The sequence below is a fragment of the Opisthocomus hoazin genome, chromosome 2, assembly GCF_030867145.1.
Source record: "Opisthocomus hoazin isolate bOpiHoa1 chromosome 2, bOpiHoa1.hap1, whole genome shotgun sequence".
Taxonomy (NCBI): Eukaryota; Metazoa; Chordata; class Aves; order Opisthocomiformes; family Opisthocomidae; genus Opisthocomus; species Opisthocomus hoazin.
In genome coordinates, this window is record NC_134415.1 from 26,066,371 (window position 1) to 26,174,957 (window position 108,587).

Sequence of the window (108,587 nt, forward strand, 5' to 3'; positions counted from 1 at the left end):
TGTTCACGTCATGACAATTATAGATTGCATATCTGTCTGGCATCTTAATTAGTAGATTACCTAATCTAGTACTTCAGCCTTTCTGGTTACTGATAGCCTGTGCTTTCTAACCCTTCAGTTAGTCTTTTCATTCACATATGCTATGGTTTTCATATATTCTAGTCTTCCTTAAGCATAGGCTCTTTAGTCATATCCCTAAGGTAGAAGAGAATTCAAACAGGTTTGGGGTGGATCATGCCTTAAAAGTCCAAAGAATTCGTTTATAAAAAGGATCGGATAATGTAAAATTATGAGTCAATCTTCTGTAAAATATTTGCTGCTTTTGAGAAAAATCAGTGCAAAGTTCTGCTCAGAAAAAGCAAATATTTTTGTATAACCAACACACACAAAAAATGTATAGATACAATGCCACTCAGATGTGTTAAACAGACTTGGTCTTAAACAGAAATGTGTCTCCATATATAAAAAGCCTATACTCTGTCTCATACATATATAATATTCTATTACTGTACTTGCTTTCCCAGTAACAGAGAGGTTCATGGTCTTTAATGTATTTATCCTCCTACGGCCCTCACATCAAAGTTTCCAGCAGCTTTCGATCTTATTTGCCAAAGTCATTTCACGTCAGTGCAGTGGGATAAGTTTCTCCTGTGTAGGTAGTTTGTTGAAAGCTTTAGCATTTACGGGATAAAATTGATCCTATCTGTGTCAGTTGTATTACTGTGGCAAATTTGCTGTCAGCAAATTTGTTGTCACAAAAGGTGACAGTGAATCGTTTCTACACGAATGATTTATCACCATTACTTAAGGTCTCGTGTTGAGCTGTCATGTTTGTGTACAGCTGTCCTTTTCTGCAAATGGCAGACTCGTAGCATCGCATGTAAATGTTTTCAGCAGAATGAATTGCCCATCGGATTTAGTAGAAAGCCTCTGACACATCCAAACTGATCAGCTGTGCTCCTTCTATGCAGGGAATGGATGAAGCTATAGCTTACACTGCCGCAATTATACCACGGGAACAAAACCAAAATAGCTGAATATTGGAAGTTTGTTCAAGACTTATCCCTTCTGATCACGTGGAAGAATGAGACTCCTATAGTGGTGGGCAGGAGTGACTGATGTCAGAAGTATCTGTGTTTGAATAAAGCTTAGAAATTTGGAACGTGTGCTTGTGAAAGTAAAGCACATAGAACCAATTTGATTCAGCACAGCTCTGAAGAGTCACGTTTTGGTTCCTCACACTTACTTTTCATACCATCTCTGTGTTAATGTGATCTTTGTTACTCCTATCCTGGAACTGTTTTTCCGAACTGAGTAAATCACTACATTGGTAGAAATTTCATTTTTCTTTTGTGTTTTGAAAACCAAAAGCTTGGACCACGAGTTTGAATCATAATGTTACTAATTTAGAAACATATACTCATTCTTCACCCTCAAAAAAAGTTTGTCCAATTGTACAAACTTCTGCATCCTACTACGTTCATTGCATACACGAATCACAGAAATGTGGTAACACACGAGGCCCTCCAAAAATTTTAGATGACTTTTTAAACATCTCACAGACTGAATCCCAGATTCTGTACAGGTGCCCAGGGGAGTTTTGCTGTCATCAGCAACTGGTAGTTCCTTCATACGGGGATGCTGCCAAAAGCAGGGGGAGAAATAAAAGAAGAGTAACAACTCTAGCTATGCGCTTGATCCCCCAGGAGTCTTCGATCCTGTGCTCAATACAGTAACATCGTCAGAAAGATGCCTATCAAGAGAAATCGTACACAAAACTTCAGGGCGGGAACACTTTCTAGGAATGAACAGAAAATCATCGGGCTATCTGAGGTAAATGTCAGTGCTGGTACAGAGAAATGTATTTGCCATTAAGCTCTGCTGACCTTTTCTCTTTTAAGGTCCTTTTTACAGTTGCTGCTTGTCTGGACAAATATGTCTGTCATTTGGGACTTGTGTTTTCCAAGAGGGCCATTTTGCTCAAGCTGACTTTGCTTTTAAACTCCTCACTTTTAAGTTGCTTTTTCTAACTGAGGTGAAGAATTAAATTGACAAAACACACTGATTTTTCCATATGACAAAACATTTCTGGAGGCTGCTAGGCTGAAGGAGATTAATGCTTCCAGGATTTGAACAGTGACTTAACGTTTGGCAGAAAGAATATATTGGTACCAAAGATATTAATCCTGATGATCTTGTGAAAATTTTCCTGTGTTTGGCCAGGTCATACATGTCCGGAAAACCTGTTTGCCATGTACTAACATATTCTGTTTCCTTACAGCTCCAAATACTAGCAGGACTTTCCTACACAGCAACAGAGTTTTATGTACATCCCATTGTCTTTCACAACATAAAATCCGTAACACAGCCGATCCGCTTGGCTGTTTTCTCCGTTAGTCGCAGGAGCCATGCATGGCCTGGCTCAGACGTCCTTCTGGCCGCGAGCATCTTTGTGGTAAACGCCACGGGGCCTTGAGAGACCCTGTCCTCTTCGCTTACCGTGCTGCTCCTTTTGCATGGAGCTTCTCAGAGGTGAGGAGGAGAGCACAGAAGAAGGATGTCCTTGAGGGAACAACAGCAGCAGAGCCTCAGGGGAAGAGAGGCTGGTCTAAGTGCGAGGGAGCTGGGGAAAAGGCATGGATGGGAGAGGAAGGACCTGTGGCAGGTGGGACAGAGGAAAGGGTAGCAACAGAGGCAGGACCTTGAAGGTTGGAAAGGAGGAGTGAACAAAGGGTGTAGCCACAGGGAAGTGCCTCCCATTGCCAAGTTTCAAGGAGAGAACACTGGCCCCCCCCAGCGAAAAAATAACCCTGTGTAAGTACTGCAGATCCATTAATCCCTTCTCATTTCCTTGAATCCCTTTTAGCATTGAGTTCACCTCAAGCCTTTGTTGAAGGTTGCTCCTGTGAATTCGAAGGTGTCAAGCCCTTCTGAAGACTCACAGCGTGCTTGTGAACGTGGCTCCACGTGAGAGAGTGTTATTTCAGTACTACACCCCCAAAACTATGGGAAATCGGACGCTACGGTTACAGAACGTTACGGTTAAAAATGGAAGCCGCCAGACCCGAGATTTACCATCTCTTTATTCACCACAGAATCCTGATTCACCCTCCGATGCCATCTGTCTCATGCGCCCAGTCAGTCAGAGGTTCGAGGGGAGCGAAAAAAAGAAAGTCTGTGATCGTGCAGCGACGCTGTGTCGTGATGGGTTCCCCGCGCTGTGGAGCAGGCCAAGACTGCACGGGCAATCTTAATTCCGACATTTTGCTTCTTTCAGCTGCTCTGCGTAGCAAAAGCGAGACTTATTTCAGCATTCTTACGGCGCTGTGCAGGCACTCCGTGCGGCCGCACCCGTGTGGACAGCGGGAAGCTCCCCAGGCCTGACCGCAGGTGCTGGGTGCGCGAAGTTCTGGAGATGTTGGTGGAACCGCAGCCTGGCCGGAACTGGCGGTTTCACAGCTTTGTTTTCTGCTTCAGCCAACAGCTTTGGGTAGAAAACCCCACGGGGCGAAGACGCGGGGCGCGAAGAGACATCCCCCCGACCAACGCCAGCCTTCTCCCCCTCCCCGCCCCGGGGGGCGCCGAGGACCTCCCGCACCCCCGCCCGCTGAGGGGAGGGGCGGGGTCTCCAGATGACTGGGGGCGGGGTCTCCAGCTGGCTGGGGGCGGAGTCTCCAGGTGGCTGGGGGCGGGCGCGCGCGCGCGCCAGGCGGCGAGCCCCGCCGCTTCGACGGCGGCCGCTCGAGCGCGCAGGGCGGTGGCGGCGGGTGGGAGGAGTCACGCGCCCCGGCACGCTCCGCTGGCCCGCCCCTCCGCCCCCTCCCGGCGCTCCCGTCTGGCAGCCGCCGCGCCTGCCAGCGCCTCTCCTGCCCGCGCTCCACTTGGTACGGCCCACCCCGGGGATCATGGCGATTGATGGTAAGTAGGCCAATAACGGGCTCCTCTCGCCCCGAATCGCTCCCCTCCTCTCCCTCTCCCCCCCCCGGGCTCCGGGGCGGGCGGGGGGGAAGGAGGGGGAGCGCTCGCACGGCGGCCTGAGGTGGGGGCGCGCCGAAGCCGAGCGGCACCCCCCCGCCCGGCGGTGCCCGGAGCCGGGCTGAGGAGGGCGGCAGCGGGGCGCCTCCTGCCCGACCCTCTCTCTCCCCCCCCCCATCCCGGCGGCGGGGCTCTTCCGTGCGTGGGGGAGAGGTGAGTGTCGCTGCTCCCTCCTCCCGCGCCGGAGAGCGGGGAGGGGGTAAATAATCCCTGGCACGGCGGCCGGCAGCCTTCCGCTCCCTCCTCCGCCGCTGCCCCGGGGGTGCCGGGCGTGCGCCTGTGGGCGCCGTGGAGGGGCCCTGAGGCGGCCGGAGCCGCCGTGAGCCGGCCTTGCTCGGGTGGGGAGGCGGGGGCGGGCGGCTCCCCCGGAGTCGGTTGTGGGGCCAGGGCTGCGCCGCTTCTGCCCGCCGCCGGCTGCCGGAGCGCTGGGGCCGGCGGGGGGCTCCGAACAGCCCGCACCCTGGCTGCAAGTGTCCGCTGCCGAACGTACGCAGCCTCACCCGCCCTCCGCTTCTGGAGGACTTCACCAACTGCTTTAAAACTGGTCGTTCCTCCTGGCCCTGAAGTCTCTGAAAACGGATTCGTTCCCCAGGCGAGGCGGGTTCCCCGCTCTGTGGCGGTTGCCCAGGCTGCCGAGAGCCAACAGGCTGTACAGAAGCTTGTGTCCGCGCATCTTTCTCGTCATCGCTTTAAAACAACGACAGCAAAGGAGTGGGATGTGCTAGACACTTGTTGGGTTTTTTTGGAGATGGTCATCTGGAAAGGCAGGGCTTCTGAGCTTTGTTTCAAAATCTTCCCTCTCGATTCTGAGAGTAATTTTACATCACGTTAACAATCCTTGAAATAAATAAATCCCAGAACTTTATTGTTCCCAGCAAAAGAAGGTCTTCAGGTGTGCTGCTTCCGTGACTGCGGTGTTTCTTTCTGAAAGCATCTGTTGTTCTAGCTTAAAGAATGTAGGAAAATGGGGTGGGGGACGACGCACATACAGTTGTTTGGTTTGCCCGTGGGATGCTTCTGTGCTGTCAGTCTCCTTGAATTAATGATTCAGGCCCCTGTAAGGAGAAGTTACACTGCGCAGGCAAAGCTGCGTGTTCACCCTGACTTGGACGCTGTGCACACCAGAAGTCTAAGTTGGCCAGCTTTAAGTTGGCTGGGTTTTTTCTGCTGAAGAGCCCTCTTAACATTATAAAGAAGATAGCAAAAATTGCTGCTGGGTCTGGGCTTTTTACATAAGTCAAGCTCAGAAAAAAACAATGATCAGTCCTTCAGAATCTGTCTGTGTTTTCATTTTAGGCTGCATTATGCCAGAAATTTGTTAGATCTGAAAATATTCACAAAATGAGGAAATGTTTAATATTTTCAGATTATTTAAAAGGTTATTGCTTCTTAAAAGTTAAAGCAAATACTCATGAATGAATGAAGCCATCTGGCCTTTGAAAAGAATGCAACACTTCTCGTCAGGGCCAGACTTTAGAATTAGCCCAGCTGTCTTGTAGATACTTACATAAAACTGCCAAAATGGGACTTAAGCTCTTGAGAAAATTGGGTGCATGGTTTACAGTTAGATGTGAGGTGAGATAAAAAAAAATCCAGTCATGAAAGTGATCTGCTAGGCTTTGATTTAGTACTCGTCCTGAAGACAGAAAATGCAATGTATTTTTCTGCTGTAGCCTGTAGCAGGCATGCAGCATTCTCTATGCTTTCAACCAAATAGCCAATTACTGTAGATTTGTTAGTATGTGTTACAATTTTTATTCCTGATCTTAGTGTTCTCTCCCTCCTATTTGTGCAACAGTGCCTTGCCTGTTCAGCGGTACTATTTCCGGGCCTGCAGTGTTTAAAAATACAAGTTTGATTTGGGTGAATACTAACTCTTGAGGTCAGGATCAGACCGCAGGATTTCTAGTCTGAAGTGTCAAAATACAGAATTTACATTGTCTCCGAGTGAATTTGTAAATGTATTTGATTAAGTAAACAGAGGAAATACTTTGCTTAGTTTTAAAGACACTGCAGTTGTCCATATTTTTTTGGTAAAGGCATGGGAAATAAACAAGATTGAAAACTTCTGATTCAAGAATAAATATAAAATAGTTCAAAACTCCTTCAAAGCAGGACATACACAGTTATATGTGAAGAGTACACCAAATTAAGAGAGCTCGAATTAAAACAGGTTTTGTTAGCTGCAATAAATTAGCTGCTTTTGGCTGTTCTTAAAAGTCCGTAAGTACCGTTCCCAGTGTCGTTTCATCAGCATACCAGTTTACATTGTTTCTAATACTGAAACCTAAAGTTTTTGTACAAGTGAGGCTTTTTGTATCAAGTGTTACAGAGAACCAGGGAGCCATTGGCCATGGCCAATGACTGTCGTAATTTTGATCAGTGACAATGCTTTATTACTTTTTTGTGTTATGATCACCGACAGACTTTTAAAAGACAAATAATCTTCATGTGACCAAGTTCAAAGCCCTACTTTAGTGATTGTGGGAACAATTACATCTTTTTCTTTAGAAAGTTAATGTTCTGTTAAAACATGTTTATTTCTTTATAAAGACATCAGGTATATAGTTTGCATAGGCCAGGCAGTCTCTAACAAAACTAGTGTTAGTATTAAGTAGGAGCTCTATTTTAAGATGCAAGGTTATTTATTGCTTAGTATTTCCACTTTTTCATAGGGAAAGGTTAAATTAGTCTAATATGGAGAGTATCAGAACGAGAAGGATGGTAGATACAGTAGAGAGTAAGGCCAAACTGAAAGCTGTAGTAAGCCCAGACTGGTAGACAGTCTGTGATTAAGATTCTCTACCTACAGCTGCCCAGGCCTGGGGTCTTGTGGCAGTTTGCTGGGACTGAGAAGAGAGAGAGTTGAGGAGTCCTTCAGCATTGCCATGGTAGTATTCCTCATGGCAGCATTAATTTGATTTCCTTATGCTGGTTTTCCTCTTTTGAGCAATAGCAAAACTTTGGCGCTTGCCGTAAGAGTTCTGTTTAATTGAGGTCTGGGTGAGGAGCTAGCAATGGAAATCACATTGCAGTTGCACGGAGGAGGGAAAAGAAATGTAAAGGTTGCAGTGGGGTGCTTTGTAACATAAGGCAGAATTGCATATCTTGCATATCCTCATCCTACTTTTAGGAGGTTTTCGGGCTGCACTTGAACATGCTGTCATGTGGTACAGGCTATACAAAAATGTATGATATTCAAGGAGGGGAATACATTTAGAGATTAACCTTTTCAGACTGAATTAATTCGTTTTGAAATTAAACTCTTTGCTGTGGTTTTCATCTTGAGGAGTTTAGTGTTAAGAACTGAGTAGTAGTATTAAAGAGAATGATGAGCCGTATAGGTAAAAGGAATCTAGAAGAGAATAAAGAATTGCAGGGTGGTGCTGTCATCTAATAAGGTATTGCCAGAGTAATGAAGCTAATGAACATGCCTCCCCATATTTCCCCCCTGTGATCCTAGCAGTGTAACACTTGCCCTTCCTGATGTAGTATGCCAAGATCCTGTTGTGTATCTAGGCTTTTGAATAGCTTTCATTTTGTCCATCCGTGTCTCTGAAGTGTCCTGAGCTCTCCGATGTTTCTGAAAAGATTGTCCTTCCTCTCTTTCCTCATCTGCCAGCTGTTTGGTTGGGAGCAGGCAGCTGGAGCTGTGTGTGCTATGTATGGATTTATTGGCTGGTTGGCTGTCCCTGTGTTTGTTGGGGTCTGTGTGTTGTATTTGACAGCTGATTTTTTATGAAACATAGAATCCTAGAAGTATTAAGTTCTTAGAACTTTCTGTCAATTTTGGCCTAAATTAGCCCGTGAATTTGTAAGCAATAGAAGGAAGGTGGCAGGCAACAGACTGTTTAATTATATAACCCTCACTTCTTTGGGAAACAAATATTACTGAATGAACCTACATTTTGTTTATGGATATAGGGAGAGAGAGGATTTAGAACACTGCTTCATATGGGTTACATGAAAACTATGCCTAGTTGCAACTTTCCAGAATCCGGAAAGGGGAAAAAAAAAGAGCAATGAGCTGTGTACAGTCCTTAGGTAGGAGTACCATATGTGTGGCTCGTAGGTTGAATCTGGCATAGGGAACAGTTTTATCTTGACTTCCAAGTTACCTGGGATATTCAGGTGTCACTGCAGCATGTACTAGAAGGGTATAAGATGACACAGGGATCCTCAAGTTAGCGCTGACCTGAATTGTCAGTAGTGCTTCTGAATCCAAGTTAGTGCAGCCAGGGTAGGGTTGAGAAGCAGCAGTATTAAATAAAGCCTAAACATGAGAAGCCATATTTCGTACTTAATCCCATTTTTTAAAATATTTGTTAAATGTGGGGTGGATCAAATGTCAGGTTATCAAATTTGATCAGCCACACATAATCTGTTTAATGCTGTCTTATGCTCGTGCAATGTCGTTAGTGGAAACTATTCAGTGAGTATTACGTGGTATTAATTTTGTTACTGTAATTGTAAGGATGATTCCCTGCATTATTTGCTGATGATAGTAAAGCTTTGTGCCATATGGAAAATTGCCATTTTCCTGGTTGGATTTGTGTTGTATCATCATCGCTGTAGTATTATGGATCTGTTGAAATAAAGCCATTAGGTCTCTATCGCCTTTTAGATAATAGAGTGGGCTACCTTTTTTAAAAACAAAATCTAACCTCTAATACTCTACACACTTCTTTTTGAGAAGCTGCTCGTGGGCTGAGATGAAACTATCATACTTGATATAGGAACAGTTGATGTGTTAGGAAGTGAAGTTCTCGAGTTCTGTTCATTTTTAATGCTTAGCACTGTTGCAGATTGGAACTTTTGGCATTCAAGGTGAGCATGCAGGAAAGCAAACACACAGTTACTATCTGATTAAAAATGTTGGCTTATGTTGCAGCCTGTCAAAATACAGGGGATCTATAAAAGAGGAGGGAGTCTTGCTGTCTTCCGGAGAACTTTCAGCTGCTTTAACCATTAGGTCATATTTCTTCTTCACCTTATTCTCAGCCGGAGTCAATTACACTTCTTCCAGCTTTTGTAATGAATGATGCGAGGGAACCACAGCTGATACTCTCAGGCTTTTAAGCTAAGAAATTAATAGATAGCAATGACTTTAAATGGTGCTAGCAGAGGAGATAGTGTTTACAGTAGGAATTTGTATTATAAAACCAGAGTGTTGATGTCTAACTTTTACCATTGAAAACTTCTGGTCTTGAACAAGTCTGCTGCTAATTTAATCTGATACTTATTTCTCTTATTAATAGGCTCGACAGTAAATAATTGTTCTTTGTTCACTTGCTTACATCCACCATCTGTTGTCTCTCTTTTTCCAGGTCCAAGAGTCTTAGTCTATTAAATCACTCCTCATATGGAAACGATTTGTGTTTTATCTGGTTTTATTGACTTCTTTTGCCTTTCTCGGTGACCTCTATGATTCTATATTTATTGTTTGAGGTGGTGGGACAGAGGGGTGACCGAAACTGCACAAAATACACAAAATGTGGGTGCATAATAAGTATACAAAATACCAAATTAGATTTTTTAACTTGTCTCTTTTCTAATAAATTAAAACATTGGCTTTTTAATTTGCTTTTTGACCACTTCCAAGCTTTCAACTTTAAACATTTCATTTTTTATAAATGCAATATTATTTGTAGACTAAAATTGTGAAAAGGGTACTAAAGGAATGCAGAGGTGATTTTACACCGTGGGTGAGGATGGGCTAATGGGTGTCTATAACTTTTTAAGGAAAAATACCATAACGATGCCAGCTGTGAAAGCCTTTTCAGCTTTGTGTACTTTCCTTTACAGCTAGCTGTCTGTTGATCTAAAACCAGATTCTTCCTTAAAAGCAGTTCATGTTATGAGGCAGTTTTTCTAGGGGTTGTTTTGTTGGTATACATAAGCCAGAACACTTTCACTATAGTTGCCTTCTAAAATAAATGTGTAGTATGTTCTATGAAACAGCACAAGGAGTTTCCTAAGTATCTTGTATTCGTAGCAAAAGCATTAGTATTTCCACGTGCTTGAGACACGTTAACATCAACAGTGTGGTAGGTTTATTCACTTGTATCCCGTTTTATTTTTCTGCACCATAACACCTCTGTTTTATGCATTTGCTGCACAGCACTGTTGCCTTCTCGCTTGAGAATCCTGCACGCTTGAGGCAGGTGGCCAGCCTTACCTGTGGTTTGTAGATTGACTATGCCTGTGCCTGACATGGGATCACAGAGCAGGAGTGAAGGAGCTCTGCTGAAGTGCACATCCCTTGCCATCACTGTGCGTGAGCAACAGCTGCTCCTCTGTGATTTGACAGGGTGGGCTCTCAAGGGCTGTAATGAACGCTGTGCCCCTCACCCTGCTCGTGCTGCTCAGTCTGTGCAGTATTGTCATTATGCACAGGAATTTCATGGATTTGTCAAGGGAAAAATTGTTGTCTAATGTTGAATAAAATGTTAAGTGAATGTTTGTTGAATGTAGTCCAAACTTCTGAAAATGCTGATTTAAATACAATCCTCAGCAGGAAAGTAATTTATCATATTATAAGTATGTCCCAATGACAAAGACATTTGTGATATGGTCTAATGTTCTGCTACAGCTACTAAAGTGGATTTGTTACTGAAGAGTGATGTATTTATATGCAGTACCCTAAGTTGCACCACAGTATTGATGCTGGAACTGAGACTGTGTGACACATTTGTCGAAGGGATGGAATGCAGCCTCGCTGAGTTTGTGGGTGATGCCTGATAGGGGAGCAGTTAATATGCTGGAGGGCAGGGCTGCTACCTGGCAAGTGCTCAGCAAGCTGAAAGAATGGGCTGAAGGGAACTGCATGAACAAGGACAAATGAAAAGTCCAAGCCCGTGTAGCACTACCAGCTGCGGACAGACTGTCCAGGAGCATCTCTGCACAAAGGAAGGAACATGAGGGTCCTGGTGAACAGCAACTTGAACATGGACCAGCCGTGTGCCTCTGCAGCAATGTGGACTGACCCTGTGCCCAGCTGTGTTAACCCAGTATGAGAGACACTGGCAAACTGGAGAGACTCCAACAGAGTGCTGCGAAGCTGCTGGGGAGCTGGAGTAAGTGGCACATGAAGAGAAGCTTTGGAAATACGTTTTTGAAGTCTGGGGAAACCTGAAGGGGACTCTTCCTGCAACCTTTCACTATATAAGGAGAGGGGGGTGTCTTAAGAAATGGAGATGGGTTCTTCAGGTACACAGTGAAAGCACATGAGACAATGCATGTGAGCTACATAAAGGAGAAATCCTGACTGGCTATGTCACAGTTTAAAGCAGGGCATCAATAAACTGAGTGACAGATGCTCTCTATTAACCCCCAACCTCCCACGGACTATAAGGAAGAAATGCCCACAATGAGGGAGTGACACCTTCCCCGACTTCCCCTTGGAACTGGTAGTGCCTGGAGAGGTCATGGAATCTCGGTCCTTGGAGAACTTGGTTGGTTGAGGCCCAGAGGAATGTCCTGTAAAGGTGGTCCTGCTCTGAAGTCTCTCAGAATGCCAGAGGTCATTCCTACCCTAAATCACTCTATGATAATGCCTGTGTTAAATTTTCTAGCCCGTTATTTTCAGCACCTAGTAGTGGAGTTTCAGCTAAAGTCCAAACATAGTTGAACTTTGAATTGTACTAGTTTTAGAAAGACATAAAATTTTGCAGTTTAATCAATACAAAATTCAGATGGTGCTTTATATTCTTTGATGTACAACTTTTAATCTTTTTGGTATGATAGTAATTTTGGCAAATAAAGACTTGGTATACAAAATCTCTTGTCTTAAATTGAGAAAATTAACCTTCGTCAGATGTTTCAGCTGCCTCGAAAATATCTGGCCATTTTGTTTGTGCTGAATGTTTGAATGATGTAGAATTTAGGGCCATGAGGTGGTCCTTCTTGCTCAAGAAAATCCAAATGTTTTGGTGAATATGCGTTTCTAAAATTACTTAATCTTTTGTTGTTTCTCATTTTGCTTCCATTGTGTGAAATTATGAGAAGCTTTATGTCCCCAGGTGGGCTTTTTGTAGTCTCAGATTACATTTTGGATGAAGTATTGTGTAGTTATATATGCAAATTCACTTAAAACTTTAAACTGTTAAATAGGAGATCATGTTCATAGTCAAGATGAAACAGAATTAACAATAATTTGTATCTAAATCAAATTTTATTTAACTATAAAAGTATGATGGCCTACCACTATATTAAAATCAGTTACTTCAAAGTAACATTTCAAGACTGTAAAATTTAAGAGGGTCATACCACTGAACGTTTGGGATTTGTGGGCTAGCCAACACAAAACTAGTCATTTCGAACCGAAATGCTAAATTAACAGTTGACATCTTGCTATCATGCAAAATGTTTTCATATTTTCAATTTCGTTTCTTTGAATGACTAGGTTATTCAAAGTTAAGAGACTTCTTGGGAGTTGGAAAGGTGGAAAAACTTATGTTCGTTTGTTAATCTGTGAGTGAAAGCAAGGTGTCAATAGTGTATTAGTTCCAGTTTTGAAGAGCACTAGGGAAAAGAAGAATCTGTCTCGGTCACTTGAGGATAATGTTTCATGTGTTTTATGAATTAGTTAATATAAAATATATAAGAAGCTTTCTTCAGCTTTATTTTTAAAACATGTAGGTCATTTGATGTATTTTTATTTAGGTTGATTTTCATCCAAGAACAGTTTCGAAAAAGAGTAGTAGATTAATCACCTATTAAATAAGAAATACCATTCAGCATTTTCTAACAAAATAAAAAGGAAAAATTAAAATCCTGAATGAATGCTTCTTAAATTGTATAAACTTATTATGTAGCCTTGTGGTCAATAAAAAGTAACGTGGCGATTAATGTTAAAGCTTTATTTAGAGGAACACCATCATACTTTAGCATCTAAATGATTGAAATAAGAGTCTTTTTCTTTAGAAAACAATAGCTAGCAATGCAAAATCCAAACCTAAAATCAGTAATTTATGATGAGATTTCAAGCTGGTTGATTTCACTCAGGACAGTATATAATTAAAATCTAATGCTGCTCACTGTTCTTCTCTCAGTCATTTCTAGGTGAATCTTTATTTTTAACTAACTGTCTAGCATTTGTGTAATGAATTTTTTTTTTCCCAGTAATTTTTATTCTTTCTTCACTGCTGAATTTAAGTCTATCGGGGGAAGAAAATCTAGGGAGAAGAGTTTCAGTCACTCCTTTAGTTTCTCTTTTGCAGCCTGGAGATGATTGCAATGACTTTAAAGAGTGTAGCCTTCTCCCAAAGTTTGTTTGGTATTTTTTTTTAGAGCATTGTTGTGATAAAACTAGATTTATTTTTTTTAAAACTTGTGTTATGTTTTCCTTCAAGAATATTTTCTGAATGGAAACGATATTGGCCAGCTTCTAGAATGCCCTGAAAAGAGGGAGTTATGGTATTGGTATTATAACTGGGTTTTGTAATGTTGTTGACTATAGAAAACTCATGGGATCATTAGACTCGTTGATACTTAATTTCCCATTCAAAAGTATCATTGAGGCTTGTATTTCCTTTGTGAATTCCTTCATTGTCCTCACTAGGTATATTATGTGTTGGTGTTTTGTTTACTACTATAATTCCAACGTTAACATGTTTTTTACTAAAATGTAAACTAAAGCTTAATATTTCTAGCAACAATTTTGTTATTCTTTTTATATATAATCATTGTATAATAATATAATTATTGTATAATAATAATGTTATTCTTTTATAATATATAATTATTGTATAATATATAATTATTGTATTAATGTTTCAAATTCTGTACAGCTTTTTTTAATTAAAAAAAAAAAACTCTTAAGGAGAAATTCCAGGTAAAATTAGTAACAGGCTTTCTCTTTTTTTTTCCCACCATGGAAGACAATCATAACATTACTTTGGCATTCCACTACATTACAAATATTTTTGATATTTTGAGAATTATTCTGTAGATGGTAGTTCCCTCAGAACAGGAAATTATGTTTTATACTTGGGAAATATTAGTGTGGCTTCAGTTAATTTGCTTGTGTTTGTAAGTTTATCTGTATAAATTCTATGTAAAACTCTGCAGACTGCACCGTCGTTAGCAATAAGCCAAAGGTACATTTGTTGCTTTCTCCAAGGATATAATGTATAAATTGAAAACTTGTTAAATCAATCTTTGGCATTTTTATTAAATGACATGGTTTTACAGCTTTTTCTCTTATGCTGTGTATAATCCTTATTAAGAAGGCAACTACATTTTATTTGTTAATATTTTCTAATGATTTATTTCCACATAGGTGGAGAACGAACTTGCGGTGTACATGAGCTAATCTGCATTAGAAAAGGTAAGCAATGATTTGTGAAAGTGAACTTCTTAGCTTGTGAGTAGTACTGATGTGAAATCTGCTACCTAATATTCCAATGTTACATTTTCTGGATCTTAGTGTTGCATCTTTGTGTTACAAAATCTTTTGATGCTGACACTGCAATGAAAAAAAGAAAAAAATAATGAAATAAAATGTGAAATTCCCAATTAAAATTTGGTTTTTCTCAAGAAGGAAAAATGTACTCTTCAATATTGACTGAGTTACGTGGAAGTTGTTAATGTTATTTGGCCGTGATAGGGAACCACAAAAACTTTGAGCTTTGCCTTGTCCAGATATTTGTAGGATGATTTGATTTTCAGTAGTAACAGAAAGTTGTGAGGATGTCTTAAACAACTGATGTGATGGACTGGCAATCTCTGCCTGTGTTTTCAGTTGAGACCCTGATGACTCAAACTTACTTGAAAACAACTGTATCAGTAATGAAACCAGTCAGTAGTTGATAAAGCATACAACAGAGCTGTGCTCAAGAAAGGACTTTTGTAGGTTTGAAGCTGAGTTACAGTGACTGAAGTTGGAGTTTGAAGGTTCAGCTCAGCTGGTACAATGAATAGCTACAGTTCTGTTTTCTGTCCCCTTTGCCAGCCCCATGCTCCTTTCTGCAGCATTGCTGTTGGATCTGTGTTCTGATCTGAAAGCTAATCTTAACCAAAAAAAAAAAAAGTTTCTTCAGGAATTAGTTCTGTGCATTGACTCACTGTTAGGTCAGAAGAGTCTCAGTGCTTTCAAAAGGAAAGGAGTAAGAAAGTGTGGCAGGAGAGGAGGAGGGCTGCAAGACTCTCTTAACAAGTAAATGTTAGACCGGTTTGATACTATTGTCAAACCACATCATACTTGGTAGGGAGAAATTTTGTTTGGCCTCCGAATACAGCTTAGTTTCCATTGCATTCACTTAAATGTTTTAGTAAAATCAGGGTTTTTTGAAACATTTACTTAATATCTGTTGAAAGAATAATGGAGTGTTTTGTGTGGTTTGACAGTATTGTAGTTAAAAACAGTTTTCTGCTTTTCAAAACTGTGAGTCATTTCATTCTTGCTATTTTTAGTCTTTCTCATTTTGAGGGGGGAGGTTACTTTTTCCTTTTTATGTTTTGTTTGGTGTTTTTTTTTAAATTGTTATTTTGTTTTTAAAACTTCTTTATTGCTGTCTTTGTTTTTCCAATGATGGAGAAGTCGGTACATGCAGTGCTCTACATTCCAACTGTAACAGGCTCTGGTTTTGTTTCAGAATTATAAAACTCATTGGAAGTTCAGGAAGCCTACCGATAAAGTTTCAAAATCTATTAATGTTGCAAATCCCTATTTATTTCAGGGTACTGTAGTGATTTTAAGACTGTGTTCTTGGAGGCAGTGCCGTATGGTTTTTAATGTTATTGCTGGGAAGCTAAACTGAAAAGACGTGCTTTTTTTTTTTTTTAAGGTTCTATGTTATGTTTGAATGTTAGATTCTAAGCTCCATTTGTCATTGATATGATGTAATAAACATTTTTCTTAATAACAGTTTCATGGAACCTGTGTTTTAGTGTTGGTGGGTATAAATTAGCCTAGGGAGAAGTGTGATGAAATGCAAAGTGTCTTCTCAGTGCCATTTATACCTGCAATAACTTGGGTTCTTTTTTTCTTCGTATGAGTTTCCATGTGTATTCTAACCTTGCGTGGCCCTGTGCCCAGCCACGTTACTGACAAATTTCTCCTTGTATTGTGTGGAGCAGGTGCATTCTTGGCTGTCCTCTCCCTACTTGAGGTGTACGTATAAAGCAGAAGGTGCTTGCTGTCATACTACAAATCTCGCAGTTGTGCAGTGTTTTGGTTGCTATATCTAAGACTTTACATCATCTGATAGGCATTCAAGATGTTTTTATTGTCTGATTAATGGCCAGACTCTTAAGGATTACTTTATTTGCCAGTTGTCCAGGGCTGCTTGTTTGCCAGGATCAGAGTGCATGCTCAAGATCTATGTTGACCTCCTCAGAATTGGAAGACCTTTCCAAGCTGAGAATTCCTGGCTGCCAGCAGCCTGGAGCTGGTCAGATCAGAACTTCTAGCTCTGTCCTTAATGCCACTGGATACATATTTCAAGCTTATACAGGATTGATTTGAAAAGTCTTGTGGCATAGAGGTCTTCCCCTTCATCATCTCTGGGCTGTGTTGTGAAAGCCAAGCCTTTTTTGGTTTGTGAGCTCACCGTGGAAGTTTGATGGACAAATGAAGTATTCAGATTGACGCATGGATAGTTCTCTGTAGTCTTGTCTGGTGCTAGGTAAGTTTGTACTGTCCCCCTCTCCTTTTTCACTGGTGTCTGTGTGACTGTGGCACTAGGAGAGTACACCCTGACACTCCTAGCATTCATTCACTCATTTTCGTCGAATGCTATCTTTGAGGCTTTGAGAGCTGGTGCAGTGTTTGACAAAATGGTTCTGCGTTTGCTATTTGCCTGAAAGCCTCCCATGCTTTCTCCCAGGTGATTGTAGGTACCTGTGACAGCCAGGTGACTGTAGTTAGAGTGCCCATGCAGAACCTCTGCAAGAAAGGTCAGTAGCAAATAGCCAGTGTAAGTAACTAGAGCTCTTAGAGACATCCAGTGTACGTTTGTGCTTTGCTTGTCTGTCCATCTTTCTCATAGTCCTTCCAAGTATGTTGTTACTGAGAAGCAACCAATATGATAAACAGCAGTGTTTCATCTTATTTGTCCTGTACTGAATACGGAAAAGGGAAAAGCAAGGAAGCAAACGTGTCTTTTATGACTAATACACAGGAAAACTTTCTGGTTTCAAGTGATGGAGTGTAATTAGAATTTATATGGGGATTACACGACTTGAAGAACACCTGTTGCTGGTGATTAATTTTTCTTTATGGTTAGCGAAGTAACACATTCTTAAATTGCCGTTTTCTTGCCTGCCCATTCAGTTTTGCTAGGAAAATAGGAACCTTGGGGTATCAGATGATGAAAAGTGGACAGGGACCAGAAAGGTCTGCAAGGCTATGTGTGACCACACCGGTTGGCTCAAATTACTTATGTAAACTTCTTATCTATATATGAAGGCATAACTGTCAAAACAAAACCCAAACCTTAGAAAGGAATTGTCTGCTCTAAGAATATTCAGCCATTAAAATGCAAATCATTTGGAACGTTACTTTTCATTTTTTTTTAGGTTTTGCATTTCTCAAATCAGCCAAAACCATGGAGGGTTTTTTTTTTACTTCCATTAGCTTCAATTTTTTAGCTATTCAAGGCCGCAGTATTGGTACTGCAGTCAGTTGCATTTTCATTGGAAAGCATCATTAAGGCGTCTTTGATGTTAACAATGCTGAAGTAAATAAAACTAACTTGGTTTGTAGATTTCCTTTTAGCTTTTGAAGGCTCAAAGATTTGCAAGTTCCCGTTATAACGCTTATTGAATATCTGAGATTATCTGAATTCTAGTGTAAATATGATACCAGTATAATATCAATACAGAACTCAGATTTGCTAACCAAAGATGTAGCAGTTGTCCAGCACAGGGCCTGCTCCTATATCACATAATGTTATGACTTCATAGTTGCCCAGGATAGACTGTGGTGGGCCCAGTTGTAGTCTGCACAAGAAGGATGACAGTACTCTTGTAGTGTTTCACTTGTTCAGTTTCCTTTTAGCAGATTCATACATTTTTGAGAAGAATCTGCAAAGAGCTGGTCAAGAGTAAGACGGCTGACAGGCTTTTCTGGAAAGCCTTAAAAAACTAATTTGTATGTATTTTTAAATAGAGACTTCTTCTAAATGTGTAAGTATGGGAGGTGTGTGTGTGTCCTGAAAATGTGCATATTTTGTGGCAGTTACGTAAAATATAATAGATGCAAAATGCAGAACAAGTCACTTGCCAGCTATAGAAAAGAACTTTAAAGGAGTATGATCAGGTATTACAGAAGTTTGGTAATATAGCACTGAAATTTGAGACTCCTGTGTTTAATGTAGTTTAGTGGTTGAATGTTTATGTGTTTTTGTATTTACACATTGTCGAATTCTGGAAATTGGAAAAACATACTTTTGCTTTTATTATAAATGAACTTCTTGTTTACTGCTGTTATTTAATGCAAGTTTATTTTATGTACACACACATGTTCAAATTCTTACTTCTTGTCTGACAATACAAATTGAAGACTTGGCTAAAGAATAAAGCATCCTGCTTAGTTTAGTTAGTAGTGACTGTCATTTCATTCAGTCACTTAAGGTTCTTGACGGCAGAAGGAGGTGACAGGGTTTTTCTGAAATCACTTGTTGAAAGTTTGTCTTGTTGCTGGCTATTTGCCTAACACAGATGTTTCTGAGAGTCATGAGAGTTACGTTAAGTGGTTCCTTTGGTTATTTACTATGGGCGTGAAAAAATTCAGGGAACTTAACATAGACTTCAGAAAAATATATCTTTTTTGTCTGTGTAGCTAGGCTGCTAGTCTAACTGGAACTGGCTGTTGTTAGATGTACTAATATTTTACTTAAGACTGTTTTCAGGGTCTGTACAGATGAGACAGACTTGTGATGAATGTTTATGATATTGAGCTGTAACTGAAGAAAAACCCTCTTTAATGAATTCTGATATGTATAATACTTGCTGTACAACATGGAAGTGACATTAAAGCAGAAAATAAATGGCCATATTATATTTAGGTCTCTTGCACCTTTCATTGTTCATCTGCATTTTTTTGAAGTAATGAAAAGTGATACTTATAACTCAGCAAAGTAATTTGTATTTAATTGATGGAAATGTAGATTAAGTATCTGAGTAAGGTCTGAGTTGCGCAGATTTTTAAAAATTATTTTGTAAGCCCTTTTTCTTTTGCAAGATGTTCTTTCTATTGTGGCAGTCTCGCAAACAAAGGAAATTATTCAGCAAACTGCCTTTGTGACTAATAATGGAACAGAAGTACTCTTTAATATGCAAAAGAAAGAAGTTGGAAAAAGGCAATGTCTTTGGCTGACAATGAAAAATGTCACTTTTAATAATAATTTCGAAAAGATAAGAAGGTACGAATTTTTGTTTTGTCAGAAGTGTATTTTAAGGAGAACTATGTCCTCTAATGTTCTGGTCAACTATCCTTATCCTTTTGCGTGTATCTGAATGTTAAGTTGCCAACGGCATTTAATTCAAATGGAAAAAAACCATTATTAATGAATTTTGTTTTACAAGTACAATCATTATTTTATTGAAAGTCAACTGCGTCTGATATTCAAGTTATATTACAGTTTTTACCATGGTCTACACTAAGTAAGTGCCTCAGAAGAAGCAGCAAAATAATTTTTGCCCTTTCTCTCTGCTGTCATCCAGTTGGTAGAACTTATTGTTCTTCATCAACAGAAAGGTACCACCACAGTTGGTAGCAAATTTCTTGAATTAGGTAACCTCACATTAATGTAAAACATTATAAATGTATGTTGTTTCTACTCATTTAAAAGTTTGGATGTGGACTGTACACAGTAAAATGCATTTTCTCTTCTTACAGAGGTGTGAATAAAAACTTCATTAAAAAAGATACATAGTTAAAGCTACTTCTATAGTATACACAGAAAGTAGTAATGAATCTGTTCATAATTGTGGACAAGTTAATTTTAAATAGATGAATACATCTTTTTTTCCAGGCTAGAAGAAATGTTATGTCTTTTATCTCATGAATGCTGAACTTAATAGATCTGGGAGATATTATAAAAGTATGGCTACATATTAAAAAAATGAAAGTAATAATGTTAGAATTAACAAGACTGGAATATGTACTAAAGTTTACACTCTGTTGGAAAGCTTATCTGTATTTATACATTTTGGACTAGAGAAAATTTAATATGAAGTAAACATTTTTCTTTTAGATTATTGATGCCCATATAGGAGGCAAAGTTATGTTCCTGTGTGTTCTCCTGTGTTAGGAGTCTTCTGAAAAGCGGCGTGTACTGGGGTCACTTAACTCCAAGTATCGCACTACTTTTTTCCTGTAGCAAGTTTTGCATGTAAGAACTTTGCTATAGCCAAACCGTGGTATCGCTTCACTGAAAACGTTCATATAATGGTTTTTACTGCACAGTACTTTACTAAATATCCTAGTTAATCACTGTGCTGTTGAGAAATGTGAATCCTGGATTGTCTCTCACTTTGTTGTTAATTGTAGTGGCTGATAGGAAAAATGTGGTTTTAAAATATTTTTATTACACAGATTCCCTCCTCCCCCCCCCCCGGTAGTGGAGAGCTACTTTGTAGTAGCTATGAGGTTTTAAACCACAAGCCTCTAGACCCCTGCAGGTCTTTAATACTTTTGCACTGGAAGTATTATTTGAGTGCCATTAAAAATCTATAATCGCTGCTTTCTCTTACCCACTGCATCACTGCATGGACAATACAGTTGTGTAATATGCTGTGTAATTGCAATAGATTATTGGGATTTGGAGGTAGTCAAGACGATTCCATGATCTATGTCTTTTCCAAGTAGCAATGCGATGTTTCCTTCACTATTTCTTTTCAGGGATTTCTGTTGTGAGATACTGCTTAGTAGGGGATGAATTCATATCAGAGAGAAATGACACTGAGGGACTGATAAATCGGCAGGGGTGGCAGGCTGACAGCTCCCTCAGCCCATAAGGATTTAAGAATTAAAAGCTTTCTGTCAAAAGTTTAAATCTCCACCTAAGAGTATGGCTTCTGTTATTCCTAAATTCTTTCTTAGATCAGTGACATTTTGGAGCCCAGGGTCCTCTTTTTCCTGTTATAAGACACTTTTAGTATGGTATTTTGAAAGAAAGGGAAAGGAATCCTGTAAATTACGAACTGCAGAGGCAGTGCTAGAGTTGACACAAGTATTCTTGTGCAGTTATATGGTTAGTTAACTAGCTGAACCAAGACCTTTTTAACATAAACTATAATATATGAAGTATATTGAACTTTATTTGATCTAAATATTTAGTCAAGTAATTTAATTGCTCATAATGAAATTAAATAAATTGATTTTTTTATTAAAATACACTATAGACTTTCTTCGTGTGTGAAGGAAGTCTTGGAACGTAGAAGATATAACGTATCTTTTCTTATTAGTCCTTGTAATTAGGCATTAAGAAAATAAGGGTGAGGGGGAAAGTCCTGATATACCTCTGTAGCAGTGCAAATTATCCGTCAGCCAGTGTGAAGTGACGTACACCAAATGATGAAAAAAGTTGCTCTTATTCCTGATAACTTTCCACTAGAATAAAACTGACACTGGAGTTAGACCAGCGTAGCTGTTGTGATACAGTAATTTCAGTAAATTTTTTCATGTAAACAGGCACATTTATTTTTCACTTAGGTGTATGACATTTTTTATAAATTAACCTTTAAATCGCATCATGTATCACTTCAGATAACGTAAGTTTTCTGTTTCCCCCACTATCAATTTGAAAGGTTTATAAATAGAATTTTTAGAGGTCATTGCTATTCCAAATAGAAAGTTAAATGAGCACTTTCATCCTGATGTGACTCTTAGTCTTTCAAACCTTCTGGAATGTTCATGTTACTAAAAATTTTTAGTAGTTTTCTTATTTTGGAAATGCTCTTTTCAGTTCTGCGTTGAAACTCAATTGTCATTTCATGTTTATTTAAAATTGCATGTCACTTAGGGTAGCATACTGGATATAGATATTTAAAGTGTTGAAATATAGGTAGCTCATGTTGTACATGCTTGTAATTTGTACAGGAGAGTGTGTAAACTTGCTGTGTAACAGAGTGCAAAATGGAGGAGAAACAAACACATAGGAAGGAACATCATAAGACTGCCGGTATAACATGTATTTAACATAATGAGCTGACAAATGTAGCCATTAGTAGTGGGCTGAGTTAAGAAGTCTGTGCTGCAGGAGAAAGGCAGAGTGTAAGTTTGAATTGAAGGGGTCAGCATCTTTATACAGAAAAGTTTCGGTTTTAATGTTACCTAAATGCAGTTAAAAAAATAAAAACATTAATAGATGATATTTAATTGCACGTTTTAGGTTGAGCTAAAATACTTTTCCTGATGCTTGTTTTGGCAAAACATAAATAGGTAAATTTATAGGAAGGAATTACTCTAATGTTTTATATGAAGAATATGAATAATGTTTTATATAAGGAGTTATTCTAATGTTTTATATTAGAGAAATGAAAAAGATGGATATAAAATGAAACAGGAAGCACGAGAAATACGTTTGGTATTTTGTCTTTTGACATGTTTAATAAAATATTTATAGGTAATTCTGAGTTCATTGACTGTCATTGATTTTTAGCAGAAACATCAGCTAGTCAATTTTTGTGATAGAGGTGCTTCTGGTTTTTATACGGGAAAGTATTCTAATAGTGATGTCAGCTGCCACACAGAGTTTATCTTGTTTTTAAAACAGTGCAGGTAATCAAGAATTTAAATTTTTAAGCTTCTAACACGACACTGGATAAAATATTGCCCCCTGTAGGTGTAGCATTTTGTCTGGGTAAACTGGATTCTATTCACTTGTGATTGCTTCTTCCACTACTCCAGCAAACAGGAAAACAGTAATTCTGCTAAATTATTATGAAACTTTGTGTGTTGAGTTTACCTTGTCAAAGAAAAGCTGTTTAGAAGAGCACAAAATCTTAGGTAGCCTTTAAGTTCAGTTAGTTAAGACCATACTATGTAATTAGTCATAAAAGAAAAAAAATACTTCCATGTAGATTGATATAAACAAAAGTAAAGTTCTTATTCCTGTTGAGTAATCAGTTAGACCAAAGTATTTTACTTCTGAGCTGACTCTGAGATATAGAGGGTTTTGTTTGTTTGTTTTTTGCCATTATGATTTGAGTTGTCTATGAGAAATATGTGCTCTTTGGAGATAAATAATTGTAGCATGGAGAAAAGGCAGTCGAGGCATGAATCTTATTTTGTGGTTCAGTAACCTGTTCATCTTTCTGAAAAATGTTAATTTCTTGTGCAAGTTGGAAAGTTGGTAGTGACAAGCAGCAGTGAACAGCATTTGGATGAAAATATTTTTGAACTGGACAGTACAGGTTAATGTCATGTAATGTCAAGACGTAATGGTGTTAAAACTAAGAGCAATAAATAATTTTTCAGGACTAAATACAAAACAACGGTCCTGTTTATTTAAAAGAAATTGAAAGGCTAAAATATCTTAGATTGAGTTGTAAAAAAAATAAAACAGGTTATAAATTAAAAACAAGCTTACATTTTTCATTTCAAATGTTTCATAAAGGTAATTGAGGTTCTTTGGTTCATACCACTAGTTACTTAATTTGTGCACAGAAGAGATAGTATTGCATTTGTAAATGAATAATTAAAACATCACTAAGATAACTATGTGCCTTTGTACGTTACTACCTAAGTGAGCAGTATGATGTGGACTGTGAGACCTCTAAAATAATTCACTGGATATTAAACAGAATTGAGGGGGTAGACACATACTGAAAAAATTTAACTGCTTTTTAATTTAATGTTAAAAACATTAAATGCTTTTTAATGGCTGAGGATTTTTGTTGCTTTTGTGATATTTATTTAAAGATGACATTATTTTCAGAAGAGTTTGAGACATCTTTTGGGAAAGAAAAATTGTTTAGTAACAGGGAAGTTGTGTGAGAAAGATACTAATTTTATATTGAAGATGAAGAGATGGTAAGTTTCTGTGTTCTAATGATTCTACTTCAAGTGAGGATAATAATAAAAGTTAATTAAGATTATGTTATTGTAATACTTCTGTAATGAGTACAACTTTCTGTGCCATTTCCATAGCCACCAATTCAATTAGTCTGAATAACATTGTAATAAAACATTTGTTCTGTTAGTACTTCTGAAACTGTTACATTATTATGAATTTCAAATATTTATTGCTATTTTTCTAAAGAACTGAGAATAATTATGAAATTTGTAAAAGTAGGACATTTGAATTTTAGATATGACTGTTGAGAAAGTATTACCTTTCTGGTTTGTGATTGTAAAAGAAACCACTGGGAACCTGTAAAAGTTTATTAAAATACTTTTCATGGTGCAATTAATGCCCAAACCAATCATGATTTGTGACAGTGTGTTTTGAATCAAAATAATTCTGGTGCTGAATGTGACACAGATGTATTTTGTATGCAAAAAAGTCTTTTTTTTTTTTGTCTACAAAGTTATAACTACTCGACACTTCAAATATGAGAATCTAATTAAGGATTAATATGATGTTAAAACCTTTATTCATAGATGGAAATCTGTACAGATTTACATCTGGAAATTTGAAGTACATTTTTATTTGTTTTTTTTTCCCCTGGCTTTATAATGGTAATACGTTAAAGGATTTGAACTTGATAATATACTTAATGTGTGAACAAGCATTCTAAGATTCTTTACATGGATGCAAAGTGATATGGAAATACAATTTTCAAGTCCTGTGTTCACACTGAATTACATAAATAATTAATTAGTCTTGCTTCAGCTGAAGTTTCATTCCTTTTGTAGGGTACCAGCCAATGTTTTTTTTCACTCCAGAAAGATGTCATCAGATACTGTGTTTCCATAGAGAACTATGCAGTTTGCATATAGTGCCTTTTTTAACTAATTAGTATCCAGGAAGTACTTGAGAAAAAAACAAAAGCATTGTGTTTTCAAGTTACTTTTAGGTTGTGGTTAACTTCCTTAAGCACATATTTTGATGGATCAAAGCAGCTTTGCTTCGTGAACAATGTAAGCATAAGTAAAAAAAAAATTAAAAAATGTAAACCTGCAGTTTTAAAAGATCAAATGTGAAATACTCAAAAGTATACTTGTCTCTAAAGATGCCGTACAGTTAGTCTATTGAAAGGAAACATTCACTGTCCTTTGTTGTGAATCATAGAATCATTGGAATTCAGCTCAGTCTCCCGCTCAAAGCAGTGTTGACACTGAATTCAGGCAAAGTTGCATAGGACAGCCTGCTCCAATATTAAAGCAATTATCTCCATAGATTGATTTCTGTGGTTCTGTTTTCTTTATCTGTCTGATCTTCCTAATCTGTCTTATTTTTCTGCTTTCTCTTCACTTTCCAACTTGTTCTGTGTAATCCGTCCTGATGTTGCACCTTGTTCATAACTCATACTTCCCATTTCCTCACTGGACATCATTAACCTGTGCCTAATTGCCAGCTTCCAGTTCACTCTCACTTCTGTTGGTCCCTGTGTGCTGGTGACTTGCAGTTGCTTCTTGCTGACTGTTCTCCCACTGCCTCTGTGTGTGATAGGTGTTATAACTGAAAGTTAGTGAGAATGAAGATTTCCTGCTCTTGGGCCACTCTCTAGTCTTGTTTGGGTCAGGATCAGTAATTCAGAGAAAATCAGATGTTGTTCCAATAGCCCCAAATATTCTCAGTTTTCCATATGCAGTCTTGGGGGGGGGGGGGAGCGTGCCTACTGCCAGCAGAACCTTGGGATATTTCATCTGTTAACCTTTGAGGTCAAAAATGACTACACAGAAACTGAGGCTTTTATCAAATCTCGGAGCTTTCCCATATTTAGGAAGATTCTGTGAAAATGGTAAATGGACACCTGACAAATGATAAATGAACACCTGACACATGACATATTTTCCTTTTTCTAAATCAGGGAACACTGGAACTTTAAAAGAAAAAATAAATTAGTCATCACTATAGTGGTAATTTTTTTTCTTCAGCTCATTCTTGGTCATGGCTAAACTTTTTTTTTTTTAATTCAAAAACATACAAAACTCCTTCAGTGTGAGGCAGAGTTGCAGTAAACTTCATCTGTAACAAGTGATTTTAATTAATTTATAAGAAACTCTAAACAGACTTCTGAAGGGAATGTCAGCTAAGCTTAGTGGGATGGGCAGCCAAGGTCTTCCGTGAACAAAGGGATTTCTTCTTTTATTTGTTTGTGATAATGAAAATATTAAAAAAAAAAATTTAGCCTCCTTTCCTCTCTGGTTTGGAATAGTATTCCACTTTTCTCAGCTTCTTGCTCAGCTTGATGCAGCAGGGCTTCTCATCCTGAAGGACTGATGAGGAACTCAGTAACTGTATACATTGTTGTATTTCTGTTGTACTGTCTGAAACTGAAAATAACACATATGTGCTCTTCCCTGTGACACTGGGGTTTTTTTCATTCTGGCCCTATTAATCAGTTATACTGTGTTCTTGTATTTCTTGTTCTTGTCTTGGACTTTAGTGGGTTGAAAGATGAAGGTCAGATTTTGAAGGTTGCCAATTATTTCTAGTTTGCCTTCACTTCTTCAAAAGACAGTGTTCCCAGCTTAACTCAGTTGAGAGTTACTCATGTTTTTTGTAACTTTTCTGATATGATCTAATAAACCAAGTATAATTTTCACTCAAGCTTGATACTGACTAAATAGAGGTACCGCTCTAATTTGGTTTCTGTTTCATTCTTTGGGACTTCTTTACTTGCCGTTCCAGTATTTCTTTAGTAATTTTTTTCAGGGTGGGTGGTTCAAAGCTATTGACAGGTTCCTTTCGCTGTGAAAATTTTCAGGGTTCTAGGCACAATGTTACATGATCTGTTTGGTCAGAGGTAAAAAGTAGAACAAAAATAATATTCACAATTTCAGATAGATCTGGATATCTGGTTCAAAATAGAAGTGCAAATCTGACCAATTTCTTTTAGGTGGTGGAAGGTGCATTTCTTTTGATCTTTCTTTTTTGGTTTTTAAAAACAACTGGGTAATTATTTAAGAACAGCACCACAAACACGAATGTTCTCTATCATCCCAGAAATAATGCCCCCGAAACAAGCTAAGAGGGTTGTGGAACTGTGTTTTTCTCATTCAGCATTTTTACATAAATGTATAAGCCTGGATTTACAAAGGGCATATGCAGACTCAGAGAATAATTTATTTTGAAGCCTCCTGGGGAAGTAATTTGCAGTTCAGCCCCTTGCTCACTAACATTAAAGTTGAATTCCCCAACTGATCTAGGCAATCTGTTCTAGTGCTTAACTCTTCTTATTCTGGAATTTTCCCCCTCATCTCCAACTGAAATTTTCCTTGTTTCTACTTCTGACTGTTGCCTCTTGTCCTTTTCGATTGCATCTCTGAGAATGTGGAGTCTGTTGTCAACTTTTATTTAATCCCACTCCTTTCTACACAGTGAAAGACGTTGCCACACAGCATTATACGCCTAAAGTGAAATACCAAGATCTTGGCAAAAGGAATTAATAAATCTGATAAATCTCGATAAGTCTTCATAGATCTTCTATAATTAGAAAAAAATCAACCCCCAAGAACAGGATTTATGATACTGGGTAGAGGGACACTTAGAATCTAGAGAAAACAGAAGGAAGAAAGGGGTTTGTGAAATTCTAGCATTTGTGCAGATGAATGTGGCCATATTTAATCTGGAAAGACTTGCATCTCTGTGTTGAGGCCACAGAAAACACTCTTGAGTGTTAAAGTGTCTGTTTCCTCAAGGTCTTACCATCCCTCTTTAGAATGCAGGTTTGAGACGTCACGGATATGACAGGCTATAATCATAGAATATGGTCTCTCTGGATGGCACACTACTGATCAACCAATTAACAGATTAATTAACTAATAAACGTATGACTATGAATCACAGTTCTACAACTTTTTATGCTATTGGTAATTGCACACAATTATTGAGTTAGTTCTGTCATTTTGTTCTTATAAATTGCATTCAAATATTATTGAATTACAGTTCTGTAAACCTTCCCTTTAACCTCTCGCATCACTTAGTAACAAATTTGTAACTCTGTCACTCTTTAACTTCTCACATCAAGTCTTTCAGGTGTTGACCCAGTGGAGACTCCAGGGGATTGCCCAAAGAGCTGCTTCTGATATCCTGGCAGCCCTGATTAATGAAGCAGGTCTCTTTGTTATAGTCCCTGGGTACCTGTGCTCCGTCTGTTAAAAAAGGTCTGCCCTCTCTTGTTCTTGAATTGCTTTTACAACTTGTTGATTGTTTATTATGTTTCTAGACCCTTCTATATCCTTTTCTCTGCATAGTCGCCTTACAAATAAATGAGCTGCCGCTTAATTGCTCTTTCCCCAATGGTCCAATTTGCTACATCTATTCCCAGATTTTGCGTTTCTAAAACCATTTTCTAGATAATCTTGATCTTAGATGATATTAGTGATGTTGTCATTTAGGTACTGATGGATTTGCAAGATTCTACCCCTGCAAAAGATGTCGAAGACTCCCTTTCTGCTGTCTGCTTAATATCAATTACCTATTCTTTATTTTATACACTTTCTAAGACATGTCAGTCTACTTCAGCCTTTTTTCTTCTATGTAGTTTTGATTAAGTATGTTTTATCTCTATTCCACTTAGCTCTTTCTTGGTTTGTATGCAAGTGGCACAGATACTAGGGCAAGGAACATACCTTTATGCGCTTTTTCTCATTCTGTTTTTTGCTCACATGGTATACTTCTTGCGTGGAGCAGCGAGGGCCAGCTGGTCCCTAAGGGAAGAGGAGCCGGGAGCTGAGCATAACAAGGCTGGCAGAGGCAGTAACCTCACCAGCAAGGGCTTAGTCCCTCCCAAGCAGCACTCTAAGAGTTAGCCTTGAGTCCAGGTTGGCAAACCTCCAGTCCTTTCCAGGAAGGGGGGATGCTCTTAGCTCCCTTCCAGTACTCTCTCTCTCAGATGTTCCATCAAAAATCATCAGCCTTGGCATCTGGTGATCATCTCCTCATTTTCTGCAGAGCCCCTGTCTTGTTATGAGGTCGAGTACTCTGGCAGAACTTCTTGCTGACAGTATCAGTCCACCTTTAGACTAGGACCTAGACTAGGACCAGATACTTTTCTGTTCTTTGAAAAGATGGTTGGAAGAGAAGAAACTGGTGATATTTAACAGCGTGAAACATTAACTCAAATTTAAATGGTGGGTTTCAGTTATATCTTGCATATATATTTGGAACTTTAGTAGTATTAATGATCAATTCTGATAAATATTACTTTTACGAGTTAAACTTCTACAAGACTTTTAAAAATGTTTTTCTTGCTGTTTCTTTTAGTGTCTCCTGAAGCAATTGGATTCCTGTCTGCTGTCGGAGTGTTCGTTATTCTCATGTTGCTACTTTTCCTATATATTAATAAGAAGATGTGCTTTGAAAATGTTAGTGGTTTCCCAGATCTCGATTCAGGATACACTACAAGAAAGAATTCACAAGATAAGCTTTGTAAGTATCTGAAATACAGTGTACTAAGCTTAGTTATAAGAATGTACATTTTTAGAAGGATGTGTAGAAATCCACAAACAGTCACTTGACTCAAGTGATGAAAACGCAGCATTGCCTTTTCCCATGACTATGCAGTATGTGGAAAGGAGGAAACCTTTGTATTCACAAGCCACAGAAATTCAGCAGCTGTATAACCAAAGAGTTGACATTGACTTATGGGAAGATACTTCCCTTGCACTTTGAGAATACTCTTGAACATATTTTAAACATTCCATACTTCTGTTTAATTAATTCTTTTCAAATAAATTTGTGAATGTGATCATTTGGCTTCCACTCAGCCTATTAAAATCCTTCACTGACCTTTTGGACAACGTCTTGCATTTACTTACCTGGAAAATAAAGCAGTAAAACATTAGAAACTAAAGACATTTGATCTCTGAATAACAAATTATTTCTATATGTTTTTACAAGGTCTTTAAGGATCATAGAATGCTTTGGGTTGAAAGGGACCTTTAAAGGTCATCTAGCCCAAACCCGCTGCAGGGAGCAGAGACATCTTCAACTAGATCAGGTTGCTCAGAGCCCCGTCCATCCTGGCCTTGAATGTTTCCAGGGAGGGGGCAGTTACCATCTCTCTGGGCAACCTGTGCCAGTGTTTCACCACCCACACTGTAAAAAAATTTCTTCCTTATATCCAGCCTAAATCCACCCTCTTTTAGGTGAAAACCATTACCCCATGTTGTGTCACAACAGGCCTTGCTAAAATGTCTGTCCTCATCTTTCTTATGAGCCTCCTTGAAGTACTGAAAGGCTGCAGTAAGGTCTCCCTAGAGCCTTCTCTTCTCCAGGCTGAACAACCCCAACTCTCTCAGCCTTTCCTCATAGCAGAGATGCTCCAGCCCTTTTATCATTTTTGTGGCCGCCTCTGGCCCCGCTTCAACAGGTCCATGACTTTCCTGTGCTGAGGGCTCCAGAGCTGGATGCAGGACTCCAGGGGGGGTCTTACCAGAGTGGAGCAGAGGGGCAGAATCACCTCCCTCGCCCTGCTGGCCACACTGCTTTTGATGCTGCCCGGGATACAGTGGACCTTCTGGGCTGTGAGAACACACTGTTGGCTCAAGTCCAGCTTTTCATTCCCCAGTACCCCGAAGTCCTTCTTGACAGGGCTGCTCTCAATTGCTTCATCCGCCTTGCTGTATTGATACTGCGGGTTGCCCCAGCCTGGGCGCAGGACCTTGTACTTGGCGTTTTTGAACCTCTTGAGGTTCACACAGGCCCACTTCTTGAGCTTGTCCAGGTCCCTGTGGATGGCATCCTGTCCCTCAGGTGTGTCGACTGCAGCACTCAGCTTGGTATCATCTGCAAACTTGCTGAGGGTGCACTCAACCCTGCTATGTCATTGATGAATATACTAAACACTACTGGTCCAAATACGGACCCCCAAGGGACATCACTTGTTACCGACATCTATTTAGACATTGAGCTGTTGACCATTACCCTCTGGATGTGACCATCCAACCAATTCCTCATCCACTGAACGGGCCACCCATCAAATCTGTATCTCTCAAATTTAGAGAGGAGGATGTTCTGGCTGACCATGTCAAAGGCCTTACGGAAGTCCAGATAGATGACATCCATAGCTCCTCCCTTGTCCACTGATGCAGTCACTCCATCATAGAAAACCACTAGGTTGGTCAGGCAGGACTTGCCCTTGGGGAAGCCATGCTGGCTGTCTCGAATCACCTCCCTGTCCTCCATGTGCCTTAGTAGAGCTTCTAGGAGGATCTGTTCCATGATCTTCTGAGGCACAGAGGTGAGGCTGACAGGTCGGTAGTTTCCAGAGTCCTCCTTTCTACCCTTTTTAAAAATGGGCACAACGTTTCCCTTCTTCCAGTCACCTGACTGCCATGACCTTTCAGATATCATGGAGAGTGGCTTGGCAACTGTGTCAGCCAGTTCCCTCAGGACTCTGGGATGCATTTCATCAGGTCTCATAGGCTTATGTATGTTCAGGTTCCTCAGGTGGTAATGAGCCTCATCTTCTTTTACAGTGAGAGGAACTTTGTTCCCCCAGTCCCCATCTTGCAGTGCATCCACTCAAGAGGTGTGGGAGGAGAGATTGCCAGTGAAGACTGAGGCAAAAGAGTTGTTCAGTACCTCAGCCTTGTCCTCATTCATTGTTACCACTTTGCCAGTCTTGCTTATCGGGGGGGGGATATGCTTTCTTTAACCTTCCTTTTCTGTGTGACGCACCTGTAGAAGCGCTTCTTATTATCCTTTGCATCCCTTGCCAAATTCAGCTCCAGCCATGCCTTGGCCCTCCTGACCCCATCCCTACACAACCAGGCAGTGTCCCTACACTCTTCCCAGGATACCTGTCCCTGCTGCCACTGCCTATGCACTTCCTTCTTCCTCTTCAGTTTGACCAGCAGATCCTCTTCCCTTCCTTGCCTGATTTCTTACACCTGGGGACTGACAGCTCTTGCACTCTGTGGAAAGCATCCTTAAACATCTGCCAGCTCTGTTCCACTCCCTTGTCCCTGAGAGCAGTTTCCCAGGGGGTCCTACTGACTAACTCCTTGAAGAGCTGGAAATTTCCTTTCCTAAAATTCAGGGTCCTGACTTTACTCTTTGCCTGACCCCATAGTTCAGGACTGTGAACTCCACCAATGCGTGATCACTGCAGCCCAGCCTGCCTCCAATCTTGATGTCGCTGGTTAGCTTGCATGTGCTGGTGACCATCAAGTCCAGTATTGCATCCCCTCTGGTAGGGCTGTCTATTACCAGGCGTAAAGAGTTATCCTCAATGCATTCCAGAAGCCTCCTGGATTGCCTGCTGCTCACTGTGTTACTTTCCCAACAGATGTTGGAGTGGTTGAAGTCCCCCAGCTGGATGAGAGCCTGCGAGCATGAAGCCTCCTGGAGCTGGAGGAAGAAGGCTTCATCAGTAGGCTCGCCTTGACCGGGCGGCCTGTAGTAGACACCAACCACAAAGTTCCCTTTGTTGCCTCTGTCACTGATTCTTACCCATAAGCTTTCGACCTGCTTGTGGCTATTCTTCAGAGAAAGCTCTTCATACTCTATCCATTTGTTGATGTACAGGGCAGCACTTCTGCCCCTCTTTCCCCACCTGCCTCTTCGGAACATACTGTAGCCATCAATAGCTGCTCTCCAGTCGTGGGATTTATCTCACCAAGTTTCAGTAATGGCGACGAGGTCATAGCTTTCTAGCAGCATGGTGGCTTCCAGCTCCTCCTGTTTGATGCTCGTGCTGCATGCTTTGGTGTAGAGGCACTGCAGCTGGGCTGTTGGCCGTGTCAGCTTCTTAGACGAACACCCCTTAATTCCTTTGAGAACTTTTTTCCTTGTTGGCTCCTGTTACCTCAGGAGACACTGGCTCATCTCTGTATGATTTCCGGTGTGCTCCAGCACATCTCAGAGCGACAGGCTGAGGGTCCTCACTAGCACCCTGTCCCTCTAACCTTGGCGTGTCATCCCACAGCTTGTCACAAGCAAGCCTGATATTATCCACCTCCCCCGTGAAGTCTAGTGTAAGGCTCTGCTAGCTTGTGAGCAAAGACGCTCTTCCCCCTTTGAGAAAGGTGAATTCCATCTTACATAAGCAAGCCTGGTGCTGTGTAGGCTATGTCATTATCAAAAAAACCTAAAATTGTTGCAGTGACACCAGCCACAGAGCCATGTATTATAGACTGGGCCTGTGTGTTTCTTCCAGTGTCGCTGCCCACAACTAGAAGGAGAGAAAAACACAACCTGTGCTCCAGATTTGCTTACCAACCATCCCAAGGCCCTGAAGTCGCTTTTGATGGCCCTTGGATTACACATTGTGACTTCGTTGTCCCCCTTGTGGAAGAGCAGTAATGGGTAATAGTCTGAGGGCCATGCCGGGCTAGGAAGTTTCCTAGTGATGTCCTTAACCCAGGCCCCAGGGAGGCAGCAGACTTCTCCGAGACGAGGGTCTGTCCAGCATATTGGACCCTCTGTTCCCCTCAGAAGGGAGTCGCCTACGGCTGTAACCTGTCTTGTCTTCCTTGTGGAGGTGGTCATGATGCAGGGTGTACGCCTTTCTGACCTTGGCAACGCTCTGGTGTAGCTGGACTGTCATCCACATCATCCATTGACTGGCCTTCCACATCCAGAGCCTCCTATCTGTTGTACAGAGGCACCTGGGAAGGCAAGGTGGGCAAGGAGGCGATTTGTCTGCTACCCCAAGCATAGACTTGCCTCCATTCACTCCTTCCTTTTAAGCTACTGCCTTCAGCCTGACAGGGGGAGGATGCAGGATCCCTCTTGATCTTAGATTTTTTTCTGGTGGTTGTTTCTGTCTCAAGAAGGGCAGAGCATGGTTCCTTCAGTCTATCTCTTTGTCAGACTCCCTGATGCTCCTTAACCTTTCTGCTTCCTCTTAGCTCTGCCAACAGGCTGAGCAGATTGCCCACCTGGTCACACCTCAGGCAGCTTTTTTCATTGCTTCCAGCTGTTACCATTGGAAGGCTCTGGCCCTCACTGCAGCCTGAGACCTGGATGGCTGCATGGTTTTGTGGAAGGTCTGTCTGGGTTGTCACACCCTTCCTGGCAAGTGCAAAGGACTTGGCTTTCCAATGAGTGGATACTGTAGCTAAGCTCCTTCTGAGAGGGTGCTGACAACCAATAAAAAAGGATGATGTGAAATCAAAAAAGTCAGATCTTGAAAAAAGATTCAGGGTTGGTCAAATAACACGTTTCTGCTTCTGGGCTGTGGAAATTGAATGGGCTTTGTTGGCTGATTTGAGAGGAAGAGACAGGCACCAGAGAACAGAATGAGAAATTTGAGAGGTTTTCTTCTACCTCTTTAAAAGGTGCAGCTAAATTTTTATTTTCAATTTTCTTGGAGATAGATAAAGTTCTTCCCCCAGAAATGAAGTCTGTTAACTTTCTTTTTGCTACAAAGTAAGTCTTCATGTTCTGAAATATCTTACCTTATGTAAAAGACAACAAATATTTTGGGGTGAAGAAGTCTCTGTGGTGGGTGTTTTCGTACAGGTATTATGTTAAAAGCTTGTTTTAGTGTGACATTGATGAAAGTATGTCATTTAAATGTCTCACAACTTCTTCTTTGCAGGTTAGAGTAAATTTCTACCTCACAGAGTTGTCTTATTTTTGAAAATAATGAATTTTATTATGGCTAGTTTATGCTGCAGTTGGTGAAGGACTATGGTTTTGCTGGTTGATTGTGGCTTCATTTCAAGATACTCACTTAGCTGCTTTCATATTTTCAATGCGTATTGAATGGAAAGAGCAAAGCTGCAACTTGCCCTGGTAAATGTATTGAGTTTGAAATAGCAAAAGCAAATAGCTCTGAAAATGAACTTGGAAAAATGGAGTTAATGAGTTTGTGAAACGGAGGACCTTTCTGTATCAAGAGTTGTTGCTGAATAGGTTGCACAAATGGCGTTTTTCAGAAATCTCCACCAAAATCTGAGCCTTCCCTCTGTGTCTTCTCTGGTTGACACACTTAGCAGTGCTGTGGATGATCTGACCAGTGTTGTTGGAGAAGTCAGCTACAGCGTGGCTGATTCAGTAACAGAACAAGTAACAAGCATGATAAATGGCCTTCGTGGGGAAGATGAAAGCTCCAAAATACAGAATGATAAACCTGTGCAAGGCAGAGAGGACCATACACCACCATTAACTCATTCTCAGGAAATTAATACGAAAGCGAAGAGGGGTATTGCAGAACATAAAGAGACTCATCATTCTAATTCGTTAGATTTTGTAAAAAGAAACTCAAGTCAGAATGGAGTATGTAACCATGTCATGGACAAAAAACAGTGCCAGTTAAAAGGCAGAGATAGTAATAATCATTTACATGGTACAGAAGTACCTCAGAATTTGAAGAATGTAGGAGGACCTTTTAAAAGGGAACCAGTAGGAGAAAATGAGTATTTTGTAAATGATAAGTTCTTGAAGGATAGTGACCTGAAAAGTAATAGATTTACAATGGCGCAGTCTACTGAGGAACAAAATAATTGCCTACGTGCAGTATCAGATAGTTCTAAGAATCACTTGCATAGAAAAATCAAACCATGGTCACCTGGAGTTGATTTTAAAGATTCTGAAGAAGTGCATGGTATGAATGTTCTCCAACATTTAGAAATAAAACTTGCTGAAATACAGAAGCAAAAATTATCAGACTCCAGCATGAAGATGACATACGACTGTCCCAATTGCGTTAATGAATTCAGAGAAGAGAAATCTGAAGCCTTTTTTGACAGAAAAGAAAAATCCATATCAAAGGATGAAGATAACGTGTCAACTACAATTGCAAAAGCAGATAAGAAGGAAAACTCAAAGAAATCAGAAAAGAATTTGAGAGCGCTGTGTAGTAAGAAGACAGCAGGAAAAGGTGAGGAGTCCGTCAGCAAACTGCGTTCTTCAACCTTTCCTGAAACTTACGATACTTCCTATCTTTTTCACCTAATTTACACATTTGATAATAGTATTTCCTGTGGATGAAAGTAAGTCTGTGTTGGCAGTGCTTCAGTCTCTTATTATGTTGATATTTCTTGGAAGTTAATTACTTTTTAAAGTTGCTTAAAGGAGCTGATTAATAAACAGCTTTCCTATGTTATAACTTTTCTTTTTCTATATACAGTTTTTCTTTCCTTCTGTGCAGTGCCTTGTGTGGTTCCTGTTGAAAACTGTAAATTAATTAATACTGGAAATTAACACTTCTTCTGTGAAAGTGGTTTCTATTTTGTGTGTTTTAAAAGCATTACATGAAATGTGGTAAGATGATTAAAAAAAACCCCAACTTCTGTTACATTTACATTATAGTAGAACTTCAGAATGTATTTCTGGGATATAGAAGATAATAATTTCAAGACAAAAAACTCAGTGACAAGTGGCAGTTAAGTGATTTAAAGCATAGAAAGAACTGAATGAGGTTTATCTTAAAGAAAGTTGTAGTCTTACAAAGAAAACCTGTGTATTGTTGATAGGGATGCTGTCTGTGCCGCCTTCTACATACAGTCTTAAACAATATGACAATGGGATTGCAATGATAGTTTGTAAGAAGTAAAACCTTGCATTTTTACACAGTTGTTTTGCAGGCTGTGTAGTGAATTTTTAGAAAGCAACACAGGCTTTTCTGGAGATGCTGTTTCTGTAGAGAAATTAATTATTTCATAGTAGAAATCAGGTTTGGTTGTTTTTTTTCAGTGTATGTGTTTTCCCTCATTTGAAAATTTCAGTAATTCATTTTGTTTACTTTTGGGTTTTATTTTTTAAATTTGATTTAGGAGGTGTTTTCCATGTTTGTACGATAAACTCTGATCTTATCTGTTATTTTTTCATGTAATAGAATATTTGTAAAGTATATTCTCTGTCAAAAATGGCATTTTAGGTCCCATAATGAGCAATGAATAGCTTTCAATGGGTTAATAATTATGTATGACCTGCGTTAGCCAAATAAAGGAAGGTTTTTAATAAGAACATGAATTCCCTTAGGCAGGTTTCCAACTAAGATATAAAAATCAAAAGAGAAGTGGCACGGAGGAGCATAAAACCCTGAGGATTTTTTTTTTTTAATGTACAGGAAGCTGTTTCTTCCCAGGAAACGGAAACAGATTTGTATGGTTCATTTAAAAAAATGTTTACATGGATAGCTTGTGTTTTAGCTTTAATGAGGTTTTAAAGTCCCCTGAAGAGGTCTTGTTTCATGATTTTTATACATCCTCAGCCTTTTGCTTTTATGCCAGGAACTGGAGAAAAAATATCTGGTATCACTGAAAACTTCTGGATGCTTACAAATGTCAGTGCATTATTAGAGGCATAACTTTCTGCATTTCTTTCAAATGTGTTGCTACCATGCTTTTATACTTTATGCAGACTGATTAATGAACCTAATTTCATATTTGTGAATAGATGTCTTGTAATGATAAATGATGCATCTAATACTCATGTCTGGCACTATATTTTAGTCCTGGTATGCCTTGCTTTAATTATAGTTCTAGAAGTCTGTAGAAGTTTCCTAGGTGGCAGGTTTCAGGCTGTTGAGGGCCGTACAAGATGAAATTTTACTCTGTGTACCAGCAAAGAAGGCTTCTTTTTCTGGGCAGCCGCTTGCAGTGAATCTGCTAACCAGAGTATTTCAATAAGTGATCAGTGAAATTGAACTTGCTCTATAGCCATCCATACAGTGGGAAGAACCATATCTGTCTGACTTGAACTAAAGTTGATAGCCTAGAGTTGAAAGATCTAGTTGCTTATTAGCAGTCTTTTAAGGCACCAGTTTTCCTATAAATACTAAATGAAGATTGCATACACATTGCATGTAGAGCTGGTAGCACCATCTGCAGTTAGGGTTTCCTGACATTTTCCATTTCAAGACCTTTCTTGCAGTTTCTTAAACCTGTGTGCCAAATCTGAAATATTTGGGATGAAATTTGGCATGCTTTCTGTCTGAGAGTCCCCCCCCGCCCTTTTTCTTTTTAAGCTATAGTTTAAAATCTTTACCTGTTTCCAGGAATAGAGTATGGGTTGTAAACCTCTGTAAACTTTGCTTTTTGAAAAGGCATAGTAAACACTTCTTACCATTTGCTTATTAAATTCTCTGACCATCCCATTTGCACTCATATGCTTCATCACTGCGGGTTGAAGAAGAGAGTGGGTCTTATCCTGCTTTTGATAACTTAACAGTTACTGAAGGACATTGGAAATTTGAACAGAAGAATTGAGAATGACTTATGTGAAGACAGAAACTTCTTGAACAAATGTGACACGATGCGAGTGTTAGACTGGGATTTGAAGTAGGATAGGTGACAGCTATAGAGAGAACTGATAACATTATATGAAGGTAGAGAGACTAAGGGTGGAAGAGTGAGGTTACATGAGTAGTTGGTTAGGTGCAAGTAAGGACAATTTGAGACTGAGTATACAAAGAGAATAAAGATGAAATCCCCATAAGAGACCAAAACTGGGTGCTTGGAGCAGGAACCTGGAGTACGGGGCTGGGAGACAGGAATTTAGGATGAGATTCTACTCGTATAAATGTAACTTTTCAAAAGGTGTCTAACCTAAACTTGCAGCATAGGCTTTTCTATATGAGTGCTAGGGAGAAATAGACCTCCATGGGAAGTGATTTTACTTATACTCTAGAGGCTTACCTGAAAGCGGGAAGTAAGGACCACTGCAGTAGGAAGAGGCAAACACATGACTGTAAGAGAGGCCTGGATGACTGGCACAGGTTGAGTTACTTCAGTTTTAAATGGCTAACTTTTGGGTAAACTGAATCCTTCCTTTAGTCGGAATACCCAGGCAGAGGAGTGAGGCTGGCTGGACATGAAGACAGAGACTAATGGGAGCGGAAATGCAGAACTAGAGCTAGGACAGGGACTGGGAGGAGGGCATAAAAGCAGGGAGGGGAGAAGCAGCTGAGCGTGGCTGGATAGCAGCATATTAGACAATTGCAGAATCAGGAGCTGAGAAACAGCATTATGGGCATCTCAGAGCTCTGCTGGTAACGGAAATCCATTGGCAAATCATATACCGTAGGCTTGTTCACAGAGTAGTAGTAATGCTGACCTTATATTGAGTTTACATGAACCATTTGAATGTCTGTTAGAGTTTGAGCTGTACAGAACCTCTGCATGGCAGTTAAATTTGGACAGAATCCATCTGAGGTTTGAAAAAAGCGAGGAGGAAGCTTTCCTTTCACAGAAATAAAATGCAACTGAATCTTTGATTTGTGGGAGGAAGTCATACTTGAGATGCTGTTGGAAAAGGCGGCCACAGGAGTGGGCATTATAGAGGAACCGGTATAAAAGAGTTAACTAGATAGATTCTTCTGTGCAATTTTTGCTGTTGCCAGATGTCTGCATTAAGAATCTGCATTAATTTCAGTTTTTGAACAGAGGGATGTTTATTGTAAGCTAAATAGAATTGTGCATGCAAACATCTGTCATTAGCATTTACCCATTTGTTATTGTGAGTTTAAGCACTACTGACGCAAATATCCTAAGAGAATTTTGTTCTAGGCTTCTCTTTGTAAAACAGTTTTATTTCTATGTTATACTGCATGCTCACAGCAAAAATCAGCTGGGAACAGAGGATCAGGAGCTGCCTTTTGGTATGTTAGGTATCCAGATGTAATATTGTGGCAGTGTTGGATTTACTTTACATAAATTATTTTGAGCATTTTCTTACTTAATGAAGGGTTTCAAGAACCTCAGTGTGTGCTGCCTTACATAAATGGATCCATTTTCTGTTTAATAAGTCTTAGCATGTTTTTTGGGGGCTTAATGATATTTCAGTTTTTCTAGAAAATAAAAAAACCCTCGCCAATTACAAAATCATGTAATACTTATAATTACAACAGGATGATATTTTTAAAGTATTACAGAAATTTTAATTTAAATAGCTTAAATATCTTCAATGGTAACCTCTTATGGTTATTTTCTTGTATTCTATTTTGAGCTGTAGTCGATTTGCTTTATTTTATTCAAACAGACAACTCTTATATGAGTAAAGACCAGCATGGTTCATCATCTGAGAGTGAAGATGAAGCACTGGGTAAATATCATGAGGCCTTGTCTAGAACCCAGAGTTCCAGGTTGCCAGTGGTGGATGGCAGACAGCAAAAAAACTATATATGGGAAACCAGACAAAAATATAGTCCCCTGTCTGCAGAATATGATGGATACAGTAGTGAAGCCTCAATAGATGAAGGTAAGAGTGATTTAAAAGCATTCCTTTTATTCCAAATTTCAGAATTATGTTCTGGATAATTGAGTCCTAGATGAGGACAGCTTGACTTTCAAATAGTCAATGTTTGCAAGAAATATCCGGATATCTTTTATATTTGTGCATGCTCCAAAAAATGGCACAGACTTGTGCACATTCTTCTGGAAATACTGCAAGTTATATAATACCTTGTTACATTAAGTTTCATACAATTTTATCATTAGTCATTTTATTTTGGGGGGAATTTAAACTGTTTTGATTTAGGAAAAAACATGACAACTCTAGATGAATTCTCTGGTATTGTAAATACGGAGAAGAACTGTTATTCCTCTATTGATAAGCTGTCATAACAGCAAAGTGAATGGAATTGGTTATTGGTTACGGTGCATATGGTCGTTGCAGTATGCATTATTGGAAAGTTATGTATTTTTTCTTCTATTGAAATCACAGAAAGAAATTATTACAAAGATTAGATTAATATAACTTTTCCATGGTATTAAGAGTTGGATGTAAACAATGGAACGCTTTCTTTTGTGGTACATATTTATTTTAGGTTAGGGTGACGACCTGACGTAGAGGCTGAGAATTCTGCTGTCAATACTTTGTCAATATACTTTCTGTGCTTGAAAATAGCTGTATGTGAAAACTGTGTCTATGGCCATTTTCTAGCATGAAAAGTGAGCTTTGGTTGAAGTTAGGCAAAGGTCAGATTCTAATATAGATGCTGTATTATAGTAAGATATGTGCTGGTCTTCCTTTAACATTTTAAAATGCAAAGTTTTTTTAGAGATTTATATTTTCTAATAAAAAGTGGATACATGTAATTAAAAGATGTCTGTCCTTAGATGTTCCATATAGTCCAGAAGTGCTTGAAAAAATTTGTATTTTCTACTATGTGATGTAATTCAATTATACAAAAGTCTGCCACTGAAATTGGAAATTAGTGCATGCTCATTCATGATTCCAAGTTAAGACACAAAGGACATGAAAGCCAATATTGAAGTAAAATGCAGAGTAAGAGGATTCTTTTCTGATCATCAGAAATTTCGGTTCTTTCCTTTGGTGTTAAATTGTAGGAAGGCTTGAGTTCCACCAAATAGGGAAAGAGATGCACAGGTGAGGTCAGGTGGTAAGAACTGATCCTTCGACGACACTGTGATGGAGCAGGACAACAAGGAAGAGGGGTAGTGGATGTATCATGTTAGATTTCAGTAGATATAAAAAACAATCAACAGCATTGGGGGGAATACAAAAGATAAGATATTATTTTTTTGTATAGCTCATGTCACTTTTGGGAAAGAATGGTGATGTATATTAACCAGAGATGGAAAACTCAATTGTATTTATTAGCAAATAATACCAGATACAAATTATACAAGACGACTACTTTCAGATACCCAGAATAATGTATTTGTTTCTTTTCAAACTATTGAGGCCAGTTGTTGAATAGTCATAGAGTAATTCATGTTGGAAGGAACATGTGACATTCCTCTTCCTATTTCACAGATAAGATTATTTTATCCTACCTAGGTCATCTTCTGAGTGAAAGTTCTCAGTTGATCTGAGCTTTTTACTTTGGCCTGATAAGACTTTAGCTCCAAAGGCATTGTGCTAGCCTGTATCTAGGGTGTTTGTTTGTTTGTTTGTTTGTTTTAATGATTGTCTTCCTTATCATTCTCTCAGATCATCAGAGTTCATAGTCACTGACTTTTATCTTCTTCTGGGGAATGAGAACTCTGGTCTGGAAATCTATATCATGGTTAGAGTCTAAGACAAAAGAATACTTGACAAGTTCAAGTATTGCATCAGGAAAGTTACAATTGTTTCCCCTCTTCTCATCTTTCATTTTTCCTTCCAGAGCTAAAGATATCTGTCACCAGCTGCTGTCCCTTCTCAGTGCTTTTTCTATTCAGAAAGCTGGCTGGATGTAAAACCCATTTATATAAAGGCACACACATAGTCACTCTAAAATTAGTATGGAAATTGAATTTATTATAATGAAGGAACATTCAGGGTTTTCAAAAATAATTTTAAAGCGAAAACTATCAAAACATTCTAACTTAGAAAATATACTGTCAGTATTTTACTTTTGCTGCTGCTTGTGAAAGCATTCTCTTCCCACATTTTACAAGGAGTAGAGAATCAGCCAGCTTATTTATTTGATAGCCTGCAATCATTCTACAGTTTTCTGCAAAATGCTTGCAAATTAGAGTGATGATTTTGTCTCCTTTTTATAATCCATTAATCTGGACAAAATTATGTTCAATAGTATTAAAAGAGTTTTGTGGTATTGGACATGGCAATAGATTAACAACCTAGCGTTTTTCACTTTTCAGTGACCTGAAGGTGGCACACTAGAATAATTACTGTTAGTACTTTTTATGTCCTTCCTAAACTATTTCAAACATAAAATAACAAATCTCTGCACACTGATAAAAATGTGTTAGAATAGAGGAAAAGACAGAGTGTGCCTCATTATGTTATGGTCATTACAGAGGGAAAGCTGCCCAACCTAGAATTTTGGTGAAAAGAGAAGGTGCAAACCTCATGAAGAAAGTCTGCAGTCAAAAATAAAGGAGAAACTGGCTATGGCTACCAAACAGTTTATATGTTTTCCGAGAAGCAGTTCACAGTGGAGAACAGCAGCAGTTTAGATGTTTCAGTGTAACTTTTAAAAATTCAAAACTTTACTGCTCCTGAAACTTGCAAAATAAATCTATAGAATACTTCATGCCATAGGAATCATGACATTATTCATTAAATACTTGGGTTTTATGACTATTGAATTATATCTGTAAGAAGTATAAAGACAAATGGTAGAACTATTTCTTGATTCTTTGTAGTGGAGGGGGAGCAAGTAATGTGTTCCTATATACTTTCTTTAATATGACAAACAGTTGTCAATATGTTTGACTTTGTGTGCTTCTGTTTCCTCATATGTCCTTTATAATTTCTACTTCTAAGACTTAAACATTTCATCTGTACTTCCAGCTTAAGGCACTGATCAGTCCATATTTTGACCAGGGCTTGACAGAGTTACGGTGAAGTGACGAGAGGAGAGAATTCGTTTCCATCTCATCTCTGTTCCCCCCCTGCTCATTGCTAGTAAATCAGCCTCTGGTGGTATCATTAAAAATTCCATCAGAGGAAGACTAATATAAGCAATGAAAATGATATTTTATTTTTGGAAAATTCTGTGTTATTTTGTCTTCAGCAGTTAATCTCTATCACATGTTGTGTCTTGCAACAGTGTGCTGTGTGTTTTCAAAGGAGTTGGTAAACAGTTTTACTAATAACTGTACTCTGCACTTTAATTTTCACTGTTTAAATTTGTTTAGATGTGTCTGTGTTTAACAGTGCACACACAAAATTTCACAATGAGACAAAAATATAATCTTGTCTTTATTAATACATCCTGTAAGCTTTTCTTGCATTGCTAAAAACGTGTAATATTAATATGTTTGCATTACTAAGACCATCCAAATGTCTGATCATATTATTTTAAGGTTCACTTATTATCAATTACATAATTAGTTTATTACATCTCTTTTCTGGCTGCATGCCTCTGAAAATGTTTTTTTCTGAAGCCTGAAAATGCGTGTGGATGTTTTCACATCATTCTTTTCTCCTCTAGATGGCCATATTAATCTTTCTTTTCAACATATTTCTATAGAACTGACATGGCATTTTGTATAATGTTTTTAATAGTTAAATGATATTTTATGGGATTTGATGGTGTATTTTTATGATGGAATATTCTAGTAGCATTTTAGATCATTCTATGAAATTTAGGTTTTAAAATCTTGATTCACAAATATCTGCTTATGATCAGTGTCTGATCCACTTTGTATATTTGTATAGCACATTGATCCAGTTAGATTTTTATGAGTTTTAATATATATTTTAAATGAAAAAAAATTAATGTTGTGCTTAGATGCAAGTATTTCTGCAGTCTCCAAGCTATTGTAAATATATAACTTTTGCAGTGATCTTCTCCTGGACAGGCTTAATTCCAGAGTACCTCTAAATGAAAATCTAGTTGCTTAGGAAATCCAGATGATGACGAATGTCATCATCAAATGTAAAATGGTACAGATGGCAAAGTAGAATGATACAAAAGATATGTTTATACCTGAAATTTCCAGCTCTTGCAGAAATGACTCAAAACTGTTAACCACAGAAAAGAGAAATCTGTATAACTACAATATTTCTTGATATCTATGTGTGGACTTAACCCAGTCTTTGTGCTTAGGCCCAGAGTTCTACAGTCAGCTCGAAGATGGAAATCATGTTTTTGCCAATAATATTCTTTGTGTTCCTTCTCATGTTATCCAGTAAAGTATGGATACTTACCTTTTTTCCTTTTGCCTGATACATACCCTGATACTTCCCTTTGATTTTTTGTAGTGTACATCCTACTTCTTGTATTATTCCCTACCATTTCAAGTGCTCTCATACTGTTGAATATGTAGTATTGCCTTTATGTGCTCCAATTATTTGTAATATTTTGGAAGAGGGGATATATAGGCTGTAATATTACACATCCATTTCAGAAAATAAAGAACAAAAATAAGGGGAAAAAAACTCACAAAAAAAGCAAAAATAACACCGTAAGATATTTTTGCTGACAAGGAGATTATGAATTGAAATAGCGATCTAAATGAAGAAGTGTATTTGTTTACAAACTGTAAATTAAATTGGTGTTATTCTTTGGTAATTGGAAATATTTTTTTAGTATCTAGATTGGTCATGATCTTAAAAGGACCATACTTTCTTAATAACCTCAGTTTCAAGAAAACTTACAGTATGATATTAAACTAGCCTCTTTGTCTCCAGTAGTGGCTACTTCCTGAACTTTCAAAACTCAAGCACTATACAGACAAGTAGTTGTGTCTTTATTTTCTCTGTAAGCTTCATAGGCAAGTACAATATATTTTCTTTAGGGAGAGAGTCCCTTGAATTCCTAAAAATGGAAGTTTTTAAACTTAGAAATGATAGAGTAAATATATTGGAATTAGAATTTTGCAGGCAGATGTCAGAAGCTGTAGGTTCTCTTTTGCTTTTGAGATCAGGATACTTGGAATCACTTAAGTGGAAGAGGGGAATAAATCTGTTTTTTTATAGTTAATTTGTGATGTTCTTAAAGCATGTCTTGCCCAAATCAACTCTTTAACAACTGTGCAGAATTCCAGATTAGCAAGCAGGCAACAGGAATTGATCCCAGTTCTGAGGCACAGTGAGTGACATCATGATGGAAAAAGTGGTAAGCTCGCTTGCTTACTTAGCATGCTTAGATGTACTTTATTTAGCTGTAGTTTAACTGCTCAGTACAACCACAGGTTCCATCTCCAGCCTATTTTGAAGTCTTTTTCTAACTTCTCAATTGATAAAGCCCTATGGCTGAAGACGTGTTTGTTCAGAGGCTCTATTTCTGAGGTTGGCCCAAGCGCATTACATTTTACAAGGTTTTTTTGAAACATATGGAAGCACTAAAAGACTGCAGTGAGAAAACATAAGTTCTCTTAAATGAGAATCTGGTGCTCTAGCAGGCATATGCTACTGGATTTTATCCATCTTTTCCATATTGTGAAGGTAGAGTATGATGTTATTTTTGTAGTTTATCTTTTCCACTTTTATTCTTCTCTAGGCTTTCGGCACTTTATGTTGATGTGTCTGTTGGACATATGTTTGCCTTGCTCCTCAGTGTCAATCTTTGCACGTGAAGGCGACTGTTCTTCTGGAATCTCTTGGATCTGATTCTTTATGCAGCTTTTTGCCTTTCCTTTCTCTCTTGTTAGCTTTCATCTCTTGGGAAAAGTCTCTTCACTTGAACTACTTGGAGTATATAGAGGGGTTTTCTTTCAGTATCTTCCCAACATGAACAGCAAAAGCTCTTTCATAAGCACCTCATAACTGGTATACAGGTGAATCTTCCCAGTTTGTTAAAGCAACCTGGGGGAGTTTTCCTCAGTAAATACCTGCTGTAAAGCAGGGTCCTACTCCTTCAGACTTGTCAAGCTAAGGTAAAAGTCACTGGACAAGCTGAGAGAGGAAGAATGGATCCCTCGGTGAATGCCGTGATAATCACGTGTTTTCCAGTTTAGTTTCTATTATTCCTTGCATATAAGCAGATCTATCTTCAAGCCAAGTCTGAATGAAGAATCACTGTTTCAAAATTATGGAGTGAGGGCCTCAGTTTGGTTGTGTCATGTTCAGCAAATAAGGCCACAAGGCGCTCTCAGAATTGGTCTGTCTGTCTGCCTACACATTTCAGATGCTGAGAATCACAGGCAAAGATCTTCTTTTTCCTCTAATGTGCTTTAAAAAAAATAATTAGAAATACAATGGAAAGAGTGTTTAGGAAGAAGGTGGCCATCCATTTTTGTCTGATGTGTAGTTGTCAGATTACCTGTAAGATTTGTCTTGGTTAATATCTGTCATAAGAAAATATTCTTTTTGGCCTGCAGCTTTGGATAGACCTAGTTCTTAAAATAGTGTATTCATCAAGATACTTTCACTATCTACAGTAAAGACACTTAAGACAAGTCTTAAGTAATCTTCAGAGCAGTATTTCCCAAATGTTTCAGAGTATATTTTGTCATGTTACAGCTATGAGCTATTCGAGATAGTACTTGTGTACTATCAGTTGATACCATTCGTGATGCATTTTCCAGGCATTTTGGGGAGAGAAAAAGGGGATTTTTTAATTACAATATTTCTTTAGTTAATCCAGCTTCCTTATGCTTGTTTTCTATTCTATGGACATCTACCCTTGACACGTTTTATTTTAAGAGTAATTTAAAATCTTCATGTAGTACAGGAGAAAGTGCAACAATACAATACTAATGATACAAAGTTCTGATCCCTGAGTATGTGCATCTGCCTCCTATTGCTAAATTGGAGTGAGTCTTCATTGGCTCCAAGCCCTTAAAAATTTGAGAAAATTTCTTGTGGTTTTGAAGCCCCAGTTCAATCCGTATCTATATCAAGAGAATCTTTTAAGGATAGTTTTATGTAGTATGAAAGATACTTTTGTAATTCAAGGCTCTGCAGTGTACTGTCCAAAGCTAACTTGATTTGCCCTGCTTTATATTTAATTGCTCTGATGCTGTGTTTGGGGGTTTTTTTTAAGAGTATCAGAGTGTCTTCCTAGTGTATTATGATAGTCCTTTAATACTCTTCTGTAATAATAGAAGACAGTAAATTCTACTAAGTTTTTGAAGTTATGACACGTTTCCCAAAAATATAATCAACTGAACATTGCAGAGTCTTAGGTGGTTTAAAGATTAACTTTTGCTCTGTCTTTTATTCAGTTCTACAGAATTCAGATCTTTTTTGTTTCCCAAGAAAATGTTACCCTTGGTCTTTTGAAAAGTTCATGATAGTAAGGAACCTTTCATGTAAGTAATTAACCTATTAGGCTATGATAATCTTATGATTATGGCAGGCAAGCATAGTGTTAACAGAGTCTGGAGATCTGGAATGGACAGAATTCACAGATGGGGTAGAAAGTACATGTGTCATTCAATATTATTTTTGTACTTTTCTTGAGGACTGTTATGGAGGTGGCAAGATGTAAACATGGAGCTTAAATGCAAAGGAGATCTGTGTCTGAGTTTAAACACAATTTGGAAGAGAATGGAGTTACATTGAGGACTTTTGAGTTGAAAGGCCAGATAGAAAATGTCAAAGTTGTTCACAGTAAATATCTTGTCAACCATGGGAAGCACATGAAGGTGCTTGATAGAATGAATTTGAATAATTCTGAAATCATGGATTTACCCTGTGATTAACAGCAGAAATGTTGGAAAAATTTGTTGTTAAAGCATGCATGTCATGTACTGCTGAGAGAAGAAAACTATTTGTGACACTCAAAGTCAGTGGTGGTGATCAGATTTTCAACAGGAAAATTCCTTTTGCAGCTAGAGCAACTCCAAAGAGGAGGAAAACCCGTCCTCCAATGGGAGAGGGCTTTTTTTCCTGATATGCGCAAGTGAGCAAAGCAATCTCACAAATTAGGTTCCTCCTGCCAGCATTTTGAAGTCTTTGAAGAAATACCCTTTGCGTTGATGTGAAGGCTTTGAAGAAAGTCACCCTTAGCAATGTGATGTCTCTGAAGTGATGTAAATCATACATTAATAATTACAGGAAAGTTTCAGTTTTACTGTAAACCTGCTATTTTAATAAGTCTCTTATCTATTTGAATCTGGAATTTATAAAAGGCTCAAGACCTGTCATTAACAGGGAAAAGTTCACAGACCTATTTGTGGCTGAAATAATTCCTTGTGGCATTGTATTTGAAATAGATGTTCTACATTAATAAAATGTAGAACTGATTTGTGATATAAACACAAGAGGTAGTACTATATCAGCAGAAAAGATCACTTCCTTGATGTGCTTTTTCTAGTTCTAAGAGTTCACACTGAAAACTTGGTATTCCTTGTACTAATACGATCTAAAAGCTATTAGATATGAGCATTCTTTTTTTCTTGATATTATGGCAATACCTGGTGATATAGGGGAGCAGTTTCTTTGATCTTAATGCATGTATTCCATGAGACATGTCTTGTTCTGAAAGACTACCACAGAATAGACAGAAGAAGGTACAATTCTAATTAAGTTAACTCTAATTGCAGAGATTCCATGGCTGTGTCATGGGATGAGTGACGAAGAAACAGGATTGAACACTAGACTGGAAATCTCTGTGTAGACATTTATTAGGTGCATACACCCAGTACTCAGCTGCTGAGAATAGTCATGCTACTTGGTCAGCAGAACGGAGCAGCACTTGTTGCATAAATATGAGAAATAAAAATGTTTTTAGAACTGTACATAAGAATATTACAAAAGAACAGCTTACCAGTTCTTCCTCCATAGCACCTGCGGATAAATAGATCGTTCTTCTTACCTTTAAATGTTAAAATTAACAGATTTTTAACTCTAATCTGAGACTGATACTTGCATTCCAGTTGTGCTTTTTTCCCCTAGGTTAAAGACCAGTTACCGTTAGGACTGGTTTTTGTAATCTGATTACATCATGTTTGAACGATCTCTTTGGTAAAAGAAGAACAATGGGTTATTTTAGTAACTGAACTCTTTTTGGTTTGTTACCTAGTCAGTGTAGATTATTTTACATATGCATAGGTATTAATTTCATAGACATGCTATAACTATGTCATAAATATTCTCTTAGATTTTCTTAATAAATATTTTGTCCTTGTACAAGATGAACAATGTTACCATTTTTATCTAATAACATGTATACATTTTATTGTTAGGACGACTATTTTTATAGGTACTTTAATTGTGTATATTGTATATTGGGACTGTATCGTGTCTGAGTAAACAACATGAAATTGTGTCTGTAGCTTCTGTGGAAGCAAAAATCTGCCTTTTTTTTTTTTCCTTCTTGAAATAAGCTCTTATGTGCTATTTACGACACTTTTGTGTTATGAAGTTATCCAAACTTTTAGAAATCATTGGAATTTTTCCTTGAGGGAAATGGGAAGTGTGATATGTTGTATTATATAACTTAAAGTAATTTTTTTTTTCTTTTGTATTCTTTTGGTTTGAGGTGATGGGTTTTTATGTTGGTGGTGTTTTGGGGGTTTTTTTTGTTCGCAATTACTTTTGCTCCGCTGTATTTACAAGCAAGCTGGAAATAGATTCTTAGCTAGTGTAATTGCCATGCTTCTGGTCATTTCAGTGTGGCTGAAGGTTATCTGCTGTGATGGAATCATGGTCTCCTGAAAGCACATAGGAAAACTTAAAGGGAAAATTATTTTATCATGGAAATTCTGATTCTCATCCTTAGAGAGAAGCTAGCAGACGTGCTTAACTGGGTATAAGATTTTCTGTGTGGAGTCATCTGTGCCCAATTCAATTAAAGCTTAATCTTTAAATTTGTAAATAGGAAATCCTTCTACACTCACCTTTCACACCAGTTAATATTCTGCCAGCATGTGTTTTTATGCATATATTTGTTCACTTTACTTAAAAAAAAATTACAAAAATTACCCAGCTCTCTGTTTGAAATCTTTGTGCTCAGTCTTGTTGAACCATTCTAAATTTTGTCCTTGCAAGTGTTTTGTAAAAAATTTTCCATTATCATGATTTTCTATTTGTTTTAATTTTTAGAGAAGATTTATGACATTCCTTTGCAAATACATCAATTTGTCAGATAAAGGTTAAAAATTAGATAACATTTTATTCATGTTGAAGTCACACCCAGCTTATTTAAAGGCAGCTTTGACTTAGAGTTGCAAGCCTGAGGATATTGATTTGAATTATGCATGACTGTCTGGTATGCAGTTCCATTAGCCTGCTGGATGGATAATGTAAACATGTTCAGAATTTTAAGTATCCTGTATGAGCGGCAGGTTAAAAATAGAGCTGATAAGAGCATGTGTATCTGAAAAATCCAAATCTTGGAGAATGAAACTACAAAAGGTTCATCTCTTCAAGAGGCTGACTTCAGGTGTGATTTTCTTTTCTTTGAAAATGCTCAGCTCGAACAGATACAGCTTATGTATATGACTTGAACGGGTGACAGGATTGCTGTTGTTTACTGCAAAGAGTTGATATCTGTGCTAGAAAACACATTTGTTACGGAAAGGTCAGGGCCACCTCTGCACCTTTTGACAGAAAAGAGGGGCAGTGTCTGATCTTGTTTAAATTGGTCAAGATTAACGCTAGTGATTTGACTAATTTCTTCATATCTTCAAGGAATCTTGTTTAGAATGTTACGTGGTTTTGCTCAAACTTTCTGTGGCTTCCAGTATCTCATAGTTCCTGGTTTTGTTCTATCTGATTTGTTTGGTTATCCCTATATTTTGGCAATCTGTAGTTTGGTAGTACGTGTAATGACTTCGGAAACCTTCTTTTTAAATCCTCAGCAATAAAAACACTGTGTTAACAAGATTTTAAACGGATAGTATCTTTTTAGAATTTTGTCCAAGTTCCTGGGAGTTTTAATAGAAAAAAAGACAACTCTAAAATGAAAAGTACCGTGCCATCTATGTTACAATTTATTAAAATTTTCTATACTTTGAAGTGTTTCTGATGCATATGTAGCATTTGCGGCAATTTGATGAGTTAGGTGAAAAAAACACACTATTGTACATATTTTCAAGATCTGATGGATACAAACCAGAGAACTGGTCTTAATTTTGCCTTGATGTGTAACTACCTTCTCAAAATTATTTTGCTTGGAGTGCTTCATATTTGGCTGTGTTAAATTCTACACATAATACCAGGATGGAACTATTTTTAGATTATGAGAATAACAAGAGAGAATAATGATGTATTTTCCCTCAACTTTACATTTATTTGCTTACATTTTAGTATAGAAATAATCACGTGAAAATTTGCAAGTAAATGTATGACTTAAAAACTCTTCTTGAAGGTGAAGTTGATTGTACTGCTCTGATACCTTTTTTGATTTTCCTGTCAGATCTTGGGTCATGAATTGTATGTCCACACAAAATGTGGCCAATAAGTAACTCTTGAATAGGTCTGGTGAAATTTGAAGAGATATTTTGAGTTGATGGTCATTTTCCCTTGTATCTGAGGAATAATTTATCTGTTAAGAGACTAGCGTCTAATGCTCTCCTTCAGAGAAACTCATCATCCTGTTTGATAATGGCTGTTATCTTTGACTGTCATAGCAAAATTCCTTTCCCTGGCAGTGAAAACCACTGCTTTGAATCATCTGCTTTTCCTGGTTCCAGTTGCTTCCTGTTAGCAAGAAGGGGGTTTAAAAGAAGAATCTCTGTGGGAATAAAACATCAGTTGTCATTAGTGTTAAAGGCAATCTATTGACCTCAGTGGTATAGACAGCAACAATAGCCATTTCCAGACAACTTTGAGAATCTGTGAAGGAAGAACTTACGAACAGTTTTTATGAAGAATGGTAATGATGGTGGTTATTTCTTCAGAAATACTAGTTTGCGCTTCTCTGCTCAGAGAGGAATCTCTTGTGTGCTTTTGTGCACAGTGCAGATAATCCAGGAGAGTATTCTACGGGTGAATGTGATGACAGGAGGACACGGCCACTGTGTAAATACCTCCACTGTTCCAGATGCTAATATTTTTGTGAATGATTCCAATGTTAAACTACATAACTAGTAATATTTTGATAATACAGATGACTTACCATAAATACCGCAACGTGGCAGTCAATTTTGAGTTCCTTTTCATTGTTCTCTAGCTTTCAGTGAATTCTAAATTTTCAGCGGGAAAAAAGGTGAGGTTTAATTACAGTTGAATGTTCACAGCGAAAGCATTATGTGGGTGTTTTTGTTTTTCGGCCCAGAAAGAAGAATCATAACCTGATACAGTTCAAAGTTAAATTTAAAATTAAAAGAAATGCATCTCATGAAATCCATGCGAATGTCTTACCTACAATGACCCTGTTAGAAAAATGAAAACATTTAATATGTTCATATGGGCTTGTGGAAAACTTAGCAGAATCATACAGTTATTTCATAGTGTGAATACAAACAAGGGTAAGAGTCTGGTTTTTATGCTTCAGTGTCTCTGACTCAGGTATGCTTCAAAATCTCTGTATTTTAAGGCTGCGCTTGTGGATGTGAACAAATCAGGTAAGTTTTTTTGTCGAGTGTTTTGCTGTAATACTTAGAGAAGTTTAGATAAGGGGGCAAGAAGAGCATTTGCCTACCCATTCTTCTCTGTCTCTGTAGCTCTTAGTTGCCTTTGTGACACTCATTTATGTAGCTGATGTATTTCCAGAGATATGATGGAGTGAAAGTTGGGAGATGGTTCTGAATGAATCTATATTGAGTTCATATTACAATAATTTATTTTTCGTTCTGGTTATTCCCCTTTACTCTCATACATTAATTCAGATTGTGTTAGTATCAGCACTTTTTGGGCACAAACTGAAGCACAGGAAGTTCTGTCTGAACACGAGGAAGAATTTCTTCTCTCTGAGGGTGACGGAGCACTGGAACAGGCTGCCCAGGGAGGTTGTGGATTCTCCTTCTCTGGAGATATTCAAGACCCACCTGGACAAGGTCCTGTGCAGCCTGCTGTAGGTGACCCTGCTTCGGCAGGGGGATTGGACTAGATGACCCACAGAGGTCCCTTCCAACCCCTACCATTCTGTGATTCTGTGATTCTGTTTTTGAATCCTGTGTAAATTTTGCTGCCTGAGTGGGAGAGAGTCTTTTGTTTTTAAGAAGAGGTCAGAATACAGAATCATAATGGAAAAATCAGTTTACTAACTGCCCTCTTCTTCACTGATTAGTACAAATTATTCCCAGCTTGTCAGAATGCAATTTGCATTTGAAAATGCCCATAATAAATTGGTGTAAAGAGGCCTAACAATTTCTGTTAAAGGGAGTTTTATTTACTGTAGATTATGGGTAATCTCAGAGTTGCGCACAATGTTTCTGCAACTCCTTTCTGAAATGCTTGCTGAAATTTGCTGCGTTTGATATCTGCGGTGGATGTATTGATCTAGAAACACTTAAACTCTGTCAGCTCCAAATAAACAGCAAACTCAGATCTGTGTACTCCCGTTTTCATTTTAATACTGTTTCAGGGCTGATCAGATTAAATTGTTTTATGTCTGCACCTTTTTTCATTTTGTTTTCCTTGAGAAAAGTACTAGATTTTAGATAGAAAAGACCGTGCTTGTTTATTTCATTACAGGTGTTAGTGTATGGCATACCTCATTTTTTTGGGGAGGGGGAAGAGAAACACTTCCAAGAGGTTATAGATGGCTCAGATTCGTACTGTGTCAGTTTTCTGGTGTTTGATAAGGCACACAAAGCAGTTGTGGGAGAAAGCCTATCACTTGTATCCATGGTAACTCGAAAGATACTTTGGAACTCAAAGGGATAGAATAAGCCAGAGTAATAGGTCTCATTATAAGGGCAAAATACATAAAAGGTTCAGGCATATGCTTTTAATTAGTTGCCAAAAATAGCTGGAATCAGAGACAATGCAATGAAACAATAATTCTTAGTGTTAGAAATGGGCAACATTTAAAATCTAAAGATGTGCTCAACTGAAAGGCTTTTATCCTACCATCTTATGGGTATTCAGTCCATGAATGCTAATAGATTTGCTGTGGTTTCTTAATCATGCTTAGGACATGAGAGCGCACACTGATAAAAGCTAGTGCAAGTCTCGTATGACTACAAGTTTCAGAAGTTCCATAGTGATGTTAATTCTCATAGCTGTGATGCAGCTTCTTGTGAATAGGATGGGTGAAGCATTCTCTTATGTTTTACAAGCGCACTGCTGGAAAAATAAATGTAATGAGTGCTTCTGTGTAGGGATAATAAGAAATAAGATTGAAAATGCAGATTAGTTTGAGATCAAAGATACAGTATTTTTCAGAATAAGTCACTTAATATTAAAAATAGGGAGGTAAGCAATGGGGGAAAGTATGAAAATGTAATGTGAAACTTGAATGGATACACTAGAATTGAATCCTGGAGAATGAAAATAGAACAACGTATGAAGTACATGTATAGGATATTTGAATAACCATTTTAATAGAAATATTTTAATACAGTGAATAATATTAAAGTTTTCTATTTGAACAGCAGTGTTTGTAAGGAATCCATCTTGTATTGCAGTGCAATTCTCTACATTATTTCCTCTGTTGCTATAGAAACTAATTCTAGTGCAGCTGTGATCGCTTATCAAAATTCTAATGTTTCAATACCCATTTCTTATTTTGAGTTATTTAAATAGCCTTGTCTTACTTTGAATCAAACTGCACATTTCATCACTGCTGAATTGTTGACTGGTCAAAATGTTAATTCAGAGTAGTAGTGAATGCTGGTTTTGTTTTTTTTTCTTTCTGCCATCTAAGCTATCATACTTATTGTTTAAGTTTAAATAACAAGCAAATTAAGGCTTTTTCACTTGATAAATTATAAAGGTCAATATTTGCTGTCTAACATAAGGATTTTATAATGGGTATTACTTCCTCAGTGTAATCTTAATTATATTTAGTATTTCATAAACCTTAAATTGTTCCTGTTACTGATACATTGCCACGGGCTGTATGTATGTATGTTTACATATATGTGTTTATGTGTATGTGTGAACTATTGTTAGGATGTTTTTAACTTAGAAGTCTGTATCTTAAGAAGTTCATTTTATCAAAATAAAAATTTCAGTGTTACTACGTTGTCTAAAACTAATTACTGGCAAGGTGTACTGCAGCAGAACGTCACCAGTTAACAAAGTATTCTGAATCTCTTTTGCGTTTTGTATTGTTTGTTTCTTTGGGGCTGGGTTTGGGTTGTTGATTGGTTTGGGTGTTTTTGTGGTGATGGTGTTTGAGGGTTTTTGTTGTTTTTGCATTTTTTTTGTTTGTTTTTAACAATGAAAGTACTATGCTGGTAGGTATATGTATTTAATGCAGGATGCAGCAATGTAACTAGTATATGCAGAGGAGCTATTCTTGTCTGTGAATATTTAAACTACTGTATTATAAAAGGAGCTTTATAGGTATTTGAGGTGACCCCATCCTTGATTATTATAGTATAGAATTGAGTTTTTCAATAGATATTGTAGAATCAGTGAATAATAGGTTGAAAAGGACCTGTGGAGGTCATCTAGTCTAATCTCCTGATTGAAAGAGAGCTAACCTCAAAGTCAAACCAAGTTGCTCCGGGCCCTAGCCAGGAGATCTTTTAAAACCTTCAAAGCTGTTGATTACACAGGCTCTCTGAGTAACCTCTTCCAGTCTATAGCCAGTCTTATTTAAAAGTTTTTCGCTTATATTTAAACAATTTCATTTGTTGCAACATGCATGTGTATCAGTTACATACTGGTTTTATATATAGCTTAATAAAGTAATTTATTAATAAAGTAGTTTAAATGCTGAGATTTTAAAAAAATTAGCATTCTAGTTATGAACCATGTTAAACATCATTCTGCTGAGTATGTTTTCAATTGTAATGTCAAGATCTAAAAACTTTGCTAATGGTAAATTATGAGAAAAGGTGGGATGGTAGTAGGTCTGGAGACATATGTTGTATGGTTTCTCACATTGTAGCAAAGCTACTGAAATGTTCCAGTAGTACTTTTCAAGATAATCACTGACTTTCTAATGAGTGTACACTAATTTCATGTAGAGTGAAATAAATAATTTTCAGTTTTGAAATTATCATACAAACATTTTGCAGCTGTAGCTGTCAGACTTTGATTACTAATTAACTGCTGTGTACCACCTTTAAGTCTCTTATTGAACAAGCAGCATCAAACAGTAATGTCAAACTACATGCATAAATTTTTGCCAGTGTAAGAACAGTCCACGAGAAACAAATTTTGATGAATATGTATGTTTGTACTCTGTCACAGCGGCTGGTAAGTTTAATATTGTAGGAATAACTGTGTTCATGACAACACGATTTTCCAGTTAGTGTTTTGGGAAGTTGAATGGGTTGTGAATGATACGCTGCACTCTGATCCTTGATTGTTCAGTGCTATTATTTCTTTGGGTGGATAATGTGGAAGACCAGTTCTTCTCCTACTGTTTGTTGAGGGCTGAAGCACCATTCTGTAGACCTTATGAGTCCTCTGTATGCAGTTTGCAGCTTGGCCACCGTTCTCTCATCCTCGTAAGTTCTTGCATAGGTCTTACGACTGGTGCTGTGGCTGAATGAAAATATCTTCACCAGCCAGACTCGTATTCATCTAGTCCTGTCAAAATGCAGAAGATTACTTGTTTTTGAATTATATGATGGCTATGGAAACACAGCAACAACTAACATTACATATAAGCCTAGTAAAGCAGCTCGTCCGTGACAGTGGGAGATCTCAGAATCTCTGCAAAGAAGTGCGAGATATTTAGTTCTGAGTAATTGTGTTTCTTTGTGCCTGGAGAAACTTGTTTGAGGCCTTGCTGGAGTGAGTGGAACAAACTGACATGCTCCCTGCTGCTTAATTCGTGCATTTTCTGTGAATTCGTAGCTGTGTTACTGAGTGTGTGAAGGAAAGATACCTTGGCTTTGAAGCATATGCATTTCCTGTGACTTCACAGTGCCTATTTTGCCTTTCTGATTCTGGACATATGGCCCCAAAAGTGGTACTAGTGTCATTATTCCTAAGCGTACTTTCTACAGGCACTGGTATCTAAAAGGTTGTAGAGGAGTTCTTGAGCATATATAGACAAGTTTCTTCTATTCTTGACCTATTAGGTACTCCTGTAAATGAGATCATGCTTGATTTTTCTGGATTCTAGCTGCTTTTTGTTTGGTAAAGTTACGAGAGCTGTTTCAAAAGCAAAAAAATCTGAATTTTCTGGAATCTTTTTTATAGGAGTACTCTAATATGCTGCAGGAAATACAGTCTGTTTTACTAAAGCAAGTCACTGAGCCAGTCTGTCAAGGAAAGAAGGGGAAAAAGTACCTGAATAGATAAGAGAAAGCAGGGTCCTTTGCAATCTCAGTATCTGAATAAATAATTACCACCATCTCCCCATTCAAAAGGAAAAATAAGATTCAATCTAAAATACAACTAGAAAATTAAATGCTTATTCTGGGAAACATCTTGCCTCTCCTCAAATGTAACTAGCCGTGTTCTCTAGGTTGTGCAGATTTTCACCTACAAATATGGATATTCCCACCCATCAGACATTGCTGATTTCTGTTTTATCTCTTTGCTCTGTTGACATTGCTTTTTTCTCAGATCTGAACCACTTTTTTGCATGTCGTATGTTATTTTATTTTCCCCATTCCTTCACCTTTCTTCCTCTGTCATTTTTGCTTTGTTATTTTAGCAGTTTGTAATTTTTCATTCCTGTTTGCATCTTGTCTGTTCTTTATTCCTCTCTGCTCTTTTTCTCATTTTCTATACAGATCTACTAAACTTCTCTCCCTTTCTTTCTTTCCTTTGTTCATTTGCCAACAGCCTATCACTTTTTTTCTGAATCGTTGCACCAGTGTTCTACCTTTTTTTTCCTTCTTCTTCCTTTTACTTTTTTCCCCCACCTTAATAATGTGATTTTTGTTTTCTCTTCCTTCTCTTACACTACAGAGCTGATGATAATGGAAAATTCTGTGGGGGTATATTTCTTAAGAAGCTAGTGGCTTGAAGGTTTCCATGTTGGTGGTGGTACACAATTAGGTGAATTTTAGATTAATAATAATTTACAAGGCTTAAAGTAAAAATAAAATAAAATGAAACCTGGAAGAAATGGCTAGGGTACTAGCCTTAAAAGACATGGTTTCAGTTCCACACTTCATTGGAAGCTTTCCGTGATTATGAGCACTTCTGAGCTAGATTCACAGCAATCTTTATTACCTGTTATTTAAACCTGTACTTTCGTTCTACATCTGTAAAATGCCAAACACATTAACTTCTACTGTTACAGTGCTATTATTGTTCACCATGATATATATTTCACTTATATATATTAACAATTATGAGATACCCAAATTGGGATCATATAGATATCTTAAGTAGATGGGCAGAAAATTTAACTCATGCCCTGCTGAAATGGTTTCAAGCAGAATCATTGTAATGCTGCTCTGTGTTAGTGACTCACTCCAACAGAGTATCCTTTGCACTCAAAATTGCTGTGAAAATAAGGCAAAGGAATCAAAGCAGGCTTTGTGTTCCTATTCTGGAAGCAGTTCTTAGCGGAAAATATCTTTCCTGATTCTTTTTCACCAGTTAGGGTAATAATAAATAGAGAGCAATAACACTAGGGAACTTTAAACAATTTTTTGAAAAGAAATTACAAAATGAAGCTACTAAGGTGAAGCTGTTTTTGAGAAACCATTAAGTTATTGCACTTTAAGTTGCAGAAAGAATTCTCAGTAAAGGAAGTAGTTGTATCTTATTTAAAATAAAGATACAGAGAAAAGAATGATGAAATTCTGATAATTAAGGAACACATTTAATGCAGCTGAATGGATCTTGTTTATATCGTCAAATGAATAATTATTGAGATCTTAGAAGGGGTTTCTGTATCGCTTAGAAAACTTTCTATTCTTTTGTCAAATAAAAATGAACATGCCTGAAATGAGCTCCAAAAATATTAAAATGTTCAAGAAAATGATACATCTAACACATTAATCTTGCTTTCTAATCACGCTTTCTTTCCTCACATGAGACCAAATAGAATGAGAGCAGGAACATTATAGAAATATTGGCTGTGTGTTACAATACTGGGAATTGATTTTAGACTTCTGTGGGAACTTTTTCACCTTTTCAGCACTTCATCCTGCTGCTCGACTCCTGTGCTTAATACTGCAGCTGTAGTAGTATTAAACTAGACTGGAATTTGAAGTATAATTTAAAGTATAGCAATGACAGGAAAATATTTTGAAGCCCACATCCAGCTGTTACAGTGCAGAGGTGTGAGGGGATGCTAGTATGGACACACCAGCCAGAAATGGGGGTTCTCAGGGACCTGAGGTGGTTTACAGTGGGTGGAGTTTTCAAAGCTTTTAGCTGCTAAACTCTGAATTTCTGTTAAGCATCCGTAAATGCTGGTGAGATAGCCAAACATGGGTGAATTTTCACAGAGATGATAAAAGGCATTTCCTTGTCACCAAGACACTCTTAGATTTCAAAGCCGGTTGTCAATCATCTTCAGCAAGCAGTAAATTATTATCTTTTTGGAAGTGGTATTTTTCTAACAATTTTGATATCTTAGAAAAAATAACAGTGAACAGAGGTGTTCTTTTATGAGGTTAACCAACATAGTGATCTGAAAAGTAGTGTATGGGAAAGTTGGCTGTTTTTAAAAACGGTGAAAGTGAAACCAGCATCTAAATGGAATTGAAAATAAATTTTTCACCTAAGAAGTTAAATGAACATACTTAGTACAAATGCTTTACCTAAGGAAATTTATTTATGGAAAGGAAGGCAAACAATTTTACAATTTCACTTCTTAAAGATCACTGTCTCCAGAATGCTTTACAACTAGATGTAGTCTCAGAAAAGAAGAGTTTCTGGAGTCTCCTTATAAAAGAAAAAAAAAAAAAAAAAAAAGTTCTGGAAAGCATGTTTTACTGATATTTGCATCAATAAGAGATTAAAATATTAAACCAATAGGTTTAAGCAGTATTTAGATGTATTTTGGACCTCTGGAAAGTGTAAATACAGAACCAGGTAGCAGAACTGCTTCCTATTTAAATTAGTAGAAATACTACTGTATAAGGAATCAGAGAATAATACTTAAATTGAAAGAAAATTAATTCAAGAGATGCTAATGTATAATTTTCATTGAAAGACGACCAAAATATTTGGGAATGAAACAAAAGAATGTCTTTGACAGTCAGTTCACTATAATGTTTTAATAATGTATTTGTAGTTAAAATGTTCTAATCTGGGCTAATTTTGGAAGGAGAAAGCTTGAAATTTTTCACCAGTGCAGCGCTTTTCTGTATTGCTCTGTAAAACAGAATGATAAATTCTTGTAAATCTTAAGTGTTCTGATAAGTGCAGAAAAGAGCAAATTGCTTTTGTCAGTGGACAAAACCAAGCTGTACTTCTGCAGGCTCAGGTTGTAAACAGACAAATAGAACAAAAATATTACTTTGTGAGGATCAGTAACTTCAATTGGTCTTACGCCTTTCCTGAGGAAGAAAACTGGAGCTTTAAGGATGAAGATGATTCAATAATTTTGGATTAGTTTTATTAAAAAGCAGAACCTTTTTATTACATGAATGATCAGTAGAATTAGCCTTAGAAGGTGAGGAAAATGCAGTGCTAAGAACTTCATGTGACGTCAGATGTAAATAGCAGCAATGCTGTTTTAATTTCTACAAGTCTGGGATTAAGCTCATAGTCTATGGAATTTTCTAGATACTAGGAATTAAAGGAGAACTATTTTTTATTGAAAAAAAAAAAAAAAAAAACCAAACAGGTATGATTACTTTTCTTGTTTACCGGTGAATTGCTTGATGTACAAGATGGTTCAGCTATGAATAAAAGTAATAAATGTGGCAAATGCAGAAAGCAAGCTGATTTTTTTTTTCTATTGTCTGTAATGACCCCATACCACTCCTATATTCCCCTTTTTTATTAAGCAAAACTTGTGCGGTAACTCTTTTGGAAAAGAAATAGAATAATGCTAAGATAATTTGTTTTGTTGTGAAATGATTTATTTTTTTTGTCACAAAGATGCATGTAAGCTTTTCATTTTAAAGGAAGGAGAGCCCTGAGGTTTCATTCAATATTTAATGTTTATATTTTATACTCCTCATAATGTGGGTTAATTCAGTCAACGTAATATTTTTGGATGGTAGGAAAGTTCAAACATGAAAATTCCATTTGGACTGTCTGTGCTGCATATCAGAAATCTCTAAGGGTATTTAATCACTCAGAGTAAGAAAGGTTTCTTTAATTTTTAAACATGTATTTCATTTTATGTTTTATTTAAATTGTCTTAACATTTACATAGAACCCCTTGAAGGCTTGAAAACTTGAAATTTACGTTAGATTAAAAAAATAAATGATTATGAAGCATAGTATATGTGGAGATATATTAGAGGAAGAAAAGGTACTGTTTGAGTATGAAGATATTCTAATAATTACAAAATATGACTTGCAAAAATTTTTCATTTCTATAGTGATTATTTATTTCAAGGGAACTGGAAACCAGATTCCCAAAGAAGTTTGCGGTAATGCTACCTCCCACAATAGTATTAATATTTAAAGCAGTAGTATATGTGAGAAACTCGAGGTTGCAAAAGTGTAGTTAATTAGTGCTTGTGAGACAGGGGAATTAAAACCACAAGGATAGTTTATTTTCCCATATGTTAAGAGATGGATGTTCTTGAAATTACTTAGGAAATACGGGGTAAGAAATCTAGGTTTGTGCTGCTACTGACAACCTTTGGGAAAATTAGTTAAGACAGCAAAGTCTAAACATTGTAGACATGGAAGGGAACATCCCCAGCTTCATGCTGAAATGTTGTACAGCCCAGCATGGTCCACTGCAGACCAGGACACAGAGGAAAAATGAGGAGCATTGGGAACAGAAAGTTCAAATGGTAACTGAAAACATAAAGGATTTCTTACAGTAAGCTCATGTATGTTTAAACTGCGATTCCACTCAGAAAAATGAAAAAGTTTGTGTGTTTTTTCATAGTTACCGATTGTGTGTTCCAGGAATACTCATTTTGGCCATGGTTGCTGTGTCAGGTTTTACTGACATTCCCTTGAGGTTGATGGCAAGAATATGTACCATCACCCCTGTTTTGTTTTGGCCTGGATAAATGCCGGGTGCCCACCAAAACGGCTCTATCACTCCCCCTCCTTAGCTGGGTGGGGAGAGGAAATATGATGAAAGGCTCGGGGGTCGAGACAAGGACAGGGAGAGATCACTCACCAGTTACTGTCACGGACAAAGCAGATGGAACTTGGGGAGGAAAAATAGTTTAATTTATCACCAATCAAATCAGAGTAGGATAATGAGAAATAAAATTAAAGCTTAAAACACCTTCCCCCCACTGCTCCCTTCTTCCCAGGCTCAACTTCACTCCCATTTCTCTCTCTCCTCCCCCCCGAGCGGCTCAGGGGGACGGGGAATGGGGGTTACGGTCAGTTCATCACACATTGTCTCTGCCGCTCCTTCCTCCTCAGGGGAAGGACTTCTCACACTCTTCCCCTGCTCCAGCGTGAGGTCCCTGTCACAGGAGACAGTTCTCCACAAACTTCTCCAACATGAGTCCTTCCCACGGGCTGCAGCTCTTCACAGACTGCCCCAGCGTGGGTCCTTCCCATGGGGTGCAGTCCTCCAGGAACAGGCTGCTCCAGTGTGGGTCCCCATGGGGTCCCAAGCCCTGCCAGCAAACCTGCTCCGGCTTGGGCTCCTCTCTCCACGGGTCCGCAGATTCCTGGCAGGAGCCAGCTCCAGCATGGGCTCCCCACAGGGTCACAGCTTCCTTCAGACATCCACATGCTCTGGTGTGGGGTCCCTTCCACGGGCTACAGGTGGATATCTGCTCCACCATGGACCTCCATGGGCTGCAGGGGAACAACCTGCCTCGCCATGGTCTTCATCACAAGCTGCAAGGTAAGACCCTCTGCTCCGACACCTCCTCCCCCTCCTTCTTCACTGACCTTGGTGTGTGCAGAGTGCTTTCTCTCACATCGTCTCACTCCTCTCTCTTCACTTCCCCTCAGTTTTTTTTTAATTCCCCTTCTTAGATATGTTATCCCAGAGGCGCTACCACTGTCACTGACTGGCTTGGCCTTGGCCAGCAGCGCATCCGTTTTGGAGCCAGCTGGCGTTGGCTCTGTGGGACATGAGGGAAGCTTCTTGCAGCTTCCCACGGAAGCCACCCCTATAGCCCCCCCACTACCAAAACCTTGCCATGCACACCCGCAACACCCCTTGGCTTTCAATCAGTCCCCTGTACAGGCACTTACGAAAACAGATTAAACGTCATTGTTTAACAAACAGTATAAAAAGAAGGTATTTATTTACTTCTCACTTATATGAGCTAATGACAGATTATATGCTGTAATTTCTGAGTTTACCAGCAAAATACTTACCTGCTTGTGTTTGTCAGGTATTTCACTTACAGTTCTGGTTTCTTCAGCTGTTGAGCAAGGACTTTACTGTTATCGCTGTATAAGTGTTTTCTCTGCCCACTAAAGAAGGGTGAAAATTTTAACTAAAGCAGTTAACCCTTAAAAGATTGATTATTCAGATCTGCCTATTGACAGCAATACATTGTATTCTCAATTTAGGTTTACTAAATATTTGTTATGAACAACTTAGTTTCACTCATGAGAATGCAAAGTTATTTCAGATATTTTGGGTGAAAGACTAGATGTGGGATCTTCATCCTGTTAACTTTTTTTTTGTCTTTTCTCTGTTGTGGCATCTTCTGGCTGGTAGGAAGCTCAGGCTAAACTCAATTTTGTTTCTCTTTGATTATTCCTTTCTTCCAGGTTCGAGATATATGTTGGCTTGTTTTTCACCCTGTCTAGTCCAAAATCATATGGTAATATAATATGATTAATTTGATTGGGGGAATTTACAAAATTTATTTTCTATCTGGTTTGAGAGTATTTCTTGGGAAGCTTGCATAGAAACAAGGCAATAATTAATTTTAGATTTTCACTGTAACTATTTGCTTGTTAAGAGTAACTCTTTAGCAGATGTTATTAGCCACGTTCAGTGGTCTTGGGAAGGTATTCCTTGGTTTTGCCACAGTGTACCACTATGCACAAGTATAGCTGTGTGTAAGTTTACACCTTAAATGAAAGGTACAAGGTATGTTATAGACAGTGGTTCTATATGCAAATATGCAACACTTCAGAAGGTGCTTTCCTTCCAGCTCTACATGTTTTTCTCCCATACAATCAGAGATAGACCAGCATGCATTAGCAGTGTTTTTTTTTTTGTTTTAAACTTTCATACATACGCAAAATGTTGTTGACAATTGATTGTTGAAGTTAGTTGTTACTTCTATATATTTTTTAAGGAAAATACGCAGTATCAGTTATTTGGTGTTACTGTATTCAGTGCTGTCTGTGATATCCTTTGTCTTTGATTCATGTAATTCAGATTTGCAGTGTTTTCAGAGAGCCATAACATGACATGATCATTTTATTACATCATTTATGTGGGGAGGAGGAATTTGATTTCAAATACGACATTTCTACTTTAAAAACTCATTTGAACACTTTCATATATTTTATGTACAGAAACTTTTTGTTGGAACACAGTTTATGCCTGTTTAGATGGAGGTGTCCTTAGATTTTTTAAATCTGGATATTTGGTTTAAGAATTTATTTGCTGTTTCTGTTTGATTAACTAAACTTTCAGAAATAGTTAAAACCAGCCCCAGGATTTCAGCTTTTTCTGCAATTTTTTTGAATCACAGCTGGTTAATAAGAATTTTCTTTTCTTCTCTTCTTCCCCGCCTACATTAAAAGTACCTTTTCTGTCACACAGCCTGTGCAGTTTTCCCATAGGGACATATAATGGAGTTCATCAAAGTGAAAAAAGTGAGTCACACAGTCATTTATTTACTCATGTAAGACAATAATGGTGTTGATAGTTACCCGGACACGCTTTCATTTCTTTAGATTGTGGAAAAGCTGGGAGTTAAAAAGTCCTCGCAGACTAGACTACAAGTGAAGAGAAAGAAGTCATAGCTGTGTGGTGGTTACTCTCTCATTAAGGCTATTTGTTGCCTTTTAGCAACAATGAGCAGAAATGCTGTTGCTCTAAATTTGCTAGAATAACTATAGATTATGAGAAGGAAGTCCTGTTTTCATGGTATTTCATGGTCAAAGGTTATTTACTATTATAATGAATATTTATAATGAATCAAATACCAGTGTAGATTCTAAAATTAGGTCTGTCCGGTTTCATGGGCACAAGTTATTTAATATTAAAAAGAAAAGTGCTTTCACAGATCTCTCCATGTTTTGTAAATAAAGCTTTCTCACTATTCCTGCATGGCGATTTCAAGATTCTGACAGTCCCACTTAACTCAGTTTCGTATGGAAGTTTTTATGTGTATCTGCTAGACTGATGACTATAATTCAAGTATAGGATTCCGTGCCTGCTCTGTTTTCTTTTCCAGACCTGTGGGACTGGAGTTTCAAGGGCTAGTGGCACTGGGACAACTACCAGCAGAAGACATTTTGCATGAGTGCTGTAAGAGTAACTTGGAATTGCTCTGAATGGTAGGCTGGCTCTGATGGGTTTATCAGAGAAGAGACGATTCGTGACAGTGGTATCATCTGGTAGGAGTGCTTTGCATTGTTTTAATTACTCATTTGCCTTTTCTAAAGCTAAGAGGAGTTCCATTAGGAGCCCAGTGAAATAGAGAAGAGCCCTGCATTCCCTGATTATCTTTGAGGCCTTTATTTATCTGTGCAGTAGATACGCTCCATAATGAGCTGTCCTGTCCCTGTCCTTCAGTTACCCAGGTTTGGGGATGTGCAACGCACATTGGCTCCCTTCTGGCCAACATGTCTGAGTTTGCTTCCCATGGATGGTGTGTACCAAAACCACAGTGGTTTGGGTTTACATCAAGTCCCAGAAGCTGTGAAATGTCTTGCACGCCACATTCGGATACAGCCCAGACTTCCAAAGGAAAGGAGAACAAAAGGAAGCCTGTCGTGAAGACTGCTTGTTTCCCAAGAGAGCCACATTACTGTGTTTTCAGCCTTGTTTCAGGGTAACTCTTACGCATACTCTGTTTATGTGATATGTTGAACAACTGGTAATTACCTCAGAAGCAGTTGAAAGGTTGATATACTTGGTGAGAATTTAGGGCACAGGCAGGGAGATCCTGTATACAAAAATATGATGATGAAAGTAAAATGTATGACCTTTGTCATGTGGGAAAAATCAGTTTCTTTCTTAGACGAATCTGAAATCAAAGCTGATGTTGTTCTAATGTTAATACTTTCATTAACTTCCTTATTTGGTAGATCTTTTCTGTGAGTGAAAGTGACATGTCTGATACGAGAAGACATTGTTGCTTTGAAATTTTTGTGTGTAAGTTAATTCTACATGTGAGTGGCATCAAAATCTTCATTAAAACCTCTACAGAAGATGTAAACAAAATGTGATACTGGTTTTACCTATCCTTGGCATTCCTTTCATTTCAGCTACTGCACACCTTGCTGTCTTTTCTCAAATCCAGTCAGCTGTGTCATGCTGTGTAGTAAAATATGAGTTTAAAAATTGAATTGTAATTATTTTGAATTAGCTTTCTGTATCCGTAGCTGTGCATCCTGGGTTTATTTTCTGAGGAGATGTATAACCATATTTCTATCTAGCTAGCTAGTGCAACTGAGAAGCAAAGATCGTCATCATCATCAAGTATTCATCCCAAGCACAAGATTGCTCATGGTCCTTTTTCCACTGCCTTTGGTGACTAGACCTAGTGTCTAACTCCTAGACACTGGGCCTGAGCTGTCCTTAACGAGTAATCAAGAATCTGAGACACAACTTCCCTTGTTAAATTTGCTGGATCAGAGTTCACTTGTGTGAAAAGGATTGTGTTTGCCTGTATTAGTGCCTTATTTGTCTTCAGGGTTTAGTTTCTCCCTGGGTAAGCAACAGCATGGGAGGTAATCGTAAGTTTGATATCATGGCTTTAGGGAGTGCATTTTGTTTCCTTAATTGGTCGACATTCCACCTGTACAGTGTCTGACTTAAGATATCCAAAGGTTTTTGCAAGGTAAGCATCACTGAAATTCAAGCCTAGAATTTTTGTCATGTCATATTTGTGCTATATATATTTTTATATGGTTTACACAGTCCATTGTGACTATATGTTTAATACCTTGCTTTTTCCCCCACATCTCTTTTCATCTTAGAGATCATTTGTTTCCATTTTTAAACAAATATTTTTCAGTAGTGTTCGTTACCTAATTTAAAATGTAAAGTAATAAAAGACATTTAGAGGTTTTAAATACTGCGTCCAGATGTTTGGACTTACCATTTTCCACAGAACTGTTCAACAGTAAATGATCAGAAAGTAAGTAAAGAATTTTCACTTATTCTCAGCAAACTGCATTCAGAGAATGAGAAGAACACCTCCGCTAGATGAACTGCAGCCGCCTCCGTACCAGGATGATAGTGGTTCTCCTCATCTTTCATGTACGCCTTCTGAAGTCGGAGACAGTAAATGTGAATTTTCCCAGTGTAGCAACAGTCCAAGATGTTCATATAAGTGCCCAAGTGAGGGAAGCACGGGACACGAAATAGAAAGCTTTCATAATAAAGGATATGAAGAGGATGTACCAAGTGATAGCACAGCTGTCCTTAGTCCAGAGGTAAATGAAAACAATTGAGTGTTCTGAAGCATCATGCAGTGCAACCTTTTGAGAGATTTTTATTTTTCCTAAAGATCAATGTACAGATATATGAACACTAATATTGCAGCTCATTCATTTAAAATAAAGTTAGTTTGTCAGAAAATATTACAGTAGAATTTCAGATTGTTCTTTGTAGTTATCTTTCTGGCATCGTAACTTTCAAACAAGCTCCCAGTAAGAGTGAAATTTTTTTTTAATCAAGTCAGAAAATTTCATCACACTATAAGGACTGTAGTCATAATTCTTTTTCTTCCACATAATTTTTCAAGTAACTCAAAAAAATAAAAAACTGTTAGCACTTTTCAAACTGAACACTCCATAATGTAAAGTGTCTTTTATTACAAAGAATTTTTTTGAATTGTTAATGGTAGTATAGAGATTTGTTCCATTTAATTTTACTTTTTTTTCTGCTATAAACTGTAGTGATACCTATTTATTTTTACTATGAAGAAATAATATTTTCTGGCATATATTTCCTTGAAATGTCTTTAACAACCAGTCACTGCACTGACATCTATGGAGAAGTCTACACGTCATGTGCAGAAGAGGCTGGTTTTGGTACAAATTTGTCTTTTCTGTCTACCTGAAGTTTTGAAGGTTGCATATTAGGGCTCAGTCCGGATGTGCCAGCAGCTGTTTCTGTCTTAGTAGATCTCTTGGTAAGTTGATATTGCATACCTGGGGTGTTTGTGCAACATCTGGAAGCCCCATCTGCTATCTGAATGCAAGGTCCTGCAGTAGCTGTCTGCATGTACCTGATGATCAGCTACGACCACAATCTGTGTGAACATCATTGCTGGTAAAGACATAGTGGGTGCATATGGTCCTCGAGGCCTAACAGATGGCAGCAAATCTAATCCTAGTTCTTCCCGCTTTGTGTCACACCAGTCATTAATGTAAGTGTGCCCAGTAAGAAGGGGGAATACTGCCAGCCTTTTTTACAGCCACTCAACAACTTGAAGCTTCCAGAGGAATGAACTCCTATAGCTTTGTAGCAACCAGTTTAAAATAAGAACATAACATTTTTTAATCCAGAAAGCTTTAGTGTGGCATCTGTTGATATTCATGAACAAGTGTATCTTTGATAATACAGAAACACACAGGAAATACATTTGTTTTACGTACTTGGAATAACTTAGTATATGAACAGTAGGTTGACCTGTACTTGTAAATATTTTGTTTCTCAATATCACTGTCAAACTAGCTGTTTTAAAAATACAGAGCATCAATATTTTACTCAAAATTTAAAGTGGCAATAAACAATTTTAAAATTAAGTTTAAAATACAGTTTTAGAACTGATGCCATTTCCAGAAAGTTCAGAAAGTGTTTTCAAAACAGACACATCTTACACAGTTCTAGTAAAATTACATTAATAAAGCCATGATAATTTTTGGCACATTTATAGAAATCTTGTGGACTGCAACAAGAGCTGCATGTGCAAGCAGGTGTTGCAATTCCTGTATTCTTTGCTGGCTTTTCACCATGCTCTGAATCACTGGCCAGCTCTTAAAGCACTGTAATATGTTAACTTAAAAATGTGTGTATGCTCACGCTGAAATAAGGTAGTTCTGTCGTAAGAATTGTGTATGTATTTTAACGTGGGGCACAGAAGAAGAGATCATAAATACAAACTAATATAATGTGAGCTCTGTCTGATTGGCTGCTGGCTTTTGGCAGCATTGGCCAGGTAAAGTCTTTTGATTTCTTCTTGGCTGCTAGTCAGCTGTCTCCTCAGGCTTTCAGTGTTTAATTACCTTGTTTATGAAATGAACAAAAAGATCATAGTCATTTCATATTGCTGAGAGAAAGGCGTATATTTCCACGCTAGATTTAGTAATAGAATACGATAAATAAATAAATAAAAAACTGCTTTTTCTTCTTCTTCTTCAGGATATGTCAGCTCGAGGATCATCTTCACAGCTTCCTAAACCTTTTGATCCTGAGCCAGTAGCTAAATATGGCACACTGGATGTGACTTTTGACTATGACTCACAGGAACAGAAGCTTTTGGTGACAGTGACAGCTGTCACAGACATTCCCACATACAGCAGGACAGGTGGAAGCTCGTGGCAAGTACACCTAGTTCTTCTCCCTATAAAGAAGCAGAGAGCAAAAACGACTGTCCAGCGGGGACCGTGCCCTGTCTTCACAGAGACATTCAAATTTAATCACGTTGAGTCTGAGATGATTGGGAATTATGCCGTTCGCTTCAGACTGTACAGCGTACGTCGCGTGAAAAAAGAGAGGATTGTGGGAGAAAAGATTTTTTACTTAACAAAATTAAATCTTCAAGGGAAGATGTCAGTGCCAGTGATACTGGAACCTTCTTACAGTCTGTCTGTGAGTATTAAATGAGGCAGAATAAGAATACAGTGATGTACAGTGTCCTGAATTTTGTAAGAACAGTGCGTGTATTTATAGAGTCATCACATCCCCTCAGTTTTTTTTCATAGTCATAGCACTGTGTTAGCGTGATAATTTCCTTATAGTTTCTGTAAGCACATTCACTTTCCACCTGCAAAAGCTGCCCATACTTTTCATTTTTATTACTTAGAAATTTCCAGTCTATAAATAGGGATATAGTGTTGAATATATGAGTGTATGTATACATGCAAATACGTATATATATTTAGTAGTGTAATCTTTACTCTGCTACCCACAGTAATTCAATTTATGAAAAAAAAAAAGCTATACTAGCGAGTGCCCTCCATCTGTTGCAATTAAATCTTAGTTGCAATAGGTATTTTTCTTTCAAGAAAGATAGGAAAGAGGAATTTTCAGAGCAAGAAGCCATGTTTAATAATTTCAGATTAGAACCTTGTAAATAATTGATTTCTTATTCAGTCTGAAGTGAAAAAAGAGTGTGAAAAGTAGTTCAAACTGAAAAGGATTTTTGTTTGCTGAACAAATCCACTACCTATCTGATGAACAAAAATTTGTGTCCCGCAGGATAATTTAGTATTTTCAATAAAGCAAAATAACAGTAATTGAGAGTAAACTTAGGTATCACTATGAAAAACCACAGGAGATCACTGTATGGACAGTGATCTTATCTCCTTTCTTGTAAGTATTTAAATATGCTTTTGTCCAGAAAGAGAATGTTTGTGATGTTGTGATCAGGGCTTCCTAGACCAGGAGTGCTTGAATGTTTGTTGCTTAAGAGCTACATATGTGCTAAATAATGGACGTTTGGGGAAAGAGAAGGTGATTTAACAAGGACATCCTTGTCTGGATGTTGTATGTGTTTTCTGTTTTTTTTTTAACTACCAAAAAATGGAAAAGAGGAGAAGAAAGGAAAGAAGATTTTTTGAGGTGAAACAGCGAAGTTAATTTGTTCTTAATTTTCAAAAAAGTTTAGGTCAATTGAAATCACATTTCTGTTGAACATGAGTATTACAAAAGACACTCAAAATGCTATTGTATTTAATGACTGCAAATATATTGCTTAGAATCAGTAGAAGCTGAGACTAAAACTTGGATCTCATGAAGGATCAGCTGGCAATAGAAGATCTTTTTTATGATTCCTGAAGAAGTACAAATCGGTCTGTTCCAAGGATGAAGTGCTTCACTTACCTAGTGTGAACTTTCCTGATGCAGAGTTTGCTAGTTTCACAGCTAGTAAAAAAGCACCCTATGAAAGAAAACATGGAGTATTCTAAATGTACTTGCTAAATTTGTGTGTGTTCTCAATAGCTTCTGGTATAAAATTTACCAAAGTCAGTGAAAGAGGCCAATGGATGGGCCAGACTTTTGATTGATTGGTATATCCCTTACATGCATTGGTTATTCTTCTGTATTATTTTCTTGAGCTTCTGTGGCAGGGAGAGTAAAAACAAATTCCAGAAGGCGTCAAATATAAGAAGATTGTTATTAATTTTCTGTGATGGTAAGGGATGCCATATCTGCATTTTTATTTCCTTCTTATCTGGAGGGCGAAAGGAACAAGAATAAGGACCATTGGCAGGAAGTGCAAGGATCTTCCGAAGTTTGTTGCTGTAATGCGGTTTAGGCAGATTTATCTTAGCCCTACCTCTTGCTGGAAATGAACCTTCTTAGTCTTTATAGCTTGAATAAAGATCCATGGTTTCTTGGAACTATTCAAATCAGTTTTTAAACCATTGGAAATTCATTCACATCTGAGTTTGTAGGTGTTTTTCTATTATTATTTATAGCTTATATTGTATTTTTTCAGTAAGCAGATGTGTTACAGGATTTAACATAGTTATTTTGCAAGAATGTTAAAGTTTATTTTGGTTTTAGGAGGTGTGACTGGAAGTGGGTGGCATCCTGGGTCACTTGAGTTCAAGTCATTGTTATTACAAACAGCCAGGTCGTCCTGATCACAAATTTGTGAATTGTCATCTGAATACATTAGGTTGTTTCATCTCCAACCTGAATTTCTTCATGGCCAATTTATAACCATTTGTTCTTATGCCAGTGTGGTCCTTGAGCTTAATTAGTTCTTACCCTTCTCAGGTGTTTGGCTCTGGGTCTTTTTATACGCATTGGTCATACTCCTTCTCGACTGTCCTTTTGTTAGAATAAACCGACAGCAATATTTATGTCCAACTAATCATAAATGCCAGGCGGGAGATATTTAACAGGAGAAGGTAAGTATTATTTCAGTTTGGAGAGATCCAGCTGTTCAGGGATATTTGTAATTATAAAATCTATGATGAGGTACATCGTAAATTCTGAATTAAATTTGCCTTGTTCAGTTGCGGAGTGCTTTGTTTTTGTGAAGTGTTTATATTTGACAGCTTTTTTACGAAGATATTTCTTGGACACATGACAGTTGCCCTATTTTTTTTCACTGCTTCTCATTATATGGATTTTATATATTAAGTATACCTTCTGTCACTGAAACTTCCTAATCCATTGAAACGTCTACGCTAATCTCTTCTGCAGAAAAGTATTTTATTTGCTTCTGTCTGTGCCTGATCCTATATTTATATATTTTATTAGCTAATCATCTGCCTTCTGGTTGTATAAGAACAGTTCATATCTCTTGAAGTTTAGTATTTTTTCAGGCATCCCTTAAAGCTCTTCACAAGTGAGTCTGGTTAAAGGTAGACCAGCAACTCAGTGCTTTTGAAACACAGTGGCACGCTTGCGTGAGCGGGCCTGCAACTCTCTGGTTATCCCGAGCATGTGGATAAGTACATGTCATGGTGAGTATGTGATAGTACTATGTTCCTTAAATAGGTTTCAAAGCTACACATGGCTTCAAATGTACAAATATATTCACAAACAATCTTCCTCCCCCAAGATTTCACCCTGCTCCTCACCTTCCTACATTGTGTATAGCGTCTTACATTAGCAGCTGTTATTCACAGTCCTATTGCTGTTGGCTTTTAACAGTCCTGTATTGCTGCAGTTCTCCCACGTAACAGGGAGTTCCTCCTCATGCAGTATCCTCAGCCTCCTTGTTTATCTCACCCTTCCTTCCAAGCTCAGTGTACATTTGAGTGAGGAAGAAGCAACAGAACCAAAATGGATTAGCCAGAGTGTGGTTGTCACTGTGATGTGAGACTGTCCCTTGCAGATTTGATAGAAAGTGGCTGTTGTATCAAAAGATAATAGCAGGGCTATACATTATGGTTTTGTCTGAGTGTAGTTTTCTTAGGAGGACCTTTGATGATCCTTTCAGGGAAGTTTTCCTTTTAGTCTACAATGGTAGACAGATTTTTGTTCACCCGTGTTGGAGTTCAGAATCCATTGTGATGTTCATTTTTCTTCAAGAAATCCCCATGGACCTGTTTTTAGTTGCTCTTCATTCTTCTCAAGCAAAGAAATTTTCCTGACAGTGAACAACAGCCTCCAGTATGATGTGATTATAAAAACATACAAGGAGTTTATTGAGTGAAATCTGTTTGTAAAAGATCAAAAAAATTAGTGTAATCCTCTTCACCATCCCATAGGATGCTTTTTGGTATTGAATAACAACAAACAATCATGTTTTACATTTTTTTGATGGACTTCAGAAGTACAGTTTTGACGACTGAAACACACCTCTTCCTGCTAAGCAAATCTAGTAATCATTCAGTATGTATTGTCAATAACAAGATGTTTGCTGTGGAGGATTAGAGTTATTTTTTTTCTTTCTATAACATTCTGCATTTCTATCATGTTGAACTCCCAGATACGATTGCTGTAACAAAGAATGGATGGTGTAGACTTTCATACATGCTTAAAGGATTATTTTCTGTATGTTTACTATAAATATCCAGAGTGTCTGAGAATTATTTTAATTACAATTTTTTGAGTGAAGGCATTTATGCATGCAGTGTATAAAAACGCTTGCTCTTGCATGTGCACGTGCACGTGCTCACTCTCTCCACTTTGAGGATGATGGTTAATCATCTAGCATACGTTGATTTATGCATGGTGCTTAAGGCATTTGTTCCATGCCTTTGTGTGGCATATCTTCAGTATTCTTTCTAATGGATGTTTGTTTGTTTATAAACTCAGAAAAAAAGCTTTCAGAGTGGCATTTCTTTCTTCTGAATTCTTGGCCACTATAGATGCGAGCTCTCATGTTTTGTGCAAATCCTAATATTTTACGCCTACTGCGTTCTTATGGCATGGTCTATTAGGGATCGTAATTGGAAGGCTAAATAGTACAGCTTATATGTATAAATGTGTCTTTACTGAACACTAGCTACCAGTGTCATACTTTAAAACAATTAATGGAAAAATGACTAAGACTTGTCTAGAGGGAGAAAAAAAAGACTCAGAACATTTTCCTCGTAGTATTTTATTTAACTAGAATTCTACGTAAAAGGATTGGTTCCTATGTGATGGTACATTAATGCTTTCCGTTAGCTTGTAAAAATTATGTCCATCATAGGAAAGGGCAATTATCTTGAAGTACTGAGCACATTCTTATCTCGGGAATAGTTTGCTGAATTCATTTGAGTTAGTGGTGTAAAACATGGAAGATCAGAATTAGTCCTTTGACACATTAAGAAAGATGACTCTTGCGATTTCTTTGAAGAAAATTATTAGATGATTGGAAAATGGTGATCATGTTACTGAGGCTGCAGGAGAACTTGGCAGTACTTGGCAAATGAAGTGGGCTCTCTGTGTTTGCCTGGTTGTGCAGGATTTCACAGCAGTATCGGCAAGCAGCAGCCGTTGTCTCCTGAGTGTCATGGCTGCCTCAGCTTGTGTGCCTTTGTGTGGTGTTCCCTGAGCACTGCTCCTGGCAGCTCAGAAGATAAGTGCTAATCCATGGCTTTCTCTGCTCGGGTCTTCCTCAGGGTATGGGGAGGGGAGAACCCAAAGACACCTGTGGCTACTGTGCTTTAAAACCAGTGCTGTGTCTGCACTGTTCTGACAGATGCCAGTTTCAAAAACTCAAATAGAATCTGAGCAGTGCTAGACTGCTCAGATCTGGTGCTAAGGACCTCCCACTAGATAAGTTCAGTCATCACAGTTATAAATTGATTGGCTTTTCAAATCAGTCTGTTTGCTCCTGATTTTTTCTTACGTAAATATGTCTCATAATTCATGGCAAGTTTTGGTATGTAATTAGTCTATTCATCCAAGAATCACCAGACTAGGCATTGAGACAAGGAGACTGTTTCAGTCCTATATAGAATAACCTTGGTAATGTGTAGAACAGTTTTCGATAGTTTTCAAGAATTTTTTTTTTTTACAATCACAGCTCGTCTCAGGTGACTACATCCGTTCTGTCATCTCAGGAGCAAAGTGGTTGACCAGTTTCAACATACACCGATTTTTTTTGGTAATTCATTACTGTCATGGAGGGTGGTACAGTTATTTCTGTCACAGATTGAACCAGCCTCTCAAGTGAGCTATCCAGAAATGCTAGCATGTTTTCTCAACCTGTACAGAAATTCATATTCAGTTATTTGCGTGAATGCAGAGTAAGAGGCAATAGGCCTTGCAAGTTGTTTTAAACTCTGTAACTAAATTCAGTACTTCAGTCCTTTGAAGAGTTATTTGCTGTCTCCACTGTGATCAAGAGAAGGATCTTTCTCATTAGGATGCTCTGCCTTATACCTTTGTAGGCCTGGGCCATATTGCTGCTATTTGTCCATTGAAAATCAAGTCCAAGATCAGTTCAGGAAGTTTTCCACAAAGCAACAATTCAGGGTTGGTCACTCTGCCATGTCTAGGCTAGCTAGGGTTGTCATTCCTGCTCTGTCAGTAATTTAAAGAGTATAAAGCTTTTCCAAAAGAAAAACCCTATTTCTTTGGAAACAAGCTTCTGACATCTCATGAGGTTCTGAGAGTCCTTAGTTTAATCTTGTACATCCACCACACTTCTAATTTGCATTTGTAGTCTTTATTGCTGGACTTCTGTGTAAGATACAAGAATAATAATTTAATCCCAGTTATTGCTGACAGTCATGCATAACAGAGCTAATGAAAAATGTTATCAAAGTGATACTTATATACCATTTCTGAGCTATGCTGACCAGTGTGGACAGTCACGGCATTCTGAATGTACATGCCACCGCCATGGCAGTGTTAAAATAGTCCACCTGGTCTTCAAATTTTTAGAAGTTTAAAAAAAAATGCCAGCATAACACCAGGGCTTTCTTCAACACATTAGCAAAACCAGAACTTGTATTTATCATGAACTTTCAGCTACCTTGCTGATACCTAGATGGGAGGCAAGTTTGTGCTTTGGTAACTAAATCTATTACCACAACCCTGGATGTAGGATACTGAGAGATTTCTTTGAAGTGAGCAATGTAAAGAATTTCATCTATTTGTTAAAATCCTCAGTTGGTCACATAGCCAGAATAAAGATTGTTGTCTCTCTATCTTAATATCTGCACACTGAGTTAACAGTTAAAAACTGGGATCTTTTGCCTTTAATCAGTGAGTTGCTTGAAAAAAGTTACTCAGTTTGATCCCCACAATCTTTGATATTTGGGTCAGCAAATAATGGAAACTATGTTCAGACACAGTATTACTATTTTGAGTGTAGGATGATGCTTTTCAGTCTCTAAAATGCCCTCGGTCAAATGACAGGCTGTGAATGATTGTTCTAGATGAAATCAAAGTAACCCTCTTGAGCAATACTCTTATTTCCTCAGAAAGCCAGTCTATCAGTGACAACCGTGTTGTCTAGAATTGTGTGTCTAGTTTTGATCATCTTTAAAAAAGGAAAAGAAAAAAAAAGCTCATTAATACAAAAAGCTAGAAAAATGAGAATTTCATCAGGTATCTCTGAGCTTCTCAGACTATCATTCTGTGGCATAATGTGATCTCCCAACCTGGACTGCAGTTTCACAGAGCAGTGAGGAAGATAATCATACTGTAAAAAACATACTGTAAATTTCCCAGAAGTGGCTTTGTAGGAGTTACAAGTAAGGATTATCAAGGTTGTAACTACCATGAAGTTTCCACTTTTGAAGACTACAAGCTGCTGCTCAAATCTTCCTCAAGTAATTCTTTCAGTGGAGATACATTCTTTAACTTTTGAATCCAAGTGAAGTTTCTGTTTCCCTTAGAGATACTAGGTTTCCCAACTATTTTATTTTCTTATAATTTGAATTCTTTCTGGTTTGCGTGTACATACAAACATCTGCTCGCTTTTGTTACTGTCTTTCAAGGAAACAAGGAAAAGGAAAAACACAGAAACAGTTCTGTTTGCAGGTTTGAGTACCTTTCAGCAAAAGCATGTGCGCTGTTTTCCTCCCGTTTATTTCCATTGGGGAAACCCTGATCAGACATTGCACAGATGGAGTTACCTAGTCTGCAAATTTATAACTTACACATTTGTGTAACTTTTCATTTTAGTTTTTGCTGTATTTGCTGGGTGATTATTCTTCTGGGCTTTGCGGTATGATCTAAGTGTTCTTCCTTTCAGACTTGAGGATCTCCAGGTAATCACTTCTTTTGTATATTCAAGCAGCCTGTATTTGATATCAGATAAACATTTCTGTTCATAGGGTGCCTTTAGCAAGGGATCTTTTTAGTCTTGGTGTGTTAGCCTCTTGTCAGGCTTGGCCCTCATATTGTCTGACTGTGAGCTGCATCTTTCACAGTTCCTGTCTTTCTGTTGGGCTTAATAAGCTGTCAACTGGCCCCAGAAGCATCCAGTTTATCTCCACCTCTTGCCCTTCTTTGTGGTGTGGATCATAGCTCTAAGAACTGAAGCAGATCCCTTCCAACTGCAAACACCTGTTGATCCTTAGATCATGACCTGAACAAATCAAAAGGGGTACCACTAGCAGATTAAATGAGAGCAAATAATTTTGAACTGATAAATGCTTTATAAACATACCTATAATGTAATGGATTTGTTCATTGTGAAAAATAATTGCTTGAATGTTTATGCAATCAAATACTAGTCCATAGATTGACTACTCATAATTTATGCTTACTGTTTGATCACTGAGTCTGTTTCTCTTTTCCTGATTTGAAAGAGTATAATCAAGAGAGAAAAGAGAAAAATGAAATATTTGCCATTGGTCTCCCCAGTGAACATAGAGAGTAACTCTGTCTGGACAGACCACTGTCATTTAAAGAAGTCTGTGGTCTTGGAAGCTGTCCCCCAGTAACATCTCCATGTTCTTGCAAGTTTGACAGGGAGTACAGAGAGGGGAGGTGTGAGTGACTCTGAGTAGGAGCTGTTAGTGTAGCTTCATCAGGAGGACAGGTAAAATGTCTGCATTTTGTGTCAGATGTTCTTAACTAAATTGCTAGCACAAACATCTAACAGCTTTTAGTACTCGGATGTTTCTTTATGCTATATATCTTGTCTCAGGTAACAGTTTCAATAATAAAAGGCCTCTTGCCTCTTTTCCTCCCCTTGCCTATGGCTGGATAAAAACCTGGTAGGCTGTTGCAGTGTAAATGCTGTAAATTCCATTGTACATTCATTTCCGGTCGCCTCCACTGATGCTCAGGTTTGCTGTGCAAATTTCAGGCCCATTAAGTCTGTGAAACAGCTAGGTGACCTTTTGTAATGTGGCAAGGAAGCCAAAGGTGTAATTTAAATACAGACAAATAAAAGTTACAGAAAACTAAAAATGTTTCCCTTTCTGTAGAGAATTAGTGTTTTGTTCTGCAGAGCTGATCATGTTAACAACCTTTAGACACAAAATACTAATAGCAAATTCTCATGAAATGTGAAAAGCAGCACAGAAATCTCATGGTGAACTTGTTCAGTCTTTCAGAAAAGTGGAATGTTGTTTTGCCATTATTAAGAATATATAAAGTTTATTTTGTCATTTTCATTTTATGACTAAATTATAGTATCCTGAAGTTTGAAAACAAACCTTATTTTGATAATGCTGTATTTTTCTTACTAGAAAACCCACAGAGGTTTTAATTTTTATCAAAATTAATTAATTTTAAATTTAAATAAAAATTTATGTAGTATCATCATGTATCTAAGGAGGCTTTATAGCTCTGTACATTATAGTATCTATGATAAATTAAAGCTGTGCATAGAATTTTTAAGAATTTAGTCTCTTGGCTGTAGTGAATGAACAAATTAAAATTTTTCATTTGATCTCCATTTTCCAGTGTTTCATCTGTGAGAAAATGATGTGTTTTGTAAAATTCTGCTTCCAGAAGTTTTTTTTTCTCTTGAGAGTAAAAGGCAAAGTAGAACAGAAGCTTTTACGAGAAATGTAAATTTTATCACTTCAGACAATCTGATTTTCAATTACATGAATAGTAGTTTAATAATCAAAACAATTCCGTATTTGATGTGAAGAATACCGTTAATGGTGAATGTATTTATTTGGTAAAGATATTTAAATTGGAATTTGTGAAAAGTAGATCCTAGTAATTTTTAAAGCATGCGATTCTACCAAAAATAAATATGCTTTGTTTCCTAAAATCAAATTACGTAATGGAAATATTATTAGAATATTTACTTTCATGTTTGTGATTTAAGTTGATTTAGATATTAATACTGTAAAGTGCTAAGTACATGAATAGAAATGCACATTGTACTTAATTGGAACGTGCTTCAAGTAAGCTATTAAGCAAAAAACCCAAATAATTACCTGTCATAAATAATGATGCTATCCTAAACTTCAGTCTTTGTTAGATGCCTAAAACTGTATGTTTCGATGTTTGCAAGTTCAGGTGATTAGTTTAAAGCAAAATACTGATAACTATATGTTCTTTTAATTGTACCATACTGGACAGCCAGCTACAATAGGAATTGAAATTTTCTCCCTAACATGTTGTAAAGATAGGTAGCTTTGTACAATTTTGAAAGTATTGGATTTCTTTAAAAAAAAAACGGAACAGACAAACAAAAAAATCACCACACCCCCAAAAAACCCTAGAACATGCAGACTGACAACCATTTAAAATCATGTATTTTTTTAAATCACCAAAGCCTCAAAATGACAATGGTATACGGTACAGAAAGAAACCTTTTGAAAAAAAGAAAAAAAAAAAAACAGATCTTCATTCAATTCTTATTTTGCAACATCTTTGCTAAATTTTAGTATTATTAATAATAATAATCATATTATTTCAAACATTTACTATGGTCTTGAGCATCATATAACACTTGAGTTCTACCTTTAGAAACAAAAAGTTGATGCTTCCTGCAGGTATTAGTATATGGAAAGAGTATCAATTGCTTCGTTTAAGGAAGTATTTTGTTATGAGTATCATATTTTTGATTACTTCCTGTTTTCAAGTATATCAGTCCTCACAGTTCTTCCGTGAGTTAGGGGAAGCAGAAGTGATGAGGAGCTGAGGCAGACATCTCCACACAAGTATCAAAGTGGCCAGTATAGCACATAAGTGGGATTTAGATGCCAGAATTCAAAATTATAAAACTCCATTCTTTGACATTCCTAATTACTTTATATGCCTCTGTTTTCAGGACTGAATTCTTCAGGTGGTTTAAGTTCTCTTTCCCAGGAATGATCTTGATACTTTTTCAAAAGTTTGTTAGCGGTGAAACATGTTTTATAAAGTGCCTAGTGCTTAAGCCACTAATGAGGGATGTGGAGCTTCTAGGTTCGCTTTCCTCCTCCCCTCTGGCTCTCAGAGCAGAAGCAGGGGGTGGGCTCCAGGCTGAGAGCTGGTCTGGAGCCTGTCTGGTGCCTGAGTGCTCTCATCACCTCAGCAAGCTTTTGCCTCAAAATGGAACAGTCACTTCAGGGTTCAACAGTGGGCTGATGACCGAGAGAGAAGAATACTTTCGTCTAAAATGTTGGAGATCTGGATTCAGTTCCCTCTTTTGTCTACAAGGATTCAAATTTCCTTCCCTAACCTCTCAGTTGTATTGATATTGAAATAAAGAAAGTAATATGCAAAAAAGTTTTCTAAGAGATTAGTGGTATAACATTAACATTTAAAATTTGAGAGAGACATTTTGACAAGTAACATGCTGTGAATCAGATTTTTGTTGCTGAAGGATTGTCAGCGAGGTTTCATCTTTCCTGTGTATATTTTGAAAAGCCAAGAGAATCAGATGTTCTTGTTTCATAAGCTGACAGAGGCATGATTTTAACCTGTGCAGTGAGGAAAACTCCCCTCAGAGCATGGCCACCTTATTCTCTGTGATTAACTCCAGTTGGCTGAAGAGCAGAATTTATAAGAACAACTTCAGGGTATAGAAAAATAACAGTAGGAGATGAATATGTAAGTAACAAATATCTTGTTTCCATGGAATTATAGTGAAGGAAGACAAATAAATACATTTCACATATATTATCATTGTTGCAAATAGAGGATTCTCTATGTTGTCAGCAGAGAAAAAGATTACTGAAAATGCTTCTTAGTGGTTCGGGTCTGACATCATGGCTTTATATGTGTTCATTTCCCTTTGCACTAGGAAAAAAAGTGTTCTTCTCTTGATTGCTGACGTTTGTACAATAGGAACATGTGAAATAGAAATACCACATAATGGGAATGTTTTTATTATGTATTTAATAAAAAGTTATGTTTCTTCCCTAGATAATATATTCATAGACATCAAGGACAATAGTTTGGAAAATTAGTAATTAAATTTTTGTAGAATATAACATATTACTCTTATAATCCAGTGAAAAGCAGTGATTCTTGTAAGTGTTGATCAAGTAAAATCCACCTAACTTTGTAATAAAGTACTGTCCTGTGGTGTATATGGGAAAGGTTTAGGTCCTTTGCGCAAAGCTCTGTTATAAAATTGAAAAGCTGAAAATTTGTAATTTACTGCAGTAAGACAGACCTTTGAACCAAATATTTGGAATAGACTTTACCTAAATTGTTTTGCTTGTTTTTACTGTTAATAACATACATTTGTTATGGCTAAATTGACAAAAAGTAGGTTAGAGATTTAGCGTTAATATCCTGGAGACAGCCTCAAGAGACAGCTCCTTGCACTGTGGCCAGATTATCAATACCTTGACAGTTAATCTAAGTTCTTAAGTACCTGCAGTTAAGATTTTACAACAGTTCTTACTAGGTTGTGCTGGTGCTTCACTGACCTTGAAAGGCTTTTTCTATTATGGAACCTTAGTCCTGTTTTTCCCCTGCATATTAAAATATACACAGAGTTTATAGAGGAAGAGAGGGAACAGTTATAAAAATAAACTTGACACAGATTACTTCAAACAAATAGTAACTTTTGGTCTAAATATTACGTTTCCCACAGTGAAACTACAGTATCAAAGTGGTCTACAGATAGATTGAATGCAGATTTGTATGGAGGTGAAAAGCATCTGGTAGCACTGTAATGTTGTAATGAGATGAAAGCTTCGTTGTAACTAAGTTTATATTCATGTTATACCAATTAGCAATTTCAGTGTTAATATTTCACAATTTGGCACGTGATCATGAAGCTTATATTTTGAGCAGGTAAAAATGTAACTTCTTGTCTTGCTTTTTTCTTGGTGAGTTTGTTAGCACTCTTCCTGAATTTTGACTATGTAAACAGAAACTTCTAAACTGCATAATGTCTGCACCACCAGACGTGATTATCACAGAATACCTACTTAAAACGATGAATGGATTTCCACAATGTGAACAATAAACTCTGTGCTGGAGAAAATGCTTTCAAGAAGGCATCTAATAATACTCAGTATCCCTGATTTTAACTCTGTCCTGCAATGGAAAGTCTTTCTTCAGTTGTTGATCTGAGCTCTGTTGATCTCAGCTGTGTCTTTACCTTCCCTGATTCCTGTTTCTTCTTCTCTTCCTGGTAGGATCTTTCTGTTTTCTTTCAGAAGAAAACTGACAAAATACAACTTCACCTGCCTCTTTTTCTCATGTCTTTTACCTACGTGCCCCCTTATCCCTTATCATAGACACAGAAATTATATGTTTCTTGTCCTTTATCCCTGTTTTTACCTAGTAACATCAGTCTGTCTTCTAATGTGCTTCACACCTCATTGTTTCTTTTTTCTTCTGAAGATCTCACTTTCTTTTATATTAGGATTTTCCAGATCATAACTGAAAAGCAGGGTCTTTTTAAAAATACCTTTGGGTCAGCTTGAAACAAAATGGGTTTGAATCTTTTTTTTTTACATGAAATGGAAAACAAAATATTGTTTAGATTGTTTCTTCGGTGAATTTAGTTGTTTCATTTGAATGTCTTTAAACTTGTGTCACCACAACGTTTTGTAGGAAGAAACTTACTAAGTTTATTATAGACTAAGGATTAAACAACATACTTTTGTTTGTTTCAAACCTGCTACCTGTCTCAGAAGTCAAAATATTTTGTTTTAGAAAATATTGTAGCAAAACATTTATGTTAGACCTTCTCTCCAGATTTTCATCAAGGCTATACCTACCAATTCTTTCTGTGCAACAGTTCTAAGGTACAGGCACTTGGTTGCATTTTCATCCACTTACAGATCTGAAACATCACCTAGGTCTTCTCTTCCCACCGTTCAGCTCGTGACATCCTTTTCTCTGGCCTTGGCAAATGCACTCTTGTCCTTCTCACATCCACTCAGGATTCTGTTGTAAAGGAATGATATTTCTAGCCAATCCTTATGTAACTTTGTAATATCACACTTGTTTCGTTTTTCAGTCATTTTCCCCCTTCTCTATTATATCACACAGAAGCCACTTGTCTTCCCTTTCAAAGTACTTCAGGACTCATTCCCACTCAGTCATCACTTATTTACTATTTCTAGCATTCTAAACATTATTCTGATACCCATTGTAATCAGTTAAACTGTCATAAACTGATTCAGACTGAGTCCTTATTAGAACATCAGTAAACTGCACAAATAAGTCACAAATAGGAAGAAGTTCTATCATCAGCTTCTCTCAGTACAGATGTCAAAGCCCTTTGAGCGTTTGAGGGGGACTGTTACCCAGCTGCTCGCTTTGTGTTATGTCTTTTTTGTGGACTTGCAGCATGATCACGATCAAATTTGAGGCCTAAGCTTTGAACAGTGTCAGGTTGACTGTGGTTAAATTCCTGGACCAATAAAATAATAAGATGAATAAGCACTATAGGGATAATGTGTTACAATTTTAAAAGACCAGAAAACTTAAGTATTACCTAGTAGTTTTGATAGGCTGAGGCTTTCAGGTGTGCAGTATATAATGTGCCTGCTGAATCAAGCCATCTTTCTTTTAAACTTTCCATTTTGTATTGTACTGTTTAAGTTAGGAATCAAAAGTTTTCTCATTTACAAGTGCCAAGAACCGGAGAATAAATGTACACTTGTAATTCATTTTCAGCAATTTACAATTTGCAACTCATTTGAATTTTATTCTTGGAATTGAATAAAGAACTTTTGGAGAAATAACCAAAGATTTAAAATTCAAAATTTGCAGCTTAGAGGATGGAAATCAGAGAATTTTGTTGAGGTCCTTTAGTAGTAAGAGTATATTTGCTATCAACAGTGAATTTTTATTAGTGAGGACTGGATTGCTGCTTGAAGCTTCTGTCAGACTTCGTGGAAATCTTCTTTAAAAAGGACTAGTTAAAATGTCAATACAAAAGTTATTATTGTAGGTGTAGGTTCATAATTTCTTCTTGTAGCTATCACCTCTATAATTTGAGATTCTGTAATGTATTTGAGTTTTATCTGTCAGATGAAGTTACTTGCTTAACTTTTATCTTGATGAGGATTTGAGCTATTTAGGTTTTAGGACTGATCTCTTGCCCATATCAGCTGTTGCTGGAAATGATAGCGACATTTGGAATCTGGAAGAGTCAGCTTCACAAAATCATCCTGACTCCGTAAGAGTGCTGCCAGATTCCCAAATGAGTCAAGCCATAGTTGAAAAAATCTGTGGATCCAATTTACGTTTTATCTGAGAGAATCATAAAGCGATGTATTGATAATTCAAAAGTCTCTTCTTGGCCACCAAGCAAATTGCTGTGCCATTGGCTAGATTGCGTCCAGTTTCTTCTTTTCAGTGATATAACTCTATGTGCTAGTGCATGAAAGTAAGAAATGAAACAACTATGGCATGATTAGCATGGCAGCATAAAGAATTATTTTTGTTTTCTTTTTTTAAGGCCAGTAATGAGGGGTTAAAATGATAAAAGTTAATATTAGAAGCTCCCATCAAAGATATGACGTGGTGAGAATGCATAAGAGATCCGAATTTTTGGAAGCTTGTGGGGTGGAAATTAAAGCATCACCTGCTGCGCCTTAGGACGGCATTCTAAGACCCAAGACAAAGGGTCTATTGCAATTCTGTGTCCCTGGATCAATTAAATTCCTTGTAAGCTAATTTATTCTAGACAGAGTGCATTTTTGTACTTGCACGTGTTCTGTTATTTTGCTACTTGTAAATTGTCAGTCTAGAGAATAACCTTTACAAAAGGTGAATAAGAATTTCCTGTGTTTTATTATCTTCAGAGTTCCACTAGTGTTTTCCATTTTTGGAAAGTAAAAGATCCAAGGTTGAATGTTCTCCAGGATGCTGACAAATTATGTTACAGGTCTTTTCTTAGCAGTTGAAATAAATAGGGACCGTAAAGGCTGCTCTTCATCTTCTGCTGTTATTTCTCCTGAATTATGAAGCAACAGAAACACAAGAATTATTTTAATTCCAGACCACTTTAGTCTTTGTTACCTCTAACATCTGGGAACTGAGTATGTATCAAGGAGTTACATTTCTTATACAGTGATTGAATGGAATTTCTGTTATTGTCAGTATGTTGCTTTCCTAATTTTCTATGCATTATTCTAAATATGGAGTTCCCAGTAACATCGTTGCATAAAATGCATAGAACTTTTTATGTGTTTTATAGGGTTGTGACTCTCAAATGAGCATGTCAGAAGTGTCCTGCAGTGAAAGTACCTCCTCTTGTCAGTCTCTGGTACATGGCTCAGCTCCAGAAATCCTCATCGGCCTCCTTTATAACGCTACAACTGGAAGATTATCAGCAGAAGTGATAAAAGGCAGCCACTTCAAAAACTTGGCAGCGAACAGACCACCCAGTGAGTGAAAATCTTTTTTGATCGTAATGCTTCTGTACTGGTGGGGCTCTCAGTAGCAAGGACTTCAATCCTATCATTTAGTCTTACCCAATCAAAATGAAATAGAGCAATCATCAACTAATCTGTTTCATGTTTTATATTTCTAGTCAGTTGGGAAATAGCAAAAATCTAAAATTCAAAATATTAATTGTGAGTTGACAAGACTGTTTTAATTTTTCATGATGACTGACTAATAAATTACCTTTATCATAATGATTAATTGCTAAATTACTAATGCCTCACATCATAGGCCAAGAATAAAAAGTTCGTGTTTAAAGAGAAAGTACATGCCAGATAATATTAATACAAACACTCTGAACAGTCATTGCTGTTCCTAGGGGGGTTGATACCATAGTCTTTAATTGCTTATGTGCCTGTGTATCTGTGGTAGCAATATATATAGCTTGGGAATGTCAGTGAAGACAACGGAGAAACACATTGAGACCTTTGGCATGTGTACTGTGCAGAAGGAATGTTCATCTTCAGAAAGGACTTGAACTATGTGTTCAAGCATTTGTTCAAAAATACATTTGTCTGAAATATCTGTGAACTTTATATTCTTTTAAATTGGAGCCAGATGGAATGTCACACACACAGAATGTTTTTACTGTCTCTAATTCTATGGTATAGCTTGAGAAAGTTCAGTAACAAACTTTTAAAAAAAATATTTTTTATTGTTTTTTAAATGATGAGTCTGATGTACCTAAGTTATAGCCAGACATACCTACCTGATCGTCTTGATTTTTTCTGGAGGCTCAGGTTTTAGCCCCTCTTTCTGCTTCCTAATCCCTGGATTTGTATGGCACTAGCAGATTATCTGACACTGATAGATTATGTAGCAGGCTGCCAACATTTTATAAGTGGTTTGCACATCTCACTTTGTCTTCAGAGTTTAGAAAGTAAGCCAAACAACTTGAGACTGATGCTCTCCTCTTTCTTTCTTGAACCATGTTTTATTCCATTCGTTAATTACATTTGGCTCAACCTTATTCTGCTTTGCTTTCTCTATACTTTTCACACTGATGGAGCCAGACTTGGTTAACCTGGTCAGAGGAAGAAGGCAAAAGAAGACTCTCTAATACTTTTATATAATTAGGTAGCTGCCCTGGAGTCGTCTATTTGGAGGCAAAGCATAGAAATAGATGTGGGAAGCCAGGAATGCCTGAGGACGCTGGGGTGGGGGAGGGAATGAATGGGAGAGAAGACCTGGAGAGAAGGGACCATGTGTTCCCTTAAAGCAAACAAACAGTAGGTGGCTTATGCTTATCTTTCTGGAATTTCTAGATGAAGCCAAGTTTTTCTTAATATTTAGAATATGCATGTTAGATGGGGGTTCAGTACTTGTTTTGAAGACAGATATGTTCATTCCCTGGTATATTAATTCCCAAAATGTGCTCAGTGGGTCCATGCTGTCTAGGTGAAAGCTTTGTGTATCACTGGGGTCAAAAATCTGTTTCAGATTGCAAGAAAGCAGCATACAACATGGCACATAGCCTTATAATACCATGTTCTGTCTAACCTTCTTGGAGGGGAGATCCTTGTGTGTTACCTTTTGTCATCCCCTGTGAAGGACAGGGGAAAGTTTTGATGTTCTTGATAGTAATAGTCTGGTTCTGTTTAGGCAAATGTGGATTTGGAGTTCTGTTGTTTCTAGAAAGCTGGAAATTTAGGCACTTTCTGGGTCTGGTAAGACCATGCACAGAATATTGTGGTATCTGAATTTCTCCTGTGGGCTGTTTTGTGCCATCCCCTTCCCTTTGCCACTGGCAGTGATAGCACCTTCACTTAAACTCCTGCACCCAGGTGCATAGCACTTCCATTTCCTAACTCCCTGTCACGAGCATTGTGGACACGTACCAGCCACTCTCTGTGCCATCATTTCCACAGAATGAAAACTAAGGTCCGTAGGGTTGGTGATGAAATGCTCTGATCAGATTTGTTGTTTGGATTAGCAGTGGTCCAAAGACCTGAGAAGTGCTGCAAAGAACATACACAGGTCAGTTCTCATTCAGGTGTTGAGAAGCTGTGATAGAAAGGGAAGCAATTATTCTTTCCCACATGCGATCCTTTCTGTAGTCTGGGGGCTATGAGCCTATGCATTTTTTGTGAAATGCTTCTGCAGCAAATATGGACTGAGTCCTATATTACTACTTCTTGGTAGTATATACCCCTCTGCTTCATATTTATAAGTTATATAGTAACCCATTTAGCAACTGACTACAGGCAAATAGGTCAAATCTTGTAGACAATAACAGCTGATGTTAGAATGTGTCTTCGTTTCTCTGTGTGACAGTTAATATTTTGTCTGAGATCAAGAAGCTTTTTGGTATCCTTTAAAATTTTGTTGAAACGGGGTATGAGCTTTTGCATATTAAATGCATGTGTGTGTATGCATGCAAACACACATTAAATCCATAACACATGGATTTTAACAAGTGAGATCTTTACATTTTAAATAGAGACCCATAGTTGAATTTCAGGTGTAACCATCTATTACAGAGTTTAGATCAGTCATTCTCATGCCCAAGTCCATCACTACTCTGGAACTAAAGTATTACAATCAAATGTCTGTAACTGTAGAAGCTAAGGGCAAAACCTGCTTAGTTTTCATTTCAGTGATTTTTCATTTTATTGCTTTTAATATATGAAGTATAATACTGTGTGCAGTTTCTCGTAATATGCTGGAATTTGCATGAAAAAGCATAAGGTTTGATAAAAAGGATACAGTGATTTTTACCTAGTCTTCTAGAACCTTATCGTTTGCATGATTCTTTCTATGTTGAGTGTGCTTTAGAACCCAGTAGCTATTAGTGCGAAGATAACCTGTTATGTAAGCGGTGTAATTTTTGTTAGAGATTACACAAAAACTGCACAAAATTTTCATTTCATTAAATTTTACCCAACAGTCCTTTCGTTCAATCCTTTTTCTGATCTATGCTGCTAAGGTTTTGTGTTCTTCCACTCCAGTGAATAGTGTTTCCTCTGAAACTTTAACCTTTGATCCTCTCTCACCCAACTATTGACATCTGGTCATTATTTCTTTTACTGCTTTCCACCCCCTGTTGTCAGACGGACTGTTCTGTTGTCTAAAACACTTGATAGGTGGACAGGTTTATATAATCCGAGGTGAGTTCCTGTAGAAACTAATTGGATGTTGTCTTTTTCATGCAAAAGTAAACTCGCCAGCAGTAAAGCTATCCACGGCTGCCTACCATATTGGTTTATAAAAGTACATATTTATTATTTGTGGCACTCTCTAATGCAAAAGTTGCATTTATCTCTGATTATGGATGTTGGGATTTCAGTGTACCTGCAAAGGGAAAATATTCAGTATGTTTCTTTTTACATAAATTCAAATCTTTTAATAATATTATTCATTAACATGAAAATGACAGGAATAAAGAATGAAAAAACATTGTTTTATGCAGTTTCATATATCTTAAAGTCAGTTACAACTTCATGAAATGCGCATCCTTCCGTAGGAGCATGGCTTGGTGCATCTAGTCAAATGAAAATAGAGCTTTAAAAATAAAGGTTTATATGCAAATACTACCACACAATGTGTGCTAACCTCATTTACTTACATCAGCTTCTTAAATGTATTTCCTAAGAGCACTGTACAAGCTATATTTTAAAATATATTGAATTATGCAAAAACTTACTTTTCTTTAAAGATGTATTAAATGTATTCCTTCATGAATCTAGGAATTAAGAGGGTTTTTGTATTGTATAAATATCCACCTTGAATGCACTTTGCTACATTTTTGTCTTCAAAATAAAGAAAATTGAAAAGCCTAAAGTGAGAACCACATCCATGCAGAGATTATTCTTAAGCATTTCATTCTGGCTGTTTTGATATCATCACTGCATATGAACGTTATTTTTTTTTCTCTTCATTAGTTGCCTTCATTCTACTTTGTTTATTCTCTGAAAATTCAGTGGTATGCTTTACAGTGTTGTGGCTAGTTGGAGCTTGCTAAGTGTTAATGCAATTTAAGTTTGTTTAGAACAAATAAGGGGGGTCAACGGGAAGAGGATTATGAGGTATACCTTCAACTTAACCTATTTACATAGTACTGAAGCTAGTTAATTTGTTACTGTGTTTGTAATATTTTGCTTACTTGTCATCTTTCCATGTGGCTGAACTAAGCTGTGTTCAGTCAGCCTGGTATACACCATATCCTTGTGTCTTGTAAATAGCTCATTCTCAAGACCTTTTGTTCTAAGATATCTGACATTCCAAAATATGATTTATTTTGTAGATACATATGTGAAGTTAACACTGCTGAACTCGATGGGGCAAGAGATGTCCAAATGCAAAACTTCAATCCGCCGAGGACAGCCAAATCCAGTCTACAAAGAAACCTTCGTTTTCCAAGTGGCACTGTTTCAGCTTTCAGATGTGACGCTCATACTGTCCGTATATAACAAGCGCAGCATGAAACGCAAAGAGATGATAGGGTGGATTTCCTTAGGTCTCAACAGCTCAGGAGAAGATGAGCTGAATCACTGGACTGAAATGAAAGAATCTAAAGGACAGCAAGTATGTAGATGGCATACTTTGCTAGAGTCGTAATGAACGGTACAAAGTGGAGTTTAAGGAGTTTAAGGGAGTTTGGTCTCTCAAGAAGATAGTCAGCCCCGGTCACAATCAACAGATTTGTTCTGGAAGTAAAAAATGAAAATTGAGGTCAACATTCCATCGTAAAGAATGCACAACATGCAAAATGGCGGGATTTAATATATAATCTTCAGTTAGTATCAGACACTTCCTTGGTGTCAGAGAAGCCTTGCTGTACACAGATACGTTAGTGGTCCCTTCCCCATCCCCCTGATGCTGTATTTGTTTGGGTTTGTTCTGTGATTTTCAATTCAGAAACATTTTATGTAAGGTTCTCCAAACTACTGTAAGCTCCTCCTTGTGTACTTTTTGTATGGCTCTAATACTGTAGCTTCTGACCTGCCTGCATTCAGATTAAAGGTCAATAATTTGCACTTTGAGAAAAAGTTAATGATCTGTAGAGCAAAAAAACCCACCAACCCACCAGTGAAGAGAAGAACACTTAGTAATATAGCAAATATGAATATGCTGTTGTTTTACACTGAGTTTCTTTCCAGGACCTTAGTACAAGTAAGTTTTCATTTTTTGATATGCAGTTGGTTTGAAAAATACTAGCATTTGGGCATCAGGTGAACCTTGACATCAAACTAATGTTTCTTCAATCTGTGACAGGAACGAGCTCTATATATGGCATAAATTGGGTTTTTCCCTCTTGCCTGTACTTCTGCCTAATCCAAAGAGACCAGATCATAAGTTTGGTCCCTTCCAAATCTCCTTAGACAGGTTGTACTGTAAAACTATGTAACTTTCTGTTGAAAGCACTGCCTGTATTCATGTATTCCAATGTAGGAAGCTCATAGAGCACGACTTAACTAAAATATATTTTCGTTAAACAAATTGATACAGATTTCTTTAAAATGCCAGTAGCTGTAAGTTAGGTTGAAACACTGTGAAGGAAGCGGCACCAGTTGAACTACTCTGAATGAATGCAAAATACTGTGACTGCAGTTGAAACTGGTATCCATTTGAGTCTCTTCTAAGCTGTTTTAGAGATTACCATATGCTGTTTGTTGGAAGTAGAGATAGACCAGGAGTTTTTAGCTTTCTTCTTGAAGAAGAGAACATCAGTAAGTTATTTTTCTAGTGATTTGCCAGTAATTGAATGAATGTTCGCACCCAAAATAGAAGTTTGCTTTGCTTATGTTCAGGTTGGGAAACACAGCTTTCTAACGACACAATTAAGAAGCCACGGTATCCGAGGAAAGTTTGCCATCAGATACATACTCATGGCTTCCACTGAAAGTGCTTCTGAGATTCCTATTTGTCCCAAATACGTTAACTGGAATCACACTAATTTACTGACCGCTGAATCTAGTTCATATTACTGAAATTGTGGATTATTAAGTAAACATTTTTAAAATGCTTCCCAAATCAAATATTCTTTTTGCCTGTAATTGTAAGTTTCATTTACTTTTAATTGTTATTGTATGGAAAGCAAGTGATTTTTTTTCTTATAGGTGATGGTGTTGTCTTACAAATATGAGACCTCACTGACTGTTGTAGCACTTGGTGGGTAGAAGAGTGAAGTTTTGGATTTTGTTGAGAGAATTGGTGGTAGCCTAGAGTGTTCTCATTAGGACAAATGTTTTTCTCTCGAATTTCTTTATAATACCTTTGAACAATCATAGCTTTAGGGTATACAAACAGTCAAGTACAGTAAGACTGGAGACAGTGAGTATGCTGTAATAAAGATATTTCACATGGTTCTCAAATTCTCACACTACTTAACAATTTCATTAAGTCCTTTTTAAAGGATATTGTAATTCCATTTCTTGGTTTATTTGGTGCCTTTTCAGGGGTTTATTTGCAGAGCCAGGCTTTCAGATTTTACTGATTTAAAAATTAAAACATTATTACAGGCCTTTTTTTTTCTGGTATTGCGCTGCTGCTTCACTTACAGAAGCTTTATTTACTAAATACAAATAATGCAAAAACTTTCTTTAAACAGGAGTGGTCTTGCAGTAATACAAGTTGTCTCTTTCCATCCTATTTGTTGCTCAGTTTGTGAAATGTAATGTTGAGTGTAGAATTTAATAAAAAATCAACATTAATTTTATATGCATAAGGCAGATGCTCAGATTTTCCCAAACCTTTCAGTTTTCCATACAGTAGAAGCATTGGTTTGGAAGCTGATCAAAAGCAAATTTTCAGTGACCATGGAAGTAGTTTTACTCATTCTGTTTGTGAATATTTGGATGCTCTTTCCTAAAGCTGAAAGTTGTCTCTGGATGGTTGTCTCTTGGTACAGGTTTTGCTTTATAAAATAATGCACAGTATTTAACAGCAAGAACTGAGGAAATTAATTCCAGTGGAGAATATACTTTACATCACCATTGAGCAGATGAAGAAGTCAGTTGGAAGGTGGAGCAAATAACCTCTTATAGAACTAAAGTGTCATGACTTGGGTTTCTGTTTGTAGGCTGCGTTGCTTCGGTTTTACATCTAACCCTTCAGCTTTCTAAGACACTGAAATCTTAATTTAGACATAGTAGCAATTTATGGTAGTCTGTTGGGCACATTAGGGAAGAGGAAGCTCTAGGTCATGTGACTTTTCCCAAGGTATCTGAGTCCAGTAGGTGCTTCACAGGAAGAGGTTTGGCTTACTTGGACTGACACTGTACAAAGGCTGGGAGCTGAATATATAGAGAATGGAAATGAGTGTTTAATTTTGAGGCAGTGGAACACGGATTTTCGATGCAAAACCAGTCACACCAATAATTGGATTCGCCCTGGGATGTTGATGAATTAGTTACAGTATCAATAGCTGTCGTGTTGGGTTTCTTTCCTAGATCCTGTTCTTACAAGTTGTTTGTCATTTTGTTTTTCTTATGGCTTTATGCAAACCTGCACTTTTGTATTTGAAATCTGCCTTTAGATACTGGGTTTTTTTAAACCCTGCATAAGGGCTTATACATACAGTGTGGTTTTGTGCATTCAGTGGAGCCTTAAGCATGGAACAGAATTTCCAAAGAACAAAGTATCAGAAACAAATTAGAAAGAGGCGTTTGTGTTCTCCGTAGAGTTGTCTGTGCTTTTTTTTCATAGCTTCGTGCTGTTTACCTTTGTTCAAAAGTACAGGAAGTACTTGGAAGAGTTGATCGAATTAATTACTTTCTCTATGCCAGTATACCGCGTAGAGATTTCAATACTTGAACTGAATCTGTTTCCTGACAGTGTAGCCTTAAATAATTATAGAACAGTGACATTCTTACAAATTCTGTTCTTGAAAACACTGCATCCTTTCTGCGCATGATCTGTTTGGTTTAATGTTTAGAACATTTCACACAGGTCTTCTTAAAGTATTGCAAATATGAGAAAAGCTGGTTAGTTCTTTTCTATGGTAACAGCAAGATTGTGAAGGGCAGTACAGGCAAGCATGAAATCACTGTGCAGAAGGAGGAGAGGTTGTACAGCATCTGCAGGACATCTCTGTCTCCTACACAGGTGGAGGCAAGGAGTCAGCAGAGCCATGCTTCTGCTCCCCGTTCAGCCAGGCGGCACGGGGAAGGAGGATGGTGCTGGTAAGATTCAAAGCTCGGTCCCTGTGGTGCTGCTGCCACATGCTCGGGACTTACGACAGCCACATTATAACCACAGTACGAGCTCTGACGGCAAGAGCAGAAGTTAGGCAAAGTCTAAGTTCTGCTACTGGAAAAACAGGACAGAATTTCTAAATCCAACTAAAATCCTCTAACCTCATTAGTAAGTAGATTTCAAAATATGGTGAGCCCTTGGAATAAGTATATGTGCTTTTACTGGAGCTGAACATTGTTTATCTATGAAGAGCATACCTGAGCTGAAAACAGATTTTATGCCGTTTACTGTAGGAGATATTTTCACCTGTAAATTTTTGCAACCATTCCTCACAGCAGATGCAGTGCCAGCATCAGTACCTTCCCATTTTTCACACCTTTGCAGCAATTTTTTTTGTTGTCTAAAATTTGTGTTTGTGTTACTGGTTTATTCTCTCTTCTCCCTAATGACTTGCTCCTGCAAACTTCCCAGTGCTCTGAGAAGCTGTCTGTGGCAGTCATTGGACCTTAGAAGTCAAGGGCGCTCTGCACCTCTTTACAGTGAGGTACTGGTGCAAAATTTCTGTGACCTGTCCAATGCCCTAAGATTCAATGCAAGCCAATAGTTTTAATATGGTGAAGCAGCAGCAGAAGATTTTTTTCTTTGAAGAAGACATTTTAATGTAAGAATTGAATACAGATCACTCTTGCACATACAAGTTCTAACAAAAAGTCTGTTGTAAAATCAGAGAATGGAGTTTTAGGGGAAGCCTTTCGGCCTGAGCAGTTCCAATGTGAAACTAACAGCAGAATGCCCTTTCATTTACCTGAGAGTTGTATTGAGCCCTTTACTTATTCATCGCTTTTCCAGAGGGAAAAAAGCTGTCGTGTTTAAAGCAGTCTTTAAAATTATGGCTTGTCACTTGTAAGGCAGACTGACTTCCTCCTGAAGCTGAATTCTCAGTAAAAGCTAAATATTCGTTTCATTCTCCCAGTGATGTGCATGCCTACTTGGCATTAATATTAATGAGAGGAGCCCATGGGCATCAACAGAAGAGTAGACCTGACCCTGAAAGTGCGAAGGGCAGTAGGATCAGTGGGTTAGAGCAGTGCTACAGCATGGCACCTGCAGTACAACCAAATATGATTTCAATTATGAATGGAAGTAAAAAAGCAAATACCCAGATACTGTCACAAACTTATTATTTAATCATTTCTCTCTTATTTTGTTTCTTTTCCTCAGCTTCTGAAATGTTTTTAAAACTTAATATTATAGATGTTAAAGCAATCCCCAAACATCTTGATCATTTTAACTGGAGACTTCAGCAAAGCGTATTGTTAAACCAAGCCATCAAGAATGTTCTGTATTTTGGTCTGTTTAACTCAACTGCCACATTTTGCAGTGCGTCACAGCTGGATTTCAGACTACTTTGTTCTGATGGTAGTTTTTGACGGGAAAGTCACAGGAGCATTTGCTTGTCAGTGAATCAGCGCCTGCTGAAGAGATGTTGTCTGAGAGCGAGCGCATTAAAAAAAGAGACGGCTTCATACAGTGGTAGCGACAGTTACTCAAATTCCACTCTTGGAGCTGTGCAGCCGTCGGAGGGCTCTACTGAGAGGAACCGTGTCACATGAACTATGGGAGTTTATACATTCAAAGCAGCACAGGTCTGTGTGGGCACTCCATGGCTTCTGACCTCGTGTGTTTTACAGATGTAAGCAGGGTAGACAGTGTTCACTTGCCTAGGGTGAGTACAGTGAGTACCAGCTGGCCTGCAGTGACATGGATTAGTTTAGCCTTAAGAACTTCTCACTGCCCCTCCTTAAGTTCAAGCAGGGTTTCTTCCTTTCTGCAGACTGCAGACATCTTATGCACCCAATGTATCTGCTTATGTTATGCCTACCTGAATATGGCACAATTATATTAATGCTAGCAAGCTTAGTTCATATGTAATATGGTGTGACTGAATTAATAAATTGGTCTGATACATGCTGGATCAGGTTTTGCTGTGCAGGCTTATGCTGGTATAATATAGAAATAAGGTTCTTATGCAGAGGAATGTGCCAGGGCTCAGGAAAGTGGGTAGTATTGCTCCTGTAGGAATGAAGACCAGGAAACAGCTATGCCCAGAACGTGGCAAGGCCAGCCTAGTAGCAAGAAGAGTTCATCCACTTCGTTGGAAGCATCTCCTGGTAGAGCTGGTATAAAGCCTCCAAAAGCTGCCTGTCTCTGAGGTCCCTGTTCGGGAGAGCAGAAGCAGTAATACCGTACCACTGAAGGAATACCTCATGGACATTCAGGGATGTAATTAATGTCATCCTTATTCCTCTTATATCTGAGGACAGAAGTCTTGCCCATTGTATCAAGTTAATTTTTTTGTGGTCTTTTGCAAATCCTATGGACACTCACTGTGTGCCAGGGGTCTGAAGTGGATTGCTTTATAACTTTTGGTTCATTTCCAAAGCGCGAGTTTGAATGAATTTACATAATTAACTAGAAGCATTATCACAGCTTTGAGATGTAGTCTCTAGTCCATAGCGCAAGCAAGGAGCAGGGCTTTGAGTAAGTTTTGATAGTAAATTTTGCAAATGGCTTCTTATGACGTTTTAAGAAAATTTCTAAGCAGTTGAATGTATTAGGGAACATTTACAAAAAAAGGAGATAGAGCAATGATCTTTTCTTACAGTACAGCTAGTTTGCTCTCCTTTCCAGTAAACCACAAGGTTCATTAGTGCTCAGTACTGTTTCGTTTACAGTAACTGTTTTTAATGTGATTTTCATGACAAAGTGTAATTAGTGAAACCTTTTATTCAATTTTTCCATTTCTTTGCTTTTTTAAAGGAGAGATTTCTCCTTAGATAGTATATATACTTTCTTACAGAGCTTTCTTACCTATTTTTATATAAGATGATTTAACAATGTAAAATTAAATGCTCTATGAGCAAGCTATATCACTGTTACACAATCTGAAGTGCTAATATAATGACTAAGGGCCTGAACCCACTGCCTTCTACCCAGGTCCTGGTTTAACCACACATCTTTCATGTTGTGTAGTACCTTTCCCTATAAGCAGTCCCATCTACTTCTCCGGGATGACTCCCGAGAAAGGCACTATTAACATGAACAACAGTGGTAAAACTGAGCCTCCTCTCCATTCTTAGTGGGACATCTGTCATGAGTAAAGGCTGCTGGCTCTGTCCCAAAAGTATAGTTATAGATTATAGTTCCCTTGGTCTTCAGTAATTTCAAACTTGTTTTCTGGTGACTATAAGCTAATAACTGATGTTAGTGAATACAAATACTGAATTGTGCTGTTATCAGCAAGATTATTAAAATGTGTTTCACATTTCACATTTTAATTCATTCATTGGGATATAAGGAATTGGGTTTGTGAAGCAGCATATTGCATAGAGATAGCACACATTCGCTGCATTTTTAAAAAGTGTATGAAATATACAGTATGTAGCATTTTCTTGCATACTTTTATACTGCCTGTATGCCACCGATGCACTCGGTGCCTTTTTTCTTCTGTATAAAACTAATACGTAGAGAAACTAAAGTTACGGTGTGTAAGCAATGTCACTACAACTGAAGAGATGTCTTAACCTGATTATTCCTATAGTACAGGAGGTTTCAAATGGCAGTTCAGTTTAACACAATGCATTTCTCTGAATTTTAAGTTTTCCGCTTTCCTTTCTTGCCCCCCTTTCCAAGAAACTTCCTCATAGGACTGTTTATTTGTAGTTGATTCCTGTGTCTGATGCAAGTCACGTGGTGTTAACCAAAGAACCAAGTCTGTTTCTAATTGTTTGGACAAGTAACGCTTGGACTTGCTATTACTTAAAAACAGAAATGATATAATGGATCTCTTTAAACAAATATAAAAGAGGCTTCTGTAAATGTGACTCACAGCTGAGAATTCAAGATACCTCTTTTCTGACTGGTTGTGCATTATTGTATCAGTAGCAAAGTGTTTGAGTTGTATTCCTTTGTGCATTTGAATCAAAATCCCATCACAAGCAAAAATAGAAGCAAGTCAAATTAGCTTGTTTTACCCATTTTATACCTATATCTGAAGTGTGCAACTTTGAGAACAGATTTGGGTTTTCTGTGTCTGAAGTCCTGATATTATATAACTGTCTAGTGTATGCTGGTCTTACAGAAACAGAGTCATGCTGCATTGTATGTACATTTCCCACCAGTGCCCCTTCATTGTGTAGTTTGTGTATAATATAACACAACACAGTTTTCAACTACTGTTTCAACTTGAAATTCCTTAAATTTCAGTGCATGTGTAGCCTTAAACATTTAAGACACCAAGCACAGTTTTAATGGGAATAGGTTATATTTGCAAGTCCCGTTTGGCACAGAAGTCAGAGAATTATTTTTATATATCAGTCAAAGATTGCAGAAAATGAGTATATTACAGTCATGTTATCAACCATGCTCCTAATTACATGCATTTTAAAAAAAGGTATTTTTGCTCAAGTTTTTAGAGGTGAAATATCAGTGCTCATTAGCGCTCATTTCCTTTCTTGAATTTGCTTATTTTGTTTTCATACTTTCATTTCTGTGCAGAACCTTGGAGCCCCTAACTAATGTCCGTGATTGAATTCACCCCTATTTTCAGAATTCCTCGAGCTTTTCTTTTCTGCTATGTTTTTAAGTTGAATAAGCATTAATAAATATTGTCTAAAATGTCTCTTTTTTACATTTTGGCAGTAACCTAATTAGAGCAAATGACTGTTTGCACCTGTTTGTGCAGCTTGTTAAAGTCTTAGGACTTTCTTTGAAACCGTCACTATAATCCAGATGAAGACATACGTTTCATGGCATTTTGGTCCACAGCAGGTGAGAACAGGAGTTCTGGCGATGAGTGTGCAGATTTGCATATCGGGTGTCAGGCTGTAAATCCCCAGAGGGATTTATAATTAAGAGTCACATTGTATTTACAGTATCTCCAGTTACGTGTTGTCAGATATTTGTTGTTTTCTTTATTATGACCTAGCAAAAAACTGCTTTTATCATTTTTGTGCTGCTGTATATTAATCTTGAGGGTTTCCAGTGTGTGAGATTAATTTAATGTTGTCAGTTCTCTTTTTGTAAAAAAAGCTGGACTTTCAGCACACGCATACCATTACTATTCTGATTTTGGGAAGAGGCAGAATGCCACCAGCTGTTTTTAGTTATATTTACCTGTACAGCACAGGTAACTTTAATCCCATGTTAGTTTGATTAAAACATGCTATAGTATATTCTCAAACCGTGGATCTGTCACAGCATCAAAAATAGTCATTTTGTATATCTGAGGCTTTGCAGTTGTGGATTTGTATTTTGTTTGCTCTCACTATTTGTATTTATTACCTCTGTGAAATATATTTTTGTCAATTTGAGGACTGGAATGGGTTATCCTTTGGTTATTTCAAAGTATTTTCTGTACGTAGAATCAGCTTTTTGCATGTGAACTTAATTGCTGGAAAGTATTTGAAAAAAGGAAAAATCACTTAAAACCAGTTGTTGTCACTTTCCTTTGGAATTCATTAGATTGTAAGTAAATGTAATTGACTTCACTGTTCAGAAGAGAGTACTGCTTGGTCAACCATTTGAACTGCTGTCTGCATTAAAGAGAAGAAAAACTTCTTTAATTTTGGCAGGCTAACTAATCGTAGCCCTTACACAGGGCTCTGTTTCCAAATCTCATAAGTTTCCCCAATTCCCTTTCTGTTCCTCACAGTCTTTGCTGATGTCTTGAATCTTCTACTTAGAGAATTTTAAATTAACCAGTGTGATAACGTTCTGACAAATATGATGTGTATACTGGCAAATAAAGACACGCTCAGGTGATCATGCTGATTGACTTTATACAGTTTTCTTCTGGGGTCATCTGGGATTCCCTCTGTTTCTTTGTCCCGCATGTATTTCTCAGGAAAGATCTCATCTAACATATTTATGCTTAACTTCCACTTTCTAAGGAATAAGTAGGCTGAAATAATTGAAGTTTGATTTAAACATGAAAGAACACTTTCCGCAAGTAACAATTATAATTTTACTGCGACCCAGCTTAGATCTTCTACACGATCCTCTAATGATTTTTGTGGTACGCATGAGAAAAAAAGCTTTCTGGGCTCTCATGGCAGCTCTGCTTTAGGATGTGCCTGAATATATGTACGTTTTAAGACATATTAGCATACATTAAAAAAAGAATTTTTGCAACAGTTAAAGCATTTTTTCCTATCCTAAAGGTAGGCAAACTGAGTATAAAAAGCTTCTGTCATTTCTTCCCATTTCTGCAGATGAAAGGAGCATAGCCCAGTGACTTTTACCAGATGAAAGTGGAGAAGGGAGTGCATTTCTTTGCTGTATGATCCCCATCCTCATCATCTGTGCAAATCCTAGGGCTTCCACAAATAAGATAACATGGTAGTTTCTGCCGCTAAGGCTGGTGTTTTCTAAAGACTATACACTTAAAAATAACTCATTGTTCCCTATGAAGACTGGTACATATTTGGTACTTGAGAAAATTCAAGAGGAGCACTTAGTTGTGTCCATATTATTTAGAAGATGTTGCAAGACATTTGGTACCCTTGTCTATCAGAAAAAAAATCCACAAATGTTTTTCTCCAGATTACATGAGATCTATTAAAAGGTGCTAATACGAACTATTAGATATTTTTTTAAAAAGTGAGGATTTATGAAGCTGTGAAGCCATGGCAGAAGAAGTGAAATAGGCATGTTATGTGTATGGTGATAGTTGTTCACCATTTATGAACAGCCATTTCTTACTCAAAGATCACAGAAAAAAGAGTTAATACCTGTGAATCAAATTTGGCTTTCAGCTGCATGCATGGCAACTTTCAGTCATCCATGTTTCATGCGTGTAGCTAAGCAGAATTATGTGTAATGCTCATAGTTTGTTGTACAACAGTAATTTCTTCAGACAGGTAGAGCCGAGTTAGATCACTTCTATCCAGATACAACTTTACCTGTCGAAGGTTTTCTCTGAATAGTTGTCTTCATGTGGCAAATTCCACATTAGGTATTATTTAAAATCACTTTGAAGTCACTAGTCACTTCTTTCCAAAAACTCCTGTGGATAAAGGCTATTGAGCATTTTTCCTGCTGAAATTTGTAGCATGCATTTCTTTTCTCTCTTGTTTTTGTTTTTACAGTCCAGCAGTGCAGTTCTAAGTTAGTGTATGATTCATATTAGACATTTCATTTTACTCATAAATTACTTCCCCAAAATTAATGAGACTGTTACTAAGGCATTTGGTTACCTGCTAATCATTTTGAGTAGCTACATTTCGGCACAGGGATTTGAAAAAAACAGTTTGCTGTTGTATCAGCATTAAGAATAGTAAGGATAGAAGGAAGCAAAAAATGCAGAAATTAAATAAACTCTCATCAAGTAAGATCATGCAGCAAATCAGCTGCACTTTAGATAAATGATTTATTATTCAAAACTTAATAGGTTTGTGTGTTCTGAGCGTAGTTTACACTGGTTTGTTTTCCACTCAATTAGAAGCCTTACATTTCACCTTATTAATAATGAAAATCCTCTTGTCAAATTGTGTAAGATCATGTTGAACTAATATGTGTATTTTAGAGGCAGAATAAGATCTCCCCTCATAGCCGTTCACATTACTGCATTGCATTATGCAAAAGTGACATTCTGCTTTTAATTTTACTAGTGTGAAATGAGGAACACTTCAAATCATCTTTCATTCCTGGTTGAGAAAGTCCTGGTTTCAGGAACTGCAATGAAGACAGTTCAATCTCTGTAGCCCACTGTTTACAATTAAAGGTGAACTGTAAACAGAAATTTAGAATACCAGACCACCTCAGCTTTATAAATGTAACAAATTAGAGTATAAATAATCAGTCAGTAATCGAAGCTGAAGTTACATCCTGTCATATCTGTTCTTGTTGCAGTGGTTCAACAGTTCAGAAAGGGAGCAGGCTCAAACACACCGAAGGAGACCAAATTTGTGCCTCACTTGTTTATTGGAGTTAAGCACACGTTTTCCATGATGCCACAGCATTTTCATCTGCCTATGCAGAGACCGAAGGTACCAGTAGACTAAAATGTCAGTCACACAAGCCTTTGCTAATTAATGCCTTCACCAGAAAACATCTGGCATTCTTAGGAAATCAGGGAGATATAGAATGTAGAGATTTTTTTTTTTTTTTTTTTAAATAAAAAGGCAGAAAAAGGAAAAGCCATTGAATCAGCTGTTTTAAAAAGCTCCAAATCTGTCAGCTAGACTAAAGGTCATGAAAATGGAGCTATACCTAAGAAAGCATCAGTGGCAAATCATTGCACAAGCTTGTTGCAGCCTTCCGAGACAGTGTGAAACACTTGGGAGCACACAAGCCAGGCCAGCAGGCTAAGTAATAGCATTAACCGTTCAGCCTTCGCCATCTGTTACGCGTACAGCCAAGCCGACAGTTGGGATGAAGTCGTTCTGTGTGTTTCCTTACTTCCAAGCACACGGGCACTGAACTTCTTCACGGGAAGCTTGCCAGTGAGTACAAACTACTGTCATCGGCAGCACCGCTACGTATGGTAAAGTAGCAGCGTCGACTGGGAAATGGCAGCTGGGCTGTTTCCAGACTCTCGAGCATACCTGTTAGTGAAGCAGGGCGAGGGTGTGGTGGTATTCGTTGGTCTGAGCATGGGACTGGGAATCGGGAATAGCCTTTAATTCCATGTTTGATGCAGACTGGCTTTGTAGCTTTATCTGATTCACTCGGCCCTTATTGCCAAAATTCCCATTTTCTTCCACATCATTGACATATCCAGGCACTAAATGACCTGTTGTAGTGTTAATTAATCAGTAAAACTGATGTATGTCTTTTCTTCTGTTGAAAGATAGTATGAAATACTCTTTCTAAAGCATTACTCTATTGAAATTGCTACATGTAGTATTATAGTCAGAAGAATGCTTTTCTGCTTGTGCTTGAACATGCCGAATTTGTATGCTGAATACCTCAGTTATGCAATCTTTTTGTGATTTTTGCTATCAACAAGAGTTACTGAGGGATCAGGATAAAGCCTAAGAAGATTTTTTAAAAGTTTTCAGTGGGATCAGTTCCCTCATGTGACTGAGTTAAAGCCTGAATGAGTGCCAGCGCAAGGAGGGGAGTGGAAGTGCACAGCTGGAGCCGAGCTGTCCTTTCCCTGGCAACCCACTCACAGCTCAGCTACACAGGGTGCTGAAACCACTAGCTGAGAAAACTGTGATGAATATGGAGGCATTTTACATTGCTGACTGTTGCCTGTGAGGAATCTATCCAACCGCTTCTCATCTTCTGTTGAAAAACTCTTGTAAAAATTGTTAGCAGTGAAATCCATAGGGGCGGGCAGAAATTATTCTAAATACTTTTCAAACACCATAAAGAGTCTTTTTGATGGAAGAAAAATTGCTGCTTGCTTCTGGTGGAATGCATCCTTTCAAAAGATCAATTAGAAAATGTACAGCCATGTCATAATTTAAAATTCTGTACATTTAATGCAGTCGATGTTATTTTGGGAGCTCTCCTAAACCACCACCACCAATCCCTCTTTTGTTTTTTTCCTTCTTCCACCCCCAGAACACTTGTCCCCCAGCAGAATCCGCTACAGGGACATAGGTTGCACTTGTTATCTGACCCAAGAGTCACTGTAGAAGGTTGCCGCTGCCGGTGGCTGGACCCCAGGGAGCCCCTGGAGAGGAAGGGTCATGGTACGCGACCGATGCGGGAGCACCAGCACCACAGGGAAGCTGAGAGACAGCAACTGCTGAAGGTAATTCGAAAGCAGGCGTTTCCAGTCTGGAACAATCCAAGGATGCTGGTACCCACACCGCCACACATCTCGCCCAGATTTACTGCTCCACTTCCTTCTTGTTTTTTCTGTGGGGTGATCCGCCCTTAGACAAGCATTTCACTGCCGAAGTATTTCAAGGAATTGTTCTTCTCCAAGTGCATATCCCACCCTCTCTAATTATGCATAATATTTCACTGAAAGCTTTTTCAAAAGGTAGACATGTGGCATAAGATCTATTACTTCAACGGGCTGAAATACAGAATATGCTTAAACTGTTCATTGTCATTCTGGGCAATCCAGATTAAACATCCCCAGTAAATGCTGCCATCAAAAGAACAAAAGCTGTAAAACGATTCAATGAATTTACAGTCCATGTAACCATTGCATGACAAACATTTCTGCCTTATACAAAAAGTAGAAACAAAAAGTAGTTTATGGGAGAGGTGGATCTGAAATGATGTTAACACATCGTGGTGGTCTGCAGTTGGATCTTCAGCCTTCGCTTGTATCCACTGTTTGTCAGTGGATTGCACGTGATTTTACCTGGTTTGTCTTTTCTGGATACACTGTGGAGCTATGCTTTTCACTTTCATATTTCCTTTGAAAGTGGATATTGAAAACATTTAACAAATACTAATTGCAGTACATAGTCCTGTGAGGTGAGTGTATTGATATTCTTAACCTAATCCTGAAATGAGCCCTTAACATAACCCTTAACGTAACCCTGAAATGAAGATGAAGCCTCGAAAGCTCTTAGCAGTTCAAGCCACTGCTGCTCACCAGTTTAAGAGACGAGACAAATACATCAATCCTAATTTAATGAGAGAATTTTCAGGTAGACAGTAATTGAGTTGGAATTTGGCCAAAGCCTTGAGGTTAAAGAACCTACTCTTATGACATGTATTAGAGGATCTTCAGTGAATGCAAACAATTGAGATCACAGTTTCATCTCTTCTGCAAGGGATAGCAGAAAACTCTCATTTCCCTCCAGAAATACTACGCTGCCTGTAATCAGGCTGGGGCACTGAAAAAATAAAGCCACCTTTGGAAACACCAGAACCACTTTCTCATCAACAAAGATCTCAACGTGTTGACCTGTAGGAGGAGTAGCTGGCTCATATATTTTAGTAATAACACTCATATCAATACTGAGAAATAGCCACTGAGCAAGTAACGAAATCCTGAGCTAAATTGAATTGAACTACATTGAATTCAACAAAGGTGGGAGTTTTATTTCCTTTTTTGTCTCAAAAATCCTCCTGATTTGCAGAATAATTTCAAACAAGTTTATTAAGCTCTTCAGGTAGACTGGACCAGAGGAAGGTCTCCAGACTTGCCGCTTTCCATAGACACGTATTTCTATACCTATCTGTTCTTTTGGATTTCTTACATACTTATTTCTGAATGTAGCTCATGGTTGGGAAAAAAGAAGGGTGAGCATAAAAGTGAAGGATAATTGATGCTTTACAGATACTAGAATTGTTTGCCTGTGAAGCTCTCCGGGTGAAAAGAATTGTGTCAGCCTGAGGAACCCCAAAATGTATGTTACCATATGTACAGAGAGAATCATAATTTTGTTATTTTAAACCACCTTTAGTGAGTGATACTGTATCAGCTGCAAATTCTTGCTAAACTAGCAGAGATAGTGATTGGTTTGTTGCCTCTTTAGCCATGCATTTACTTTTGGTTTTAACCTCACAGTGAGTGTGTAGTTCCCAGCACACAGACGTAGAAGGGCCTGACATACTCTGGAGTTGTTAAAAACCTTAACGTTTACGGTTGTGTGTGGCATTGCTAAAGTGGTAGCAGGTGAATTGGACTTAGGCTGACTGGTACCCTGCTGCAGAGTAGAGCGTCCCTGAGAGTGAACCCCAATTCTAAAGTCGGCATTCAAAATTAAGTGTTTAACTTTGGGCTTTTATTAAAGTGATTACTTCCTTTTTACAAGTATACTTTGAAACACAATACGTGTTCTGTATTCCCTGAACAGGATTTTGGGGGGCAAAATCAACTATATTTAAAAACATATACAGTGTGTAAGCTGAATAAGAAACTTAATTTTAGTGCCCTGCCTGAGATTGCCTGCATTCCCCTGATGCCTTCCTCTCCAGCCTCCGCACTTAGAAACAAATAGAGAGCAAAAGCTGGGCGAGTGGTTAATGCCTTCAAGATGACATGGACTTGGAATCCAACTAAATAATATTTTTGCTTTTATATTTGATTTTTGGTTTGGACTATTCAAAGATATTTATCCTTCTCTCTTGGAATAATTTTGCTTTTGGAATAATTTCAGACAACAAACACAGACTATGGTTTAACTTACTGTGACCCACTCTGGCTCCCAGAATAATTTCTCCTACCAATTTATTTCTCAATCGTTGGCTGTGCTGTGCTGTTTTTTAACTCCTTTTGTGCCCCTCAGATTAGGAACTGCTGCCTAGATGTTTTTCTTAAGGACCTTTTATTTGTGATTTACTGTGCTTTTCTAAGTAAAGAAGTTGCTCTCATTGCTATGAAGTCGTAGGAAGCTGCTAATGCTTCTTGAGAGCAGAACCACACACAGGAGGCTCATATAATTTACTTTGTAATTGAATGGTACATTTCTCAGCATCCAGATTTTTAGCCGTTGGGATTTCTTTTTAAAGATGATATATCCTTCAGAGGTTGCGATGTACTCCTATTTAAGACAGCTAGGGTGTATTTCCACAACTAGGGTGTATTTCCCTAGCTTGTAATAACAAATTGCTCGAGCAGACTCGCCCGCGACTCGCTCTTCCAGCTCTGCGTAATCCTCCGGTAACCTTGTGCAAATTTCTCCCAAGCTGTAACAGAAAATTGGCACCTTGCTTCTGGCTGTCCTCAGGTTGGGCCGGAGCCTCTCGGAGCTGTACCCTGCAACATTGCTGCAAGCTCGGTTTTGTCTTTGGACCGACGGAATCTTTCTTCTCGGGGCCAGGTTCTGCCAGCTTTATCCAGGCTGAGCAGTCCCACTGCGCTCAGTGAAACTATTCGAGGAGTGAGGTGAGCTTGAGCAACTGCTCAATGGGAGCTGGGCTGGCACTGCCTGGTCCTTGGAAGCGGGGAGAAGAAAATCTTTTCCTCCTTTTGTGAAAAGCAGAGAGCATGTGTCGCAGAGAGGGGTGGCAAACAGGAATGTGTCGGGCAGCAGTAGACATGGGAAGGAAATGAATTCATTATCATGGAACAGCAGCTAAGCCAGAGCTAAAAAATACTTCAGAGATTTAACGTGAGATCTAAATTTTATTTTAGGGTTCTTATTGCAGTTTCATTGCAATGACAAAAATGAATCGACTGAATAAGTGAACTGAAGCTGATCGTTATTCAGTTTCTCTTGGTGGTTTGATGGCTGAACTGATAGAGAACTTTAAAAATTTCTCTCCTTTCAGCAAAAAAAAGTCACTGTTGAGCTCCAGAGTGCATGCTTGAGAAGGACTGGATTTACAGTGTCTTTGCTGTTGCTGCTGGAGATGAAGGTGCAAGCGGATGTGGGCACTGGAGTGAGTATTAATATACTGTAAACACAATGAAAATATAAAGGAACAGACAAGCGCTTCCCTGTATCTTCCTCTTTTGTTTTCTTTACATTTGGGGAATAGTGTATTCCACTGAAATCCTGAATATTGCTGCCTAGGTTTGTTTAAACTAAAGCAACGGCATGTCCCCAGCCATTACTCATACCAGTTTGAAAACTTCATAGGACATAGCTTGGGCATCTCCTCAGTCCCTGGAGCTTAGATGTAGCCCAGCACATGCTGTATGGATAAACAAGAGGATTTGCACAGCTGTGCAGTAGCTACACGGAGGTTTTGGAGCAGGCAAGCAGGAGTGGCTTTGGGTAGTTTCCATCGCACCAGATCCTGCTCTTAAAATGCCATCCCTCCCACACATCAACACTGTCTTCCTTGCTGGACATTGGACACTACCCAGGTCTGTGACAGAGGAAGGTAAATCCTCTTGCTCAGTGCTGGGCCCGGCATTTGGTTCTCCACGCTCCTTTTGCCTGAGCTGAGGGGGTGACTTCCAGCAGAGAGCTGGGTTGCTCTAGCCTAAACGTCCCTGTGTTTTACCCTTCTCCGGACCCTTCTCTGCTCCTTCTGCCAGGAGCACGCACAGGAGACTCTGCCAGGACACGTGGTCCTCTTGGGCCCCGGGAACG

At 37.8% G+C, this 108,587-nt stretch overlaps 1 protein-coding gene across 3 annotated transcripts; it reads left to right on the top strand.

Annotated features, from left to right (window-relative positions):
- The first annotated feature begins 3,837 nt into the window (after nt 1-3,837).
- Nucleotides 3,838-100,432, top strand: SYT14 (synaptotagmin 14). Of its 3 annotated transcripts, XM_075412930.1 has the most exons (9): nt 3,838-3,918; nt 14,318-14,365; nt 29,364-29,528; nt 40,035-40,253; nt 67,759-68,027; nt 69,961-70,410; nt 86,240-86,429; nt 89,538-89,594; nt 90,731-100,432. In XM_075412930.1, exons 1-9 carry the CDS (start codon nt 3,906-3,908, stop codon nt 91,042-91,044), a joined length of 1,725 nt encoding a protein of 574 aa, XP_075269045.1. In that variant the 5' UTR covers nt 3,838-3,905; the 3' UTR covers nt 91,045-100,432. The 3 variants fall into 3 exon arrangements, with proteins under 3 accessions (XP_075269045.1, XP_075269046.1, XP_075269044.1); XM_075412931.1 differs by lacking the exon at nt 89,538-89,594; XM_075412929.1 differs by lacking the exons at nt 3,838-3,918; nt 14,318-14,365; nt 29,364-29,528; nt 89,538-89,594 and adding an exon at nt 34,654-35,931.
- The last annotated feature ends 8,155 nt before the right edge of the window (nt 100,433-108,587 follow it).

Bases quoted from the DNA above. Each gene is read 5' to 3' on its own strand.
- SYT14 (XM_075412929.1), top strand. From the start codon at position 34,974: ATGGCGTTTTTCAGAAATCTCCACCAAAATCTGAGCCTTCCCTCTGTG. The intron at 40,254-67,758 runs GTAAGAGTGATT...ACTTATTCTCAG, and splicing joins TGAAGCCTCAATAGATGAAG to CAAACTGCATTCAGAGAATG. The intron at 86,430-90,730 runs GTGAGTGAAAAT...TTTATTTTGTAG, and splicing joins GGCAGCGAACAGACCACCCA to ATACATATGTGAAGTTAACA.